Here is a 144,179-nt window from a genome sequence, read left to right as displayed (position 1 = left end):
ACTGGTTTCATCTTTTCTGATTGGATTACTGTGACAATTTGTCTAACTAGATGTACCGCGTAGCGGTACAAAATATGACCGCTGCTCAGTCTTGCACATCCATTCCGCGAAAATAAATCACATTAATGAATTTGTCTCCATTTTCTACTCCATCTCCCACTCTTGAAACTTTTGTGTATGCTTGTTTGGAATGTGTGTTTGCACACATTCCGCACACAAAGTAGCCTACTGGCGCTGCAAAGGTGAATAGATTTGTTTCTGGGCCAAAAAATCTGTAACATTGTTATAAAACCTTTAAAATCTCTAAACAATCACAAGGGCAGTTCATCACAGTCCATCCATTGCAACTGGACTGATGAAAGGTACACCTGTAGGCTACATTGTATTTGGGAAAAGCAGAAGGTAGCAGCATAATGTATTTATTTATTTATTATTAAACAAAACAATCCCTGTCAGTTCCATGCAGTTTTCAACAGCTATCAAGAAGAGAGGTCATGTCATGGATTTTTGTGAATGTTTCTTCTTCTACATATGCATAAGTTTAGTCATCTAGTTCAAATGATATTCAGCTTTATTGTCAATGCACAAATTAAATACCAGTAGTCTAAAACAAAATGCCGTTTAACCCAGTGGTGCAAATAACTGACATGTCCAAAAGGGCCTTCATGAAATGCGTTGCGAGACTGTTCATGCACATTTTAACGGGCAAAGTTGAAGAGCTACTGTCCGTTATTGTTTGTGCAAATAATATGCTGATTCATGTTCCCTTGCATTTTGCAACCATGAGGTCTTTTGACGCAATCTTTTGATTTTCACCCAGCCTAGTCCATGGTAGGCGCCCGATAGAAATATTGTTTAATTTTGCGATTGAGATATCCACGCACTGGCGCCCCCCCTGCGACGTGTTCGCCCCCCGGTTTTAGAGCTATTCTAAATGCAAAAATGCATAGAGGGAGTTATGACAAAACCGTGACTGTTAACAAACTATAAGCTATATAAGGTAGGCCCTATGCTAGGCCTATTACACAACACAAATTGTCACTAGGCTATGCTGGCGACCCAAATAAAATCTCCTTTGGAACCAATGGCTTACACCTTACAGTATCAAGCTGCCACCTCTTGGCGAAAAGTTAATAGTTTTGCATATCAGTAGTAATACATTTCACGTAGCTGTGAATCACGGAAAGGGCGAATGAAGTGGACACTTCTAAATGGAACCCAACCCACTGTACAGTAGCTCAAGGTCTGTGGCTAAAGCAGCCATAATGAAAGCGTTATCATTGTTTGGATACTTCACACACACGTGTTTTTTAATCGCATAGACTACAACTACCAAGCTGGAACCAAAGCACATCGACTCCCCTCTCACACCCTAAACACGCACTTCGAACAAACAAAAAGCGCCTCAGTCTCACGGAATCTGACCGGTGTAACGTTGGTACTAAATCATCCATCGCAAAGAATGGGAATTACATGTCATGCAGAAATCATCCTACCCTTAGACGTTCTCTGCGGTAAACTACTGTAGCCTACAGTCTTGTCCTTGTAGGAAGCGTAGTGTCTTTCCAACCCACTTTAGATTAACTTCCAACAAAATTACGTCTCACTGCAACGATGCGCCATCTAGTGGACAAACGACTACTTATCGCCAATACTGGAAATGCAGCCATGATGATGATGATGAATATTTATTTTGGCTTTCTTTTAATCCTACTGAATTTGTAATTATGTATCGGCCGTTCTAATACCGATAGTATGTGGGTGCCTGTGTGTGTGTGCATGTGTATATGTGTGCACCACCATCTACAGGCCAATGAGTGTACAGTCACTAAATGTACACATAACTTAATTTTTTAGACCCCCCCATGGATGAAATTCTACGAAACTTGGCATACCCCCAGAGAATGTCAGGTTAATCATACACATAAAATTTGGTGCAGTTCTGAACGTCTTTACTGAAGAGAGGGGCGATTAAAGCAGAATGATATTGCAAATCACAAATGAGTGATTATGGGCTAGGTTGATGTGGGCCCTTGAGACCAACATACCATAAAAATGTCTTCATCCTCGGTGCCACGGTTCAGGTAGTTATTTAGGAAAAACTGCATTTTTTGGGTTTCGGGGGGCCCAGCGCGGAGGGGGAGTGGCCCCCGGGGACCAAACGAATTGTTTTCCGTAAAAGTCTAGTGGGGCTACATACCCACCAAATTTCATGTGCCCCGGTGTTTCGGTGCCCCGGATATCGTTGACCAAAATTTCAGGAAGTAGATGACGGGGGAAAAAAAAAAAAAAAAAAAAAAACTTTGACAATCCCTATATGACCGCTTCACTAGCGGCGGTCATAATAATGATTAGTTCTTTACATTTATAGGACAGTATCAATATATCAGTGCCTGGACAACATGCCTCAGGAACACGGCCAAACAACCTTGCCCAAAAAAATGACCTGTGTATCATTATCCTTACAATAACAGGTACAGAAGCTAATGGTGATTAAAGATGATTTAGGTGTTGTGTCTGCTAGTAATCAACTTAGTCTTAATATGATAACCAATGAATGCCTTCTGTAGGCTATATTTCCTTTTGTATAAATACCACTTCCCCAGGGCTTCCTTTATTTGTGGCTAGTGTAAATCTAGTGGAGAGAATGCTTGTTTACTCGCTGAGTTTGCAGCCCAGCTCCTCCAGGGCCTGCTCCTGTTCCTCACAGATGCCTTTCAGTTGCCGGTTCTCATCATGCATCCGGTGGAACTCCTGCAGGTACAACCCAAGAGATTATAATTTATAGGGTCTTGACACAACTGAATATATGACTTAAACATGTCTAATATATCACATCAAGCAGTTTAGACAGAGCAAAATATATGAAAAGGTAAAATATGGAACATTGCAGAAAGAATTTTCTGCACAAACGGGCTGCAGTCCTCAGTCTACATGTAAGATTTTCATCATGCTGTGTAACATTGTAAATGTAGTGTATTGTAAATGTAACTGCATTATTTATATCTGCGTTATAAACAAATACACAGACTACCTAACATACTGTATGGGACTTGACACGGGAGAGGGATAATCTGAGATAACATCATCTGTATGCTGTGTTATATGTATATCATATTGAGATAATGCTCTATGCCTGTGATGGACAGAAGACTGTTGAGAATGTGTACATTGCACATGAGGGAATAAGACCGTTTACTTTTTTGAGTCCATTGATTTGCAGAGCCTGAGCACTGAGCTGAGCAACGATGTCTCGCTCCCGTTCTAGATCATTCTGCAAGGTCTGCCGCCACTCCCGCTCAATCTTCAGATCCGTCTCCAGCTGCAGCCTGTTGCCAATTAAACAAACAACAAACTTACTTCATTCACTGATATTATGAACAGAAAGAAAAAATATTTAAAGGGTAGTTTACGATTCAAACAAGAGATACATTATATTTAAGATTCGCAGCCAATCAAATGACACCACTCCTTTTGTGCCCCTACAGTACAAGCAGTGAGTTAAATGGCCGGCTCAGTCTTACCCACTATGACCCCGTTAACATTTGTTTTTAAAATGTGTCTTGAGTGATCTAATCACAAGTGGCCAGTTCTAAACACAAGTGTAAACAATCACCAAGACACATTATGATCTGATCACTCAAACCACTTGCCGAGGTGGTCTAAGGTGCAGTTGACCACATAACCTTTGCAGTGTAATGTGTTCTGATGCGTTCAAAACATTTGGAGTTAGCAATAGCGGAATCAAAACAGAGGTGGTCAGCAATGTGTCTGGCTGTCCTGACTGAGTCTCCAGATAAATATAGTAGTACAAATATGCTATCAGCTGTTCATCTTGGAATACATGTGTAAACCGCGATGTGTCTTGGCTGACCACTTGTGATTGGATCACCCAAGACGCATTCTGAAACCAAATGTAAAAAGGTCATTTGTGTGCTTCCCATTTCAGAGCCAGGACTTTGTACACCCGTTTTTCTTTTCTGAGGTGCACACACCAAATGGACAGCTAGTGGATTGTGTAGAGAAATTCGATCTAGCAAAAAAAATAAATCTAAGAAATAAAATCTAACAAAAATCTGACTTGAATCATGGTCTCTACCTGAAAAAATAGTGATACTCATGGTTGACAATTGCTGTATGCAGACCTAAACAAACATGTGGTATAAACGCGTAATACAGAGCAAGAGAGGGTGTGAGTGTCCTTATATAGAGACAATAGACCAGACTTACATCTGCTTCTCTCTCTGGGCAATCTGCTTCTGGAGATTGTCTGCTTTGTTGGCAAAGTCCTGCTTGAATTTGCGTGTGCCCTCTTCGGCGGTGGAGCGATCCCTCTCAGCCTCCTGCAATCTGGCGTAATTCAAACCGAATGGGTAAAACTGAGGCTCCCAGCACGCGTGGGGACAGGGTGAGGGGCGTGAATGAAATGACCAAATGTAGAAAGAAAATTAAAAAAAGGAGAAGCAAGACATCTGCAGGCAAACTAACTCACAGGAGGAGGAAAGAAGGAAGGACAGAGCCAGAAAACTCGGCCAAGGGATGGACAAAGGTAACGAGAGGATGCTAGCAGAGACCCCTGGGCTTACCCCTGGGCATTACCCCCGAGGGGACTTTTGGACACAATCACAACAAATCGAATATTTCAAAACATCTAAGTTTATTGATTCACATGTTAAAAGACACACATCTTTATTTGTTAGTGGTGCCTGGTGAAACAGTTACAATTACTGTTGTTAATTTTTTAGTTTACAGTACCACGATAATCAGATGTTCTATAAAACTGCTCCATATGAAAAAACAACAACAAAAGTCTGTCATAGAAACAGCCAATTGAAGGATAACCAACATAGTGGAGAGCAACAGAGAACAGTCAAAACCATGAATTACACTAGACTTTGTATTATCATCCCGTTAAAGTGTTTACAGACAAATAGTGTAAAGTGACGATATAAATTCAGAAGGAAATATCTTTGACGAGCTTGTATTGGTGCTCGGTGTCTGTGCTGGCACATTTCACGAAGGACATGGCGAGAGTCCTGGTCTGACTCAGCAAATCTTTGTCGCTACGGAGATTCAACGGAAGTGTAGGGGAACGGGTGGGGGTGGGGTGGGGGTGAGATCACAGATGCATTAGCGAAGGGAGACATCATGTATCGTTGCACAACAAGGAAACATTTTAAAAGAAAGATGATTGGAAGGAGGGAAAAAGGAAAAAGAAGATAGGGAGAACAAAAAGGGAAAGAGGATGTACATATCAGTGAATTTCCATGTCACTCAAAAAGCCTCAAGAAGATTATTAAGCAATGCAGTCATAAAAATAGTACAGGTAAGATGGCTGTAAAGCAATGGAACAGATAGGGGGGAGGGATGGATCCATGTTGACTGAAACATGACAAGGTACTAGTGGCAACACGCAGCACAAGCTAGTACAGCAGAATACTCAAATGTGATTTTGCAAACTGGTCGAACGAGACCACTTCAATACAGACATGCAAAAGAACACACAATGCCCAATGCATGCCCAATATTGCACAAAACAGCCATGTCTGACTTAAAGTGATTAAAAACATCAAAACTGCTCTAAATATTTAAAAATGCTAATCTTTACTGCTCTGTAAACAGGTAAATGTGGTATATAGTATGAGGTTAAACCCTGGACCCTTACCTCTGTTCAAGTTGCTTCATGGTCGCTGTGATCTGATTGGTCTTCTCCTCCAGCCGGGAAATCATCTCATCCTTCTGTTTGAGGCCGTCGTCAGCAGCCTGGGAATGGAAAAGCAGACAGCCAATCAGCAAATGCACACTGTGCTCAAAGACATTGGTAATTTGGTTTATTTTATATGATTCTACCGGCAATATAGACCCTTTTAACAACATAAACAAACATGTGCATTCCCAAGGCATTTCCGGTGGCACAGAAAACAACATTGAGCTAACATGGTGACAAACAAAAATATATATAAAAAAAAAAAAAACATGTTTTAAAGTCAGCACTTTGTAGCGCATTAAGCTAAAGCCCGATTCATTTTAATATCTGCGTTGGTTTTGAACTTTTCAACTGGAAATATTCTAAACAGGATGCTGTGAAATAATTCTGTGGGTAAGCGAAGGCGAAGACATTTAATGTGTTTAGGTTCTCACAGAACAGATCCTGCAGGCAATACAAGGAGACAATTAAAAGCTTCAGTAACATCACAAACTAATGTGTGCCAAGAAATGACATGGTGTACTGTACATGTAGAGTTCCTCCTTATTTTGCAGTTAAGCAAATACATAATAAGCATTGTAATATAATTTATTTTGGCTTACACTCAACTCTCACAGCTATTCACTACAATTTCCTGTCAACACTGACATTTAAGAAAGGCACTTTCCAGGACTTTCACTCCTGTTTGTGACAAATCCAAGCACATGTTGACGTTCTCCAGTGATGGAGTGTGTGAGCCAAAGGCTTAGTGCGAGACAAGGCGTGTGCTGAGCTAAAACTGTGCAAAGACGAGGATGAGGATGGCAGTTCACTGTACCTGCATTTTCTGGTACATCTCAACGTTGATGGCCTTGACGTCGTCCAGCTGGTTGCGCAGGCCGATGAGGGTGTCTTGCTTCTCGTGGATGTCCTTCTCCAGCAGCTTCATGGCCATCTCCATCTCCTGCTTCATGCTCACTTGGACAACCAGCTCGTTCTCCACGTCCTGCCCAGCCCACGCACACACACATGCACACACACACATTTATTTTACACTGTGGTTCAGTCAAGTTCAGTTCAATTCAATTCAATTACACTTCAATTCAATAAACTTACCAGATTTACTAGACAGAATGACATGGTGTACATACAGTACAATGATCTAAATACACTACCGTTCAAATGTTTGGGGTCACTTAAAAATGTCCATTCCACTCCATTATGGGCAGAATACATAGGATGGATGGTTGGTAAGAATGGCTCTCTGAACAAGATATTGTTTTAACATTATAACATTAATAATGTCTACACTGTATGTGTGTACACTACTTGTATGTACACATGTTTTGATTTGGTGTTGTTTTCTAGGCTAAAAAAATAGCTTTTCCTCTGACTACACTATATTTCTTGTAGTGAAACTAGGACAGTAAACAAGTGTTAGTATTGACACTGAGCATTAAACCTGATAGAAGATAGACCTCACTGACATGACATGATAGATAAATGATGACTTCACAGTAACTGGTGCTAACATGCATCTGTTTGAATGTAGGGACACTTACCTGCCGTAGCTGACATTCCTCTCTTAGCTGTCGCCTGGCCTCGTTGTACATCTCGTCCAGACCCTGCCTCGACTGTTTGTAAGTGTCCAACTCAACATCCACATCTACCTGAGTCACCTACATTTAAGACACAACGTTATCACATTCGTATTATGCAAAGCCTTTCATTCAATGGTAACTGAGTGCTGTGTTTCTGAATGAGGGTACAGCGCGTTACCTCTAGACGACGCTGGGTTTTCATGACAATCACAGAGTTCTCTGTTCGTAGCTGTTGATTTTCCTCCTGTAGTTTGATGATGTTGTTTTTGGCAATGGCGAGCTGGAAGAAAAAGCAAATGTTTGTCTTAGAAAATGAGCCAAAACAAAGCAGATGGAAATAACATCGATGTAGCACTCTTAATGAATGTTGTACCTCCTCAATAAGTTTGGAGTTGGACTTCTCGAGGGATTCTACCCTTCCTTGTAAGCCCGTCACTGTTGAGCTGCAGACCAGAGAAACATGAGAGAAGATCAGTTGAAAATAACGAGGTCTTTTAAAAGACCAATGCATCATCAGACTAATAAAGGTTGAATGCAGAATCTGTGACTATGCAACGTCAACAATTTTTTTTTAGCAGGTAAGATTTTGACTGTTCCTGGGATTAAAAAAAAGGACGCTCTATGTAAACACACAAAATCCGAACTTCACTTCAAATTAATTCCTAAATGTTATGCGAGACCATGCTCATGTATTGTGTGTGCTGATAGCTTATATTTTTTATCATCATTAAGATGTATGGTTTTTTGGTGTGTGTGTTAGTGTGTGTGTGTGTGTGTGTGTGTGTGTGTGTGTGTGTGTGTGTAAAGCAGCTCACTTTAGTTGTCTGTTCAGCTCTTCAACATAGTTCTTCTGGTCCAAAATAGCAGCTATTTGGCCATTTCTAAAGAAAATGCAACAGGAACACTGATCCAAGAGGTTTTACAACTATAAAGTTGTACATTTTACAAAGTTGACATTCAATTTCTGCAAAACATGAATACGATGTCGTACATATGACATCATTACAGTACCTCTCCTCACTTCTGTAGTCATCAATGTCATTCTTCAAGTACATTGAGAAGTCGATCACGCCCACCTGCTCAGCAAACAAGCAGTTTTGCATTACCAAACTCAACATGATGACATAACATACACATTAATAGGTAACACTTTACTTGACAGTATCGACATAAGAGTGACATGACACTGGCATGAACACATGACACTGTCATGACACATGAAACCTAACCCTAAACCTAATCCTAACCTCTAACCCTTATCCTAATCCCAACCCTAACCCTAACCCTAACCCTAACCCTAATTGAAACCTAACCCTAATCCTAACCCTAACTTGTTATGACAAAAACCGAATGTCACTTAATAACAGAAGCGTTATGTCATAAACATTTATGACTTGTTTATGACACGTTCATGACAGTGTCATGTCAGTCTTATGTCAACACTGTCAAGTAAAGTGTAACCCATTAAGATGCATATCATAACCCTACAATGTGATGTTCTTCATTGTGACAACAAAACACGGCATATCCAAGATAAGATGCACTGTAACAGAGCTTGGTAAGTGTCCAGGCTGGTATAATGAGACTCACCTGTGAGTCCAGGTCTTCGCCCTTCACACATAAGTTTGCATCGATCACATTGAGTCCGACGAGAAGACCCACGATGACAGCACCTTCCTCCTCCAACATCACTGCTGCACTCTCGTAGAAATCACTGTGAGCACGCACACACACACACACACACGATTGTCTACCACATTAATTTTTTTTTTTTTTTTTTTTTTAAAACAGTAACTCTCAGAGACACTTGAAACACTAACTTCTAGCCTAAGCTTCGGAGAGTGCTCTTGACAACGCTGATGGCTTGCCAAACCAAAATGTTGAATAATGGAGGAATTTCTCATTTTAAGCGGACTACCACAGATAAATAGCCACAGGAACATGACAACATTATGAATGTGTGATCGATCTTATCCATCTCCATGATGTAACATAGGACTCCACTTTTCCTGACAAGGAATAATTTCCTTCAGATTGTACAGACTGAAAGCAACATGTTACAATACCATTGTCATGCTACCTTACACATATCTAGTCTTCTTGAGCAGCGGACAGTGTTATGTAGTTAAAAAAGTAGGATCCAGAAATCAATAAAAAAAGAGTTGCAGGTCTCCATCTCAGCACCTATAAGTATGCTTGTATTTATGTTTGAGCTATTCTGAGCTATTCTACAAGTAGCTCTTTAGCTCAACTGCTGCAAATCAACATAAAGTAGGTATTCACATTTTTTTTTTTAAAACAAGTGGCAAATAGGCACTAATTTTCTACTCCATTTAATGCATCTGGATAGTTTCCTGCTCCGCAACTCCTGAATGAAAGGGTCAAGGGTCAAAGAGAGGAAGGTGTTAGCCTGTGCAGGCCAGGCATTGGGCCACCCTTACCTCAGTATGTCCTTCCTGGTGATGAGGCATCGTAGGTAATCCGCCAGGCGCTTCTGCATGAGAGCTAAGCGGAGCCACGCCCGAGCTTTCCCCAGAGGGGTCCTGATGCACATGGAAGAGCACACACATGCACATTATACACCATTACTCTGTGCTTTTCATCCAAAAAACATTCAGAAAAAAAAAACTGTTGCATTTGTAAATTACAATTTTTACACACGTTCCCCATCCAATGTAACTTTGGGGGAATGTATTCTTCATTAAATATCTTCTACAAATAAGTCAACCTGAAACATCAAGACATGAAATATTACAAAACGACTAAAGATAATGCAAGCAAAAACATCAATTTGGACAGAACTTTTCTTTCATGTTTAACTTGATACCATTTGGCACATGAAAGAGTTTGTATTGTACAGCTTAACATAGCCAGAGTATCGCATAGCTGGCCAAGCTGTTCCTCTGGGCAATGAAAGCAGAAGTGAGACTGCAGCGTCACCTTGTACTTCCTCTTTCAGGCCCTCTAAATGGACACTGTGGAAGAAGAGCAAGCCATGCGCATCTGCACCTATACTGATAGTGTGCTACAAACGTCAAGGCCACAAGGACAATTTTTTTGTGTTGTTTCGGGAAAAAGAGCTAAATCTGCACTGCATCATGAGCAGAAACGTGACTAATTCCTAAATTGGATTCAAGGCCCCATGTTCCTGGAAAAAATGCACTCCGAGCCACCACAGATACAGTTCCTTTGCAAAACAGAATCTAATTAGAATGGAAAATAAACTGTACAACTAAGCTTGATGTCCATTCCTAAAGGTTACTGTGTCTTCCTGGAGAAAATAAATGGGGGAAAACAAAGGAAGTGCGTACTTGAGGCCTGGCAGATCTCTGACACTGGCGGCAATCTCAGCAGCCTCCGGGCAGAGCTTCTCCACCATCTCCAGAGGACCCCACAGAGACTTGTTGTAGCCAAGGAATGACTTCTTCACTGAGCAATGCAAACACACAGGTTAGACCACAAGAAACAAAGCACTCAATTAAATGCAGTATATGAATGGAAGATCATAGGATTACATGGAAGGATATAAAAACTGTTTTGTTTTGTTGGAAATTATGTTATGATTTTGTTGTCAGTCCATTCTGAGTATTACATAATGCACATACAGTATCGGATGCTGAATAACATTACTATGTGAATTAGCCACTGATATGTGAACGTAAGCACTAATGACATAGATAATTGAATTCCATCGCAATATCAGAGTGAAAGTATTATTTATGTTATTGCTATTTAACAGGCTGCTTTCTGTCATACTTTGGAAGGGAGCACTAATGTCATTTTAAGTATTCTACACATGATGTATAAATGCCTTGGGAGCCTTTGCAGAGTATGCCAACTGGCAGCGAATGTAAATATCAAAACCGCGCTGGATATAAACAGATCATTGGTGAAGACCTCAGTGTGCCTCTGAACTGTGGCTGTCTCCAGCCCCTTTTCATTAACACTGTTTCATAATCACCGGAGTCACGTACACGGGGGCGCCACTGCCAAAAACCCCACAGCCTGGTGGTGATGGCCTACCTTTCAGCCCGTGCTTCAGACAGTGCTCCATCACCACAAAGAACTGCTGGAGCGGAGGGTAGTCCGAGTCCAGGGTCCGGCCGAAGCTCAGGGCAGACTCGATTAGACCCTTGATGCTAAGCTTGGCCATGTTCAACAGGTTGGCACGTTCCATGGCCATGGGATCTCGAAAGGCTGGAGGGGATGAAAGGTTAGGAGGAAAATAAAAAGAGAGAGAGAGAGAGAGAGAGAGAAAGAAAGTGATAGGATATGAAACAAAGAGAGATGGGTAGAGAGGAAACAGTAAAAAGATTAATATATAATTAATCATCCAGCCATATACTGTTTACAGGATGTTGTCTCGGCTCGGCTCAGCAGTTTTTCAGTGATGGCACAGGTAGTTAAAGTGTCTGCAAAAAATACTCAGGCTAACCTAGTATTCTTCATATTCTAATGGTTATCCTGATTGCAACGAGTAGCCTAAGCCAATCCATTGACATTGTTTCATTTATTCTGCTTCAGCCCTGAATGGGTTTGCAATTTATAGTAGTGCGACTCTTGGTTCTTCCTATGTAGGCCTATTTTATAAGAGATCACATGCTGTCAGTGTACAATGCATTGTATAACCGGTTATGTTTTGGTCGTTGCTCGTGACAGTTTATAGGCCTACAGCCCCTTTGAGCATGATAAATTCCTAAAAGGACAAATTTATTCATATGCAGTCGGCCGAACTGGAAGGATTGATCTGATGAACAGCAATGGACATCCTTGGTGTGAACAACGCAAGATCGTCTTCAGACCAATAACATAGACCTCATCTTCTTGTAGGCTATTAGATGATCTTAACAACAAGCATCGCGTCACGTCAGTATCACACCGATGGTCCGGGTGTGGTTCGGCTACAGATAATTGGACAACTGACACCACGTGTCATTGAAAAAATAGACATCTGTAACTAAAAAAACATATGCACTTGATGCCTATTAAGAGTAACAAGTAGGCCTACAATAAGGCTACATTATTGTCCCGCCACGCTTGTCATATTGGGAACAATTGCATCATTGCAAATATGATGTTGATGGTATGGTATCTCCATGTCAGTATCAGCGGGGCCTGCACAGTAGCTAAAGCATATTACATCTCCACATCTCCACTCACCCTTGGAGCTCCAGTCCTCGGTGAAAGGAGAGGTTTTGTGCTCTGCTACCTTGGGAAGGACATGAATGCTTCCTGAGAAGGTTTCCGATGCTTTCCTGGCCAGTGCGAAGATAGGCGCTTGCCATCTCCCGTCCCCAGATTTGACGCTGCTGCTACTACTAGTGCTGGCGGCAGCAGCAGTCACGGTGCTAGCTTTTTCACCGGTTGACTTGTCTTCCTGCAACCTAAGGATCCCAAACATCTGAGTCTTCTCTTTGTTGCTTTCAGCTTCGGCTAATGTGAGGTCGTGTTCTGCAGGTGTCGCCATTGCAGAAGTGAGTATCATAAGATTGTGTGCGGTGATTCCTCCCTCCTTCCTTGACAGCGACCGCGGCAGATATCTAACGCTAACTTATCGGATGGCATTGATTAACCATGAATGATCGGATTCCAACCCAGATTGGGTTGATTCTGCCAGCGGTCATTCCATTCACTTACATTCTTGAAACCAGTACAGACAAGCAGTCAAATTAGATGTATAGGTCAATGTTCAGAACAAGGCAGTTCTGCGCTATAGATTTGTTTACACCGAGCGGTCTCTATCCAAGTCCGTCTGCAAAGAAGGGGTGGTGTCAAAAACGCTCACAAGACACAAAAGCGCTACGTAATGCCATAGTCAGAAAGGTTTCTAGTGCCCTCTAGTGCCGATTGTGTTTAATACAGAAATATTTTGGGTTGGTATGTTCTGACAGTTCACTGAGGTGAAATAATATGTTGAATTATGTAATATAATAATATAATATTGTTTACAATTATACACATACCGGTATTTGAAGTTCATCATACTAATAAGGTCTACCAAATTCTGCAGCTAATCAATTTCAATTACATTTTGCTAAAATGTGCAATTTTGAATAGGGATAATTCATCATTTTGTATGACACAACATGTAGCCTTTACTGGCTACAAGTACTGGCTCTTAAAAAGTAAACAACAACAACAACAGCACAAAAAGGATTAGGAGAAATTAAAGAGTTGCAACAGGCAAGAATCTTAGCAAATCAAGTCTTCCATTTTTCTGAATCTAAAGGTGTGGACACCTCACTGGACATACTGTAACCACCCTGCATGTGTGTCTTGAGTGTTCTGACTGCGTTTACCTTGGCTGTAGGCTAGTCGCTCCATACTCTCGCTGTGGGTGATGCCCCAGCGATGCAGGCTCTGAGGGGAGTACATCAGTACACCGTCAACGCTTAGACTGGGTCAAGATGAACCAGGGCCCTGGATACTTCTAGACAATTCTCCTGAGGAGGGCAAATCTACTCTGAAATGACAAAGCATTGGGTGCGTTTAAATAGATTGTTGCATGCTAGATATTATTGTTTGAATATATTCCTTTTTTTTGGATGAAATGACTTATGCTTTAAAGGGCTATTCTTACAGACACATTATACATTTATAAGCATTGTAATTCCTTATACATTAGTTTAACTGCTCAACAGTTTGTTGTGGATGTGCCTGTTTACATAAAACATTTATCAGAGGTACTAGTCAATATTGTAAACACAAGAAGCGACATATGGACATTCGGAATGAGCCAAACCTTTACAAAGTCAAAATCCACAATAATTGTTGTTTAAAAGTCACTAAATACTCACTGCATATTGGTCAGTCAGAGAAGGATTCTTGTTTGCTGTCCGAAAACAACTCACACACCCAACCTCATTTGTTCTAGTCTCTGTCTCTCTCTCTCTCTCTCTCTCTCTCTCTCTCTCTCTCTCTCTCTCTCTCTCTGTCCCTCTCTCCTGATTAACTCCATGGCCTTGCTATCATATGACTCTGCTTTCCTGTTCCAGCCTCTCCCTGTTTTTACAAAAAAAAAAAACACTCATTCTCCCATGGATTCAAATCAACACAGCGACAGACCCGTGCAAATCCTCGCTCTGCAGAAAATAAGCCTCAACCAGAGCTACAGCCAACAGCCAGCAGCCTGTGACATTAAACCAGTCAAGCACTTACTGCCAGTCTATGACATGCCGCCGCAGCCTTCTGTTGTGGCCTTTGGTGTCCCATGCATGGCTGGAGCAATGTGAGCAGTAATCAGAGCAAAGCATAAAAGCGCGTCCTTACCTCGGCTGTGGATGTGGCTGCAGCCTGGGTCAGTTTGACACAGGGCCAGCTCTAACATCGGACAGAGGTTCGCCTGTGTGATGTATATAGGGCCACTTTGGAGGAGCCCTCATATCCCCTCAGCCTGCGCTGTGGTTGGGGCGGGCAGGAGAGCAGAGGGGATGTCGCTCAGTGGAACGGCACCACGGCAGTCAGGGTGCAGGGGAGAGGGGGCGGGGCGGGGCGGGGCGCGGGGAAAGAGGGAGGAGGAGGGGGGAGGGATCACAGGATCCAAAGGAGCAGTCAGAGCAGTGGGGGTGGGAGCGCTCTGTAAGGATTGGCCAATCACAGCTCGGCTGCAGAGAATGGAAGCCCAGTCATTCAGGAAATGGGTATTTTGTGGTGACACGGCATCTCTCAGCCCTCCGATTGTAGCGCAGGCTTGCTTATGTTTTGGCCATTTGATCAAGCTATTGTGTAACAGGACCGCCGCAACAGATCCGATGAAATCTATGTTGCAATTGATGCAGTGGTAAAAGCATGGAAATAGCCATTACATTTACTTTCAATGATAAGAGATTAGGATTAAATGCACAATTTATTGGGCAATTTTCTGTAATTTTTTGACAGAGAAAATATATACACAATTGTGTGTAAATGCTTATTTGATCAGAATTTACAGGCACATACTGTCACATTTCAACATTCACACTAATGCTGTGTAGGCAAATAAAATAAAAAAGAAAGAAACACCTATCACCTATCAAAGCAAGTGCATGATTTACAGTTGTCAAAATCCAAGTTAACCCCCTTATACATGATTCATGTATGACATTCTTAACACAATTATGTACATCTTATGCAAAACATTATGTGTATGGCATATTTCTGAGAGTACTTCATCCAGGCAGCCCATGTCCCCAACAGTAGAGGGCAGTATTTGCTATGTTTTGAATCCTTCAGTAAGAAATGTTATGTGAGTCTCATACAGTTTTTCTCAGTCGCTTTGGTGCTATTCTCACATCACTATTACAGTTTTTCTCAGTCGCTTTGGTGCTTTTTTCAGATCAGAATGAAAATTCTCATAACTATTAGTTCAGCCTCCACAACATTTAGTCATTTGTGCACATCATAGTAGCAATTTCTCCTTCCTCTGAACAAATTGCAAATACTTTTGGACATGTATCAGTTGCTTTCATACAATTCTGTGCTGTTTTTTAACATTATCATTTGCTTATGTCATGTCAGTCAAAATGAACTATACTTATGAATGCTGAATAGTCGTTCCCAATAAAACTAATAGTCTTCATTTCATTGCTTGAGTCATTACATACAAAATTGAACTAGTTATCAAATTCTGTCACAGTGCTGTAGAATTGCAAAGAGCATACAGTAAAAATGTACGCATTCAGTGTCTTGTACTCACTTACTCACCTAACTATAGCAATGTGTAACTTTACTGTAGTTTTCAAATGGCTGTACAAGTACTGTATACTGTACTGTCTTGAGCATGTTCAGGTAGTGTCACCGAGTTCTGACCTTTTTTTGCATTAGAAAACACTGAGAGAACTGTCATAATGAAAACATGACAAAGCCATTTGACTATCTTGTTCATAAACGATGGTGTCAAGACTTCTCATTTTGATGACACTGACAGTTTCATTGACATGAATACCTGCTTTTGAGGAATGGACTATCCATTTTGAGCAAGTGACGTGCTTTTGCAGGTTATCCACTAGGTTTTGCAGTTTGCACTAATTGTTTTGAGAATTGCACTAACTTCTGTGCAAATGTTAATAGTGATGTGAGAAAAGCACCAAAGCGACTGAGAAAAACTGTAACATTTGCACAGCAGTTAGTGCATTTCTCAAAACAATTAGTGCAAACTGCAAAACCTAGTGGATGACCTGCAAAAGCATGTCACTTGCTCAAAATGGATAGTCCATTCCTCAAAAGCAGGTATTCATGTCAATGAAACTGTCAGTGTCATCAAAATGAGAAGTCTTGACACCATCGTTTATGAACAAGATAGTCAAATGGCTTTGTCATGTTTTCATTATGACAGTTCTCTCAGTGTTTTCCAATGCAAAAAAAGGTCAGAACTCTGTGACACAACCTGAACATGCTCAAGACAGCACTATACAGTACTTGTACAGCCATTTGAAAACTACAGTAAAGTTACACATTGCTGTAGTTAGGGGAGTAAGTGAGTACAAGACACTGAATACGTACATTTTTACTGTATGCTCTTTGCAATTCTACAGCATTGTGACAGAATTTGATAACTAGTTCAGCAATTTTGTATGTAATGACTCAAGCAATGAAATGAAGACTATTAGTTTTATTGGGAACGACTATTCAGTATCCATAAGTATAGTTAATTTAGACTGACATGACATAAGCAAATGATAATGTTAAAAAACAGCAGAGAATTGTATGAAAGCAACTGATACATGTCCAAAAGCATTTGCAATTTGTTCAGAGGAAGGAGAAATTGCTACTATGATGTGCACAAATGACTAAATGTTGTGGAGGTTGAACTAATAGTTATGAGAATTTTAATTCTGATCTGAAAAAAGCACCAAAGCGACTGAGAAAAACTGTAATATGCAGGTTGACCAGGTTCACTGGTTGGTTTCTTGAATTTCCCCTGGGGATCAATAAAGTATTTATCTATCTATCTATCTATCTATCTATCTATCTATCTATCTATCTATCTATCTATCTATCTATCTAAATGTCCATATGTCTACTGATGTTACAGTTTTTCTGTCAATTTGGTGCTTTTCTCACATCACTATTAACATTTGCACAGCAGTTAGTGCATTTCTCAAAACAATTAGTGCAAACTGCAAAACCTATAGTGGATAACCTGCAAAAGCACGTCACTTGTTCAAAATGGACAGTCCATTCCTCAAAAGCAAGTCTTTATGTCAATGAATCTGCCAGTGTCATCAAAATGAGAAGTCTTGACACCATCGTTTATGAACAAGATAGTCAAATGGCTTTGTCATGTTTTCATTATGACAGTTCTCTTAGTGTTTTCCAATCCAAAAAAAAGGTCAGAACTCGGTGACACTACCTGAACATGCTCAAGACAGCACTATACACTACTTGTACAGCCATTTAAAAACTACAGTAAAGTTACACAATGCTGTAGTTAGGGGAGTAAGTTAGTACAAGACACTGAATATGTAAATTTTTACTGTATGCTCTTTGCAATTCTACAGCATTGTGACAGAATTTGATAACTAGTTCAACGATTTTGTATGTAATGACTCAAGCAATGAAATGAAGACTATTAGTTTTATTGGGAACGACTATTCAGCATTCATAAGTATAGTTCATTTTGACTGACATGACATAAGCAAATGATAATGTTAAAAAACAGCAGAAAATTGTATGAAAGCAACTGATACATGTCCAAAAGCATTTGCAATTTGTTCAGAGGAAGGAGAAATTGCTACTATTATGTGCACAAATGACTAGATTTTGTGGAGGTTGAACTAATAGTTATGAGAATTTTCATTCTGATCTGAAAAAAGCACCAAAGCGACTGAGAAAAACTGTAAACACTTTATTTACTGTCCAACGCAAAGCAGTAGCAATACATTCCTCAAATGGGCATTTCAGCTGAAGACCATCTGCTTTACCTCTGGTTGTGCAAACGTGTGGAGAGAGGGTATTATCTAAAGATCGTAAAACATCACGTTTCATGGTGTATACATTTGCAATGTAAACTATGTAAGGTTTGTCTCTCAGACCTCACACAAAATGCCTGCTCTGTAAGGACTGGGCCTAAACACATAGCAGAAGTTTATTCAAGGTCCTAAAACTGAAAGTTTAGTTGACCAAAAAAAAAAGTGTGGGAGAACTCTCTGTTTTACAGACCATTAAATCTGGCCGATCCTTACATTTATAACTGCCTTTTGTTCTAGACTTTTTTATATTCAAGTAAACACAGAGAGGAAGGAGAGGAAATTAAAATTGCATTAGACCTACTGTAAGCGCTTATCAGGGATATAATACCATTTCAGTAGGTCACTGGATTAACTTCACAAGAGACCCTTATCTTCATCATGTTCTAATATTTGAGTTTCGCACTTGAGACAGATTATACTGAAGAAATAAGGCTGTCGCAGTGATACAATATTGATACAAAAGCCAGAAGTTGAACAAAATATACAGGAAAACTTGTAATGTTTGTTTGAAAATATTTCAGATTATTTCTCATGGCTTTAACAGCAGAAATCCGAAGGTACACATAATCAGATACAGGATAATGTGGTCTAGACATGCACAGTCACATACAGTCATAATTATGCGAGCCAAGGGCCTGTCTGGAACACCAGGAGATTCAAATCTATGGGTAGTGAATGGATGAAGGTACATCAGTGGTGGAGGGGGCTAGACAAGAGGGAAATGGTTGCAGTAACATGGCTGATTCATTCATTACCTCACTCTTCACTTCAAGCTGTTCTGCCCCATAGTGGCTGCCATGCATCAACCAGGTGGGTGCTACACATTAGTGGTGGTTAGTGAGGTTCCCATTCACTGTAAAAGCGCTATAAGATAGATAGATAGATAGATACTTTATTGATCCCCAGGGGAAATTCGAGAATACATAGCAGTTGTTATTGTTATTGTCAGGGGAGCCCTCAACACCATGTACTGCTCATACCTACTCACTGATCACACACGGAAGGTAGTCAAGTAAGGGTGCAGGAGACAGAATGTTCTTGGAGAGGACCCTTCAACTTTTGTTAGAACTGTGGGTCCTCCAGTGGATCTAATAGGCATTGACAGAATGCGGCCTATCTAGCGGACATTCTCTATTCACCCCTAAAACTGTGCACACTGAGAAGATGAGAAAGGAAAATAAAATCCGTAACATGACAAATCAGGGCTTTCCTCTAACCATTTTGAGTCTTGCAAGTATAGCTGTCGGCTGCAGCGGAGTTGAGCTTCCTGATTTATCAGGTGTCACCAAGATGATGGGATCACCTAGTCATGTGATTAAAGACTGAGGTGAGGGGGCTGGCTGATGCCTCTACCAGTCTCATGCTGCTCATACCTTACAGAGGTCTTATGAAGTTATTGATGCTTTGTGAGGTTCACTTGCACTTGGCCACTGTTGCTCTAACCACATGGGAAAGAATCAAGGCTGGAATCAGTGACTGGTAGCCTAATTGTAAATGACAAGTTATCAGGTGTTGGGCTGGCTGTGTCTGATTGTCTTTGAACGTGACGTTTTCATTATTGATTGTCTCCCAATTCAATTTCTGGCTTGTAAAAATGAGGTAAGAGACTCGCCAAGAATACAAATTCAGAAATGAATCTATTGGTGAAGTCTGATGCAGTTTGTGGAAGGTTGAGTTTCCAGAGTTTGCTGGAAAAAAAATCTTCATAATCAGGGCACCTTTAAAGCTAAATTTTGGGAAATTCAGCTCAGAGTATAGGCTATAAAGACCTTTCTGGAGTCTGTCAGAAAGAAAAATTATCCTTAATGTTAACATATACAATATTCTCATTACCCTAAAAACCCTCATGAAGATGGGGAGGAGGGAGAGCTAGGTGAGATTGAGCCAACGTGAGGGTCCTGGCTCAGCAAACACTCCATCACAGAGTCCCAACAGAACAGCCAAAGACTCGTCCAGGCGTTTGAGAAATAGCGTTTGGCTAGCACTCGATTCAAGCCGGCGGACATCAGACTGCCTCTGCCAGCTGTGCTAACGTCAATAGAGTTGGCAGAAATGTAGAGGTCACAGGCAGGGGCTTTTATGCAAGGAGTGACATGAATATACAAACCATCTTCACTTTATTCCAGTACATTTCAAGTTGTTTCTGATTTCAAAAGTATATTCCAATAGCGCCGTTTAAAAAAAAAAAAAAAAAAAAAAAAAATAAGTTTGCTGTTGCCATTCTTTGGTTAATTCGGTCATTACCTGCAATGATAATTTATCATTACTCAGAACGGGACACAACTTATCTCATGTAGTTTACAAGAGAACAAACAGACATGCAACAAGTAATTCTGCAAGGAAGTGTTGAAGTTTGAATTCTGCCACAAGTTTGAATTCTGCCGTCCTGTTGAAGAGCAAACAACACAACAATTTGAAGTTGGCCTACCCTACTTTACATCACAATTATTAGTACGTAAAGTCAAGTCGAGTTTATTTACAGTATAGCACATTTCATACACAGAGGTCATTCAATGTGCATAAACAAAAGCAAACAGTAATAGCAAATAAAAGCATAAAGGGCAACAATAGTCAAAGATTAGTTTAAAAAGTAAAGAATAAAAAAGAAAATATAAAACGCAGAACGTAGGCCTATTAGTAGGCTATATAAAAGCATAAAAGGGCAATAGTTTAAAAATATTTAAAAAATAATAATTAAAAGACATAAAAAAACAACATAATGATTAGTGAAACTATACATGATGTGTATAGATTTGTGTTTGACAGGCATGGATGTGGACACATCAATATCTTCAGTCAAGGCATAATTCCTGATTATCATCTGACATTTATTGAAAAAAATATATTGCACAAAATTATCTAGTACACCACCTTGATGGTACATGACACAATTGCAAATAATACAGTGACACATTTTGGCAAAAAATCACATTAATGTCCAAGTGCTTATAGAGTTACAATAACCCCACCCATAGCATTCTATTTATATTACAAATGCACATACTGTAACTACACTTATACCTATATTCTACTGCTCTTATAATGTTAATGGCATCATGTGTAGACTATAGACTACTGCATATCCATTTATTCTGCTCTTATAATGTTATTGCTAATACACTGCACATATCCCTAGGGTACTGTGAACCATGCCACTTGCTTAACTGTAAATTGTCCACACTGCACTATGTCATACTGCACTACCTATATATACTGTTCACATTGCACTTTTCTGTTTGTTTGCATTTCTGGTTAGAAGCTAACTGCATTTGTTGTCTCTACTCTGCAATACAGTTGAATTTTATCTAATGGAATCTAATCTAATCTAATAAATATAAACCTATACAATTAGGATATTATTTTCTAAACAACAAGTATGTGAACTACACCAGCTGTAGGTAGGCTATGTCACAAGATATACTACACATGTTGCTCTTTCATTAGTTTAATTGGGCAATAAAGTTTCAAAGAAGCTATGAAATAAGTTTCAGCATGTTTGATTGATTGATTGATTGATTGATTGATTGATTGATTTGATTTAATGACCACACAGCCAGGCTGGTGGAATTTGTACTCAATACAGCTCTTTGGTACAGGTTCCAACATTACATTAAACATTAAACATAATAGTAAACATATACATACAGACAGACACATTAATACATGATACATAGGGGTCATACTTAATCCACAATCCTCAGCGTTCAGAGTTCAGAATGTTTATTGCTATGGGAATGAAACTGTTTTTGAAGCGGGTTGTTCTGGAGGTGATTGTCCTGTAACGCCTCCCAGAAGGCAGTAGCTGGAAGGCGTAGTGTGCAGGATGGGTGATATCATCTTGTGGGCTCTGCGTATTGTCAGTGATAAAGATGGGTTCACCTTCAATGAACACAGGAGTTTTGGGGGATGGCTGGCGTCTTAGGTCTGTTTTAAGCTTCAGAATTATTACACCAAGACTACTTTCATTCCTTGTGTTCCATGCTACTGCCCCAGGTGAGTGTGAAACAGGCCAAGGATGAAGGAGACATTAACCTGAAGGAGCGGGCTCTTTAATTACATGGCTGATATAATATAAGTATAAGTATATATACTCTTTTGATCCCGTGAGTGAAATTTGGTCTCTGCATTTATCCCAATCTGTGAATTAGGGAAACACACTCAGCACAAAGTGAACACACAGTGAGGTGAAGCACACACTAATCCCGGCGCAGTGAGCTGCCTGCAACAACAGCGGCACTCGGGGAGCAGTGAGGGGTTAGGTGCCTTGCTCAAGGGCACTTCAGCCGTGCCTACTGGTTGGGGTTCGAACCGGCAACCCTCCGGTTACAAGTCCGAAGCGCTAACCAGTAGGCCACGGCTGCCCCATAATAATGACATGTGTATTGAGTGATGGAGATAAGATGACATCAGTGGCCAAAGGCCATGTGTGATTTCCTCTCCATCCACATCCATCTCCATTTCCGTCTTCGTCTCCGATTCAACAGTCAATAAGAAGATTATCCGTATTGAGAACCACCCCTTGGGCAATCAAGTGGGAGCAGAGGGAGTATGACACTGAGATTGTGGTGAACAGTTAGGCCAAGGTAGTCTTTATTATCCCTGAGAGGCAATTGAGTGCAGTTAAACACACTCAACAACAGTGCAACAACAATACAGCAAATCCACTCTTAAAAAAAAAAAAAAAATCCTAACAACCATAAAATGTCCATGCGATTATGGGACGTTGTTCAGGAAAGCAAATGTGTATATATGCATGTCTGTGCATGTCAGTCTACGTGATCTGTCAGATGTTTACATTGTTTTGCTCTGACAGGGTACAGTGATGATGTATTGAATTGATAATGATATACATGGTTATGGTTATGGTTATTGTTATGGTAGTTAGCAGACACTTTTGTCCAAAGCGACATACAAATAACAACAATACAAAGTTAAATTGAACAGTAAACAATTTAAGACTACATTAAGGAGAATAGCAATAATAAACAACAATGTCAATTCCATCAATAGCCTATGCAAATAAATAAATACTATAATAAACAAACCATAACGAATAAGAAATGCTTAATGAATTAAGTGCATGTTGAACAGATATGCCTTTAGACCCCTCTTGAAAGACCCAAAACTATCACAGGAACGGAAAGCACTTGGCAACTCATTCCACCAACAAGGAACCACTGAGGCAAAGAGTCTTGAATTTGACCCAGCGTTTATGGCTGGTCGACACAACAGACGCTCACCAGAAGACCGCATAGGGCGGTTGGGGAATTATACTGTATCTTGATCAGTGAATTAAGATAGGGAGCAGATCCAGTCAGTGTCCTATAGGCCAAAGTGAGAGATTTATTTATAATTCTGGCCACTATAGGGAGCTAGTACATCAAACACAAGACTCATAACTTCTCCAAGACCAGCATATCACTGAGATTCATAGAGAGACACATCCACACTCCATAGGGAAATCAATCTTTAGCAGAATGGAAGAAAATTGTACACGTCCGTGGCATCTCAACTACCCTCTTGCTGTAATATTGCCAGCCTGTTTAAACCATGTAATGCAGCAAGAAGAGCATCCATCAAGCTTAATGCTATAATTACATCTTAAGAAATGATACGGTATGTGGCCCAGGAAGACTGTGGCATTATATTGCCCCTTCTGTCTGTTTTCCAGTAGCTTATCACACAAACATGTTTCACCACTTCTGTTATAGTCCTTTTTTTTTTTTTAAAGAAGAATGCAACCTCAGGTCGTTAAATTACATGGAAAGTAATGGCTTTCCTTTTGATGATAAATGTGTTGTCTGCCAGTTCAGGGCATATCTTTTGGTGAAGAGGACTGACTGTGGCTGTGCCATCATGGGGACCACGGATACTGTCAGATTAATTGAGGGAAGGGTGGGCATCACCATCTATATCCAGTCCATTAAAGCTGTGTGTTATTTGCTGCAACTTCAGTCTCAGATTTATATCCTGTATAGCAGACATCTGGAGCCCTCTGAGTCTGTCTGCCAGAGCATTCATGTCACCTGATAGCACCAGTGGGACCCTTTGGAGCATCCAGGCAGCTGTAATTCAGGGGTGCGCCAGACATCCCCATCCAAAAGGTGACCATATTAATAGTCTGCAATCAGGTTTGATTGAGTTGAAATTGTTCCTGCAGCGAACCTTCTAGCTATCCGCCTTTGATTGCCCGTCCCTCAGCCCAGCATTCTTCTCACAGTAGGGAAATCAATCAGAATAATCACCAACATGTTTGCCTCTGGTTTCAGATTTGAGAGGTAGGAGGTGGATTTACACACTCATACTTTTGCCTTGATGACGGGATGATGGGATGCCTCTATGTATTTATCAGTGCGAAATGGGGTTTGCCACACCTCTGAGGAGAGAGAGAGAGGGAGATGCTCATGATTTGCATGCCGATCTGACATCCATTCAGTTTGGCAAGAGTATTAATGAAAGAGCCACCAGTGACTGAGCTGGAGTACGTCCAGCTATTAAGCACCGCCAGGTATTTAATTAAAACACAGCCTCATTGTAATGGAAACGTGTATGAATAAGCAGTGCATAAACGAAAGCTGATCTTTGACTGCAGGTGATGTCATGAGGCATCTGAAGGGTCCCTGCTGGGGCATGTTGTTAAAATGCTAATGCTGTCTCTCTCTGCTGTGTGGCTTGCCAACCTCCATACACCTGTTGGATGCAATCAAGGCTATGGGAGCCCAGCTCTTTGTTTGCGTTTCACATTTTCACAGGTGCAAGAGTCTCATCATTTTTGCAAATAAACACAATCATGGTACATTTTTACATATTTTGATATGGAAATAACCACATAAGTGCTTCCTCTGGTCACTTGTGTATTCTGCATCAAAAATAAGCCTCTAGGCCTATCTCTCAAAAAGTTGCCAGATTTTCATTGTAGACATGAACTACATCCTTTTTTGTCAATTCTCCATAATGAGTATTATACTTCTTTGGAACTGATCTGGCATTGCTAGATAATACTGCTTGCAGACATGTTATCATTTTCATGTTTCTGCATTAAGGATACAAAACCAATAGTGGCTCAATATATCAAAGTATAGAGAGAAAATTGTCAGGCTGGCCATGTGTGATGTGATCTCTAAGCCCTGGTCATCGTGTGTGTATGTGATGAATACATGCATAAGGATGAGGACAGAAGCTATCAAAGCTTTTGAAATGGCATCTCCTTTTTACCCTCCAATATATAATATACTCAAGGCCCTGTCCATTCACAGATGAGGCCTAACTCCCAGAATTTCCACACAGGCTTTCACACACTCCAAATTTATTATCAGTAGTAGTCAGTCGTATTGTAGACACACACAGTAGTTTGCATAAGCAAAAACAACCTGGATACTATAGTATAAAGAATAAAGCATAATATAATGATGTGGGGAGATTCTTATACAAACCATGTTCATATACACCACTGTCTCAAAATAGTATTAGCATACAACATGAACATTTTTAGTAATCCTTAAGAGAAAACTTTGGACAAGAAGAACATTCATTAGAATCAGTATTTCATTCTTAGTGAGGAGGTGGTCTGGGTCAGTCTACTCTGGTCCATAATTTAGATGGTCCCAAGAGGTCATTACCATCTGCACTATTTCAGGCAACTGCTTACTCAAAATAGATGGAATAAAGATCAGAATCCATTTGAAACTTAAATGTTTCATTTGCTGTTATCTGTGCACCGACTTTGTATGCACAAAGTGTGTCAGTGAGTTCATTCTTCTATTATATAATAGGTCCTTTATACAACATGCCACAAAGGTCATTGATTGTATACGAAATGTGCATGAGTTGATTTTAATGTGTTGAAAAATTAATAGACTTTCCACTGGAGACAAAAAAATGATAATTTCTGTCTGTTTGTGATAAAACATTGAATTAAACTAAACATTACATTCTTCACAATCTCTAAAGCATTCTTGCTGTCCTACTGACCTGTTTGATGTCTACACATTCATGTTCAAGGGCACGTCATAAAAAAAAACAAGTAAAAAAAATGCCTTTGTGCATTATCAGGTGAAATGAGCACGCCCCCTGCCCTGATTAGCGGGCTACTCAGAGTGGTCACAGATTAATCAGTCAGGCTCTTACTCTTAAAGAAAGCTCTTGATGTTTCTCATGAAGAAAATTGACAATATAATTTGCAGTATATTATGCACTGCTTTGTCGTACCAAAAATAAATTAAATTCCTTGGTCTGAATCATTAAAACTTAATACATTGGTAGAGTAAGTTCCATGCAGCCATAAGTGGATATTATGAAGAACTAAAGTAATTACAGGATGCATCTGATTTATGGTATGTTCACTGCATTATATGCTATGCCACAGATACTTTGTTTATCATAATGTTGACAGTAATCGTATCCATCTATGTGTCTTTGACTTGTCTTGATTTCTTATCTGTTGTTTGCCATCCACACTACAACCTCTTACCTAACAACAGAGCACATGAGGTCAACTGCATCTTGACATTCTGTCATTCACCTCACAATGACATTATGAAGTCACACAAATTCCCTCCTGTTGTTATCAAACAGCACATTCAGACACTGTATTTTGATAACTGATAACATGTCAAACTTCTCAGTCTAGGCAGTCAAAACAGTGACCAGTGGTGAAACAAACCCACACTCTGCAAACATCAGGGTTGTGTGTGTGTGTGTGTGTGTGTGCGTGGGTGGGTGGAGGGTTAGCTCTCCTTTCGTAGCCTAATCACAATCACAAAAGGCACGAGGGAACAGCAAACATGTGCGGCAGGTTAATCATTCCCCCCACTGTGGCCCCCATATGCAGGTAATCGCAGGAGCTGTCGACTCCTGGGGGGAGAGCAGGAGCAGGTAACACACACACACACACACACACACACACACACACACTTCCCCTTCATCCTCTGTGTTGATGCGACAATGGTCTCCCGCCAGAGAAATGGTAGCGGTAGAACCATTAGGAGTCAAAGAGGGTTGTCATGTGATTCACCTTTCCTGTTGCTTTGTGTAGCTGCTTCATCAGGAGTCTGACTCGGAGTCGATAGGCGAGAGGAGAGAAGGGGGTCTCGTCGATTCCAAACAGTCAGATCTCAGATAATTGGCATGATGGATTTGTATGCATGAAAGCTTCACATGACAATGGAACCCCACTGTCAAGGAAAGTTATTTCGGGTGGTGTGTGCTTGCATGGTGATGTTAATGGCGTGTGGTGGCATGTACAGTATGTTGAATGGAAAGAAGATGAGCAAGAGAGTAACATCCATATAAGATCAGTAAATCACTACTGACAAAACAGAAACATTTTTTTGCATTTATTAACTTGCAGGACATAATATACATTTGGTAAACCAAATGCATTTGATGATATCAAATTATGTTTTAGGTAAAAACAAACACTCTGAAACAGGTCCATTATTCTTTAACCAGTCACAAGCAGCAACAACAAACTCTTCATCACTTAGATCTCATGCTGGTAGTAGCATACACTATTCACCACACACACACACACACACACACACACACACACACACACACAGAGTGTATAAATAACACTCAAATAAACCATTACAGAGAAGTGATATAACTGGTAATTGGTTGGCCTGCAACAGTAGGAATCTAAGAAGATACCTAAATTGAGATTTAATTGGCTGTAGCCTAGAAAATGCACTTTATAGGCATTGGCAGAGTCAGAAGTAAAATCTGTGACAGCATGTTTTGGATGCAGTATGCAAGTATAGGATTTGCCTGCCCGATATTACGAGGTGATGCATAGAGTCAGGTGTCAGTCAGAGATCTGCAGCTACTACCTAGCTGAGGACTTGTAATTTCAACAGCTCAAGGACTACACCCACATGAAACGAATGTCGGCAAAAAATATCTTAAATCAAAGTTCCTCTAACCAGGCTTGAACATACATCATGATTCATGTCTTTTTACATAGCACTGTTCATACCATCCTCATAAAAGGTACAAATGACATTGAAATGTTATGTTTATTGGACTTAATTTAATTAAATATCCTAAATGTTGCATAATGCTCTATCAGTCCATACATGTTGCTTGGTAGATGCTTGAGCATGATCTAGTATCTTGAACTAGCTAAATGACTAAGTGTACATGTAACACAATGCAATGTTTTTCATGTTAAACACAGCTGAGGTTATCAAAGGGGAAACACAGTTACGCTATCAGCTGTACCTGGCACTGGCGCAAGCAGACTCTGAAAAGCGACAATGGCAAAGTTTTTCAATTTCGAAACTTCACTGAAAATGCTCACCTTTACCCTCTATCTTCACCTTACTGAGGGTAACATTTGTGTTCTCTGAGACCATTAAATGGCATCATTTCAAAAGGTTTTCCTTTGGGATTGACTCAACAAAAGATCCTTCAAATAGCCTTCACTTGTTGCTTCAGTCACCAAAGAGTGTAAAAAAAAACCATCACAGCAAGTCGACATAGTGTTATTTGGGATGGAAAATGCACAAGTAACATTTTCCATATACTGTAGGTTCATCTGTGGGGAGTGAAAGCGTAAAAAAAGACCAGTAACAACAATAACTAAATAAAATATAGCTGCATGCAGCAATGTGGGGGCCTAGCAGTGCGCTGTAGCAGGAATGGCGTCGCCATGGCATGAGCAAGCACTCACAGCAAGTTTGATGGCAATTGGATAAAGAACGGTTGAGAAATAAGCTCATTTACTTTGTTACAGAAATGAAATTTGTGACCGCTGAAACTTTTTGTAGAGTTTCGACTAAATCCAATATGGCGGAGGTCCAATATGGCGGAAAGTGACGTAATAGGAGTCATTGAACTCAGGTCGGTCCAGGGATTCCAACAGTGCCTGATTTGTGAAAATCGGACGCACCGTTCAATGGTCACATGCATGAATGCAATCCAGGTTCGACCCGTTAGTGGCGCTAGAGTGTTGGGCATAGAGTACTGTAAATTGGTGAGAGTGATGGGACGGTCCTGAGTCAGTGCGCCGAATTTCATAACTTTAGACCCAATGGTTCAATATTAGGCCAAATTTTGACCCGTTGGTGGCGCTAGACGCCTGGGTTTAGAGATCCATAAATTAGCGTGAGTGGTCAGTGGAGTGTCCAGAAACTTTCTGCCAAATTTCAGCACTTTTTAGCCAGGCGTTCTATGGGCTGCCATAGACTCCAATGGCAGAGGAATAATAATAGGAAAAGCTAGTAACTCAATGGGTGCCTTCGCAGCTTCGCTGCTAGGCCCCCAATAATAATAGGAAATGCTACTAACTCAATGGGGTCCTGCAGCTTCGCTGCTAGTCCCCCAATAAGTGATCCATGGTCATCAGCAAAGTTTAAAATATAAGTCTTATAGTTGGGGAGAACGTATTTTGTGGTGGTTCCTACGTGGAGATCATACTGAGAGCCACTGAAGAACATGAACAACGTGTTCTTGGCTCCTTGTATTAGGACATAAATTACAGGGTTTATTTTTTGTCAAAAAGGATTAGAGGTGTTTTCATTAGGCTATAAGAACATTGTCCAGATTCGTTTTCTACATACAGCATTTCAAACATATCATACTAATGAACACGTTTTTAATCCGTGGGACTTTGTGGATATTTCAGAAAGTATGGTAAGTATGGTAAATATGGTAAGTATGGTACTGTAAGTATGGTAAAGTATGGTAACACTTTATGTTACCATACCACAATAAATAGCAAAGTAGCCATTACCAAATAATTTGTCAATGACTAATGTAGCTTATTACTAAATAGTCTTGCTATTTAAAAATGTTATACAGATATGTCTTTATCTGTAGGCTACTTATTTTAGCTGGATTATTGTAGCAGTGACTAGGCGCTTTGTTCACAATTGTATTAATCATAACTTTATTTATGGTCACTTCCTCTTTATATTTAGTTGTGTATTAATAAATAGTATATATGTTTTATTTTAGTGTTCTTATACAATTATGGTGTCAGATATTGTTGCCATATAAATTAATTATATGCAAATAGTTACATTTTTAAATAATGAAAAAAAGACTAGTAATACCAACAAGCTACATAAGCATCATTAACATTTTAAGTATTTTTAATTAATGTTTAGAAACTACACATATTCTTCACAATAAATAGCATGCAGCATCCCACCTATGATTGAGACGTGGTCAAAAGTTTAGATTTGCCTTTATCATCACTGTTGCCCAAAGCATTGTATCTCATTGTTCTATTGTTGATCAAAAGCACATTTAAGCTTCTCATGGACACTGCTTGCTAAATAGCCGATTTTAAATGGCTTAGATTTGTTTTGGCACAGGTGGACTCTGTCTCACTGAGCACTCATTCTGAAATGACTCATTTGAATAATACTGACTGGTACAGTATATGCCATAAAAACAAAGTAATGAATGTCTTTTGTTTTTATCAAATGTAGCAGAAGATGGCTTGGTGCATTATATTTGTTAAATCTTTTCCTTGTAAATATACAAACACACACATTGCAGTGAGGCTCTATGTACCTTCTTGCACCAGTGCCTCTTAAAGATAAATGCATGCAAGCAGGATACTAACATGTATCCATGTGAATTGGTAATTTCAGTAAATTTCTTCTGTATTTGTGAGAATGACGTAGGTTAAATAACAATAATGCCTTTAATTGACCATCTGGTCTGAGGGCTTGCTTAAGTCATATGCAATATCCCATTACATATATGCCAGTATATGTAGGTTTACAGTAATGCATTATTTTTGTTCATTAGTGATTGATTGTTCTAGAGTGCAATGATTCAGCAGTGTTAATTTAACTTAAACCATCCACGTATGTCATGCTGAATTCTCACACCCTTTCCCTGCTGAGTAAAGAAGAGTGAATTATTGCTGTTTAATGCATCCTACCTGAGGGAAAAAGTCATGAAGTTTCCTGAAGGCATACAAAGATATTTATGAAAAATGGGAACCTTGTCCTTTAGGGGATTCAAGGCTAACATGATGGTTAGATGATTGCATTTAGAATGGCAGTTGAGCCCTTGAGCATAAGATAGATGAAGAAGATAGAAAGATAGTTTTCATACATTTTGAGTGGCATATGCTACAATATCATCTCCATGGTTTACGAATTATGCTAATTCACATGTAAGATTCAATCAAATACAGTTCACAACTACATTATCTTTGTGTTGTACATATAAATACATTTATGCCTTGCACTAAATATGAAACTCAAATAAACCATGAAGGCAAGAGAGATGGTTTGTGTCTCTCCAGCTGCAAAACCTAACAAATGGACTAGACATGTGTAAGTGACAAAGCCACAAAACAAAATGTCAACACCTACTAAAAGGGCAGGGTGTGCATGCTATCCATCCATAAATTATGCTACCGAGCCAAACAAGGCTCTGTGACTTTTCTTAGTGGTAGCAGGACAGAAAAAGTCCAGACCTACTTGGATTTCTTATTTATTGAAAATCTTGTCGGACGTCTCGGAATTTGATTTGCGGAAATGTACTGCTATCTTGATATAGTCAACCCCACTCTGACTGGAGTTTGCTCAAAATTTGCTCAACAGGCCTGACCCTGCTTTTAAAACCCTTTTAACAAGAATACATTTTCAAAAGACACCCTTGTTGGAGTACTCAAAAAAAATAAAATAAAAAAAAAACAGAGATAGCAAGAAAGAATAATGCACATGTTAAGTCGGGAGAAAGAGTGAGTCAGAAAGACAAAGTTAGAGAGGGAGAGAGTGAAAGAGAACCACAAGGGAGTTACACAATGATTATTTGGGGTACACTCTATAGACAAGTAAAATATTTAGAGAAACATGGCCGCCCTGCATGGATAAATCAGCAGGACGACCAGAGAAATTAGAAAAGCCACTAAAGAGATCTGGCACAATGGACTGGAAACATCATTTATTTATTCAGCAGGCCACAGTTATGTTCAGGCACAACAAAATATGAATGCACATGTGTGTGTATAAACACACACACATACACACTTGCATTATTAATGAAAGATTCAGAAAATTACAAAAACAAAAAGGATTCAAAACGTCACCCATATTTACATCATGTTCCTTTTTTTAAGTTTGGGTTTAAACTAAGATATGATCTAAGACATTCAAGCTCATTCATCTTGTACTCATGTGTGCCATTTTACCATCCAGTCCACTAGGTGAGGTGGACTAACAGGACAAAGCCATTAACAGTGTTGTAATGAGAAGCCTCCTCCGTGATGTTCACCATGGCAACTGACTTCTGATCGCTGAGTGCAGGCTAGACAGGGACAGGGAGAGGGGTGTGGTGTGGTGTGTGTATGTGTGTGTGTGTGGGGGGTCTGCACTTACTGCCTGGAAAACACTAATCATTACTTACACATGTCAGAACCAGGAAAGTCATCATAGATCAATAAAAATGCTGTGTAGCCGATTTCACTATATGGACACTTGGACAATCCAAGAGATTCTTAGCCAAAGGAGAGAAGGGATATTGTTGTTTATACTCATGCAAGGTTCAGGAAATAGCACCAGACCTGCAGAGCCTGACTGAAGTCTATGAAAGGGAGTATGTGCTAAAATATCTGTAACTCTAAATGTGGAACATCTGACCTGTGCTGTGTGCAGAGACGCAACATGGAGTGTGATAAGGCACAGAACACGTCTCTGTCATCTCAGAACAAAGAGGCTGAAAGAGTTTTATTATTAAAAGGAATTATTTAAAGGAATTATGAATAAAATAAAAATGTCAAAACAGTACAACCAAAACACTACGGTTGCAATGAATTCCATCAATAACACACGTTGTCATGCCCATAGACATCACTTATCAAAGACATTAGACGGGGATCACACTGGCCAGCGGCAGGTTTCCTGTTGTTCTCTATGGTTCGGCAGCGGAACGGTGGCAGCGCTGGCTTAACGCTAGCGTTGAACAAGCTATGCGTTGAACTTGGTTCAACTTTCAAAGCGCAACGCAGGGGTATTCAATTGTCAGTTTAGGCAAACCGTTTGTGTTACCATAGGAACGAGATAGAACTTATTATGGTCTGAGGGTTGCATTACGCTTGCTGCTGCCGCTGGCCAGTGTGATCCCGACCTTAAAGTTGTAGTGCATGTCTAGTGTGTGCTTTGCTGGTATCTATACTGATGGAGGGCACAGGGCTTAAACCAGTAACCCACTGACATCTTTATCACATGTAGTTTTATTGCTTTGACACTCCCTGATAATGTGTGACCGGTCCCTCCCTAATAAAAAACACTTTTGCATGTGGTGTCACATTAGGCAAATTCATTTTGATAATGTGAATGTTTGAAAATTGCCCCCATATGACATTGATATTTAAAAATGCTGCTTGCTTAGCTAGCTCAATACTGAATGGCTTTTCATCGGTTTTGTCCCTAATGAAATAATAATAAAGACATCTACATATGGGGCTCAGGTGTAAAATATGCCTTAATTATCCTTTAAGAGTCAGTCCCAACATGGTGGGGGTGGGGGTGGGCAATCTGTAGTGTATGTGCACTTGAATATTCTGCATCACAATTCACACATACATGTAAGGATTTCTATCTACATGTACAAATGGGATTTTTTTAAACAATATTTAGAACTCATGCTTAAACCTGAGGAATTTATTCTTAAGCAAAATACACCCAAAACACTTAAAAATGTTAGAAAAAACACAAAAATCTCCATTTGACACACTTCATTGCACAGCATACATTGGCAAGTTTACTTATAGGATAGTTGAGTTCAAAGGCAACTGCTCATTTGGTACTCCTTTTAGGTTAACACGCAACCACATATGAAAACAAATGTATAAAATATATATATCTTCCGATTAGACATGCTCCAGCATCCTTTGACATGCTAAAAAAGACTAAGGTTGTCCACCTGAGCTGCACATAGGCTTGTATGGCAAATGGTCATTGGGCTGAAGCCTCAGTCGATCTCCGGCATGCATTTGCACCATTTTGCCAGCTTGCCTTGCTGCTTTGCCCCGTTGGGGCCCCCGTCCAGCAGTTCCTCACCATAGTTACCATAGTCTGTGATGGCATCCTCCACACGTGTGATGTAGAGCCAGGTGAACAGGACACCTATGAACTGTGTAACAAAGTCAAAGGTTTAATGGTGTTCATCAAATATCAACAACCTTTAGAATAGTTGAAAGGAAAGAACTTGAGACAGCCCCATTCTTTTAAAATTTGAATAGAAAAAAAAAAAAACATGGATCCATAATACCGGTGTATCTGAATGGGGTTTAAGACACACACTGGACACACATTTTGTGAGAGGCATGCATCATATGGGCATATGTGCCAATTTAACAATCTGGATACTACTGTGCTGAGCCTAAGGCAATCATAATGCATGTAGTAGGCTTAATGAATGGGGGAAGGTCAGCTACACGTTTAAATCCCTCAAAACGTATAAATCTGCTCTTTAAGTTCTCACCGGGTGGGCACAAGACGTGTTAAGGACTGACTGATGCCTTCCAGAACCTCCATAGACAGAATGAGTAACCATGTATGGCAAAGAATTCCACAGCAGGCCACATACATACGTACACATACTGTAAGTTCTAAAGCCAGCATGCTATCTGGGGTCAAAAACAACTCATGTGCTGACAGTAAGAAAAGAGAGACATTGTTTCTCTGGTTGCAGAGAGTTTTTTTGTTTCTGCACTCAAACAAGCCTAGGAAACAAAAGCAAAATCAAAATCAACAACAAAAAAATCAAACAAAAATAGAAACATACCACCAGTCAGGGAGAAATAACATGTCAAGTGAGGGTTCAGTCTTGGGGTTGTAACAAGCCATTGAACATGGATCAATTTAGAACTGAGAAAATGTAAACAACTGTTTTAAAGCACTGTAGTCAGGTACTGCTGCCTCCTCAATGTCTATGCAGTGCACTACACCACAAAAGGCTTCCCATTAAACAGGTTCATCAGTTAGTCAGCAAATGGTGGTGGAGTACATTTGTGTTTGCCAAAGGCTTTTACCTGGACTGACTTCTATCTGGACAGCCAGGAGTGAGCCACTGGCTGAACAGCAGGACAACATGCCAAGCACATGGGCTTTCACTGAGCATGAAGACTGTCTATTTGACTGTTAGTGGCACAATCACTATTTTCAAACGGTGGTCTTGACAATCAGCCTATTTAGGCTTAATGAAATATAAACTGAGATGGTTTATTTTATACACAGTTACTTAGAACAACTTGTTGATTTAAATTATTTTGTGAAACATAACAATTACACTCAAAATACAACCCAACAGTCTGTCAGTTGTATCAACATTAACAATAACATTAACAATTAACATTTGTCTTGATGTATGACTTGTTCACATTGTGCTGTAGGCTGAAAGATCCGTCAAAGAAAATGAGACTAATAAATTAATAATTATAGATTTAACAACATTTCATAATGCCTGGGTAAACTCCATGTAGGCTGCCTTCAAAATTCAGTGGCACTTAAAACTACAAAAACACACATTGGTCAAGATTCACAGGATGACTGGCTCTGTCCAAAATCAATAACAGGACTTGGTGGAAACAAATAGCATCACTTGTTCCTGGGCTTAAAAGGTTTTTTCCCCATCCCATCCTATACCCGAAATGCAGGTCCACGGCTGTAGTAAACCTACTGTCTGGGTCTGATAGACGAGAGGCATCATTGAACAGATGAATAGGTCTCAAAGTGCCTCTTTAAGTGACCATCTTTGTCAGTATGAGAGCAAAGCCAAAGTTGAGTAAAGTGTTACCTTATCACATTTCACACTTTTTAATTAGTCCTAATAGCTTATCAGTGTGACTTGGTTTGAAGAAGACACAGAAGTAAAGATGATGGTGTGGTGAAGCAGAGGAAGACGGAGTGGTGGGGCCGACTTGAGGAAGCTAAAACATGGGCGATAGCACTATGCTCGTTGGACTGTGTTTCAGGCTGAAACTTTCCTGGTATTTTTAAAGAGCAGCCAAACAGAAGACATTCAGTGATCTGATTTTGCTCCCTAAGTGATAATTACCCTATAGGCGTCATTTCCCCAATTAGCTGAGTATCAGTATTGAGCTAATGGATACACGCCGCACTGCAAGCTGTTTGGGTAAATTGCTTCTAAATATCTGCATTAATCCACTGAACTTCACAGAAGATCACTCCCCTCTCCCAGATGTTTTGAAATGCAATGTACCGTATGCAGAGCATGCAAGTAAATGGCACTTGTGGGCATTTCTTGGCCCCATTTCTGTCGTCCTTTTTCTGCACCCGATCGGGTCTTCAGACACAGCGACCCGTACGTTTGAACTGTAAAAAATGTCACAATCCAAATGCGGAGCCCCCTTCTGGTCTTACATTCCTCATTCCTCCCATTTCCCACTTGTTTCAATGTGGAGTTGTGTGCTCGTTAATGCAGCAACACTATCTCCCATTTCCCACTTGTTTCAATGTGGAGTTGTGTGCTCGTTAATGCAGCAACACTATCTCCCATTTCCCACTTGTTTCAATGTGGAGTTGTGTGCTCGTTAATGCAACAACACTATCTCCCATTTCCCATTCGTTTCAATGTGGAGTTGGGTGCTCGTTCCAAACACAGTGTCTGGTTGGCCATGACATCCTTTAAGGGCATTGACAGTGGTGGCAGTGCTGATATAATGAGAGTGAGCTAATTTGTGTGAGACTTGAGGGATAAACTTGGAGCTCAGAGGGCTGAGTGCCTGGCTGCCACTCCTCGTGGATTAGTGTTTTCTGTTGAACTCGAGCATGAACAGACTGCTCCGAGGTGGAGTTAATGAATCAGCCTTAACCCTGCTGATAGATACAAATGCACTGAGGGAGGAAGTTAACTTCTGAGGGAGAAAAAAAACATGATGAACTATTTAAGTCACTGCCATTGCCCCTGTTGCACTCACAGCACACACAAAGGAGGGAGTGTAGTAGTTGAATAGGCTACAAACTGAATGTGAAAGGACTATATGTCAGGTGTGCATCTACATAATACCCGAGGCAACTAGCTCCGTCCTGAAATACTCGAGCTGTGCAGTTGGAAATGAGCAGGCTAATGAGGCTCCTATGTGGATTGTTCCCTTCCATTCCAAAGCAGCAATGGAAAGGTCAAAGGGAAGGGGAAGGGGCAATCAAAAAGCATCAATCTGATCTCTGATTAAACACATCACACACACACACACACACACACACACAAACACAGACACAGAGCCTGGGTGACCACCCAGTTTGGCTCAGCAATGTCCACTTTGAGTCCCTTTTCTGGTTTGTTTTGGATGAACTAGAGTGGTGGACACCGAAATTTTGACGATTGGTCCTGTCTCGACTTTTCTGACTCGTTTTGAATCGCCTTTGACTACTCAGTGGCTGCTAGTAACAGGCATACTGTAGGCTACTCAAACATGTCCTAAAACAACCCTTAACGTTGGGTGGTTAGTGGTGTTCGTTGATTATTAAAAGCAAATATATCAGCGCAATGTATGATTTCCAGCCGTCTTATTTGCTATTGTAGAACTATTTATTCAGACACCTCACAACCGCTCAATATTTGAACCTGAAGCATAGACGGTGGCGCAGTATCAACGTGCAATGAGTCTTCCAACAGAAATCAATGGGATTTTACAAAATGCCAAATAAAACACGACAGAAACTGTATTTCGCTACGCTACTTGTTTTGGAACATCAACGAACACCACTAACCACTCGGTGAGTTGCACAGTTTTGAAAACGAACGTTAAGGGTTGTTTTAGGACATGTTTGAGTAGCCTAAAGTAAGCCTGTTGGCAGCCACTCTAAGTAGTCAAAGGCGATTCAAAACGAGTCAGAAAGGTCGAGACAGGACCAATAGTCAAAATGTCGGTGTCCACCACTCTAGTTCATCCAAAATAAACCAGAAAAGGGACTTAAAGTGCTAAATACCGGAATTTTCCTTTAACTAAGTATAAGTATAACTATGTCACTCATCTGCATTTTAGGTGTGGATGATAAGGATAAACAGAGTTTTATGAAGCTTATGTGCGTATGTGGTGCATGTGTGCATGCGTGTGCACTTGTGTGGGTGTAGGTGTGAGTCTGTTGCGTGTGTGTATATATGGTGTGTGTGAGTGTGTGTATGTGGTGCATGTGTGTGTGGGTGTAGGTGTGAGTCTGTTGCGTGTGTGTATATATGGTGTGTGTGAGTGTGTGTATGTGGTGCATGTGTGTGTGTGTGTGTATGTGGTGCATATGTATGCATGCGTGTCTGCGGGTGTGGGTGTAGGTGTGTGAGTGTTGCGTGTGTGTGTATATATGGTGTCTGTGAATGTGTGTATGTGGTGCATGTGTGTGCGTGTGCATGTGTGTGTGTGTTTGTGTGCGTGCGTAATGAAAGCAAATGGGAGAACAAGACTAATGGTGAGAGTGGACCAGAATAGAATGTTCTCAGAAGATAAGAATAGGAGTGAAGCAGAGGGTTAAAAGGAAGCTGTAGGCAACGGAAAATTACAGTGTTATTCCCATCACGTATGATTGGTGGAGAACAAAAATCCATGCTGATCATAATGATAGCTCTTACATTATACTGTACAATGCAATGCTGTCAGATGGTTTTGGACCCTGAGAAACACCCTCTTACTATGTGACACATCACAATGTAGAATAGATTAGCTTGTTCAATCGCTTTCCTTTAATCTACTCTTCACATATTTGTTTTGACAAAATTGACAACATCAGATGATACAGTACATCGTTTGGCCTGGTCGGAGCTGCCCTTTTGCAAGCCATGCAAACGTGTGAAAGAGCACACAGCACTGATACATGGGCTTAGAATCTAGCTATGCTAATGCAGATACAACAGCTGAACTGTTCATCCAACGGCTTCTTAACTAATGCAATAAGCCCCATGACTGTTTGATCAGTATGGGTGGTGGTAGCGTAGTGGCTAAGGAGCTGGGCTAGCATGTACTGTAGTAACCTGAAAAGTTGTGGGTTCAATTCCCGGCTTCCACTGTTGTACCCTTGCAGTATAACACACATTAATGAATAAGATCTATTGTGAATGAGACCCACTGTCTGTCGCTTGCTTCAGCTTACACAGTTCTTTAGGGAAAATTTACCTGTGGTAAGAGAATGCCAAGTAGCAAACCGCCCATGATCTTATAGTTGTCCATGAACCAGAGGAAGACGGCATTTGTGCAGCCTCGAACATGGATCATCTGATCCAATTCATGGCGCTTCGATCATTAAAAAAGAAAAGAGAAAGCATTTTAAATATAAAAACACTTTATATTTCCACCATATCTGTATTCACTCACACATCTGCTATGCTAGATTAATATTTTACAGACAACTTGGAAAACATTACAACCTATAAACATAATCTATTTCATCTTGTGTGTTAGAAATTGTGTAACAGCCACAATGTACACATTAGTTGTGATGCAGCCTTCTCCCATAGGTTGTCAGCACATGTTTCACAATAGTTTTAAATAATGGGTTATGGAGGATGAGATGTGTACTTACATTTTTATTCAACACTCCAGATCCACACAGTGTATTGGCAACTTCATTGGGCTAAGGGAGGGGAAAAAGATAGCAAAACATACTGTATATGAACCGAAATAACACCAAACTAAAGTTGGGGTTTGTGGCATCACTGAAATGACAGCAGAAAACGTATGCAAATAGGGAGAGAACATTTTAAGGAGGTCAGAGGCCAACAGATGCAAACAGATCCTTTCAAAAATGCTCCGCCAGTCAAAAAGGCCATCACTTTAATGTTGACTCCTCGCAACATCTTCAGCAATCAGAAAGGCCACTCTTCAAGAGAGCTCCGCTGCAGTGTAAGTGGATGTTTAAAGACTAATGGTGTCTAGAGTAACACTCCCCATCTCACCCGTTATTTACACAAGTGATAGCACGCATGAAACAAGCAATTACCTTTGGCATTTTTTATTCAAACAGTGAATATTTAAACTGTGACGCCATTAGTTTACTATTAATCCTGCGGTCAATATTATAATAGCCCACTACAGTAGTCTAGTCTAGTCTCAAATACGGGCAACTGTGTCTTCACAGTAAGCATCCAGCTCTGGCAGTTCTCGAGTGAAGTGGGGACAGCAATCAGATGAAGAGCCTGTGAGACTCTGAAATGGTGAGGAGGAGGAGGAGGAGGAGCAGGGGGAAGAGGAGGAGGAAGAGAGGGGGGAACAGGCAGCTCAGAGGAGCGCAACATGACCATCATCATTTATTTAAATAACGGTACCAGACAAAGACCTGTGCGGACCCAACTCCAGAGCCGGCACAGCGTGTGGCTCTTCTAGACCGCACTGCCACACATCAGGAGAGAGAAAAAGAATGCTTCTTAAAGGCCATATTTTTTAGCCCTTAACCATAGGAGTGGGGAGGGGCTTCTTTTTATAACTCCAGTCATAAGGCAATCGGAAAGCAGAACTAGCGCCGTAATGGAGGTGAGTCAGTGAGAACAGCATCAAACACAGTCAGACTCAGTCCAGTAGCCTGCGGTGACTCAGAAAGAATAACAATTAAGTTTGGCACTGAAGGACCAAGAGCTGGGGATATGATACATGACCCTACATGGTCTTTAAATGTCTTTTTCTAAAGTCAATAACAGCAAAACACAGACATAAAACTTTCTTTGACATTACACCTTTTGAGGGGTATTAGTCATCCTCGATCTATAAATTACAGGAACGTCTGTCTGTCTGTCTGTTATTCACATATCTCTCGAACCGTTTGTCCGATTGATTTCAAACTTGGCAGGTGTCTTGCTACAAGTACTTGCACTTGCTACTTGCTAATAAGTTTGACGTTGTTTGGATTAATAGTGCAAAAGCTATTGTTAAATATATCGGTAAAAGAAGCACACATTGTCTTTCTCTGCTCTACTGTAGCCACTCACACAGCACAGCGCAGCACCAGAGACAGAGGGGTTAGCGGAGTTTTGGCAGCACTGAATCACAGGTAAAGATGCAAGATGTTTGGATGATTATCATGTCTGACATCAACAATAAAGACTCCCTGTATGCAGTTTGCTTGCTTTTACAAAAACACGCCAACAAACACGGGTATGCAGTGGCTATTCAAAATGACGAAAAAATTATGTGCAATAAACTGACACTTCAAATAGCCCAGGCTATTTTAGAGTTGAGACTTTGGAGTTTGAGACTAGCCACACAGCTAGACAACGAGTGGCAGACAGAGCGACATGTCTTTTATGCTACCAAAGACTGTTTTTGAGTCACAGCATTGCAAATCTCATAATGATGATGCATCTTTCTACAAAATTGTATTCATTATTGAATGCTTAGCTGGAATGATGTTTTTCCCTATAATCTTATTTTTAAAGCAGGCATACCTGTGGGCATGTAATTGGGCTATGGGTTTTCTACAGGAATGGTATGTTTAAACAGGCACTACACTAGTACTCTAAATGTCAGTTTGAAGGGGCTACAGAAGGTTAAGAATATGTTGCCTCCTCTTCCTGCAATACAAGGTCGTAATTGCCAGCAACAGAGACAACTCGGGCACAGGGACTGTCACACGTTCTGATCAAGAGAAAGTTAGAGAGATATGGAACTGCACAATCTCAGACACCCAGCATAAGTTTCCAAACAACTATAGCCAATTTACTGTAGTCCCTAAAAGAAAATCTCTCCTTCAACTCATCCATAGTTTTTTTTGGTTAAACCTTGTAAGTGCATTTATTTCTGTTAACAGACCACCGTGGAGTCCATTATCCCGCTTATTCCACTGTGGCCACTTGTAGTGTGTTCATTTTCTGTTATAATTTAAACGTTTTAATCGCTAAAACGGTCTTGTTTGTTTTTTAGGGGCCATTTCATTCTTAAAACCTCTTAAGACTGGATTACATTAAATAAAGCCTAACATTTACAGCTGGAGTATATTTTCAGAAAAAAAAACTGTTCCTCCTTAGAGAATAAATGACAGTAAACAAGAGAGTCAATGGAAAGAAAGCAATACCAAACAGAGAGATAAACAGCCTCGCTGCATCAATAGCAAATGGACAGGCGTTTCATTCTGCCTGGAGATTTCATAGGCACGCTCCTGTGGTGGCGCCGTCTTCCTCAGAGTTGAGACTAAGTTTGAACATTTACACTGTGTCAATACACTCCGTGCTCCGCGTTCCCACAGCTCTAGCAGTCGAGTCGTTAATACATTTGTCCCTGAATGGACAAGAACGAAGAACGAAGAAGAGATACAACTATCAGTGGGATGTCCCAAACATCCCCTGTGCATTCAGACTCGCCGGCTTGACAGTGGGGGGGTCCAGATACCGGCTATGGAAGATCTATTCAGACGCCAGCCATCTGCGATTTGTTTGTGTGTGTATGTGTGTTGGGCTGGGGGAAGGGAGGGTGCAATGTGATTCTTTTAAGTAGCTCAGGCATCCTGCCATTATGGTTATGAGTCTATGGTGGCTTGTCAACTGTAAATACCTGCAGTTTCAAGATAAGAGGGAGTCCTGAAGCGCAGATTGAATAATACTTTTCATTTCTGGTAAGGTCCTTGGAGAGATGCACTCTCTCCACAATGACAGATTTCTTTATTGTTCTGTCGGAGTAAACATGAGCATAGAAGCTGGCATCTATTTCATTTAGTGTTCATTTTTACATTGACAAGTGCCATTTGACGTATTTTCTAACTGAATGTCTATTTTCAATTGAAGTTAACATTCCAGGACTTTAAATTACCATGTCCAAAGTTCAAGGAAACTTTTATAAATATTTTTTTTTCTGAGTTTGGGAAAGATAAACTGAAAAGTCACTGTCTAAGATATCTGTCATGCCCTGACAAGACTGGATCAAACAACACTGAAAGTCTCTTCATTGCAAGTAGAAGTTTTGAAAGTTCGGCAGGATATGAGGTCGTTTCAACGGTTCCTGGACAGGGGCCTACTCCAAAGACTATTTAGCCTACTGCAGAAATACCAGAATCATAGTAAAAATGACACCACATCCTACTAATCCTTGCAAAGATGAAGAGACTATCTGTTAAAGACTTTCTAAACCTGGCCTCTAGGTCAGTGAATAGAGACTGACCAGCCAATAGTGTGACACTGTAAAGACACAAAGGGGCTTAGGGCGCTCAGGAGACTTCAGATAATTCCTTGCTCAGGTGCTCTTCTGCCACGAATGAGAATCCAAAAAAGAAAAAAGATTGCAGAGGCACTCTGAGGTTGAAAAAGTATAAAAAAGCCATACATTTAACATGGCAAAAACTGGTTAAAAGCACATGGGCCTACGGTTATGGCCATTTTGGCCTTCATCAGGGCATAGAAACAGGAAGTAGAACAAAGCTTAAAATGGACAGCCATAGGTGTTTAGTGGGTGGAGCCTTCCCATTATGTCACACACCATGTGACTAACAACTAGTACTGTAGGTTATACAAAACACAATTAATTAACAACACACTGACAAAGAGACATATCACTAGAGAGAAAGAGAGAGAGAAAAAAAAATCAATTGAAAAAATAATAAAGACACAAAAATAAATGTACATACTTCATAGAAAGGGGGGAAAGTCACATTCCTCGTTAAGGCCAGGGAAAGAGGTTGCCTTGAGTTTACTAATCCAAAAGGTTTCTCTTTGGAGAGTGTGACACTGTAATTTATTCTCTGGAGAATGCTGTAGAAAGTTTTATTAACATGAATAGGCATTCCCAACGTTAGGAGGTCCTATAAATCTGTATAATGACCATTGCAAAAAAGAATCACCGCTGTCAATGGCAATGGGTTTTGTGCTTCTGATTCACATCTTTCATAATAATTCTGCGAATTTCATTGAAAGTGCAAGGCAGCAAATAATAGGTTGCTAATGTAACATCTGAAACTTTGAAAGTTGTATTTACGTGGTGAAATATTTGTTTATCGGCGGAAGCCACGGCAACAAAACAATTTAAAAAGACATTGTATGAAGTTTCTTTTCTCATTTTGGCAAGTAGCCATATGATATGCGGGATAATGTATTGTCCACTACTCTTAATGAGAAAATAACTCCCTTCAGGACAAAGCAAGACCTGCTTTGTTTGCCCTGTCCGGACTTATTTTCCAATAACGACCGGCAGACAATATATTATCCCTTACACATTTATCTCAATTGGAAATTGTGTGTGATTCACATTCCAATTTTACGTGCAGACAAAAGAAAGCTTTGGTGACTTCATTTACTTTGAGCCTTTATTGGCAGACAAGAGCCAATAAAACTGAAGATATTGTGGAAGTCTGTCTCAAATTGTCGGATTACACACACACACACAGACACAGACGCAGACAGACACAGACACACACACGCACACACACACACACACACACACACACGGCCTACTGATAGTGTTAGATTGCTGGATTCCACTACAATACACAGTACGACAGAAAATATACAGGAAAGGGACATCTGAGGTATCTGCTTCTCATCATCAAGGGAGATTAGATGGCCTCTGTTTTACATACACTGTAATCCATATAAAGCACCTGACAAGATTATGCAGTCAGGGAAGTGTACCTGGGTGTGCTATGCACGCACCTGTACAATGTCCTGCATAATAACTGCCAATTAACTAAGACCATTTTCATTACATTTTGAAGTAAAAAAGCACTAAACAGCAAACATGTCCTCAACAATGACATTTGGGATTCCACTTGATTCACATTTACTGCTCAAAAAAATTAAGGGAACACTTCAATCATACACTGGATCGGTACTCTGACACTGTTTGGTTCTGAGCACAAGTAAAACTTTTGAGGCGAGTGTTTTATTTTGCAAGAACTGTCACATTCTGTGACTGTAGTTTGAGAATCGAGAAAAGGGTGGAAGGTTTCAAGAAATGTGTTTCAACAATTGTGGAAAAATGTAAGTGTTCCCTTCATTTTTTTGAGCAGTATAGTAGACCTAGGAGATGACCTCATTCTGATGCAAGTCTGACTCAATTGCAGACGTGAGCACTTGGCGCCTGTGACTTTCCTGCATCATGTGCGACGTGTGAGCTTTCACTGCACAGCCCACCAGCCTGTGGACGGTGGGCTAGCCTACTACAATCCCATGTAAACAGGGGCTGGCGAAACCAAGACGCACAATGGCTGAAAATAGCTACTGTATGAGAAATCCTCTGTGAGTTAGCACGGCCATCTGCAAGTGTCCTGGATGTGTGGGAGTGTGATGCACAATTTCAGCATGGACTAGGAGGTCCAGTCGAAAAAGTTGTATGTGTATGTGAAGGAAAAGAAATCAATCTGTGTACTAAAAAACATTTATTTACGACCTGACAGATCAAAACCATCTGGATTAAATGCAGGGAATGAGTTGAAGAAACAACCTTAACATCTACTTCTTAAGCCTCTACTTCTGAAAATCTAATTAGCATTTATGACAAGGAATGAAGGAAACAGGCCTGATAAAGGGATTTTTTGAACAGGAACCAATATGACAAGGACATATAAAAACACAAAAAATCCTGTCTTCTCAGTCTGGTAAAAGGAATTTTGAACTGAAATTATAAATATAACATGAGGAATATTTATGCTCAATATTCTAACAGTTACCTTCAGGAGGGTGAGCCTATTCACCTGATTGCTGTCCAGGAACAATACGCCTAAATTATTAAATGATGATAATATAACCTGATGTCTCTCTGTGGAGAGTGTGTGGTAATGTAATCACACGATTCTGTATTAAGCAATAAGATCATGAAAGATACCCCTGACAAAACAGCCAACCCACTAGAATGAATCAGCCAAAGAACCCTATACTTGACAACATTTATATTTTACACAGGCTCGAAGATGCTTTCGCTTCACAAAATAGCCTGTTGTATAATGTAAGTGCTAGTTGCAAGCCCTGTGATGGCTCTGCAGAGCTTCTTGTATACATCTGCCTTTTTTAAATTCACTCAGTATAAGATAAACCCATGAAAGAGGCCACTGGTCATGTGCAGTATGACCTTTTACTGACCATGCTATTAGTAGTCCCAGCAACTCCTGCAATTTCAGTTCCAGCACACCACACTGTGAATGCCATCAATATCATCACACATGCTGGGCTTAGCTACATGCCAGTCTTCCTACAGCATGCACGCACACGCGCGCACACACACACACACGCAGGTCTCTCCTCTATCTGCATCACCTGACACTATCTGATGTAATAACTCCATTCAGCAGCAGCCCTCTGGAGACTTTCCAAAAGAGCAAATGTAATTTTCCCACGGATTCCCACTGATTTTTTTACTTTAATAAACTCCACGGGAGCCTATTGTATATCACAGTAACTTCCGAGACTGGGAAATATCATCGGGAGATTTTGTCATCAAATGTGATTTAGTCAAGCGATAAAACCTTGTAGCAATATTGCCTTGTCTCGACTCGCCAAGACACACATCATAGTGAGCTGGCACCAGTAGTCCACTTACTTCCTAACGGAATTACCCTTGGTGGAATAAAGAAAGAAAGGGGACAGTATTGGAATAAACAAAATATTTACAAATGAATGTCTGAGTAGGCTACTATTTAGAATAATTCGAGAAATGTTCCAGGATCCAGGTCAGGCTTGGACCCGTGGGCATGTAGACCCCCCCCCCCCCCATTTCGAATAATTAATCCCTGTAGATCTCGAATATCTCAGTGCTCCAGAGCTTGTATTAGATGAAGGGCCTTGAAGACTTCATTAGCTGGTGGTTCATTACATGCTGATGCACACTCACCTTCTCCAGGCAGCAGGTGTAAGGCACTCCACACGCCAGGGGCCCAGGGGCGCTGCAGTTGTGGTACATGTTCACCGTCCAGTCCATGTACTCCTCACTCCCACAGCACTTAAACTGGAGAGACGAGTACATCAGTCAAGCATGCAACGCACATCCACAGCACATCACCTCCAAGTGGAGTTTAACACTCTCCAAATGGAACCAGCAGCAACCGTGCTGTAAATGAACTCTCCAGTAAAAAATCCATTTTACACACGTACTGGTTGGCTTAACTGAGCTTGAAGCTAGTTTGCCATGTGACTGGAGTATTGAGAGATGTCTACAAAGTGTGTTCTGAAGTGCACTGAAGCAAGCAAAAAACGAGCGTGGCAACCATCTATGAACCATTCTGAAGTAGTTTTGCAAATGAAGCCAGTCACAACATTTTTCAAGCACAGCTTTCTACAACCGCATGGTAATAATTGGAGCTCCCCTCAGTATATAATCAGAAAGGGTTGAAGCGGAGTAATCAAGGATCTTTAAAAACATATTCTGAAATATAATGTCCAAAGTCTCAAGTGTCATGAAATGGCAAACTGTGATTTGTGAGTAAATAGACATACAGTATTTTAAATCATTCATTAGACTGATTGATTATCACTATTGTATCATAAAACAGATCTCATTTTACATAAAGTAAAACTGGCAATCATTTGTGTATTTATTTCAGACGATGTGTATCTGTGCTACATGTATAAATAAACATTTGTCACTCACTTCACATTAAAAAACAATGCAGTGCAAATGATATGCCAATCCTACCCCCAAAAAATTGAATAACATTGAATATCATTTACAGCTTGAACAACCAATTACTTAAAAGTAGACACCTCTGCTCAATGAGATACGCTAAATGGAAATGGGTGCCTGGATGATACCACTTAAAAACCTTATACGTATGCAAAGCGTCTCTGTTAATGTAAAAAAAGAGACATCTGCCTGAGAAAAGGTGCAACAGGAGGACTAAATGATAACTCATTAATTCAAAGTCCAGATTGGAAAAGGTCTCTCTCTCTCTCTCTCTCACACACACACACACACACACACACACACACACACACACACACACACACACACACACACACACACACAGTTGTGGCACTAACACAGAACGTTCTCTGGCAGTGTATAAAGTACTCTTCTGCTTAATGCTGCTTAAAAGGCACTGATGAGTATGACACACACACACACACACACAGTAGCCTGGTCAACTACCCGGTTTGGCTCAGCAATGTCCATTAACTATGTCACTTATCTGCATTTCAGGATGCTGAGATAAAACAAAGTTGACAAGCTCACAATAAACCTCATTTTGTAGCCTTGAAAGACATATGAGTCAGTAAAACTACTTGGCTGAGCTTTTGCATTGCCCTTATAGGCGTTTTGATGCAGACCATATTCATCAAATTGACCGCTTCAAGGGGAAAGTGTGGAGTGCACCGACACCCCCAGGATTTTAGGGGATTTTTGGACTTCTGATGAATAGGTGGTCAGCGGGTACAAGGGCTGTGTAGTACGTGCGTTAAGTAAACCTCCCTCCTGACGCCTTAAGAGACGTATTAGCGAACACTCATAGTGTCTTCAGTTTCTTTGCTAGCATGTTTCCCTCACAATACGAGGTGCTGCAAGTTGCTGGTTTGAGGCCAGGCAGGGCTGGACATGCGGTCAGTCTAAAGGGCCGTTCACACCAAGAATGATAACTATAACGATAACGTTCACACATAAACTATAACGATAATGACACGAAAAACGATATTGTTGGGGATTACTTTCAGACTGATTTTAAGAACGATAAAAGCCAATCAGAACCCATCACATTTTAGCCATCACATTCATTAACACAAGGAGAGACTTTTTTATCGATGGTCAGTGTGGAGGCTTTTATCGTTGATAACTATCGTTATCGTTATCGTTCTTGGTGTGAATGCCCCTTAACACAACACAGGTTTCACAAGCACTGACCTGGGTTGACTACACACAACATTTCTTAAGCTGTGTTATAAGTGAACATACATATTCTCAGACCACTCATTGAAATTGTACTCTACAACAACAAGAACAACAATAACAACACAAAAATGTTTCCACCCAAAATATGAACTTCTTTCAAAGTACAACAAATTGGTTTGCAATGATTGATCTCCTGCAGATGTGAAGCACAGAGCGTTCTCTGGGGTTTGGAGTGGCTTGGTGCCCACGGATTATAACCACTTCTAAGTGAAAAAAACTGCAGTACAATTATGATCAAAATGATGGGGAATTGTACTCTTCCCTATGAGTGGCAAGAATTCTTATCTGAAAAAAGTGTCATTTTATGGAATGTGAAATGTGGCTCTTACTGTGAAGCTGTTCTGCAAGAGTGGACTGTGTGTTGCAACTTTTCCATTCCAATACTGGTTATCTAGAGTGGGCAGCTGACCCAAGCAGTGCAACAGCTCATTTACAATACTTTTAGTTTTTGACAATTTAATATGCATGTAATCAAATAAGCAGGAACAATTTGCTGTCAGACTAGGAGTCCTCTTTTTAGAACAACATAAATCATTATGGGATGTAAGGTACGCATTTTCGGTAACACTTTCTATGAAGGTTGTATTTATAATGCCCTATGAATGCATTCATAATGTTTTATAAGGTGTCTATAAAGCACTGTAATGCTCATTATTACCATCTATATGTATTCACAAGTCGTCATAACCAACTTCATGATGCATTATAACAGCTAATTATGAATGATAATAATTATAATCTGAATAATTCATTATAAATATGTCAAGATCTGCCTACTCACTTGTCAGTTTTATGATGCATCATAACTACTTTGCTTTGTTAAATGCGTATAGTAATGCATAAAGAGTTTTGACTTCTACTGTAGTCCTATATATCTATAGCTATAAGTATATGTAACAAAGTTATAATAATTTATACATCTCCCTATAGCACACAATTATAAACAGCTATGCAATATCATAAGTGTTATTTGTCAGCTCTAAATAAAGTGACAAGAATATGACCCTATTATCCTACAATGAAATGAGGGCCTGGACAGTAAAGACAAAAGGAATGCATTTAGTTCACTTTATTTTCATTTAAACCAAAGGTCTATTTTGATTCGAACGATCTTTCATAATGACCCAAGATAGATTTCAGTGGCATTGTGAGTTTTATTCCAATAATAACCACCACCACAAAATATAGGATCGTGTCGTGCCACTTTTTCGGCCTGTCTCATTGTGTTTGTGTAATGTGCTCAGAGAATTGATAATCAGTCTGATTATGTGTGTTAGTTTAAATGAAAATAAAGTGAACTAAATGCATTCCTTTTGTCTTTACTGTCCAGGCTCTCATTTCATTGTACCTCATATTTGTTTATAATAACCTTATATCTATTTATAACAACACCTCATTTGCTCTACTTTACCTAAAGCTGACAAATAACACCTATGACATTAACATAGTCATTTATAATATTGTGCATATGGGGTAAAGATGCTAGACTTGGTACTTAGTTCATTGCACCCTTTAATTACTCAGTGAACTTATATCTGTCAATAATAGGGTCATATTCTTGTCACTTAACTTAGAGCTGACAAATAACACTTATGATATTGCATAGCTGTTTATAATTCTGTGCTGTACGGAGATGTATAAATTATTATAACTTTATTACATATACTTATAACTATAGATATAATAGGACTACAGTAGATGTCAAAACTCTTTATGCATCACAATACGCATTTAACAAAGCAAAGTAGTTATGATGCATCATAAAACTGACAAGTGAGTAGGCAGATCTTGACATGTTTATAATGCATTATTCAGATTAAAATTATAATAATTCATAATTAGCTGTCATAATGCATCATGAAGTTGGTTATGACGACTTGTGAATACATATAGATGGTAATAATGAGCATTACAATGCTTTATAGACACCTTATAAAACATTATGAATGCATTCATAGGGCGTTATAAATACAACCTTCATAGAAAGTGTTACCGCATTTTCTGTCTCATGTTGCTGGCATGAAGGATGTGAACTTTGAGAACCCTATAAGTCTGACATTCAGGAAAACTTAAAAGCCAATTCACCAAATTGACAACAAAATAGCTCAAAATGTCACATATACAAGTCTAATCAGAGAGCGCATTCAGTTGGAATGAAATGCATTTAAAGGTCATTAATCATGACACATTTCACTGGTGGCTCAAGGCAGATCATTTATATTCCCATACTGAAAGGCTATCGCTCTGTCACTGCAAAACATTAAACAGTGATTTGCTAATATTATGACTCCCTATCCATTATCTATCAAAAACAAAAACATATCCTAAAAACATACGAGACAGGGGAGAGCTGCAAGGTGTTCTAGCATATAAAAACTGATATGTTATAAAGACTATTGAAGTGATTGAGTATGGTCTGTGTCTTCAAATTGCAGTTGCTTTCTCTACTGTAGACCTTGGATTGGACAAATTCCCTTACCTTTCTCTGAACAAAATCCATGATGTTTTTGAAGTCTAGATCGTCGTAGTAGTTCACCATGCCTTTCCGGATGTTTTTGTTGAGGAGCTCCACTGTCTAGACAGACAAAGGGGACAAAGCAGGACATGAGGGTAGATAACCTCATACAGCATAATTCATTCGTTCATCATTCATTCATTCATTAATCACTCCAGACAACACTGTGCTGTAGAGGGAGGACAGGTGCCTTGGCTCCTGCAAATAACCCTTGGCTCAGTCTGCAACATCAGACAAATAGCTCTCTGCTTTGTGTGACCCATGGCAGCACGCGCACACACACACACACACACACACACACACACACACACACACACACACACTTTAGTTCACTTGCTGTCTCACACATTCCATGGCAAATGGAGATCCCTCACTTGAGTGAACAATCCCCTAAGGCCATGCCTTCCATCTGACCATGGTCATCCAGCCACTCCGCTCAGATGCCGGCCACAAATGAGCCTGAGCAGCTCTTCTCTCATGAATATTTGAGGCGAGTGCTCGATGAGTGGGCTCAGCATGATGGACACAGACACTGAGGAATGACCTCAAAGTATACACAGACTAAGCCTACCAGGGGTCTGATCTCTTAGGATTTTCTAGCGGGCTACGCCTGGTGCCTTGGCAGTGTTAACTGCTAAAGTATTTCCGACTGGAAAAAGGCGCAAAAACATGTGTGCCTCTGACGTTTGAACAAAAGTTACAGAAATATGTTCATTGTGGGAGATTGTAAATGGCAAAATTGTTGAGCACAGAAGAAAATGGCTCCACAAAATTATCCCGACAGATGTTCCGCTGCAATTAACATAATTGTAATAACATCACCTGTTCTCTGTGCTTTTCCTGTGTGTGTCTAGTTTTGTAAGAGGCTGGCTAATGCATTCACAAATCAGAAGCAGTTGTTCCTCTCGACACTTGAGTTACTATTATATTCTGAGACATTGGATGCTGGAGAATGGCTTTTACCTGGTTTCTGAACACGAGGGCCAGGATTCCTCCGAGAAGCTCCAGAATCAGACAGACAGTCAGCATATAGAGAAACTGTAAGGCAACAATATTCACCTTGGAGTCATGAAAGGGGCTATGAAAAATAATATTATTATTATTCACATTATTCGCAGTTGATAAACATGGCCTGACAATCGCACTAGAACATTTTCTAAACGTTTCTTCACTCTTACAACATAGGCTAGGATATGTTGACAAAAATTCGAAATGAACAGAAGCTAACTGAGTATTAGATTCTCTTAAAGGCACCCTTAAGAGTTATTTTTTACCTTAACATAACCTTTTGTATGATAACAAAATAATTTTGACGGCACGTAACCTCATAACGAACGGCATTTCTGCCATTGTCTGAGCGGAACACTGTACTGCCCTCCTCTCCGAAAAAGAAATGTAAAAGCTGCTATACTACAGGAATCCGGAGATCTCTTTCTACAGACTGCTGTCGAATTGCTGAAGGTATGTGAGAGGCAGCAGACATATTCTGTGAGCTTGTTTCAGCCTGGAGCCAAACGTTATCATGAATAAAAAGAACTGATATGGAGCTAGAGTCTCCAACACGGTGCCCGCGGGACGCCTATGAGGCACACGCAGCGGACCTTCTAAAAATTGCCAACAAGTCGCCTGCAGATCATGCTCTAAAAACATCCTCTATTGTGAAGTTTTTAATAGATATTTACAGTAATTGTAGACCAGAACCATTTTATTTTATTTAATTTGACATACATTTGTAACATTAACTTGATATTGGTGATATCTGACAAATTGTAGCTGGGTTAAATTTTAGCCTTTGGCTCCGAATCCCTTTCCCATTCATTCTTTAAACAGGAATAGAAGCGGAGCGCATACACACTGCTCGCACGCATAGACAGTAAAAGAAAAAAAAAGCTTGCTCATCTGGTGTAGCCAACTGAAAGTTCTGCGAAAGTTCTGTGGCCATTCGTGTTTGTGCCACAGGGTTCGTGTATGATTGTTCAAAGACTGAAAAAACAATTGCTTTAGCTCACAGGCCCTCCTTTCTCCTCTGTACTGACTGGTGTAGTTATAGTGCTGAAAATCTTGTGACATGAATACCATGAAATAGGGCTGTGCATTACCTGGCAAAAAACAAAACCTTTTTTTGTCAGATCATGGAAAGATTTCAGATGTACAATAACTGTAAAAAGCGTCTTCATAACTTAGGGTAGTGTTGGTGATTGATTGCTATTGAAATTTTTAAACCAAATTGTCCACTGAAATCAAAACTTAAACAGCCTCTGAGTTATTAGTGGTGGGGTAATGCTTGTAACTTAAATTATTAATTGCACTAAAAGATCAAATTTTTTGTTTAAAAAATTTGATTAGATTCCCCATGCAAACTTTAAAATGAACAAGCTGAACAAAAATGTTGGTAGTGTTGCATTTTGAACAGCATCAGATGAAAATCAGATGATAATACAGTTCCTTAATATATAAAGGCTTGTAAGCCTATAATTGATAATTTAAATGTAAAAACCATATATTGCCCTCGCAAAGAGGGATGAGGGTCTGTTTGCTTCAAATGAGTAGCCCTCTATATGATTTCAGGTCCTTCAGGTAACATTCATTCCTAAAACGGTTGAAGACCCCTGGTCTAGAACAAACATGCTGTCACAGGCCAACACCACGGGTTAATAAGAATCGGATGACCTCACAGTCCATCTCTGGGTATGTGAACCAGCAAAGGATGGATGGTGAAAGACTGGATGCTCCAGAACAACACACACAGTTGATAAATAGCATGTTGTGCTATGTGTTTTTGTGCTTTTCCATTATTATTACATGTCAGTGTGTAACAATAACTCTTTCCAGGCAGCACAGACACACTGATCTGTTCTTTATAAACTGGAAGGTCATCCATTCACAGCAAGGGCATTGACAGTCAGACACTGGTGAGAAGATTGAGTTAGTATACTGTAGTATTAATATACTGTAGTATTGAGCATGCTACTGTAGAGTACAATGTTAGTGTAGTACTGAGTATGTTAGTAAGGTGCTTCTCAAGTAGCTGCTCAAGCTCCTTCTCTGAGTTTCTAAATGTTTGTGATAACAGTGGCAATTCCGGCGATTAATTCCAGCACTGCAGGGCTAATTATTAGGTGCGAATACCTCAAATCCTCTGCAGGATGTTTTTGGGACTGATTTTTTTCCTTGCTGCAAGTGTCTTTGTGCAAAATGTCGACCGGAAACCTGATGTCTTTCAAGCTCTTGAAGATAAACTCTCAGCTATTTCTCTCTGGCAAAATATGTGAATAGGATTCATTTGATTTATACTGACATAACTCATCTGGAACCTGGGGGAATGAGAACATTCACTTCCTAACCTTAAAGTACTGCTCGGTGATTGGTGAACTGAAGCCATCTCTGTTTATGTGTTCATCATGTCTTTACAGCTATACTAGTGGTGTGCACCTTCTACCCTTTTTTCCTCATGCCTGGTTTGCACATAATCATCGCATCGCATGTCTCATTAGTGTTGGTGTCATATCAATAACCCAGTTATGACCCAAAACCATTAAAAGCAATCATGCAACTTTAAAATCACAGGCTTCACACACAGATAGGACTACCTCATTTTTCAAGAACTCATCTGATATCATAATCGTACTCCTCTAAGTTTGTGATTAAAACACAATAACTGATTAAATAGTGACTAGAAATGCTACAAGTTGAATTAATCTAATATTCCATCAAATAAATGACTGACTGACTGACTGACTGACTGACTGACTGACTGACTGACTGACTGACTGACTGACTGACTGACTGAATGAATGAATGAATTGATCCAAGGAATAATTTCATTGCACTTTAAAACAGGTACAGTCCACTGGTCTAAAAAGATCACAATCAACAAAACCTGCGGAGCATTATCCCTAATGGATCTGACCTTTGGAGCCGCATGTTTTCAAAGTCTCCAAAGGCTCCAGGGTACCCAGGATACAACAAGCTGTGCAGCTGACCTCTAGAGAAAGGATTAGATCCCTCTGTGGCATCATCATCTTCTTCACACCAGTCGATAGCTATACTGTTGAGTACTAGCTCAGACCCCCTAATTACAAGCTGAACAGGATTTAGACACCTGTGATATTGCTAAAAGTAATCCTGTGCACAATACCTAGCTTTATTTCTTTATTTTCAGATAATATTGAACAAGTGGAAAGAAAACTACCACACAGATGCAGTTATGGGAGGATAGAGAAGCTGTGCAGTATTTCTTAATACGTCTCTGCAATCGCAGCATCCTGGGTCTATCTCATTTCTCATTTCAGGTGTAATTAAAGACTTGGCTTAATAAGAATACCATGGCGAAAACAAAAGAACTCTGTTACACTGCAAGGCTTTCATTATTTTTGGAAAAAATAAAAACTACATATTACAGCCTACCGGTCATTCACTTGTAGAAGACTATTCTTTAGAGGATTTCTGTAATATGTAAAAGGTGAAAAACTAAGATAATTCCTGGATGGGAATTTATCTTCACTGTGCTGTGCACGTCTAAAATACTAATGACAAAAACAACTGCATCGAAGATAAAAGCACTTCTGTGAGTATTAGTGGCCTAATTTAAATGATGGACAAAGTGTAAAGTCTTCAGTCTAGCTAAAGTTAATTTGATAACTAGACAAAATGTATTGCTAGTTTAATACCATAGGCAGAACATTAAAGCACAAACATTGATGAGTCAGCTCTATGCTTACATATGCCGCACAATAGCTATTAGAACTTTGTAGCCTATGCTTAGATTTTTAATACATAATGTTTATGAACAGTTTATTTAATGACCTTCTAACAAAAGTAGGCTGATATTGATGTGAAGGTTAACGTGAAAGCCTTTTTAAGTTATTTATATTTTTTATGGCACAAGTGACATTTTATGTTTTGGCCCTTCAGTTATGTTCAAAATAAAATAGGACACAACAAAATAAAAAACACTTTTTAATTAGTTGTTTAGATTAGTCGACTAATCGAAAAATTAGTCGAAAGATTAATTGTTAGAAAATTAGTCGTTAGTGGCAGCACTTCTTCACTAAGCCCTGGTGTGTATGTGGAGGAGAGTTCTGTCCACTCTGCAACTCAAGTGGTTTAAGAGTAACAGGAAAAAGTTGTAGACTGAAAAAAAGAGCGACAAAGAGCTGAACCTTGCACTCTTACTGGAGGAGATGCGCTGTATGAGGAATGAATCATATTCCCTGTTAGAGAGAGAAAGCGTGTAGCCTTTTCATGGCAAAGATCAGTGACTGACTGAGTTCTTGAAGTCTTTAAACAAGCAGGCAAGTCTAGCCTTAAAGCCGGGCTACACCTGAAGCGTTATGGTTGCAGAGCACAAAAATTGTTTTAGAAGACTGGTCTAATTTTATGCAAATGTATGGGCCGCCATCACGTCTGCTGTAGCCAGTTTCATTGATTATAGTGGAAGCCAATTATTGCAGCAGCATGCGCTCTGCGAACGGAACGCTTCAGTTACAGCCTGATGTAGCTGGCCTTCCAGGCATGGAGGGTGATCGATTCTCAGGGCCAGATGTACTAACGCTTTTGCGCCCACTTCAGGCGTATTTGTTTCGCAACTTGCGTTTAAAATCATTGCGAGGTATGTACAAACAGGCCGCAATGAGGTAAAAGCGCAATCTGCCTGTCGCGGGAGCTGAAAATGTCTAATTGCGCTTTTCGTGTCATGCATATGCATTCATGGGAGGATCCAGGGGAAAGTGGGAGTTTAGCGTAAAAAGATGGGAGGGGAAGAGTAAAGAGCGCCTAATTATGTATTCCGTGGTATACAAAGACTGCTCCTGAAAGCGCACGTCTATTCTGCGCCTAAATACTTGCGCCTTGTAAAAGCAGGTGTTAATCCAAATTGAAGTTCAATGCTTCAATAAGAGAACCTTTCAAAGACAACAGAATCGCTATTTAGAGCACCAGTTTTGCAAGTCTTTGTAGGCTACTATCAAAAGCAACATTAACTTTCGTTGGCCTTTCGAATGTCTTACTTTCACTTTCACGTCATTCACTTAAACTTTCTTACTTGCTAGATTTGACCAATTTTCCATAGCCTACGTTCACAAGTAGTTTGACTAGAACTACTGATCTTCATTATCTCCCTGCTCGTTGACATCTTATCATCTATGGTATTATTTCATGATCGCTAAACGTTTGATTCTTTTTAATGTTGTCATCAGTTAACTTCATTCAACTGCGCTTGTAGGCTCTGCCATTCAGTTGTGGACGTTCGTAAATTGCGTTTATGGGCGGAGAGAGGCAGAGAAAGGCGCAGTTTACACCAAGGATTGAACGATTGATAAATACGATGGAAACTTGGGTCTGTCAGCGTTTGCAGTCTGCGGTTTGTCCATGGCGCTGATAACGTTATGTTCGCAAATGTACTAACATCTGGCCCTCAGTGTCTATCTTCCTGCAGCCGCTACCTTTGCCATAACAGTGAAACTCCTGAAATGCACTTGAAGATCCCTCACAGAGTTCAAAGTGGGAATGAAACCTTGAGTCTTACTCTTAGTGAAGGGCTTGAGGAGTTTTAGGGTTTCACGGTGTTGTCTTTCAGCCTGTTTTGAAGGGGGTTACTTATTAGCACAATAAATTGTGTTTCATAAACAAAGGCATATAGGGATTGATTCACTAATGCCACTTCTGCATTCTATGACATTTAAACCTGCCTTATCACTGCATCACATGTTCCCATACAGCAAAGCATCCCGCCCATATTACCTCTTACTCATATATTGTCTGAGTGTCTACCCAGCCAAATATTAGCTTACTATTATTGTTCTAAAACAAGCATTTCTGTGGGTGAACTAGTAAACCATATTAAGTCAGATACTTTAAGGTCATGTAATTTAACTACTTCATTGATAAAACCCCTATGTCTGCCTAAAATAACAATTGGTAGAGATGATAGAGGATGTGCTAGATATAAAATGCCTGGTGGCTTTGTGATAAAAGTCCTTTACTCATGAATTATACTAAATCCCCAACCCAGACAGGTCGAAACGTCGCTGGTTTTAATTCAAAATGTGGAAACGGACTGAGGAGCGAATGCACATTGCTGCTCTGCTCTGCTTCTCACAATAACAAACTGAACTGCTTCTTCACAGCCACATAACAGGTGGTGTGTCTGTGAGAAAAGGAGTGAGTATGTGACTACATTATGTGTCACCTCAAGTGTGTGAATGCATGTGTGAGAGTGAGAGAGCAAGAACAAGAGAGTGGAAAAAAGGTAGAGAAAGAGAGAGACTGTGTGTGTGTGTGTGTGTGTGCGTGTGTGTGTGTGTGTGTGTGTGCGTGTGAAATAATCACTTCTCAGTAGAAGAGTGAGGGATCCAGGAACTCCAGGACTCACCACTTTGAGCAGGCTCAGGTTATCCCTGAGGGAGGCCAGGACTCCGATGAAGGACACGATGAACATGACCACGCCGAGGAGGATGAGGATGATGGCTGGGGCGAGGAAGGCTCCCTGCAGGGTCTTATAGCGCTGACGCTCTACCTCCGCATAGATCCCGATGGCCAGGATGAAACCACCAATCAACTGCCACAACAAAGAAACAAAATGTTGGGTGGCTCACAAGGGGAGTGTGTATAGTGTAGAGCAAGGGTCTCCAACAGGTAGCTTGCGAGCTACCAGTAGCTCCCCACCTGTTTCTAAGTAGCTCTCCAAAAGGTTTGAGATAACCCAGTCACTTGGGAAACATGTTAAAATTCCTATGAAATCAAATTCACAGTCTACAAAGAGACAGGGGTAGGCTAAATGAATTGAAAGGAACCTTTAAAAAGCATACAAATCTTATTCAGTGGTTTTGGGTGGAGATCAGCTATGTGAATAGCCTACATGGCACGCTACTACCCCTGGTGTAGAGTGTGTGTCGTGTGTGCACTTCAGGAGGTAGAACAATAAAGGGTTAATAGCGTGTGAATGATACCATATTTTTGCTTCTGTTTGTAACTTTATTTATTTCAGATTTATTTAAAAGGGACAATGCATATACATGAAGTGCTAAGCATAAATGTGTCAAAATTAGCCAAACGACTATTTTATATCTCCGGTCCCCATACTGATGTTAAGATGATAAAAATTATTTGAAAAAAAAAATACATTAAATTAAACGTATGTTATCATATATAACAAATAAAAAATAATAAAATATTTAAAATAAGTAGGTTCATGCAACGTGAAAACACTCAGCACAGTATGGAATGTTCCGCCACTTAATTTCCCCTCAACATGTGTGATCTGGTTCAACATGTGTGATGTAGGCTACACGTTTGCGTCACCTTCTTGCTTCTAAGTTTAGATGAAGGTGTCAAATGGGTAAAGATAAATAAAACATTCAAATGCAATGATAAAAATGGCCCTTAAAACAGTATGTCACACTGAATGGTCTCTGACAACTCACTCCACTGGAGACATATCATTTCACTTTCCCATCTGATCCATTTAGCAAAGTCCAACTTCATTACATCGAATTATTACTGCAACTGGCCACAACTGGTCGCAAGTTTCAATGCACCCTCAATTTCTAGACATTTCAGGATATCTAAATCAAGTGCTGTATGCAAACTTCAGTCTCTTTAGAAGATGCAGCCACATGGCAGGACCTGCATAAATTTATTAACACTTAAATAGGGCCACCATATGGTGTGCAGACCAGGAAAAGCCTGGGCACCAGCAATCTCCTCTCCCCTTACCCAGAATTCCTCATATGAACAGATGGACAGATGGACACCCTAAAAAGCACCATTTCTGCTTGGTAAAATATAATTTCTATTGAGTGACTCACATTAACACCCAAAATGGGGTGAATGCATCAGCGGGCTAATAATGGTAACACATCGCGCTAATGTTAACATGGCTTCTTAGTTCTGCTGACGCTGGTTTCTCTGACTCACACTAATGCTCAATTAAATCATTAGCCACAGTGCTAACAAAACCGACTAGCCTAATTATAATGTTCGGCCCTTATTAAGTAACCGGCTGCTGTGTATTTGGTTAAACACCCCACACAGCTGGTAGTTTGGAGACATTGGGCGCAGAACGTGTGTATTTGATGTTTCACATCTGGCTGCTGCCTCTTGCTTTGCTCTCCTGTTGTTTTCCCATTGCCTTCTAAATAGGGCAGGTAGGCTACAAGCAGAACAGCCATCTGCATTTACTGAAGCCACATTAGAGCCCTATGGAGAGTACTCGAGGGCAGCTGATATAATACATCCAACAACCCAACTCTTAACTCAGACGTGGCCCTGGTGAGATAGATCATCACCGGCCGTTACCACGCTGAGCCGACATGTGGATAGTGATGCTCCGTGGCTAATTTCAGCATGCTGTGCCAATGTACTCTCTCTCACTCACTTCAGTTCCGTTTTCATTTGGACAGGACACTCGGCATTAATTACAGTAGGCTACATCGACTCAGAGATATTGCTCTTCTCTATTTTTGTTCATGATTGCTGCCTTAGAAGCTCGTCCTCTATTCAAATGTGTTCCGTAGCCAACTTTATATAACAGATTTACCTCATAGATGTCATATAATTAACATGAATGTCAAAATTAAGGATGCAATCAATAAATCTGCTGAAAGGTTGTTGATATTGACCTCAATGGCTAATCAAATGACACCCCACTCATCTGTGCTCCAATGACATGTGTTTATTTCCGATTTTCCAATGGCAAAGAAGGGATTGTGTAGGCTACAAACACCAGATATGCAATTAGCGGAATTTAATTAAAAAAAGTGTATTGGATGAGAACCGCAGGCCAAACATTTGCCACAACAGTTGTTGTTTTTCCCCCTAACTAACTGTCAAGGGATTGGTTTGACTTCTGTATAATAAATCAATCCAAACATTGTTCAAATCAAGTGAAGAAACAATCAGCTGCTTCTCTGGACACCAGATGAAGATCAAATCCCTTAATACTATCTAACACCCCCTTACCACGGTTGGAACACAGGCTGTTTATCAGCTATTGTGTGTGAGTCAGCCAAAAAAAAAAAAACAAGCACAAATACACAGGAAATCACAAGATAAGGGCTCTGAAAAGAACACAATTTGGGGCGGCGGGTGTGGTTGGGCTGGGGCTTTGGCAGCTGCGACACATCAGCGACACATGCATGATGTGTGTGTATATGCGACTGTCAGACGTAAAGCTTCTGTCCTGTGCGACTGATCCACGATGGGCTTCCAGAGCTAATAATGGCTCTCTCAGATTGCATCCTTCAATGTGCAATAAACCCTTCCAATTTAACCCTCACAAAAGGCGGACATACAATGGGAGGTAAAATAGGTTATACCCAATACGTTTTGGGCCTTTGAGTTTATGACCAAGATTTTAACAAAGTTAAAGAGTCATACGGCCAAAACTGAGTGTGCGAATAGCCTTCTTTCCAAACTATAGACTGTCACCATCGCAAAGGCTCTCCCAAAACAGAAGTGACAAAAGCTGAAAAAGTATTTCAGTTACACACACCAAATCCTTGTATAACAACAAAAAAATAAAATGCCTCTCAATCAAAAGAAAAAGGTTTAGGCAATACCTCAAACAGACTGAATGCTGTGGGCAGACTTTCTCAATACTTTTTTGGTATGCATGCATATTCACCCTCATTAGATATGATTCCTCAGGGTTTTGAACATAACATCTTCCAGTTTCAATACATTTAAATATATTCTTGGCTGGTGACATAAACCATTATGTCAAATAGATACAATAAAAAATGTGAAATAGATCTCACTGAAATGGTAGTTTCTCACACATGGATGGAATGTGGAAAGAGACAGTGCTGGGACTGGTTTAGACAAACCAATCGCCCAGGTGCCTTGAGGGTGTGCACAGACACAGACACAGATCTGAAATGCCTAAAAGTCAGTGTCATATTAGACTCTGATAATCACAGTCAGCAGTCTAGAATGCAAACATGCCTGTGTGGCATCCATATTCAGTTAAAAATATGTATAAGCTCTACTTAACTGAGGGAACAATGTGACAATCCCCTTGTAATATCATTTGGAAAAAGTGTCTGATAAATGAATAAATGAAAATGTAAATATAGCAAAACCTTTGGGGCAGCTTCACTATGTCATTAAGGCTCATAACAACAACAACAACAACACGTTACATTTATATAGCGCTTTTCTCAACACTCAAAGCGCTTCACATGGAAAGGGGGACCTCACTAACCACCACCAATGAATGAGCCAGGTTGGAAATTTAACCAACCAATAAAGCCAACTCAAGTATTTTTACCTACATACAGTGCCTATAAAAAGTATTCACCCCCCCCCCCCCCACACACACACACCCTTGTATATTTCCCCTTTTATCGCTTTAATAAATGGAATCTTTGTCAATATAATTTGCCCTTTTTTTTACAATAATTGACAAAAATCTCCTCTTTAATGTCAAAGTGTAAGCGAATTTCTACAAAGTAATGTTAATGTTAAAATATACACTACCGGTCAAAAGTTTGGGGTCACTTAGAAATTTCCATTCCACTCCATTATAGACAGAATACAGCTGAGATCAGTTGCATAGTTGCATTTTTAATCAGGGCAGTAGTTTTCAGATTACATTATGTGCTTACATAATTGCAAAAGGGTTCTCCAATGTTTTCTCAGTTAGCCTTTTAAAATGATATCAGATTAGTAAACAGAATGTTCCTTTGGAAATTGGATGAATGGATGCTGATAATGGGCAATGTACTGTAGATACTGCATTAAAGATCAGAAATTTCACCCCAGCACATTCACCCCAGCGCAAATAATAGATTAACCAAACCTGACAGTACAACGAATCCTTAGGGGGACAGTTGGTAAGTGTTCTTAAAATTCTGTAATACACTCCAGGTTCGCTAACTATGTTGTTGGTGCTTCGTTTTATGTGTAGGGACCCTGAGCAAGCTACTGACGAGGTTTGGTGCTGTTTTGAACAATATTACTGGTTAAAATACGCTATTTGGGAAGCGTTTGGCTCACCGTCCTTAGCTAATCTACTGTTTGTAATTTGGGGCTATAGCGTATAACGGGGCAAGCACTGTAGTGGTTGATCAACGACAAATACTGTCTCCACGGCTTATTTGATGTGTTAGGCCCCCTGGGGTCAATTTTCGCAAGAGTTACACTTTAATTATATTACAATGCAACATTACAGATATTTGAGACATTCCTGGTGTTAATACATAAGCAACCCTGATGCAGTACGTAGTGATGGAACGTAGATGAGACGCCACCCGTCGCACATTTGATGTAAATGAGGCATAAGGCCTGACTCACACCAGAAGTATGGCACGTGCATGTTGGCTGTGTTACCGGTCTGTTTTCATTTCAACACCCATGTTAACAGGTTAGAGCATTCACACTGCCTCCATGAGACATGCCACATAAGCTGTGCTGCAACTGCAAGTGATCTAGACAGTAGAAGTAGTTGCTATTTTTCACGCAAGAGGTAAGCGTGTTGGAAGTAGTCCTGTAAAATGATACAATGAAAGAGAATAGCAGTTCATCAGCAGCCCCGGGCCGAGTGAGGGCGGCTCCTGGGGTGACTACACACGCGCCACCACACTGCAGCAGTGACAGAACTCACGCGCCAAGGATCTGGTGTGTGAATCGGCCCTAAGCAATGCTGCCATCACATGTTTGATTAGTTTGCTAAGCTAAGATGTATTACTATCGAATATGTGCATTTCATTTAACATTCTGGATTTCAAAAGGACTCCAAAATCCCACTGAAGATTAACTAAATGACCTGCCTTTGTATTTATAAAACTGTAGTATCAGACGGAAGAACTGGAAGTGTCCTTAAATTTACACATACATCACTCTAGTGGTTATTACCCAGTGGAGTGCCATGCAATGCAAAATGAGTTGCTCTGTGTAAATATGTTGTGCTCTATTGTGTTGATACAGATATGTTTGCCCTGGGTAACAGTTAGCTACCTATCTAAGAATTAGTGACTGTTTCTTTAGCCATTTTCATTAAATTGGAAACCTTGTTTTCCTGCTAGTCAAATGTAAACAACGTAGCTATCAAAATATAATCAAAAATTACTTTTTGAAATGGCGCCAACAAATGTAAACAAAACTTCTCAAAGGACATTTGAGAATGTGTCTCACAACAACCATCATTATCTTCTTTTATTCTTTAGGCCTACCCATCTCATGCTGTTAAACAGCAGATATCAGCCAGTGGTGCACACCCAAATACACTCTACCAGGAAGAGTATCTAATCTATCTTTAGAATTTACATTTACATAGAATTTACATTTACTTATACAATACCATACAATACTATTACTAAAGTCAGCACTCTTATCCTCTAGTAGAGTAAGACATTATAAGTACTAGTCAAAGTGTGATAGGAGGAGAATGTGATGGAAGAAGGTAGATGAGGGAAGAGAGGGAAGTGGTAAGTTCAAGGTAAGTGCGTATTAGGTATGTTATTTTGTTAGAAGTGTTAGGAGAGGAGGTATCCTTGGAAGAGTTGGGTCTTTAGAGTTTTTTGAAGACAAAGAGGCTGAATCCCAATTTCTTTCCTCACAGACGTTCCTGTGAACTTTGTATCCTTTGTGTCCCACTGCAAAATTGTGAAGTGCATGAGGGCTCGCACACACCCTTTCTGTGTGCCTTTTCTGTAAGTTGGCATATGCAGACTTCACTCAAGGGAATTACCAATAATTCATAGTGTTGTGACGTGAAACACGAGCTTACCCAAAAGCAGGCTGGAAGGTTGAAAAAACATTAGTAAACAACTGCCATAAAATGGAAACGTGTTTGCAACATGTTTTAATTGGATAGGTCACAGGTGCGGTCCCATTCCTGTTATTAGCCTTTTGAACCTTTACAGCTTCTCAAACTTGACCACTTACCAACGGATGTCAGTTAAGTCTTTGAGGGGTTCAGGGCTTAGACCTTAGGGATGGGATGGGGGATTCAGCCAGAGTTTAGTTAGGCCTAGGGTATGGCGTGCATTTTTGTTTCAGAGCCGAGAGTAGCTTGTGTGCCCAATACACTTACAATATTAGCAATTACTGACTTGTCGGACTGGAATTGAGTACAAAACAAAGTTTTGTCATCAGAGCCCTTGAGTGTTGGCAGGAATGTGTGAACAAGGGTGATGACCAAACTTGGACTGATGTGAAGTGTACAGTGCAGGACACACAAAGGTTGGCCAAATGTTGGACCCTGATAGGCCCAATCTGTGGTTCAAATTATGTCTAGGATTGCTGCCACTTTTAGGGCACTTTTAAACACTATAAGAGGTTTACTGATACCAATCAGTTTTAAGTCAGACAGACTGGAGATGGGGATAATTGCACTTATGTGTAAACTGACTTTTTATATGGCCATCTATTTATTACACATATAATACACAAGTATTAGATCTCCAAATTGAGCCAATCAGATCATTTCATTTTAAAGCTTTACGGCTGAAAGTAGCCCAAGAGTAAACTGCCCATGATTTATTGCAGTCCCTGAGCACTGGCACCATGCTTTGTTTGGATTTTTCTTAATCTACAAGAGGGACCATTCATCAACAGGAGGGCATGCACAGACACCAGTTGTGAGCAAACTACTAAAACAGACGATTAGCCAAATATGTCAGATTGCCGTAATAACGACACCCAGCCCCAGCATGTTTGTTAGGAGACAAACTGAGTATAATATATAATATCCATGCACATAAAGCTCTTGAGGTCAACAATTACTTAATACCACCAATGACATAAGCACAGGTGTATCGTCATGACGATTTTTGTGCTACCAATATTGAACCCTGTCAGGGCCAGACCTCAGGGTTGTTTGGAGATTAAACCAGACAAGGAAGTGGAGGTTTAGAAGGGATTTTTCCCCCTACAAAAATCAGCTATGAGTGTCTACTCTCTGCCAGCACCTCCATGCTGAGAGGTTACTAAAGGGCAGAGAGCTGTGAGAATGCAGACCGGTTTGAATGGACAGAGAATGACCATCACAGGAGGCACAAAAGCACTTAAGTATGGCCTGGCTGTGTGACGTGTGTAACAGTATGCGGTAGTGTGGTTTTTTAAAGGCTGTTCAATGGTGGGATAATGTGGGCGAGTGGGAGGCCTGTTGATGCCATGCATGGCCATTGTTTATGCTGGGTGTGATGGGCCTGGACGTGTGCAGACCTGTTCTTATGTAGCGCTGCATTGGTAAGTGGTAATGGAGAGAAATAGAGAAAGAGAGAGAGGAAGAAGAGAGAGAAGTGAGAGAGAGAGGGAGAAAAAGAGTGAGAAGAGAGAGAGACATAGAGAAAGAGAGAAGAGAGAGGGAGAGAAAAAGAGAGAGCGCAGTACAGTACAAAGAATAGTGTAAGTGACAAAATAAAAGAGAGAGAGGGAGAGAGAATAAAATAAAGAGTAAAAAGAGAATAGAAAGAAAGAATGTAATTAGGTGGATGAAATGTTAAGTATACAGACATATAGACAGAAATGAAACATATTTTCTACACATGTTGAAAATTAACGGTTTGATCAAAATGCAATCAGCCACATTGTTACTCAGATGAGTCTGATGTAGATGCTGTGAATACCAGGCGATAATTTCCCATACATTAACCCCAGACTCTGAGATCCTCATTACATAAAGAACAACTAGGATGTTTTAAGATTTCATGGGAAAACCTGGCAACATAAAGATGCATTGAGATAAAAAAAAAGCCATTAACCAGAGAGTTGTTTTTGGGAGAGTGAGTGATAGAAAGAGCTTGTGGAAGTCAGCATGGAGGCAATCATGCAAATTTGGGGAAATGAGACAGAGACACTATCTCATGTATAACAGTAGTAAACACCAAATATTGTATCATTTAAAATAACTTCTGTTCTGAGCCTCAAAGAAAGGGTGAGACATATGAACTCTTGAACTCCACAACATTAACCCTTAAAGGAGTACCGTCACACTGGTGTGACGGGAATGTTGGGAAATTAACATTCTAAAGAATATCTGGGTTCATTGAATTCAACATAGAATTTTAGAACCTTCAATTGTTGCGGAACTTAGAATGTTCAAAAACCTACACCTTTAAGGGTTAATAGTGTAGCAGCTTTGCCTCAAAGACATGTTGCACTTTAGCCTTCATTAGTATCAGAGTATGTTATGTCTGTTCTGTTGATCTGCTGGGTCTAGTCATTTCAAACTCCACTTACTGTGAAACTATACAAAACATGTACCGGTGATCACTGACCATAAACAAATTAAACTGAAGTATCCATTGATGAGTTCATTTATTTAGTTTCCAAAAACGATCAGGTACCATTGGTGCATGTCCTCCACATGTTAGACCGGCTGCTGAGGTGAATCTACCATATGAATACAAGCAAGCAAAGAGCATGGGCTCACTTTGTTGTCTAAACACATCCGAAAGGCATTCAATATACACACACCCTTTGCTCCAATTCCTCAGTGTCACCATCTCAGGGTGTTTTAAAAGAACCAAACTCAATCCATTATAGTAATACTAATAATGGTGCAGCCAAAGGTGAATCCACTAATATTTAGTAGCCTGTAAAGTTGTGGGTTCAATTCCCGGCTTCCACCATTGTGCCCTTGAGCAAGGCACTCAACTCCGAATTGCTCAAGGGACAGGGGTCTTTGTAAAATAAGTTACATAAGAAGTCGCTTCAGATATAAGCATCTGCTAAATTAATAAATCTAAATGTACATATTTCTGGTTAGCAAAAAAAAAATTCTCATATTGACTCTGCTGGACAATAATGAATCGTAGTTCCCTGATTTATTTTAATGTTACCAGAGAACTCAGTTTCTTAGAGGAACTGCACTGACCTAAATAAACCCACCGAAACAGAGAACCTGTTCATTTCAGTTCCTCAGCATGTTTATGTTGACTGAGATTATACTGTTGACTATTTCAATCTTCAATGGCTTTTCTCATGGCCAAAACAAGCTCTTTGCACTTGTCAACTCCTAAATCTTACATCATCCACAAAATCCTGAGATTTATGACAGGCAAGAGAGAATAAGACCAGTCTGAGTCACAACCAATATATCTCACAGTGTTTAAATTCATACCACTCTAGGGAACAGACAATATGAGGTTCTCTTAAGTGCTGTGGTGCATTTCAAAGAAGCCAAGGAAAAAGAAGCCAAGGAAAAAACACAACAACAAACAAAATCGTGAGGGTCAGAAGTGCATATAAATAATGAAATAAAGATTAACTAAGACACTTAAAACAAGCCTTGTTATTCCGCCTTATGAGACACCTGTCCCAATGTAGCCTTAATTATCACAGTAACTGGCAGGAACACAATTGCAGGGTAAACAAATTATATTCTTGATTGATTAATCACCACTATGTGGATACTGTTTTTAGAATTGATTTAGATTAAGTGTGTTAGTATAATTTGTATTTTAGTATATTTAGTATATTCTTTATCTTATACTGTCCTTATTGCTTAGTTGTGTTTTTATATTATATACTTTTAATTACTTTTTCTGCTGTTAGCGAATGTGTGTGTGTTGTCTGTATGCTACTGAGACCTTGAATTTCCCCTGGGGATCAATAAAGTATCTATCTATCTATCTATCTATTCAGCCAACTGAAGCATACACGGCACAGCATGGCACTTCCTCCACACCAAGCGTAAAATATGAGCCAATCTTCAGACAATAAAGACGATTAAAGGAACTATTGGTATAAGGAGCTGAGTGGCATCTAATCAGTATATTGTGTTACTAAGGTTCTCTCATCTTTCTAAGCTCTATACAGACATTTTTGACACACACTGATGTTTAATGATTAATGAGTAAAGTCTCCTTGACCATGTCCATGTTACCAGGCTATCAGGCTTGTGATGTGTAATCACAGCAGAAGATTACCTAATGACAAACCCCAACATTATAAATATTGTGCTAAGGATGTCACATGACCCAAAAATGATCCCTATGTTTCATTGATCAGGGATTGATCATTATTATCAAATTATTTTTTATTATTTTTATTATTTATAATCCAGCACAAAACATACTGAATTAGCAGGTGCAATGAAGTAGCCTACTCTAAAAATAAAGATGCAGTCATTTAGTTAATTTACCCCCCACACAACTTTGGGCTAATAGCGCAATTCAATGAATGTACGTCGTAAAAGACTAATTTCTTTTGCTTTATCGGTTTTAATGTATTCATCAGACTACAAATCGGCCATAGCCCAATAGGCTGCTTACGTGATAGCATGTTTCACTTGATTAGACCAGTGTCTACAAAAACCATCAAGCAGTCCCATTTAAGCTACTACTTCCAGTCCAAATAAATGACAGGTACAAAGGTAGCTGCCTTACAAATAACTCTCATCATGAAAGGCGGGGGAGGGTGTGGCTTCATTGGTAGAACTGCGTAAAAACACCAAAAGCAACAGGTCGACACAAGAAACAATGTTGAAAAACACATTAACAGAAGGGAGTTTTGTTCTCTACAATATATATTATTATAAAATACATGCACAAGTCCGATTATGGTCATACCAACCTGACTCAACGATTAGGCTCCTGTCCTACAACTGCTCACAAACGCGGCTAGATTGCCACCACCCCTCCGAACACACATTTAATCTAATTGAATTGAGAGACTCCCCATACTCACCCAGAAAAGCGTGGCGTATATGATGAGAGTGAACTTTAGAAAGAGGTAAGAGCACCTCTCGCAGTACCTAACATCTGACATGTTTGATGAGCTCCGTCGCACTCCACGTCCGCAGATTCTCCAGATAGACACTTCCTGGTTCCAGCTCTCACCTGGAACTCCAGTCGCGCCCCACACGCGCTCGCCTAGCTCTGAAACAGAGGCATCACAGACGTTCAGGTCTGCTATTTGGAGACGGTGGCTACTTGGGGCCTGATTTAATGTAGGCTACAGCTTTTACTTCCTGACTAATACAATGTGTTGTAGCAGGGGATCCACGCGGAGTATATTGGGCTAGTGGTAATGTGATTTAAATAACAGTGAGTCAGTCGTCTGGCGCCTTTATTTGTCGCGTTCATAAACAATATGCTCTATTAGGCCTACAATGTGAATGTCAGATATGCCTTCTTGACAACCAGACGTAGCTAATGTAAACACGTAAAGCTTGGGGCATCAACACATTTATAGGTGAAAATGGGCAGCCTTCCAAAACATCCCGTTCGCCCCACTTTGTTGACACGTGAAATATCATATCACCCTTTTCTTGTTTACATAACTGAACTAAATTAAATGCAATTTACAATTGACTGACACCTGATTGTAATGTGATTTAGGAGAATTTCAAAGTATAACGTATCCTTTTATTTGTTGCATTGGCCCATAAGTGCAAACATATTTGGGAAGTGTTCCCACAATGGCCACAATAGCACTGTATCATATGATGCCACATGGTGTCACTTGTTTCAGTGTGCATCCGACCCACATATGATAAGTAGGCTACGTTTTGCCGAAATTACAGTTAACAAATATGAATTTCAAGTCATTTCCATGCAAAGTAAGGATTTGAAATAGATGAGACCTGGTGATTTTACTACTGATTTAATTTCAAATAGGCTATACAAATGCAATGACTAAGTCTGAACATAGATAGAATATAACCACACATCACATTCAGAGCTTAGAGATGCAAATCCAAGAAACCTGTTTTCTGAATAATAAAAGAGTTCCTCCTGCCCACCAAACATGGACGATACCTCCAACTCACCTTTATTCAATTCATGCGTTTGTGTATGTAATACCTCTTGTGCGTCATTATTGCTTCTGTTCAAGGTGTCTTTGCTTTATGGTCATTGCATTTTCATTCTAAAGATTATAGCAGCACCCCTAGGGCATGATTCAATATCACGGCAGCAGGGCCAATCCTCTGTGTGACACACCTACACATACTGTCCGTCTACACACACATGATAGGGCCTACAACATGGAATCTTTTAACTTTTTTGCCTAAAGGTTATTACAAACTGTTGTACAAGAAATAAGTAAAATGGTAAGCTTGATGTGGCAACATTTCTATCTATTTCACAGATTGTACTGTCATGGACATATTTTGACAAAGAAATTGTCACACCGGGGTCTGGAATCGAAACCAGACGGCTATGGTGGTAACCAAATGATTAAACCACTGTACTATGGAAATTAAGTCAAGTGCAGAGGTAAAGTTTAAAACTTTTATTTTATTTTAACAGTTTATTAACAAGTCAAAACTAGATCAAAAGGCTGAAAAGATCCAGACAAAAAAAAATAACACAAGAATAGCAGAATTCCAAGCAAAAATACGACATAAAAATCCAAGGTGCAAACCTTCCCAAGTCAACAGCAGCAATGCACAAAAACAGAGAGCCAGAGAGAGAGAGAGGTGGGAGTAGAACATTGCAGGAAAACAGACGGAAGGAGAGGCAGGGTCTGGAGCACATGGATAACAAAAACACCAGACACAGCAAACAAATAAGAATCCAAAATAAGTTTCAAAATGAGTCACTAGATGTCCCAAAATGTCCCAACTCCTGACAGTAAATTAGATGAAATGAGAAGGTCTGACTCAATATGTTTGCTATTCTCTAACCTGCATTCCTAAGTCTTCTACAATGACCATGTACTTCCCTCTCTTCTATCCTCTACCTCCTTTGTCTTTTACCACTTTCTCCTCCCCACTTTGACTAGTACTTATAATGTATGCATTCATATCCTCTAGTAATAGGATTGACTGATGCAGCGATAATTAGGTCTCCTCTGCATTGTGGCTTAAATGTTATTCCACATTATTTGGATAAAAAGTGTCTGCTAGAGGAATAAATGTAAATGTTGGGTTATTTTCACTGATACAGAAGGTTGAATTTAACACAGGCCTATTCATTCTACGTTCTATTCCCTTTTGATACAGTACTTGTTGAACCTCTCCAAAACATAAAATGAGATTAACATTCTGATTGCTGCAAACTGAAGCATTCTTTGGAATTAATTATGGAACTTAGTAAATGAGCAAACAGGAATCATTAGAAGGTCAAAACCAATCAGTAGAGTTGGCAGCTGCAATGGTTTATTGTATTACTGTGGGGGTAACATTACTAGGTAATATTCAGGTAAATCTGTCAATTGCAACGTTTCGACCCTGCTGGGTCTTCTTCAGGCCTAAAACATTGCTTTTGTACATTAAATATGGGAGTCTAAAGCAGTGTTGCGGACATTCACTGAAGTAAGTTTTTTTTGTCCTGCACCTGCCAGAAGGTGGGATGTGCACACAATAACTTGCCCCAGATCCATTTCCATCAACCATGGACTAAAACAGGGAAGTTGTTTGAGAATATTTTTCACAAAACATTTCCAACATGTAAATGATGCTGGCCTTCGTGAGCAGTTTGGTTATGCAGCTATATTCATGTGTTTGAGACTAGTTTAGTCAGAAGGCAATTAGAAGAACTTTACGTAGTAGAGTGTACTCAATCTGTGGAGCATGACTAAATGCTTTTTAAGTACAACTTAATGAATCCTGTTTATCTGGGGCTGAATCGATTTGAAGGACTATTCTGGACCATTACTTTGTATGGTGTAATGAAAGAAAAATTCATAAGAGGGCATGACCTCAGGCAATCCTCGTCTTGTCATGTATTTACGCTCATGGGATGTGTCTTTTGCAACCTCACCCTCACACCTGCTATAAATAAACAGTACACTGGTGAATAGTAGATTTAGATAAAGATGGATATAGACATATGGATTTTCACTTATAGACATATGGATTTCCACATCATATCAAGAGCATTTGAAGATATGATGTGGAAATCCATATGTATATATATATATATATAAAAGTATGTATGTATGTATGTATGTATATTCAGTCAAAACAGACCCTATAGTGTAGATGTGGTGCTGCAACAATCAGAACCCTGGCAATCTTCCATTCCAACACAGTATGTGCATGTATGAGTCTGTTTGCCTGTCTATTTGTCTATCTGTTTGCCTGTCTATCTGTCTGTCTGTCTGTCTGTCTGTTTGCCTGTCTGTCTGTCTGTCTGTCTGTCTGTCGGTTTGCCTGTCTATCTGTCTGTCTGTTTGCTTGATTGCTGTAGGAAATGTTTTTTGGATTTTTGTCCAAATTCTTCAGGTGATACAAACCTCTTCTGGCCAGCTTGCTGGACTCTACTCTAGACTGCGCATCTGGTGTTTATGAACAGAAACCAGATTATTGGACAATTGATAAGGCAAGGGAGAGGCTAAGATGGCCATAGCAGACCCCATTAGTTAGTTCTTGCCGCAAATGGAAATAGTCTACATTTGGGCATGCACAGTAGCAAAAACAATTTAGTTTGCAATTAGAATGGAAAAAAGGGGTTATGACTGGTCTAACTTCAGTTTCTCACAAATGCATCCACATAAGGCTAGGAATGAATAACTTCCCACATCATTATAGAATTCTATCTTAGCGCATGATGCTTTGCTTTTTAATGACTTAGTAATTGGAGTCTTGCATATTAAAGCTCAGAGTCAATATATCACTGTAATCATTAGTGTAATGAATTAATGTGTGTTTTCATCACGCGCGTGTTTGGGTTGGGAAAGAGTATGGATCCATATGCAACCTGTTCTGCGCCTGAGACATACGCTGTTCTACATACATTTAACTTTGATATCTCGCCCGAGGCCATAAATCATATCGGGAAATCTGCTTGTATTGTAACGTCACTGCTCCGAAGTTGGCACACCCCCTGCGCCCCGAACAGATTTTGCGCCTGTGACAGCCAAACCTCGCCAAAGATCTCCGGCTGCCCAACAGCGCACCAGGCATCTCTGACGCGGATTTATTCTTTTGGAGACGGGAATTTGAAGCAGGAGATAACCTTTCTCTGCCGTTAACACTATGAGCCACCAATTGACGCACACTCTAATAAGGGCCATTTATCGGGCCGTCGGTAGTCCACTGGAACCATGAAAAGTCAAGGATGTTGGCTGATGTGAAAATTCTGATCTGATTCAGTCGGTACATGCATTAGTGAAGTATCTTAAGCCGTTGGCAGATGTTAACATGGATACAACTTCAATCCCCCTCTTGGCTACAACTATTTTTTACGAGGATGATGTCAATGACACCACCGTAAATCAATTTGAACAGCCAGACTGGCAAGTGGGACTCTGGGCGATTGCATACTCGCTAATTGTGATCGTGTCAGTCATTGGAAACGTTACTGTCATTTGGATAATCTTGGCGCACAAAAGAATGAGGACAGTAACCAACTATTTCATTGTCAACCTGGCATTTTCGGACGTGTCCATGGCAACTTTCAACACTGCATTTAATTTTGTGTATGCGTTACATAACGATTGGTACTTTGGGTTAGGATATTGTAAATTTCATAACTTCTTCCCCATCACTGCCATGTTTTCCAGCATATACTCAATGGCAGCAATAGCCGTTGACAGGTGAGTCACCAAAAGCACTATCCTTTTAAATTGTTTTAAATTGAAATTTAAATGTTTGTCGCTCACAAAGCCTGACTTTTAGTTAGCCGAGCTTTGCAGATCGTAGGGGAAATTAGGTAAGAAGGGCATAGCTCGCGCGATGAGCGCAGAGCTGGGAAACCAGGCGCAAGCGCCCGCCTGTTTCCCCAAAGGAATGAATGATTAACGCGCAATAAACACCTGATGTCTAAAACAGTTTTTGGGACATATTTAAGAGTAGCCTATATTTACCAATTCCCTGCCATTTCTACTTTACTTTGCATTCAGAGATTAGATTAGAGGCAAAGAGCTTGTGCTTTGTACTTTGTGCTTTGACGCAGACCATGTGTCACCAGCCCAGAAATTGAAAGGGCATTTTAAGAATGAGCAGTCTTCCCCACAGTGGCTCTTCCTGAGACTTCAGACTTCTTTTGATCATTTCATCCTCTTGTAAGTAGAGGAAAGAGTCTGTGGTCCAGATATATAATGACCCCAAGTGTGGCAGAAGAAATTGAGGTATTGAACTATATTGTGTCTGCATGCAAACTTATCAAAGATATCCACACCCATTCTCTCCAAGAAACCAAAAGAGAGTGTATTTGTGTTTAATGTTTTCACATACAAAAGGATTACCACCCTTTTTTATAAGAATATGAAAAACATTGACTGTAAATGGCATTCACTGATATTAACTTCTGTCTAAAACTTTGACCTTGAGAATCACTGCGCAATCCTTGGGCCAAACCAGCATTTCACACAGAAAAACAAATTTCACAATGAATTGCTTCAGACTCCACTATCTTATGTCTTGCCCACATTCTAGCCACTTCATCTCATTCTGAGAAATGTAAGACTTAACTCAGGCGCTCACTAATAATTCAGTAGGCAAACCATGTGTATTTCATCCTCACCTCATGGCATGATACCTCAGGACAGACCCAATGAGACCCCTCTCAGCACCCTCTGCCTTGAGGCAGCCTAAGCAAACTGATCCATCCATTCATTCATTCTAGGATTGCCTGTGTGTCTTCTGCAGATACATGGCCATCATTCACCCGCTGAAGCCCAGGCTGTCCTCCACAAGCACACGGATAGTGATTGCACTCATCTGGATTGTGGCGTGCTCCTTGGCCTTCCCCCAGTGTTTCTTTGCCCGCACCCAGTTCTATCCACCGCGGACAGTCTGCATGGTGGAGTGGCCCGATGACTATGGAGGGGTCCACCAGCTCATGTAATGTATCAGCCACACACACTGAATATGTCTGTGAAGGTCCTCGCTGTGAAGTGGAGAGTTTTAGCTTTTACCAAAAGCTGCATGTGTGATAGATTCTACACTCTTGAAATTAATATAGATAGTTGTGTTGTTTTCAATGCAAGTTATGTTATTTTCAACACATGTTATGTAACAAATAAAAAAAGAAACAAGACTGACTGTGTTGTCCCTATCTGGGCAGAGAGATGTGTGAAAAACAACGAAAGTTGTGTTTTTTTCCCCAACACATTCGTTTTAAGAGTGTATAGAATCTATAGAATTATAGACTGTACCCTGATAGCACAGGGGCGTTGAATCCACGTTGAATCAACCTCCGCCACTTCAAACAAACGTGGATTCAGCGCCCCTCAACGCCCCTTTGCTATCTGGGTATATACCTATAGACTGTATTCCCATGGAATTGATGTATATGGTAGTATTTTTATGGGCTAATGTACCACCAAAAGACAAGTATTGATTTCATGTGCCTTGATGCCACATGTACATGTACAATAATGATTCCTTAAATAGTTCTCTCTTGATTAATGCTATAGATTTTGCATTGGAGCAAAAGTGTATTTATATAATTCCTGTGTTACTTTAAGTTAATACACTTAGATTAAATACAAATATATTTTATTTTATTTCTTCCTATGTCCCTCAGATACCAATCAGCGGTCATCATCCTGATCTACTTACTCCCCCTGCTGGTGATGCTTGTGACCTACAGTCTGGTTGGCCACAGGCTGTGGGGCAGTGAGATCCCAGGAGAAGCGTCTGATCATTACCAAAACCAAATTCAGGCTAAGCGCAAGGTGAGCAAATCATTTCTCTGAGCCACAAGACTCAGCCAAACTTCATAAATGTACCATATATGGTCTTGCCAACTCTTTTTTGTTAAGCCCTCAATCATGTAATGACAGAATATTCAATACAAATGAAAGGGAAATTAGCCTAGATGTAACCATTGGGTCCACCAAAGCTAATCTAATTTAGCTAATCTAATTTGGGTCCACCGAATCCGATTTGAAGAGAGATAAACCAGAATAAATTATGTCAAAATGATTCTACCTGTCTTCCAAACTAGGTGGTGAAAATGATGATTGTGGTGGTGGTCACGTTTGCTATCTGCTGGCTGCCCTACCATATCTACTTCATCCTGGGCAGCTTCAACAGGGACATCTACAAGCAGCACTACATCCAACAGGTTTATCTGGCTATCTTTTGGCTGGCCATGAGCTCCACTATGTACAACCCCATCATCTACTGCTGTCTCAACCAGAGGTGGGTGGCTCACCAAACCAAACTCCCGCAATTCATTCGGTCGCACTGGAATCGCTTTGTGTACCTGGTTCAAAGATGTGGGGATACTCTTTGAGCTAGTTTACCAAAGAATAGTGTAGTTTACCACAGAAAATGTGAGAACATTTTGATGTCAGTGGTTGATTGACAGAATGTCAACTGATTAGTAATCCATGAAATGTCAAACAATTATATAGTGTTAATTTGTTTAGAAGTCTTCTTAATGACAGCCACAGGGTACTAAAGTTGCATTACCATGCATAATGCATTAAATCGTATTCCTATTGCATACAAATTATCCCAGTGTGGAGAGATGTCAAGTTAAGCTATTAAATGCTGTCAGATTTAATTGCCTTCAAAAGTGTGAAATAAAATTATGTGATGGAGATACCCTTCTTGGGTACTCAGCAGTAGCACCCTTGGCTGACCTTCAAATATTTGAGTGAAAAAGCAGTCAGCTGTGTGAAAAAGCATGAAACAGATGAAAAAGATGAAATCAGATGAAAAAGCATGAAAAAGTTGTAAATGAACTGTGAGACAAGTGGCAAAGATTTGAGCATGAAAAAAGCCTTCTCTCAACATATACTGTACTGTCTATGAGGAAGTGACCTTGGAACTGCTGAATCTTTGTAATAATATCCCAGGTTCCGCTCGGGGTTCCGGCAAGCATTCCGCTGGTGTCCCTTCATCAAGGTGTCAGAGGAGGACAACGTGGAGCTGCAGCACATGCGGACCTTTCAAACAACCCGCAGCTACCGCACTGAGACCACCAGTGCCATGGCGCGCAACCACACCCGTGAGCGAGAGGACGCCGTGTCCAAGCTAATCAAAGCCTGATCAAAGCAGACCCCTGATAATGAACTGTGGATGGATGGGACACACATGGTCTTGATCGAGAGCAATGCTCGAAAGAAGAAAACAGAAACAACTGATTCCCATTTCAGTGACCACACGTAATAACCTTCATGTAGTATGTCAGTATCAGTTGAAAATTAGGACACATGGAGTGCAGTTCAAACTGCGCTCCAATGGCATATGCACAAAGCCTTATCTGTCAATCAATCAGTCAGTCAGTCAGTGAGTTATTCAGTTAGTCTATCATGAGAGTTGGCATTTGTGTTTGTGTTTGGGATGAACCTATAGCTCCACTTAGCTTTAAGTCATTGACCACACGTTGAGAAGAGGAAGTCATCAGTGCTGTAAATAGGAGATCAGTATAGAATGTTCATTTGCTCCATCAGAGTGGCACTTCTTGTATGTGTGGATTGCTAGTTATTAAACTCTCTATTTAAATGGCAGTGCAAGCCAGGTAGTGTATGTGAATGTAAGTAAAAGGTTAAGTGGGAGCACATGAGGTGAATTGTTTCTTGCTTTATGAAAGACATACTGTTCATTGTCTAAAGGAGAAATGTAATGTGAAGGTGCTATTTTGCAGTGCTGAACTTGGGGATACGAACCTGGGATACAAAAACATGCAGCAACCAGTGAAAGTCTGGAATAAGCAAGGCATCACTATAAGAGTGAATCGGAAACAAATAGCCCTTCTTGTAGTATTATTAAAAGCACTTCACATCGACATGGAAGCAATAAGAGTTTGAATGATCAAGCTCTATTTTATAACAAAGGCAATTAAACACAGGGTATAAAATTAAGACAAGCAACCATATCAAGATGTTGGCCCCCTTCCAACCAAGGTCAGGTGCAGTTTGGTTTCTTCAGATTGTGTGCTTATTCCAAAACTGGAATATCTCGTCAAGAGGACTGTTGGAAAGACCCTGTTCTGAGGAAGGTCATGCTAACAAGGAAGAGAAAAGAAGGTTTTTGTTGTTTTCAACGCAGTCTGTGTCATTTTCAACACATACTGTGTACACTCTTGAAACAAATAACAAAAGTAATGTGTTTGAAACAACACAAATTGTGTTGCCCCTCTCTGGACATAGAGATGTGTTAAAAACAATACAAGTTGTGTTGTTTCCAACACATTCATTTTAAGAGTGAAGGAAGACAAATAATAAGGAGCATGGACCAGGACTGATAATGTGAGGTGGTGAGTGAGTGCAGCCAGATGTTGTCTGTGGTTGGGCATGACAGCCAGCCCACTGGTCTGATTGAGCATGCAGAACCATGGTTGGAACCATCCATAAAACAGAGTTTTTAAATGAAAGTTATTTCACATTCAACAAGAGGATACGTAGATGTTCTTTTATGTCTATGATTTTGACAGGTTGAGGCACCTCATTGTGTGCACTGAATTTCATTACTGAAGAGATAAAAGCTGAGAATCTACATCAAGATGGAAATACACAGAAATTCAAGGGAATTTCTCTAAGAAACATGGACACAAAAAGCTTCAAAATACAATATAGTGATTCATATGGTGTGGTGGATATAGCAAATGTTCTGTAGACATTAATAAAGAACAAATCAGTGAGGAAGAAGATGGCAAACGAGGATGCTGTCAGTGACATGTACAGTATGATGAAGATGCAGATATACAGTATATTCATGTAATATTGCAAGAGAATATTGGGGCCAAAAGAAATGTGCTGTGAGGTTTAGTTACAAACAATGGCAAATCTACACACTGCTAACAATCACAGCGATCCACTGCCATACCATATCTGATATAATGATTCACTTTATGTGAATTATTCTGTGATCATTACAATTGCCTTTCAGTTTTGGCAGGCAGGTCCTTTTTTGCAGTTTGTGCTGGTGAAATCAACGAATTTACAAACGTACAACTTACAAACTTACAAAACTTGATACTGATAGTGTAGATTTAGTCTCTGGCACAATTCAAATATTTACAGATGTTTACAGTAATATACAAAGCTTGTCTTGTGTGTTGTTATTGATGCGAAAATTCAGGCAACACACCCACAGGCCACATCCCAATATTCTGTTTTGGTGTTTAAGTGATCAAAACCTTGTTAAGGTCTGAGGTGCTATGATAATGCCATAAGTTTGACTTAATATGTTGAATTGCAGTAACGTTACTGAAAGAAGGTTCAGTAGACAGTATTCTTTCTAAAGGCCCAGTGACATCACAGAGTCCATGACAGTGCAGCTAAGACTGTTTACAGTCAATAAATGTTACTGTAATATCTATTACCATCAGCCATATTGTTGCATGCTAATCCAAATATCATGTTTGTAAATGAATGTACAAAACATGTCCTTTTCTATATATTTTATTGTGTGGTACAAAAGTAGTGGCATTGTTATGGTTATTGGTGAAATCACCCAAAACTAAGTATATTTCATAATGTACTTGCCTGTGTTTGGCATCAGTAATGTATCGCTACCCCCTTTACTACATTTGTCTTTGTTGGTGTTAATTGGAACACTGTGAGTGTTGGGGTTTTACAAATATTTCTAAGGGAATATATGAAGGAAATAGCATACATATCACCTATACAATTTTAATAATATTATGACGTTATTAGGCTACTATATGTGTTCACTGAATGTCTGTAAAGTGTAGCTTACCGTTGTGTATCTGTTTTGGTATTCAATATATGGTACTAGTTACACTGAAAGAGAAGAAAGCCCTGTTTGCTGCAGCTATGCTTTGGAGGAGCAGTCCACTCAATGCCCCTTTAGACTAGCTGGGTTAGGGTTACCCCAAAATGAATCAAATACCGTGTTGATGAGATTGGCAAATTCTATATATAGATATGAAAACAGTATTCACCAAATATGTTATAGAGTTTATATGTGAATATGCAATGTGTTTGTGATGAATGAAGGACAGTTCCTAATGCTAGTTTGTTTTTGTGGAGTTTTGAAAGTTTTGAAACTCAATTTGAAATCGTACTTGTTTTCATGTTCTGCTTCTCATTTGCACATGACATGATGGTGACGAATGAAATGCTCATTTGGGCCTGGAGCTAGCGAGTTGTGTATGTTAACTGAACTGACATAACGCTCTTGTGTTGTTTACTCATCACTATGCACTGGCCATGAGTCTGTGAACAGATACTTGTGCAGTGAAGTAACACACATGTTACACGCATTTGGTTGCTCATCAAAATAATATTTTATCATATTTTCTTTACGGTTCACTTTCTGGAGCAACTATAGAGCATCTATGTAATTGTACAAAATAAATGTCCTAAACCTCTGTTACCAATTAAGGCATGCATTCCTCATTACCTGGGGCTAAAATACACTGTACAGGTATTCTCAAGGTAGAACTCACAAAAAGAAATCTTTGCAACACACACACACACACACACACACACACACACCCATCCACTGTAAATTTACCATTATGTTGTCAAGCCCCCAAAGCTGAAGGATTATAGTACAGTAACACCCGTGAAGGGCTTGTGCCTGGGTACGTTACACTGCAAAAAGAAAGGGGCCATGTAGAGACATAAGGAAACACACAGTGCTTCTTCAAAGAATTGTAGTAAAATAAATATATATTTATATGCATATACTATTTATGCATTTAAGTATGTGCTATATATGTAAAGATTTCTCAAATGGTTATAGATTTTCAATGAGTGAGGGTTTCCCCCTTCTTGTCATAGGGACAGTTTTGGCTTTGCAAAGGCATGACATTTTCCACACACAGTCAGATCCTAGTCTGCTTTGGTGCATGGTTGGTTCTTTTATTGTGCAAATGAGAGGGGGGGGGGGGCACCAAAAGGAGGAAGTGTTGATGCGTGGGAGAGCCACCGTGGAGAAAATAAAATGGATGTTGATGGTCAGGCAGATTACCATACTAGGGTAGAAGCCACCCTGGGTCTGGCCGAGAGCTCCGCTAAGCAGAGAGCGTACAGTATGTGATTTACCATCTGAAACTGCAGGGACTTCAGCAGCGTGCAACCAAGTTCAGTGACATCTCATGACACGATAACACTCCCATAAAATACAAAAATAAAATAAATAATACACACAATGTTACTGGATCAAAGATATTCTCTTCTCTGTGTATCTAGACAACTTCCCTTTTTGCTTTATATATTCTGTACAGCCACACAAAAATACACTTTTACAGCAGCCTCACGACAAATATCTGAGAAATAGACTCAAGTCACAGAGGATAGCCCGCTTCCTACATACACACACACACACACACACAGACACACACACAGACACACACACACACAGACACACACACACACACACAGACACACAGACACACACACAGACACACACACACACAGACACACACACACACACAGACACACACACACATACACACACATTAACACATAAAAACAAAGTGAAAAAGACCGGCAGAGATGGAATAATGTTTGTGACAACCCGAGAGGCAATGGAGCCAACAGAGAGCACCCCCCCCCCCCCACACACACACACTTTGGTGTGTTTCCGATGGAGGGCGAAGCTGAGCGGAGCGAAGGGGAGCCAAGCGTGGTCACGGCTGCGGCAATCAGGCTGTAGGAGCGGCAGCGGCGGTGGCGGCAACGAGGAGGGAACAGGGGCGCTGGGCGGAGGGTGGAGAGCGCAGGGCGGAGGTCGAAGGTTAAAGGTCAGCCAAGCCACGGGCGCTCAGCTCTGCTGCTTCTCCTGCTCGCGCAGGCGGCAGCCCACGGCCGTGATGAGTGCGGCGCCCTTGCCGCTGCCGTCCTCCGACAACAGGAAGTTGACGCTGCACTTGGGGGCGAGCTCGTTTACCGTCTGGTGCATGATCCGGGAGAAGCTGCAGGGAGCAGAGCAAACACACAGGGAACTGTTAGAACCACACAGCCTCTCTCCCCATCTCTCATCCACTACATCATCAGGCTTCACTTTACTCATCATGATAGAGTACATGCACATAGATATCACCTAAACTTTCTAAACGAGCCCTCTGAGCACAATCACATTATACATGCCCATTCTGAGGTGACCATTTAGCTACAGAACTGGCAATGTACTTGATAGCTCACTATAATGTATACTAAACTACTTCAGGTAAGAAAACTGTTTTTTTTTTACATGGGTGTTCCCACGTGTAATGGCATATAAAGCACATGCCAATGCTTTTTGTTATAGCTTCGTGTTGGACTTACTGTGGATGGAGTTTGTAGAGAGTCCCGTCCACCCCCACAGTGACGTTCAGGTGGTCCAGTCCTCGGTTCTCGCGGATCTTGTCGACCACGGCGGCCATTCCAGCTCCGCAGATCTGAGCGGCACGTCGGGACACAGTGCCACACACCTCCTTCACGATGATACTGTCATCGCAGGTGCTGTCTAGACCCAGGTGCTGTAGGATGGACCTCACTTGCAGTAGAGCAAGACGATCACTAGGGGGAGACAGAACGTCTTACTTCATGCTGACAAGTCGATGAGCGGTGTTAAGAATGTTCATTATGCACAATGTTGATGAGCTCTGCTGTTATTTTGTCTATTCAACATTAAACTCACACATATGAACAATTACATTTGGGAAATGTACTATGAAAACTTTTAGTAGGAAAAATGACCTCACAAAGTTTATTCTTGTAATTGTTTACCAAACCCCAGTGCTGCTTACCTCTCTATTTGAGAGAGGTACTTGGTTTCAAAGATGCCCCGGGTTTTCAGAGTCTCTGAAATCTGGCCTCGGAAAAGGAAGCCACGCTTGGTCAAGTCGATAAGGATGTTCCGTACGATTTCTCCCAGGTACATGCCACTGCACATCTTCTCATACCTGGACGAACGTACCAGCAGATATTGTTACAACATGTGCAGAGAGCTGCAAAAACTACACACATAATGCTAAGATATGGAGATAAAGATGATATGAAATGGAAAATGTACTACAAAATGTACTTTTATAGTTAAACTAGAAACACATCAGGCATCCTGTATAACAGAGTAACTGAGAGCTATGGGCGGTGGGTGGTGGATGTTTAGTCTGAAGACTAAATGGAGTGGGACTAACCTCTGCTTGCCTGGGTTGAGGGACAACTCATCCACTGCCCTGTCATACTCTGTCCGGATGTCGTCCAGGCACCCGTTGTCTCCAAAGGCGCCCCATTCCATGTTGACACACATCCGTCCCTCATTCCCCTCGACCGTCTCAATGTTCTTCATCTCCTCCATGTAGCAGGCATTGCTGCCCGTACCTGGAAGATCACAGCACAACTGTCTGTCAAGGCATTGACGAATTCTAAACAGAGCTATAGCTTTCTAAAAATAGAATATAAAAAGGCTTTTTAAAAACATAATCACATTGTGTCTCTATGAATTGTAATATGTTATGCTGCATTAGTTACATTTCAAATTAGAATTCATGAATCCATTATTATGAATTTAATCATTATAAGGCAGCCTAGAATGAAAGCCAAAAAGCACACAAGGAAGTAATATCAGTCAAAAAATCGTATAATATTAAGAGTGCTTGTGATGTTAAAGTGTAGGATAGTTCATCAGTGTGTTAAACCTCACCTGCAATCAGTCCAACCTCGCATGTGGGTTCCTCGTATGCACAGGTCATCATTGTACCAACAGTGTCATTCACAACGGCCACCACGTCAAGGTCAAACTCCTGTTTGTGATGTAGGCAGGGGTTAGAGTTACATGAGGCCGTTGATAGGCTAATAACCACACAGGGTTAGAGCACAGAGAATTTATCATCATTCAGAAGCGGCTCGTTGCTTTGCCTTGTTACAAAAGCTCTCCTGATCTCTGCATTGCAATTATGAAACTTACGGACACAAAAAATGGCAGAAATAAATGTTTCAAAGCATTACTATCTAGTATCTCTTTCATTCATCATGCTCATGGCTGCACTTCTTTACTTCTTTCTCATGTTTAGACTCACTGTTTATAAATGATATAAACAACCACAATTACATGGATATAATGGACTTCACTCCACCCTGTAGCTATGACTCCCAGTGGGCCTATGCTGTTCTCATGTCAGAGTCAGAGACATTCCAGGAGTTTTGTAACAAACTCCTGAGAGAGCACTTCTGAGTATTTCTTCCTCCCCGGGCCATGCGGTGAAGCTCTACGGTAATGCAATGGAAGATTACCGCCTAGCCCATACAGCACCCCCAGCTTTCCCTCCCACGGTCATTTTCAGGAAATGTGGGTGTTGCGCAACAACTCACCTCCCTCCTCTTAATGCCCTCCCTGAGCAGTCCCACCACATCCTCCCCCTCGCAGTCGGTGGCTTTGAAACCTTTTGTCCAGTTCACAAGGATGCCCTGAAGCACAGACAAGCACACACACACACACACACACACACACACAGGCAAATGTTTAATTTCCTAGACAGGACATCAACCAGAGTAGTTTCACCATGTACTAGTGCTGTCACACATGTAGAAACTCTGTTGATAACATTGACTGGGACATTTTATCTAAACTAATGGTTTATGAAATAATAATAATAATAATAACAATAGTAAGTTGGAAAACAATAAAAGCATAAAGAATGTATGTGTTTGGTAAGTTTACACCAGTGATTTCAACAGTGGGGTCTTGATTGATTTCATACATGCATGATTGGCTAGGCTCAGCCTGAGGCAGAGTAATGTCAGCTTACCGCATCCAGGCTAGTCTGCTTGCAAGGGAAGGAGAAAGTGAATCCAAGAGGCAAGCGGGCATTCTTCATGCCCATGTAGTCCAGGAAGTCAGATATGCAGTGGACGATGTGATCAAAAAGCTAGGAAACAAAATAGTCAACAGGTTAAAAATACATAATAAATAAAGATGATCCCTTTTCTTCAATTGCTTTCATTAAGGGTCATGTATCATGTTGGGAGTGAAGAGTGCCGATGCCTTGCCTCCTCTCCAGTTCCCTGCATGATCTCCTGTGGGATGGCATAGATTTTGTTGTGCATCTCCACAGTCCTCCTCTTGCCACTGCGAATCTTCACCAAGAGCACCCTGAAGTTTGTTCCACCCAGATCCAAAGCCAAGAAGTCTCCATTCTCTGCAAAACACATAGTGACAATAAGCCTAAATACCTAGAATTACCCAAAGGATTTTGTTACTCAATCATTTCCACTAAAATGCTGTGACATTACTAACATTGAGATTGAAGAGGCTGATAGAAGGGTACCTGTAATAATTCCGGATGACCTCAATCAGGGTCATTAGCAGGACACCAAAGGGTCTTAAAATACATAATGTCATGTGCTTTCATTGAGTAAGCCAGGGATTACTAGTCCATAATCAGGAGCTTTAAATCAGTTTGAATGTGTAAGCACAACTGCACAGGTACTGTCCTGTCAGCTGAGCCTAATGACTTTCTTTAGCATTTCACTTGACTTGTTCAACATGGTGTCTGCTAAAATAAGATGCTAAAGAAGACACTGACCCTTTCTACTCTTCATGCTACCACAAAGCAGAGCATGTTGTGCACCAAAGAATTCTCTACATTACAGAATGATGCATAGTTATTTAATAGGATGTATACATCTCACCTGCATAATGAGTGAATTTAAACCATGATGTTAAGCCATAGCGTGAGATTATATGCTGTTTACCTGTCCCGTCAGGAGTCTGTTTCACATATGTCGGCAGCATCTTGACAGTGGCCTTGTCCTGAGTGTTCTTTCCAAGACCGTTCTCGATCTCCACCCTCATCCTCTTCTTCACCTCCAGCAGCTGGTTTTTGGTGAGACGGAACTGGTCCAGGGTCTCCTCAATCTGCCGGGTCTGGTCGGCTAACCGATAGGCCCAGGCAGTTACCATGGCAGCCCCTTTGCCGCTGCCGCTCTCCGAGAGGAGGAAGCGGACGTCAGAGTCAGGCACCAGCCGGCGGACGGTCTTGTGCAAGCGACGGGAATACCTGTCACAATATAAAAGACAAGAGTGGTCAAATAGGATAGGAGAAATATGTGAGATGATGTGACTGGACAAATATACAAATACACAAATGATTCTGTTAAGATAATACTATATCATCATATTTAGGTGCAATTGGCTATGTATAGGCCTAGGCCTAGGTTTGTCAGGATGGAGTAAAGGTTTACTAACTTTAGAAATGACATCTATGTAGGTCTAATCTCAGAGGCAAAATGGGAAGACACTGTGATTGAATACACCAGTGCATTCTATACATCTTGTTACTTTGCGTTTGAGCAAAGAGAAGTCTGTGAGTGTGTGTCGCTTTGGATAGAAGTGTCTGCTAAATACCAGTCAACTTTTAACTTTAACTTGAAATGACACAAGACAATGTACTGTACAAGAAATTACCCAACAGAGATGATACAATAAAGTATTATAACATGTCATACTTTTAGCATGCCTTTAAAATGGCATTATTGCTGGAGTTTTTTTTTAATATACATCCATATTTTAACAGTAAAACTATGCTTGCACCTCTGTTATTAGTGCATGTACGGTCATTGTCCTTGCATCATGACAGAGTTCATGTTCTTGTGTCATTTCCTGTGCCTTTCTGGTATTGTTGGGGAATAGGCAAAGTTAGTCAGGTTTGTACAACAAACAATGTTTGGTTTGTACAACTTTTCTTTGAAAGCTGAAGTGTTTTATAAAACCACAATGAAAACGAGAAGCAATACAGCACAATTGCATTGTTGCTGTAAACATTTTACAGTATCTCAAACTATAAAGTAATAAAGTGAAGCATGACCTTCATCATACTCTGAAATCAAACCATTGTATAATCCTTTGTGCAGTTATAAGTTATAGTTATACAAGTCACTAGGGAGAGTGTTCTGGCTTTTGTCCTTGTGTCTATAAACAAGTCAGCTGTCTGCATACCAGAAGAGTCCAGTGTCTGACACAAAGGGTACATCTGTTTCTGGAAGATGTGATACAGTTTCACTCGTGATTATACTTGCCTTTTAAGAAGGTAATGGACAACAAAGTTTGGTGTAGTGGTGTGTTGGTTTGTGGAGTCCAGGTGTGACAGTATGGCTTTGTTTAGGCAACTGTCTGAAATATTTGGTGGAAATATTTGGTGCTGTGAGGGCAAACATGGTATTTGTTGCCACACACCACATTATAATGGGGGGCTAGAGGTCACTGTGACCTTCACAGACAAGTGCCTGATTTCTGCACTTGAGAGTGCAAGATTCATAGAGTGACTAGTAATTAATCACTAGTAGCAAGTAGTGTTTAGTATTCAGCAGACACACCACATTATAATGGGGGCTCGAGATCCAAGGTCACTGTGACCTTCACAGACCAGTGCCTGATTTCTGCACTTGTAGGTTTCATAGAGTGACATAGTATTTGTAAGTGATTGGTAGCAGATGCTTTTATTCAAAGAGATAAAGACTCAAATCAGTGGGTTCAGGAGTCAGGGTTGACCTTTTGTCAGGCAGCAAAGCTACCACTCTTCCATCATACCTGTAGATTGAGTTACATGCAGACCTAACAAAAATACCCAAAATGCATCTTTCTAGTACTCACTGTGGGTGCATCTTGTAGAGGGAGCCGTCGATGCCCACTGTTGTGCGGAGGCGGGGCACGTGCTTGTTCTCCTTCAGGCGGAGCAGGATAGCCCCGAGCGTGGCCGCAATGAGGTTAGCTGAGCGGTGAGACACGATGCTGCAGATGTGCTGGACGGCGATGCAGTCGTCCGTCGATGCCTCCACACCCAAACGGGCCATTATCTCTTTGGCTTTGCTCAAGCCCTCCTTGCTCCTGAAAAAAACCCCAAGCATTACATGTGCGACTGTTAACTTGAGGCAGTGAAAGAGCACGAGATAGCAGACAATCTGCAACAAATATGTCTGCTATCTAACAAAACTACAAAAACAAAATCGATAATACTTCTACACATCTATGAGCATTTTCACCGTGATTCTTGTTCTTACTTCTCCATGGCTGAGACGTATTTGGTTTCAAATTTCCCTCTGGTCAGCAGCTCTGGGGTGATCTGTCCCTCGAACAGCAGGCCCTCTTTGGCCATCTTCACCAGGATGAGCCTCACCAACTCCCCCATGTACATTCCGCTCACCATCTTCTCAAAGCTGCAAACATGGACGACATTATTCACCACTCCAGGTGAAGGTGCAGCAGACCAGTATAGTATAAGTATATATACTCTTTTGATCCCATGAGGGAAATTTGGTCTCTGCATTTATCCCAATTGATGAAATAGTGAAACACACTTAGCACACAGTGAGGTGAAGCACACACAAATCCTAGCGCAGTGAGCTGCCTGCTGCAACAACAGCGGCGCTCGGGGAGCAGTGAGGGGTTAGGTGCCTTGCTTAAGGGCACTTCAGCCGTGGTCTACTGGTCGGGGTTCGAACCGGCAACCCTCCAGTTACAAGACCGAAGCACTAACCAGTAGGCCACGGCTGCCCCAAGACAACAATATGACTTGGGCTGATCATTTACTTGATATTCCTCCCACATTTATGGCACACTAGTGTCCATTAAAACTAAAAGGGAAAGGAATTATTTGCAAAGCCCTGATTAACCTATTTTCTAAGTGATAATGTGCATGTATGCATGCATAGGGGCTTACAGTTGCTTGCCGGGGTTGAGAGATCCTCTGTCGATCTCCCGGTCGAACTCAGTGCGGATGTCCTCCAGCATCCCGTCGTCGCCGAACGCACCCCACTCTGTGTTGATGCACATCCGACCCTCGTCTCCCTCCACCAGGTCGATGTGTCTCAGCTCCTCCATGTAGCACGCGTTGGTCCCAGTGCCTGGGCGGGAGGAGAACATTAAGAGAGACAATAAGACCCACAACAACAACAACAACAACAACAATGACAACAACAATGACAACAACAACAACAACAATGACAACAACAACAACAACAATGACAACATTAACTTGCATTTATATAGCGCATCCAGGGCATTGCTGTGGGGCAGCAGCAATTGCATTTGACAGAATTGGCCTCTAACTGACATCTGATTGATGCATAGCCAGTACACATGATGTCACAGGTTTGGATAGGGCTTGTGCAAGCCTGATCAGTTCTTCAAAGGGCTTTCTTACCAATGATTATGCCAACTTCACAACGATGGTCATCAAATCCACAAGTCATCATCGTTCCGACTGTGTCATTTACGACAGCCATGATATCCGCCTCGTAGTCCTAAGATTTACACATATGAAATGAGGTTAAAATGTAATCAGCAGCATGGATTATATGAAACGTGTTTGCCAAAGTGTTAGGTGTTATGTAAAGCACACATAAGGGAAATGTCACCCACCCCGCGCTTTTTGATGGCCCTGTTCAGAAGCTGGACCACATCCATGCCCTCTACTCCGCTGGCTTTGAATCGTTTGGTCCAAGTCAGCAAAACAGCCTTGTGTAGGACAAACAATAGAGCACTTTGAATACTAAAAAAATATATTGTGTGTCAGATAACTCACAACAGCGTTGTGGTGGTATAGTATAGTATATATATATAAGTATATACTCTTTTGATCCCGTGAGGGAAATTTAGTCTCTGCATTTATCCCAATCCGTGAAATAGTGAAACACACACAGCACACAGTGTACACACAGTGAAGTGAAGCACACACTAATCCCGGCGCAGTGAGCTGCCTGCATCAACAGCGGCGCTCGGGGAGCAGTGAGGGGTTAGGTGCCTTGCTCAAGGGCACTTCAGCCGTGCCTACTGGTCGAGGTTCGAAACGGCAACCCTCCGGTTACAGGTCGGAAATGCTAACCCGTAGGCCACGGCTGCCCCGTACACTTTAAGCCTCATTAGATTCGAGCAACTTAATCGTCACATCATCATCATCATACAGCTGGTTAATCATCACTTCATCATCATACAGATGCCATTGGTCGCCTCTTACCTCGTCCAGTTTGGTCTGTGCACAGGGGAAGGAGAAAGTAAAGCCGACGGGCAGCTTTTTGTCCTTGATGTTTTGCTTCTCCATGAAGTCGCCCAGGCACTCGGCCACGTGGTCAAACAACTGTAGCATAAGGTGAAGACAACATAAATTAGAAGTTATTCGCTTGAATGGATGCGCTTTCCCCAGTCTTTGTTTGTGGTGCTACACCTCAATTACATTAAGCAATGAAGTAGTCTTCATGAAACTGGATACATCTCTATTTCACCAGTTTATTTTTGGCCAAGTGTAAAACAACCAAGCCAACATATCAACTGCATGCTTCATCAGAGCAGATGAGTTCAATTTCATGAAGACTTGTGTGTGCTACCTCATTACCTTTGGGTATTTACTAGTTGAATCTGTTGTAAATGTCTTAATACTTGATAATAATCACTGTGACCGTGATCTGTAATTATTTCACTGTAGCTCTTTTCTTGTCCACACTTGAGAATATCATTTCAACCAGCATCTTCAATATCCAAATGAGCTCATATTTGTACGGTGTCCCAAGGAGTTGTGCTAGCAAGTACTAGTCAGAAAAAGGTGTGAGTTCAATTCCCAGCTGAGCAAGGCACTTAACTCTGGAGAGACTGGCCCTTGTAATAATTGACATATGTAAGTTGCTTTGGATAAAAGCATCAGTCCAATGAATAAATATAAGTATGAAGGCAAGAACTCTTTACCCTGGTTCCACTCCCATGCATGATATCCTCTGGGGTGTCATAGTTCTGAGTCTCGATTTGCACAGTCTGTTTCTTCTCATGAGAAACCTTCACTCGCAGGATACGGAAGTTGGAGCCTCCAAGATCCAAAGCAATGAAGTCCCCCTTTTCTGTGATAACACAAGGGCGGAAATTGTTTTACAAGTTTGTTCCACAATTGTATCACAATTATGCAAGTTATACGATGTTACTCTCCACCACCCACAAAATAAACATAGGCCTACATACATAAACATACACACAAGCATATATGTGGACAACACAATAGCTCATGTAAACTGAACTGATATACCTACATTGGTGAACTGTAGGCATATCAATGTATGCAAAAACCATTGTGTTGGTAGGAAGTCAGAAGTACTCATTCATTCTCACTGTTCTGTGGTCAAAATGTGTTGAGGCAACATATCTCATGAGTAAAATACACTCAAAATAGATGCCAGTACAACTCAACTCTTGCCAACAAGAGGCAAGCTGTCTGCCAAATCTGTGCAATTTGTGTCTGTGAAAGTTCCCACTGTTTCAGCTATATTGCTTGCAATGTGAGTGAGGACATCAACTGACCATAAACGTGTCAGTGGATCACTTGATTCCTTTAGAGGACTTCCTTGTAAAGTTGTGATATATATATATATGGTGCAATAAAGTGACTTTAAAAACTGCCAACAGTTGGGTGATGACAGATATTCACGAAAGGAGTGCAGTGTGGCTCTGTCACAGATTGTCTACAACAGTGTTTCTCAAAGTGTGGTCCGGGGACCACTGGTGGTCCTCAAGCTATCCCAAGTGGTCCGCGAGCAGACGTGGTAAAATATAATATAGATGAGTTGTTTGCAATATTGAACCAACTTGTATGTAAATCCAAACAGTTCTGCAACACTGTCTATGTAAGATATTCCAGTTTAAATCATATGAATCCTCTGACACAATAAGCAAAGTGCAAAGACAATTAGCAAGGTGGTTCAGTGAATAAGTTTAGGCCTTTTGGGTAGGCTAATATACTGTTGAAGTAGGTCTAATCTTTTTTTTAGCTAGGTGGTCCGTGCGTTTCTTTTTTATTGGTTAAGTGGTCCTTCGTCTGAAAAAGTTTGAGAAACACTGGTCTACAATGAGAGTTTTCTGACCCTGCTTCATGTTCGATACTTGGCACATATGTTGTTGTTATAATTCAAAATGTCAGTGCACAGAGGCACTTGGTTATTGGTGAAGAAAACGTGATACAGAGATTCATTCAAAAAGTCCACAAATGAACTCCATATAGGCTTTCCCTTGCCGTGTCAAGGTCAAGGTTATTTTACAGAATGATTACCGAAAATCTAACTATTAGATAACTATAACCATATCAGACTGGACATTTTTACAGTACATAAAATGTCTCTGTCTTTGCAGAGAAACAAAAACATTGAATTGCCGCCATCCTGCATCACTCTGATAAACTTATATGAAGTGCTGATTATCAGGGCCTGTGTGTTCCCCCCTGGCTACCACTCTGACCCGGCTTTAACCCTTAAAGATGTGGGGAATGTTGGGAAATGAATGTTCTAAAGAATATCTGGGTTCATTGAATTCCACATAGAATTTTAGAACCTTGAATTGTTGCGGGATGGAATCTTATGTTAGAATGTTCAAAAACCCACACCTTTAAGCAGAGAGGGTTAAAGCGGAGCTAGCTAGTAATCAAGGATCTTTGCTTTAAGGGTTAATAATCAGTGATTATTTTCCTAGCCTATTCAGATAGATAGATAGATACTTTATTGATCCCCAGGGGAAATTCTGTTAGGTCAGAGAAAGAAAGGGGACGAACGCCAGTAACAGCCACTAAGTAATGGCACTTTCACACAGTGGTATGAAGTCACGACAGATAGTGTGAAAGAACTTGGCATCTGGATGCCTTCACATGACTTCTCGCACAGTCAACGTGCCCCCATTTACTGTAACTCACACCTCCTCGGAGGAGTCAAGACTTTTGTCACAAAATGATGTATTGTTGAACAGTACCAATCTCCCTCCCTCTCTCTCACTCTCTCTCTTTCTCTCTCTAACTTTCTCTCTATGTCTCGCTCCCTCTCTCTCATCTCAATCTCTCTCTCCTCTTTTTTTTCTGTATTCTGGACAGGTTCATCAGTCTCTCTCTTTCTTTCTCTCTAACTTTCTCTTTACGTTCTCTCTCTCATCTCAATCTCTCTCTCTCTCCTTTTTTCCCTGTATTCTAGGCAGGTTCATCAGTCCCATTCTTGTGGTTATAATGTGCGCCCCACCCTTTCTTCCCAGCTCTATGAAATCTGCTTTTGGCTCCAATCATGTGGGCAAATTGGATGGGCTGCAGCCTAAGATTACTATGGTCCCTTGTGTCCCTGTCCAAAGAGCCAGTTCCCCAGCGGCCCGTCAGGGCAGCGAGTCTGGAGCTGCCAAACTGTCCTCTCTGTCCTGTCTGTCCGCCTGGCTCTGCACTGAGTCTATAATTCATCTATTTTATAGTCTGATCAGAGCTCAAGAACTGGAAGTGGTGTGCAATCTCTCCATTGCCACCTCCGCAAGGTCAATGTGCATCAGTGCGTCACACTACACAGCCTTACATGACCTAACATTTGTAATCTTCCAGGTAAAATGACAGGCATTTTTACTCACTTTTTACCAAAGTAACATGACCATGTAATATAAGACAGATGTACTGTTTTTATTACATTGTGTGATAGTATGCTTTGTGATACTAAATATAAAATATATGCATGGGCTCAAAAGCATTTATTGGAGTGTTTTTACGGAGTATCTGATTTCTTGGTCAAGTATGTTAACACACAAAGAATTTGGACTCCGCATTTAACCCATCCATGAGCAGTGAACACACACGTAGCTCTTGGAGAACACAAACACACATGCACGCACACACACACACACACACACACACACACACACACACACACACACACACACACACACACACATGCACACACATACAAAAAACTGGAGCAGTGGGCAGCTGTTCTTCTCCGAGTAGCTGGGGGTAAACGGCACTTCAGTCGTCACTATTGTGGGAGGGTGACCCCGGCCACATTTCTATCCTGATCTGGTGACTTTTTGATCTTAAGCCCACTTCTCTTCTTTTAGGCCACTTCATAAAAATATATTAGAATCATGTAATGCTAAACAGCAATGGCAAACATGTCTTTCAGAAATCCAGTGCAATATAGCACTTTTATATTCATCATCAAACTACCAATACTTACTGTAGTCAGCGTTTGTTCAATGTATAACTTGCTGAACCACGTGTCTTGTGTTAAAGCACTCTGAGTAGAGAATGATAGAGAATGGCTCGATGGTGTTTTAAGCCCCCAACTTCGTCTTCCAGGCAGCGCTGCGACCGTCGACTTAAAGGCACCTAACCCTACCCCTTAAACCTAACCTTAACCCATGCCTAACCCAAGCGCATTCCAGGCAGTGCTGCCTTGAAGACAACGTTGGGGGCTTAAAACACCAAGAAACTAGAGAATGCTTATGCAGCCTTCACCAGCACAAACAAACAAAAGAGACATAAGAGATTATATTTGAGATGGTGAAAGGGAGTTGACAAAACCATCCACTTGCTCATAATCCTGTCTCTCTCTCCAGTGTTCCCTGAGGGAATAATATTGAGGTGTAAAGGCATTTAGGAGGAATGAAAACATCCCCAAAGACAAAAATCCCTCACAGCTTTTCGAGGGAAGCCTAACGTGCCTCCCCCAAATCCTCTGCTAACATAGATGTGAAATGTGCCAAGTCACTCTCTGTGCTTATGTGTGCAGATGCTGCTCTTAGTGTGTGTGTATGTGGCTGTGTGCGTGTGTGTGCCTCTCTGCTCGGCAAAAACCGGCTGTCACCTGATATCACAGCATTATTCTGTTGCACAAACAGCACATTCAGAGAGGGCAGGAATTGCTGCAGAGCCTTTTACAGCTGCAATCTAAAGTGTGTGTGTGTTTGTATGTGTTTGTGTGTGTGTGTGTGTGTGTGTGTGTGTGGGGGGGGGGGGGGGGGGGGGTTGCAAGGGGAGCGGAGTTTGAATTATTGAAAGAAAGGACATCAAAATGGTCACTGACTCAGAACAAAAATAAACAACTACGCTTGTTGGACAACTTGGGAATGAGTTGCAGTTAATTAGGAAGCCATGCATGTTATAAATATCTCTTTGGTCCTCTATGTATTTCACAGTCCACAGTACTCACAACAAACACTACATAATTGGCCACACTGGGCAAAAGTATTAACTCAAACTATACAACCAGTAGATTGTTATGCTAACCCAAGCTGAAGGCCACAGTCTTTATTTAGCAACTAGCTTGCTGACCACAGGCGATACAACAATAGGGTGCAGGAGAACAATGTGAGGGCAGGGCACTATCAGGGGCAGCAAATGGCAAAGCTGTCAGGTTAATAGCGCTGGAGGTTAAATGCCACAGCATGTGTTTGCACCAAAGCAAGGCTCTCAGTCTCTCTGCCGGGTAGTCACTTGAAACAACAACGGCTCTCCACAACGCTGGACATCACTGACCAACCAAATCTGAGACTGTGTTCCTTGCAAACAGAGAAGCCCTCTGTGCTTGAGCTAGCAGCCCCTGCACATTGTTTGGATGCAGTTGTGGGTGAACACAAGAAACAATGACACAATCAGGAGGTGGTTTTTTGAATGGAAAACGAAAATGTTATACGTGATGTGTCAGATGGTTTTTGGCATGGGGGTGGGGGGTCAGATTGGTACTCAGACAGGGGATCAAGCAATTAATTTGGGAGAAGTACTCATCCAGATTACTGTGAAACAAAGAGATTCTGCCCAGGCACCAAACCTAAAACAGTAATCCACTGATGCTGCCCTTATCCCAAACCAAAAAGGGTTTGAAGCCCACAGGACTGACTGAAGCATGCGTGCTGCTTTATGAAATTACAGTGTTCACCTCGCAGCGGCTTGGCCAGACTCACATGTAATGACCAGAGGGTGGGATTATGGGTAATCTGTGATGTAACCGCATGCTCAGCACGCCCGCCACGCGATGCCAGAGGGGCACGGACAAAAGGTTGCTCACAGACGGGGTTCACCGTGGTCACTCGATAGCCTCTGCTTCACCGACCCATGCTCTGTTCCAATACGTTTGGAAACATATGAGGATTGAGGACATGCTTATTGAACTGGACTATAAATAGTGTCTTGGCTTTCATGTGACACGTCCATGGGACATTCAGCCTTACACTTCACAGTACTATAGAGTACTGTATTATTGAATAGCACAATCTAGTTTTTCATTTTACACCATGTGATGGTATGGTATACATTCTTCCTCCACATACAGATGCTAATCATGTCTTGTGAAGCTATCTGTAAGAGAGATCTGCAAGCATGGTCATGCCCACATCACTACACAGATAGGCAGCCACACAGAAGATCAGACGAGTCGAGTCTATTTGTATCTTTCTGCGGCAGTATCTGAACACATTCCTGTTTTTAGACAAAAGGGAAAGTGGGATAATAGATAAGTTTGGTAACACTTTACTTGTAAGGTATCTACGTAAGAGTGACACTGTCATAACCCTATGAAACTGTCATAACCCTAACACTAACCCTAACCCTTACTCTAACCCTAACTTGTCATGACAAAAACCAAATGACACTTGACAGAAGTGAGTGACAGAAGCGCTATGTCATAAACAGTCTTATGACTTATTTATAATGTTCATGACACATTCATGACAGTGTCATGTCACTCTTATGTAGATACCTCTAAGTAAAGTGTAACCATATGTTTAGTTAGATAACATATTTTTATCTGCCACTGCCTCCTGTGTGTGAAAGAGGACTGGTTTGAGCTTTGGGTGGGTGGGTGCTCACGCACCTGTTTTTACCCAAAGGCGCTGAAAACATGAGCTGTTCTGCTTGTCAGACTGGTTCCTAATGAACCGAAAACAAAAAAAGCACCTGGGGTTGGGAAAGACAGCATTTCTTTTGGTAATGAATACTACATTCCACTACCTCATAAAAGAGTATTACAAGGTCAAATACTGCAACTTTACCTGATGCATTAACATATCATGCAGATTGATATATGAATACATTTGAAACCATGTCAAAAATTACAGAAACTGAGTGATCTTTAACAGTTGATTTTCTGCTTCATCTAAACCACGTGTGTTCTAAAACTTCCATCTGGTTTATGCTCGATATGTGCTGAGCTGCTAGTCGATCCACCCGTTTATCCTAACAGTGTGCGGCAAGCATCCTCACCTGATCCGTCTGGAATGGACCTCACGAAGGTGGGCAGCATTTTGACGGTGGCGGTGGGGTTGGTATCCCTGCCCAGGCCTTTCTCCATCTCGCGCCCGAAGCGCACCATGATCTCGTGCAGCGTCTCGTCCGAGAAGCGCATGGAGTACAGGTATTTATCGATCTGAAAGGTCAAGGGTCAGAGCAGAGACACGCATCTTATTAGGAGACCGGGAGGGAAACATACACCTTGGCTTGGGACGGATTATTAGCGTCAGGTACAGGACTAATGATGGTGTTAGGTGAAGTAAGAAATGTTTGTGTTTGTTGCATGTTCAGATGTTACTGATGAACACATAATCCCAATCAGATCAGACAAAGTTAGATATTCACTTTACACAGAGTTCAGCTATTCAGCATAACACAACATTTCTGTTATGTGGTTTTAATCACAGTTTTAATCACAGCTGATGATACTTTTGATCTTGGAGAGTCGAGTGTCATGCCTTTCCCCCTACACCATCTGCTGTCCACCATAGACGCTCGTTAATTGCATCCAAAGAGTTGAAATGAGGACAGCCGGCGACAGCTCGACCCATTCATTCAGTCAGAAAGATGAAAGAATTCAGAGTGAGCAGCTTCCTATATCCTTTGCAGGGGATCGCACACTACCCCGAAACGTCCAGAGCAAAAACACTCAGTTGCCTGGTGCTGTAACTCTCTCTCTCTCCCCCTGTGTGTGTGTGTGTGTGTGTGTGTGTGTGTGTGTGTGTGTGTGTGTGTGTGTGTGTGTGTGTGTGTGTAATCACAGCCTGTTACGGCATGACCATGTGAGAGGGGGAAAAAAACAACAAGTGAAACTGTCATTGTCCAACATTTGGTTGGCTGGTGACATTTGGTTGGGCAGTGACATAGTAGCTGGCTAAAAAGACACATGTAGCAGAGAACAGAGGAGAAAGAGGGAGAGAAAAAGAGAAAAGGGATGGATCAAGCCCACAAGATGACACACAGTGATGAAATGATTCACTGTTACCAACTCACATGAGAGAGCAACTTAGCAACTAGCCCAACAGAGCTACAATGACTGTATGACATAGATACGACTTTGGAATGGCCAGATAGCCGGTTAAACTGGCTCATTTCCTGTTTTGTGTGGATGGCTTGCTTAAGCTGTGGCCAGTGCAGTTTGTGCAACACTTTCATTACCTCTTCACCTCTAACAGAGAGAAATGACCTCTGACCTCTGGGTGCAGTCTCCGTTTAGTTTCTTGATTGAACTTATTTAATCTAAACTGGCTCTTGATAGGTTAGCAGACTATGGATACTGTGCAAGACATTTCCTCTTTATACAAGGGATCACACCCATCTGGGAATGTCATTAACATACCAATGGGAGTTTTACACAGTCCACTTCAAATTCAAATTCACTGTGTACTTAGGAGGGTGTGCCATATAAGCTATTGTATAGGAGGCTTATACTCCCACCTACATAAGCCATTGTATAGGAGGCTTATATACAGTATACTCCCACCTACATACACATCACCTTTGACTTGGATTTCTCACGAGTGGAAAAATAAACGGATGAATTGTCAGGTTGAGTGCTTATCCCTGTTTTGCATTGTCATGGTGAATACTCTCTCCAGCATTTTATATACGTATTTACACAAAGAAAATAATACCTCATTTTTGTTGAAGTAAAATGAAATTAATTACTTTTGTGATGGATAATATTATTGGGACATTTAGGTAAACATCCACAGCTTGATGTACAATCTATGAATGAGTTATACTATTTCACTATATCCTAAGATGACAGATCAGCTAAGCAGAACTAAAACATCAATCAAAGATTAATCCTTGAAAAAAAACTAAATTAAGGACAGTTCAGATGGTAAGTTCATCATCAATCATGTGAGAACCCAGTTTAACTCTGACGGAGCTCAGGATGTTCTTGTCTCCTGTGTTCTTTGAGCTGCGTGTGTAAGAGCTAGAGCTAAAGCAGCTCTAAACGGGATTGGTGGTCTACCGGCACGTCTCATCTATGCTCCACTCGTGTTGTGTCCGCCACAGTCATCATGGTGACATCACGGCCTGCCCGCCACAGTCATGGTCACGTCACGGTCTGCCCGCCACAGGGGTTCAGACTCCCTGCTGAGCTCCATGGCACGTCAGTCATGTCAGCCACAGCAGCGGCAGGAGGCTCCCAACACAAGGGCAGAGTGAAAGAGGAAAACCTCTGTGCCCGTAATTACACACAGCACATATTTGAGCATAACTATGTAATGGTTTGTGTACATTACTCTGAGTAAGAACTAGTTTTATTCCTTTTTTTTGTTGTTGTTGCACAGATGACTACCAACAGATGACTACCAACTTTCGAAAGGTTTTAGAAGTGTTTCTTCTTGGTTTAATGTGTTATCCTGTCTTATTTCCTGTAAGTTTGCATTCTTTTCCTCCAGCCAATCATTAGAGGCTGAGCAGATGCGGAACATGAGGAAGTCGTGCTCTGCCAAGTGGCTGTTTCTCCCTGCCATAAAATAAATGAACACACGCACACACACACACACACACGCACGCACACGCACGCACGCACACACACACACACAGACATACACACACACACACACACACACACACACACACACACACACACACACACACACACACACACACACACACACACACACACACACACACACACACACACACACACACACACACACACACACACACACACACACACACACACACACACACACACACACACATATACACACAACATGTTTGCATTCCTTCTTTTCACAATGATGACATGCTTTCACTAGCTCCAGGAAAGGTCTACAACCAGGAAGAGGTGGGGCAAAGTCATTTAGCCAGTGAAACTTGACTCCCCAACCCCCTAAAACAGACCCAAATCCCCACTACCCCCTCCAGCATTACCCCCTGCTGGGCTCCCTCTTTGCGGTAAGGGGTCAAGAGAATTGGTGAATAAAACTGAGAGAGACAGACAGAGAGAGAGAGAGAGAGAGAGAGAGAGTAGCCACCCGGACACCCTCTCATCCTGCTTTTCAAGGACACTGCAGCGGCTTCCAGTGCTGATGCCCTGACCTCACGCAACCTTCCTCTCCTCTGCCCATACGAAACCCACCAAACTCTGAACCCCCAGGAAACCGTCCCACTCCACCGGCTGAAGAGGAGACGACACCCGATCCTGCCCTAAGCCTAAACAACAGCACGTGTTACCTGTAGTCACATGGGCGCCTCAGAGCTTTGAAGCCACAAAGCTGTCCTATTTTTGGGAAGGGAGCGTAGGGTTAGCTACTTCTCCTTCTCCCCCTCTCTCTCCTTCAGGCTCTTGGGTTTAGTGAGGGGCGTTTGAGAGAGAGAGAGAGAGAGCGCCCCTTCTGCGAGAAGGACTTACCTTTTTGACCTGGTCATCCTTCAGCTCGGTGAAGTAGTAGGCCAGGAGCTGTGCGGCTATCATCCTGTTCACCGGTGTGGTGAAAAAAGAACCGGTGAGCTGACAAACCAAAGAGAACGAAAAAAAAAAATAGAGGAAGAAGAAAAATGGAGAAAGAAATGAACTTCTAAGTCCTCTTCAGTGAAGTGAAGGTGTAGACCAACTTTGGGCTAGATCACAAACTCAGGACAGAAGATGCCAGCATGTACGCAAGTTTCCCCCTCTAGCACCACTGGAGGTCTGGCTCTGCCTCTCTCTCTTTCTCTTTCTCTCTCACTCACACTCTCTCTCCCTGAGCCCCAGGAAGTCAGACTGCCTGTAATACACTGACATGATGCGGAGGGGAGGGACAGGGGACTGGCTTAAGTCCTGCCCACCTCCTGCTTCCTGATTGGCTCAGCTGTACTGGCCCTGGGGGTTGAGCTCAGCTGACGCTGAAGCTCCCCCCTCCCTCCCCCTCTTTCTTTCTCTTTCCCTCCCTCCCTCATGCGCACACACACACACACACACACACACACACTCATGCTTTCTCTGTCCTACATCAGTGTGTGTGTGTGTGTGTGAGTGTGTTGAGGTGGGGTGGTTGAAGAGGAGATGAACAGAGCACGCGGTTTAACGCTGCCGACGAGAGAGAGTTTCACACCGCTGATGCGGGGAGAAGCACGTACGGCATGCTGCTATGCAACCCCCCCCCCCCTCCCCCAACTCCCCCTCCGCCCCCATCACACACTCAGAGAGGTGGAGCTAAGCCGAGGGGGGTTGGGGGGGGGGGGGGGTTCATTGCACATACCCCCGTGATGAATACATTACTCTGGAAAACTGAGGAGGCTGGTTAAGGAGGAAATTCTGCTGAGTAACAGCCCACGTACCTCGTCTGCTCTGCGGAAGAGGAAGGAGAGGACACGAGGAGGACACAGAGAAAGACAGAGAGAGAGAGAGCAAGAGAGAGAGAGAGAGAGGATGAAAGAGAGATGGACAGAGAGAGAAAGAGAGACAGAAAGACAAAGAGAGGATGAAAAAGAGAAAGACAGAGAGAGAGAGATAGATAGACAGGGAGAGAGAGGATGAGAGAGAGAAGGACAGAGAGAGAAAGAGAGCGACAGACAAAAATGCAGAGAAAGGGGCAGACAGGAAATACATCATTTGACTGGCTAACAGCGGGTTCCTCGTAGTAGAATTTCAAGGAAATGTGTGGCTCCAAGGGCACTGCTAGTGCATGTCAGTGGTATTGCACCACACAGGAGAACTGGGCTTACATGCGCCGTCACTTAAACTTCATCCACCTCACAGGAGCCCGGGGCAATAGGAAGTGGCTCAGAGGAAACTCTCCCTCCGAACCGAAAGCACAAACACACGATAACAGGACACATCGAATGGTGGTCGTTTACACTTGTGTGTGACAGAGATGTCTCATTAATTTCTCATGACTGTGGAAGACAGCTGGCAGTGTGACAGGCTCCACTGTATTCACACAAACACACACACACACAGTACACACACACTGACAAACACACACACACACACACACAAACACTGACAAACACACCCAGCAAAGCAAAGGGTGAGTAACTCATCTCTCACTGACGTGTGACAGTAAACGTGCCCTTCCTGTGTCCCTGAAGTGTCACAGTGTGGCTACCATTATGAAAACATGCATTTGGTCTCATATTCAAGGAGACATTGGCCTAGTTAAGTAGCTTGACTAACACCAGAACGGTTCACAAGGGTCTGTGGACCCTTCTTTCACTTCCGATTTCCAAGGGGCATAACCAACAGTGAAAATAAATTTAAACTGGCACATTCAACTCTATACTTTAGGAGGAATAGCAAATATACCTTTTGTGTAAAGTTTAACAAAGGTTGTTTACACAAGTCCAAAGAAAATACAAATCCATATAATTTACTGTTGTTACCAATACATTGGTTGTATTGTCCAGCACTGCTAACTGTACTCCTTTGTCTATCATAAAAAGCTCGCCCTATGCTAGATAAGCAGTTGAGACTGGTTCCTGGGTTTTTGGTGATTCAGAAATTGACTTCAGTGGGAGGTCTCCAGACGGACCTACAGTAGAGCAAATTTAAATCTGCTAACTGGTTTGTCTGGGTTCACCCAAGCTGTCATTTAAGTGCATGGTGACAGACTCTTTGGCTACTGTGTCTAAACTGATAGGTCTATCAGGGCAGGTCCAGCAATGACAAGTCTTACACTTTTTACAGCCAGCAATAACATTTTTAAAACAAAGAATTCATGTCACAGAGAGAGGAACAAGGAAATGTATATGATAGTAGCTAATAATTGAGCCATAAGATGTTCATAATCTAAAATAGGTTACATGATTACCAACACTTCCCTGACACACAATGACAAAATACTTTGAAAATATGTAAGTCTAAGTAGGTTTAACAGCCTGAGTGATACAACGGACACTGATTAGAACAAAAACAATACAATATATATAGGAACAAATTTAAATATTTTTTCATTCATTATGAAATAATTTCACTCAACAAAACATTTCTATTAGGCCAATAAATATATCTGTCACCTATATATATTAATAAAAAAAAGCCTAGTTATAGTCAGTTGCAGTTCTATGCATTGTCATCCTATTGTTCGTATAGCTCTAATTAAATCAGCTGTTCGCACTGTGAGGATTATGTGCCGGTCAGCTCCGTAAATCTGAGGAGGCCGAGGTGTGTGTCCATGCACACCCTTAACGAGCACTCAGACCGCACTAAAACCGCCACACAAAACATGCAAGGCACCATGCAGCGCATCCGCACACACATGCAAAACATCTCCCTGCACCAACCCCCTCAAGAGCTCAACTTTACGTACGTGTGACAGTGACTGAGACTCGCCGTCGCTGTCCATGGCTGAAGGCGGGTAGTCCACACAAGCAGATTAGTTAATCCGAAAGTCAGTCGAACCAATTTGCTTTTCCAGATTGGATTCCTTAGGGATTTAAGTGCGGGTGCTTACACAATCGAATTGCGACCACAGCACTGTACAGTCCTTGGACCTCTGAGCTGTCTGTGCTGTCTGTTCCCCTTGTGATATTTCTGAATGAAAGCTCTTATTGTTGGTCAACAACAAAAAAGATGCAGAATGCACAGAGAAAACTTCTTTCGCTGATGAAATAACAGAACATAATCAGAATATCTGAACGACACAGTACTTTTCAAACGACAAGGAGCAGGCCTGAGTTCTTGGATGCACTGAGGAAGTTTACCCAGATTGCAGTGCATTAGTTTCAGGAGAGCATGAATATACTTATGGAACAGGGTTAATCTATTAGTCATTGGGTAATGCTTTGCTAAAGGACAAAAACAGAGGGCAGGTCATTATCTCATTCAATATCAAGAGGAAGATTCAGCACAGGTGAACAGGTGTACAGGTGAACCAGTTCTCTCTGTCTCTCTGCCAATGTGTGTGTGTCTTTATGTGCATGCATGCAGACGTGCATGCATGCCATCGCACAGTACCAAATGTGTGTGCTTGTGTGTGTGTGTGTGTGCATGTGCATGTGCGGCAGCGTGCATCTATCTCTTCTGTTTACGTGCAGCCACACAGGAGCGCCAGTCTCATATGCCCCCCCCATCCCCATCCCACCAGCTGAGCTGCTAACCTGCACGCAGCGCATCCACCTACATGACAGAGAGAGAGAGAGAGAGAAAGAGACATAGAGAGATAGAAAAAGAGAAAGAGAAAAGGAGAGAAAGAGAGGGAGTCAGAAAAAGAGATAGAGAGAAAGAGAAAAGGTGAGAGAGAAAGAGAGAGAAATAGAGAAAATGATTTATCCTTTATCCACAATCAGTTCTTTCTATCAGAACCTCCATATTAACTACCCAAAACATGGCATCTGCACTAAGGTCTGGGGTGAGAGTGATGCTGTAGAGCAGGATGTGTGTGTGTGTGTCTGTGTGTGTGTGTGTGGAGATGGCTGGTATGGAGCAGTGGCTGGGTTGCTCGTAGGACAGCGGGGATTAGGGTGAGTCATTTCTTCCCCCCCTCCTCCTGACCAGCAGGCAGGGAGGCGGCCAGTGAGTGCGTGGAGCTCGTGAGTGACACATCGCGCAGCTCACCCGGGTTAAACTCCTCGTCTTAATCCCACCTCAGCTCTCATTTGGCCAGCGTGCACCTGTACCTGCTGAGCCAGCTCAGGTACTACAGCGAGTGTCTTCCGCCATTTCTGTCATTACAGGAGTGTCTACAAATGAGGAATGGCAAACCAGATGCCAACGTTTCGACATGATTGAAAACATGGAGTGTTAAATTCATCTTGGAGTTTGAAAGCAACATGATAATTACAATTTTCAGAGATTATTTTAAAAAAATGAAACAAAAAGGGAGAAAAGGCTATTCGTATTTGAGAGATGGCCCTAAAAATTCTATATCGATTGTGATACTAAGTCTGGCGTCTATTGTAATTCTGACTAGAGCAAATGAAAAATCTAGGGCTGCAGGATCAATATGTCCTTAGGGTAGAGAGACCAGTTGCCCAATGCATAAGCAAATTAGTGTGACACGGAATCAAAAATACAGAATCTGGGTCAATGACTTTAAACAGACTGAATGGACACAGCTCAGTTTGGTCAAATGTATTACACAGCATGTATCAAACAAAGATAAAATGTACAACCTTGGTTTTAGGGAAGATGTCTGTCTCATATCAAGGACAAATAGGGCCACTTTGCTGTGACTGGCCTTGGAAGTGATGGTGAGGTTAATCAGTGCTGGTTGTGTTAGGAGGCAGGCGGAGTGTTTCAGATCCCAGTGAGAGTGAGTGTGTCTCGGCGTGCATCCCTGGGGCCCGCAGACACGTGCTGCCTTTGGAGCTTTCTGGGGAACTGCATCAGGGGCACACGCAGGGCTCGGATGAATAGTGTATAACATTCCATTCCGGCCAACTCCCCCCTCTTGCACTGCTCCAGGCCACAGCACGCCATTCCTTCAGTTCACTCGTGCAAAGCTAGCACACTCGCACGCACACGCACAGGAGCGTGCGCACACACACACACTCACACTCACACACACACTCACACACACTTAGACGCGTGCGCGCGCGCACACACGCGCACACACACACACACACACACACACACACACACACACACACACACACACACACACACACACACACACACACACACACACACACACACACACACACACACACACACACACACACACAGAGGCTACCCACACGTCTAACTGCCTCGATACCATCAGAGTGGCAAACACCTGACAAAACAAAGACAGCATTTATGCATCATGAGGTCAGTGGGATCTGGTCAGCCGTGTTTCATGAAAGACCGTTTTGTGAAGGCCCAGTACAGGTAATTACATTTCAGGACTTAGCAGCGCTAATCTTCCATACGTTCATCTTCCAGACAGAACAGTAGCCTTTGGTGCGCTTTCTGATTGCTATTTCATGGTCCATTACGTTGCAAAAAAATCCAACTGGCTCAAACATTAACAACTTTATCACTGTTAGGTCACCTCCATCCGCATACAGATAGACTGATAAAATACTTTCGTTTGTTTGTCCAAGACAATGCCATGGTTAATTCAAATATCATTCAAAGCTCCAAACAGTCAGCATTCCAGAGATAAGTGTACATAGTCACACTAAGCTGACTTCAGTTATCAATGTTTGAGTTTTAACCTTTTTTTTTACTGACATACAGCAAACAGTAACTTCATGAAGGGGTTTAGGGAACTTGACAGCCATTTTTCAAACTTGTACACAAACTGTACAATACATGTCCGTCTTTTGCTGCTTTTACATAAGATTAATATTGAGAAGATACCCTGATTAGCCTTTAAATCATTCTGTAACATTTTACAGTCCAGTTAAAATCATAGATGACCGTTACACAAGCTGTTTGGCATTCAAGATGTCTGCTGAATTTCCCATGATAACTCAAGACTCCAGTTGGTTTTGCATGAATCGCTCTTATCAGCAGTCTTGTCTGAACAGGCCAGAGTCATCTGGAAGTTTTGTATGTTATGTCTCGCCAGTGAAGCTCTTTGCCACCGCCGTGATAAGCGCAGCCCCTTTTCCACTGCCATCCTCTGATAGGACAAACTCCACGTCACATTTGGGAGCCAGCTCCTTCACCGTGGCCTTGAGAATCCGTGAGAAACTAGGACCAAAAGAAAACATATTAGCTGTGGCAACTTTTGAACTTTTTAGAGCAGTGTTTCCCAAACTTTCTTTCTGGGGACCCACTTTTTAAAAATGACAGACCATCGCGACCCATTCACTTCAGAGCAAACAATCATCCACCAATATTGTTTTATTGTTTTAGGCCACAGGTTCTTAAACTTTTCTATGCCCCCCCCCCCCCCAAGAAAAAAAACATTCTACAGTGCCATATCTGGATACGTAATAGCGCCTACTACGTCTGGCCTAATACCACAACTATTACAGGGATTGGTGATGCACTGACTCTTCAGTTTCCCACAATTCTGCAATCTCAATTACACATGAAACAATGTTAAATACTTTCAAAGAGGTAAAAAGTTTTGTACAAACACACAACAGTGACAGATGTGACAGATGTGTTAGTTAGATGGTTGGATGTATGACACTAAGAGCCCATGACTTACTGTGGATGGAGCTTGTAGAGAGTCCCGTCCACCCCCACGGTCACCTCCAGGTGGTCCAGTCCTCGGTTCTCACGGATCTTGTCGACCACGGCGGCCATTCCGGCTCCGCAGAGCTGGGCGGCGCGGCGAGACACGGCCCCACACACCTCCTTCACGATGATACTGTCATCACAGGTGCTGTCCAGGCCCAGGTGCTGCAGGATGGACCTCACTTGGAGAAGGGCCAGCCGGTCACTGTGCGGAGATTTTTAAAAGAAAGTATACTTCAGAAATGCCAGACATGCCACAATTCATCATTCCAATCAAGGCCTAATAAAGCATCCTTCAAATTTGACAGAAGTGTTTACTGACGCTATGGTGAAATTATAGCATCATGCATGCTTGCATCAATATTTTAATTCTAATAATAATCTTTTAATACACAATAATGTCTTTCCTGGTGGTATTTACAGATATACAGACAGATGTCACTTGTCACTGCTTACATAACTAAACAATATCTTGTAGAATGTTCAATGGTAAGACAACCTTACTGAGTGTGAATTAGATTCAATAACTCTAATTAACATTACAACACTGAAATAGAACTGGGAGCCAAGGGACTACGACAGACAAATGCACTGCACCTCTCAATCTGTGAGAGAAACTTGGTCTCAAAGATGCCCCTGGTCTTCAGGGGTTCTGTGATGCGGCCTCGAAACAGCAGCCCGCGGCTTGTCAGGTCAATCAGGATTTGTCGCACAATCTCTCCCAAGTACATACCGCTGGTCATTTTTTCAAACCTGCGGCCAGTGGAAGCAGATATAGGTGAAAAATGCATCATAAGCAGACATATTTTAGTGTCTACTTTCCTCCTTTTGTCCTTTTGTCTTCCTGTCATATTAAATGTCAAACTCTGCTTTGCTGTAATCGGTATCATGATGCCCTCTAGTGGTCATACTGCTCAACTGAATTAATAGCAACAAAAATGTTGAAAGGCTCCACAGTTAGAGAACAAGCAAAAAAATGAACATCATAAAACTGTTACATTTGTCACACATAAAAAGTATCTCTCTTTATCCATCATTTACATGCCCACCCATCCATCAATCAAAATGTTTTGCAATTACAGGGAGATACAGGGCTTAACAATCCACATCCCTTTTACCATTTTTCCAGTCCTAATTTAAAACAAAAAGTGTTTTACAAAGATTTACCAACACATTCACAAGAGCCACTTAAAGTGCCCCCCTTTGGGTGCTCCATACCTCTGTTTTCCACTGTTCAGGGAGCCCTCATCCACCTCTTTGTCATACTTGGTCCTGATGTCCTCAATACAGCCGTTTTCCCCGAAACCCCCCCACTCTGTGTTGACACACATCTGTCCCTCGTCGCCCTCCACCGTCTCAATGTTCCTCATCTCCTCCATGTAGCACACGTTGCTGCCCGTGCCTGAAACAGTGCAGAGGACAGGAAGACTGACTGACAAGACAAGGCCTCAATGTCTCAAGAGAGACCTCATAATTGGGTCTCTCTTTAAGTGTGAATTAAGTACTAGAAAATAATTACAGTATGCTTAAATAGCACAGTGGAATCATTTAAAAGTTCTTTCGTAAGATAAAATCAAGAGCATACATTACATACAACTAGTTTGCAACAGTGTCTAACTAACATATATAAAACTGTGTCTAACCAAAAGCTTTAAAACAGTCTAAGCAAGAAAATTGATTTGATCAGAACACTGTAATTGTGGCATCTGAGTTTCAACTGTTGAATGACCTACCAGCGATGAGTCCAATCTCACATTTGGGATCCTCGTACGCACAGGTCATCATTGTGCCAACAGTGTCATTCACAACAGCAACAATGTCAAGATCAAATTCCTAGAGACATTATGAAATGTGGTGACTAAAAATAACAATGTAAAACCATCACATTTTTTTTCCATCATATTAATCCAATATTGACAGAGATAATCTCTCCAAAATCACTATGCACTAAAATAAACTGTCCACAGGGAAAAGATGCTTGGTTGTTATCATATCATATTTGATGCTACAGACTCACATTTCTTCTTTTGATGGCTTCTCTCAACATGTCGACTACATCATTTCCTTCGCAGTCTGTGGCTTTGAAGCCTTTCGTCCAGCTGACTAACGTCCCCTGGGAGAGTTAACACAATTGAGAAAAAATTAGAGAAAACGTACAAACCCGTTCATTTGAGATCCTCTGTTCTTGACAGAGACAGTTTCGTTGAGCAATCAAAAACCTTCACCTGTTTTTTTAATGCACACATACAGATCAACAGAGATGGCAAAAGTACTCACTTTCCATACTCAAGTAGAAGTACAAATACTTGTGTTAAAAAATACTCTGGTAAAAGTAGAAGTACTGGTTTAACTTCTTTACTCAAATAAAAGTAACAAAGTACAGACTTGGAAATTTACTTACAGTATAAAAGTAAAAGTAGTCTTGTGAATGACAACCATTTTTTATGCAACAGCACCTGGACCACACAAATGTTACCAGAGTGCAAGAGTGCCCGTCTCTCTTTTTAAATCTTCCCATAACCTGTTTGGCCATTTATTGGCTTTCTCCTCCAACATTGCACTCCCTACTTCAGAGGGCAGTGTGTTCTTTTGGCCTACCATCAAATGCTGGACATCTTTAGAAAGCTAAGATCCTGTAGTTTCTTAGGAAGCACTGGCACAGAGTTATAGAGCCTAGAATATTGTTTTTTTCTTTCTGTGAGATAACAAGCATCTCTGAACTGACTACATTTCAGCCCTCTAGGTCACTTGATATGATTTTAGAAACACAATTGAGCCCTAACACCAGGTCTTGCGAAGCTGTGTGCAAAAGTAGATCAATATAAAATGAAAAACCTGTATTTTAGACCATTATTTGCCAAGGTATGCTCATGCGTTTTGTAATGCCTTATGGAAACTCCTCATAGGACTTTTGGTTACCCAAAATGCTTACTGACAATAAAAATCTGCATTTCTGAGGTTTCTTGTAGACTATTTGGATTGTGTGTCAGGTTCTGATATAGAATGACTACACAAAATGGAAAAATTACACAAAAGGCTCTATTTTTGCATTTTCTTTGTTGGCTTCATGCGTGTGTATAAGATGGACTATACATCTGCACAACTAATATTGGATAAAACAACATGAATATTTAATTCCTATGGATTCCTGTGAATATTTCAAGATCAGGAATGTAGTGGTAAAATAAGAGGTGGGTAAACTATGAATTCTGTGATCACAGTAAGGTATCAGATTTTTAGAAAAGGCATTCAGAACATGTTTGATGATGTGCGGTTATTGTCAAATGTTTATAACAATACAAGTGGCATTAAGTGGTTCATATAGTGTTGATGAGTGTACATATTGTTATTGTGGATAATACAGTGTGATTTTTAAATGCTAACAGTTGTAATTGGTGAATAAACTCTTTTGAGAGGTGGATAAACTCTAATAAGAGGTGGAGAAACTATTTCTGAAATTTCAGTGGTGGGTAAACTGCGTTTAGTCTGCTTGCGTTTAGCGGCCTCCACTAGCCTACATCTGTTCAAGTCCCAAGGCTGCATCTAGCCTACTTATTGCTAAGGATATAGGCTACACTGCAGCTAGAAGTTAGGGAAGCACCAAAGGCGAGGAGAGGAGGAGGGCATTAGGCTATTGACTAAATTTAATTGAGACATACTACTACGTCCTAACGTTAACGTTACTGCCATTAAGCTGCAATGATTTGCCGCGAATGAATGCCGCCCAAATCAAGTCATCTTGTAGTGGTGCGTCAAGTGGCCTATATTCCGACCCGCTATTGTGAAAAATAATAACGGTAGGCTGAAATTATTTGAAACTAAAGTAACGAGCCAGTTTTGTAAAATGTAAGAGTAGAAAGTACCGATTTTTGTGTTAGTAGGAGTAAGGAGTAAAAGTAAAAAGTCGCCTCAAAAATAAATAGTGAAGTAAAATAAAAATATCTGAAAAATCTACTTGAGTACAGTAACGATGTATTTGTACTTCGTTACTTCCCATCTCTGCAGATCAACTTGGCAAAGTAGCTGGAATTGTATTCTTCATTTTGTAAGTCGCTTTGGATAAAGGCGTCTACTAAATGAATCAATGCAAATGTAATAATCCCAATAGACAAATTAGCTGAATTAATAAAGATAAAGTGTGGAGACATTTATGTTTGTTTGTTTATGTTTATGGTATTTGGCAGACGTGTACCTTGTCGATGCCAGCCTGTTGACAGGGGAATGAGAAGGTGAAGCCCAGGGGGAGACGCGTGTTCTTCATGCCCATGTAGTCCAGGAAGTCAGAGATGCACTGAACGATGTGATCAAACAGCTGCAGGACAGAAACCCAAGAGAGCTTGATAGTTAGCTTAACTCCTCAAATAGCCTAGGGGTTATGTCTTCAATACAGATATGTATGCATCTGTCAGCAGATAGGATTGGTGTAATTCACATTTTGCTTGAAAAGCCCAGTGAAATGCCCTCAATGCCCTCAGACTGTTCTGTTGGTGATATACAGTATTTTGGCCCACAAATGTTGCTTTGTTGGTGATTTTGTTTTTGATGGCAAATAGGCTTGGTCACCGTAGGAAATTCCCTACCAATAGCACATTAAATTTAACACCTCTCCCCTGAAATCACAAATGTGTCCCTGAACTAAATGTGTGTTTTGTTTAAGGGTTTTGTTTAAGGGTAGAATACATGAGAAGAGGTAGTGCAATGACATCTTCAACTGATTCTAGCAATACAGACTAAAACTCCAGATGAGGTACTCTCTCAGTTCACCACTTGGACATTCCTCTCCAGGTCTCACCTCCTCTCCTGTGCCCTGCATGATCTCATGAGGAATGGCGTAGATCTTGTTGTACATGCGGACAGACTTGCGTATGCCAGTCCTGATCTTCACCACCAGGACCCGGAAGTTAGTTCCCCCCAGGTCCAGGGCCAGGTACTTTCCCGTCTCTGCAACACAAGGTGTTTGATCTTAAGCTACAAAGTTCCTGTTGCGAACCTTTTGAGATAAATGTGCGTGCCAAAGAAAATGTCCTGCTGAACACATTGCTTCAGAAATTGTTCTCCCTCTCTGAACAACAGTCAAATCAGGTCAAATGGTCAGATGATCTCCCATACCAGTACAGAGAAACTGTAGCCTACTTAATTTGTTTAAGTGTTATAGAGTGTGTGTTATAGTACTCTCTCAAACTGTTAAGGCACCCACTAACACAGACATGAGACAGACACAGTACTTATCAAAACAATCTTCACTTGATGCTGAATCAAAACTATGACAGCTACAAGTACTTCAATCTTAGGTTGAGAAATTGGAATCAGAGTCCAGCTTTTTGGGCAGTGGTAGGGTAGCGTGGTAGTGGTGGTGGGGACTAAGGAACTAGGCTGGCGCGCACTGTGAATTCAAGTAGCCTACCGGCTGCCACAGCTGTGCCCTTGGGCATGGTACTTAACCCCGAGTTGCTCTGAGGAGACTGACCCTTGTAATAATTGACATGTGTAAGTCACTTAGTATATGAAAAGCGTCAGTCAAAATGAATAGACGAAAAAGTGAATTTGTCACCTGAGCCGTCGGGCGTGCGGCAGACGTAGGAGGGCAGCATTTTGACGGAGGCCGTGGCGTGCGAGTCCTTCTTCAGCCCCCGCTCCAGCTCCACCCTCATGCGGTCCCTCACCTGACGCAGCTGCTCCTGGTCCAGCCTGAAGAGGTCCAGTGTGTCGGCGACATGCTGCCGCTGCGACAGCAGGCGCTGGGCCACAGCCGTGACCATGGCGGCGCCCTTGCTGCTGCCACTCTCGGACAGCACGAAGCGCACGTGGCAGTCGGGAACGAGGCGCCGGACAACCTTATGAAGCCGTTTAGGAAACCTTAGGAGAGAAACTTGTGTTACTGTACAACACTGTAACATCATTAACATCTATTGAAACTTAATTAAGTTTTCATTTTAACACATGGAATGACCTCTTAACATACAACACAAATTCAACTACAAGTCTACGAAAACACACAATATCATGACAACTGGAGTATGAGAAATCAGGTTACCTACTCACACAATAGATCAATAAATTGCAATAAATCAATAGACTGCAGCATTGATTTCTCCACACATCATGCACTGTCTGTGTGAACGTACTGTGGGTGCATCCTGTAGACAGTTCCGTCCATCCCCACTGTGGTCTTCAGAGTCTTGAGCTTGCGGTTCTCTCGGATGCGGGTGAGGATGGCGGCTAGCGCTGCGGCGCACAGGTTGGCCGACCTGAAGGACACGATGGTGCACACGTGCTGGACGGCGATGCAGTCGTCCGTGGAGGGCTGGAGCCCCAGCTCTGTCAGGATCTCCATGGTGTTCTTCAGCCCATCTTTGTACCTGTAAAATGCAGTCACATCACTTTCACAACACACCTTATGTCACATTAAACAGAGGAGTCACTAATATACATAACAAACATAGACTTTGAATTCTGTAACTGACCAAAATCTTGGCCAATTTGTTAGTAGAGTGAAATTAATTAAATTGCATTGAATTTAGACATTATTTGGCTGGTTTTACAGGGAAGGTGCTTGACACCACATACTGTATATGTCTGTGTACCTCAAAATATGTGATTGTGTTGGATAATAGTATGACTATTACTATGTATAGACTATTACTATGACTAGACATATAGCAGCACAGTCATTCAGTCATTTCCTCAAATTTACGTTTTATATTTAATCTACACAACTTCAGAACATCATTTTGACAATACTTTACTGTTAGCATAAAGCTGGCCTACGCTAGGACATTCTGTAATATGCTACAATTACAGTATGATATTGAAAATAGAGTTGAATTATCAAAATTCTAATGTAAATGGCCTTGAAATAAAGGCAACATTTCCACCAATGCCTTTTTTGCCAAAGCCTTTCAGCCTTACGAAACAAAGCGCTTACCCTGCTGTGAAACTAGATAGATAGATAGATAGATAGATAGATAGATAGATAGATAGATAGATAGATAGATGTGTACTTTATTCATCCCAAGGGAAATTTTAGGCATCTAACTCTCACATACATAAAAACACCCCCACTCCTGTGACCACTGACCATTACCATTATTCACTCACTGATGAGAGGTGACCCAGGATGGTTAAATGGCTAAAAAATCCTCTTACTGTTCAATCTGGCAGACGTGTTTTGTCTGGAATTTGCCTTTGGTGCGTAGAGCATCAGAGATGACTCCCCCAAACAGCAGGCCCTTCTTAGCCATCTTTAGCAGGATCAGGCGCACCAGCTCTCCCATGTACATGCCACTCACCATTTTCTCAAACCTGGACACACGCACATAGACATACTTCACTGCCACATACTATTAATGTTGGTGGTAATAGTCACAGAAAGAGGTAGAGCAATCCAGTAAAGGAGAAAACAAAAGAAAATCAAAACTTAAACGTGGTACTGTGCATGTGTTTAGATCTCCTCCTTTCGGCACCCAGATTTGAAGAGGTGAAGCACATTTCACAGCAAATTCTTGGCCTCTTAGACGTGTGGTTTTGTGTGCCTTTAATGAATGCGTACAGACGTACAGTGTTCACTCCACAGTCCAAGGCACACTTACAGCTGCTTTCCAGCGTTTGAAGATGCTGCGTCAATCTCGCGGTCAAAGTTGGTGATAAAGTCCTCCAGTGCGCCATCGTCGCCGAACGCACCCCACTCTGTGTTGATGCACATCCGACCCTCGTCTCCCTCCACCAGGTCGATGTGTCTCAGCTCCTCCATGTAGCACGCGTTGGTCCCAGTGCCTGGGCGGGAGGAGAACATTAAGAGAGACAATAAGACCCACAACAACAACAACAACAACAACAACAACAACAACAACAACAATGACAACAACAACAACAACAACAACAACAATGACAACAACGACAACAACAACAACAACAACAATGACAACAATGACAACAACAACAATGACAACAACAACAACAACAATGACAACATTAACTTGCATTTATATAGCGCTTTATCATGACACATGGATAAAATAATGCAAACTCACCAACTATGACACCAACTTCACAGCGCTGGTCGTCATATCCACAAGTCATCATGGTGCCCACTGTGTCATTGACCAGGGCCAGCACATCAACATCGATATCCTGCACATGCCAAAAGGTCAAATCAATATGTGTGTCGAAACAAGTTATAAGTAGAACACCAAGTTATAAATAGAACACCAAGTTATAAATAGAACTTCAAGTTATAAATAGAACTCCACATTCTATTTGTGCACAGTCATTTAGCTACGTTTTGGTGCCAATTCTTCAGAGAGCAGACTGAAAAAAGTCTTTATTATGCATATATTTCTCAAGCTACAGTATAAATAACTGAATGCTATAGATGGCTGACTTTTTACATAGTGTATTGACACTGAGCAGGAATCAGTAACAGAGTTGAAGACAAAATGGTTTCTTTACCCGGACTCGGTTGATGGCCTCCCTTAAAGACTGCACCACATTTGAGCCCTGCACTCCTCTCACTTTGAAGTGTTTTGACCATGACAGCAAAACACCCTGGAAATAACCACAACAGAGTCCAGCATAGGACATTCGCTACAAGGATCATGTAATATGGTATGCTATCAAGGCATCATGGCAACAACATAATCGCTAAGTAAGATCAGTCAAGGAAGGTTTCGCCAATAGACAGACTTGTCATCTATGGTAAACAAATATTTAGTAAGTGTAGATTTGAACTATACTGTACCTCGTCTAGCTTTGATTGAACGCATGGAAATGAGAACGTAAAGCCAAGTGGTTTCTTCTTTTGATTGATGCCATTTTTCTGCATGAAGTCCTTCAGAGACTCAGCCACATGGTCGAACAGCTGAAATGTGGAATATGTCATGAAATACCCATAATCCTGTGCATTCATATGGTAAGACCTTTCTAAGTGATGTGGCCGTCACATCCTACTTCTTGATTGTGCCAACACTTCTTTACATCTATAACACTTCTTTACATCTATAGAAGGAAATAAATAAATTGAAGTGCGATAAACAGCCTGGGGGGGGGGGGGCTCTCACCTCTGTGCCTCTACCACTGAAGAGCTCCCCTGGGATAGGGTAGGTCTCGCTCTCCATCTGAACCTTCCTCTTGCCGTTCTCAGACACCTTCACCTGAAGTACCTTAAACTTGGAGCCCCCTAGGTCCAGTGCCAAAAACTCACCCTTTTCTAAAGGAAACACATTAGCCAGACCAGCCCACACATCACCATACATGTAGAAGACACTTGGCACAGGGCACTGGGCAGTATCCATTCATCCATGGCGTGTGCAATCAATGGTGTGCAAATATATCTGTATAATGTCTCACAATAGTCTGCTGATTCAAAATACTCATATCTGTAAAAAAAAGCTACGGTAATATATTCATTAAGACATTTTAATCTGTGTTCTACTATTGAGGAAAACATTCTATTAACCAGGCTGAAGAATGGAGCAGGTGCTGTCACTAAGTCTCTCCCAACGATTATGTGACATCTCACCTGAGCCATCTGGGGTGGAGTGGACATGGGTCGGCAGCATCTTCACAGCAGCAGTGGCATTGCTCTCCCTGGACAGGCCTTTCTTCATCTCGGCACGGAAGCGCGTGGAGATGTCCTTCAACTGCTCGTCCGAAAGGCGCATGGCGTACAGAAACCTGTCGACCTGCAGGAGAAATGACCATTCTGTCACCAGACGAGACTACTCAGATAATGTGAATCATACACGGACACGGAAACATCTGTAGAGCTTTTGAGGTTGTGCATGACATACCTCATGATATATCAACAGGTAACATTCTCAGCACATATAATGCAGATAAGATACAGTATAGTTTACAGCTAAGGGATTTTCAAAAGAGTTTATGTGAGCACATTTCTGAAGCACTTTAAGTAATGCAAGTGTTGTTGACGTCTGTTAAAGGAAGCTGTTTGTTGTCTTTGTCACCACAGTAGCAGGGTTGACATTTGGAAAAGGAATTCTGGAAACACCCTTGGTTAATGTGCAACAACTGCAAAAATTCTGTTTAAATCTTTTGAATTAAAATAAAACAGCAACAGCCATTGTGTTTGTTTGATTTGAAGTTGCCTTTGTCTGAGCAGGTGATTCAGTTGGCTTGTTTGAGATTTGGTGCCTTTGGCCTTGTACTCAACTTCCTGTGACCAAACATCAAAGAAAGCAAAATAGTGTTTGTGTGTGTGTGTGTGAGAGAGAGAGAGAAAGACAGAGAGTAATGCAAGTAATGCTCAAAGCCAACACAATGTAGACAACAACTCTCACTGAATATTATACAAACACAACTTTACTGACAAGGACACCACAGTAAAACTCAAGCCATTTACACCACGGTCATCCCTTCATCCAACTGAACGGAAAGTGGATGAGTCTGTCTCTATGTGATTATAGACACAGAGGGCAAGGTCCCCTTTCTCGCTGGCATTCCCCACTGTCACCACACATGGCCTGATGAAGCCCAGCGGTTAATGATTTGTCAGGGAACAGTGTGAAATGGATGGCCATTCATCACCAACAGCAGAAGAGGTGCTCCTCGCTGACAAACCCATCAGAGGGATTACACAAACGCAGACCGACAGTGAAGAATGTTTTTGTTCATGCAGGAGACTAACTTGAGATTCCACAAGAAAAGCACAAGGATATTTTTAAGTGTTGGAGGGATGTCCCAGATATATGTGCTGAAATATTGGGCAAATCTGCCATGTATGATATCTATGAATAAAAGATCTCTATAAGACTAGTATTTTAGTTTATGATTAAGTACTATGTCATTTGCTTCATTGCTTCTTATTAACATGGCAAATTACATTCAGTGCATAGGTGTGTAAGAAACAACTGAGAATGAAGCTAGACACTTGACATGACAGAATATCCACATCCACCAAACCACCAGAGTTCAACTGAGACAAACAACTGATGGTTTCACAGACACACAAAAAAAAAAATAACTTCACCTTTTGGATTTGGTCCTCCTGAAGCTTAGAGAAGTAAAACGAGACTAAGTGCACAGCAAACATCTTGACTCCTTAGATCAGGTCCGTTCAGTTCAGTTCTGTTTAAAAGTACTCTAAAGAAAATAAAAAAGCCTTTTCTTCAATTCAAAACAGTTGCATGTGTTCTTTGAGATTATGTCCCTCCTTGTGCACTTGAAACTTTTAGCTCTCCAGTTCTCAGTGTTTCAGTTAAGCTGCTGTGATCTTAAAGGGAGAATTTCCCTCTCTGGACTGTTTTTCTCAGTACTGAGGATTTAAGGTCCTGCCCTCCCTCCCTCTCTCCTTCAGCTCAATAATTAATGGCCCAGCCCCCCACCCCACCTCTCCTCAGACACCCACCCTTGGACCTCTCCTAGCAATGAGCCATTGGCTTAAGGCCAGTCAGAGGTCTTTCGTAAGTGAACGAACGATCAGTGTGGTGGCAAGATGAAAACTGAACCCTGCTAAGAAGGACAATGGTGCAAAAATAAACGGAGGTGAACATTTTATAAACACAGAACATATCTATTGTGTTCTGTGACTGTAGCATAAGCATATCAGGAAAAAGGGGGACGAAATCTCCTTATATTCAAACTTATATATTATAACTTATATTCAAAGTCAAGTCATGCTTCATAATCTGAACATTTAAGTGAAGATTATGAGAGAAGCTTTATACGGGACGGAAGCACATTGACTACCCATGTCTGGCAGTAGTGAAGTATTAATTTGAACAGCTCTGGCCTCCACGGGTCTATGGCATTCTGGGTAACTGGTGTTCATTTAATAGAACACAGCCATTTAAAGGTACAGTCAGCGATTGTATGCAATTTCAAGCCAATAACATTTTTTTTTCACATTCAGCAATCATCTCCTTACGACCGCTGGAAACAAACAAAGTGGGGGCACCCCGTCCCCCAAACAAAAACAAAACCCTGTGTGGAATTTCTCTGGGAATACTGAAGGTAGGGGTGAGCTACGTTTGGTCCGTGGCTAAAATCTAAAATTTACGTTGTTTTGGCCAAAAGCATTTGCTAATAAATTTAAATATAAACATAAACACAAACAAATTCAACTTCCTATGCCATCGTGATAGTGACCTGAATAGAAAACTAGAAGAGCAATCTGAATCCAGCCATAAAAAAAAAACACAGATTAAAAAAACTAGTGTACTCTGGGCTGGCCTCATAAACCTGAAATGAAACCATAAAGGATGCCATCAATAGGTTTACTATTTTATTACACAGCGTCAATGCATAATTTATCAGTTAGCCCAGTTAACAAAAAGGATATTTAATTGTATAAAACTATGAATGGTGTTTTGGTGGCACTGGCGTGGCTTTTATCACATTCACCAATAAGAAAAACTACCCAAAGGTCTATTTCTTTTGAGACGGGTGTCCTCTTCTTGTGGACGTGTCCCTTGATGTCCATCCTCACAGCTGATGTGGGTCACATAAGCACTTGTTGCCACTTAAGAGAAAGAGACTTAACAGAAAATAGTACCCTCTACTGTGTGGAGATGACTTTAAACAGGACCAAGCAGGGGAACTATCCTTTCCGTGTGCAGAATCTATGAAACACTGGGACCTCAGTGATTCTCTTTACCATGATCACATGCTCATTTATGTTGTTTCCAGCCTTCACCATAGCCCCCTAAGATGTGAAAAAAAACATCTGAGGAAGGCATGAAACATCATACAGACACACATTCACACATATGCACACAGAGTGTTCAGTTGGAGCATCACAGTCTGCTTTGACGGAGGTCACTTCTTTTTCTTCTTATTCTTCCCTTTGGTTTTGTCATTTCCTGTGGAAGCCTTCCCAGAGCCGCCATCTTGGCTCAATCTCTTAGCCCACTCTCTCTGCAGCTGATCTAAAAGCTCTGGCGTGAGCAGGCCATCCTGAACCAGCTTGGAGCCCAGGGAGCTGTCCACTCTCCCGGGCCCAGACGGGCTTCTGTGGTTCAGGGCCTTGGTCCCTCGGCCTCTGGGGCCCGCCGTATTATTTTGGGAGGTCTGGGTAGCGTTTGGTCCGGTGGCGGCGGTCACTCCCGGTGCGCCCTGGGACTCAGAGGCCCGGATAAGGCGGGTGATACTGCGGACGCCCTGCTGGATGATGGTGTCCAGCTCCTTCTGCACCTCGCGCACCTGGTTGGCATCAGGGAACATGTCCATGAAGCGATAGCTGCCAAAAGAAATGAAGAGGAACATCTCTTACAAATGGGGGTACAAAATCTTCCTATTCAATTGACAGCATGACTACTGCTCATTTCAGCAATGATTAACAGTCATAATATGGTCATAACCTTTTTTGTCAAATGCTTATTTAAAATGTTTTGCAAATCACTTTAGACAAAAGTCTGTCAAATAAAAATAAAATAAACCATAATTCAACTCTATAGCTGTGTTCAAAATCTTCATTATTTAAATATACAGCTCTGGAAAAAATTGAGACCACTGCACATTTTTCTGATGCCATCCTACGGTTGCTGAGTGACATTTGAATGAGTTGACGGTCATATTCAAATTTGCAGTGGTCTTTTAATCTTGAATATGACCGTCAACTCATTCGAATGTCACCTCAGCAAACGTAGAAAGAGATCAGAAAAATGTGCAGTGGTCTTAACTTTTTCCAGAGTTGTATAGTGCACTCTGTAGTAAACAACCTCTACAGTTATTCACTTTAAACTGCACAACATAGTAAAAATATTAATAAATAATAAAATATTGAAAACACAGTGTATGTATCAAAAAGCGCTCCCGTGTTGGCATGAGAGCCCACCTGAGCCACAGGTAAAGGTCCAGGACGTCATGCACGGCCTCCAAGTGCACCAGGTCCTTGATGTTTTTGGGCGGGGCCAGAGGCCAGCTGACATGGCGACACACCCAACCAAAGGTCAGTGGCTCGTCCCGACTGAACTGTCTGGCGAACTGGAAGAGAGCGAGAGATAGAGAGAGACCCAGACACATAATAGGGGTCCTCAGTGAACCCAAGTCCTCATAAACCATATCTGATGCGTTGCTCAACAGGAAATGACAAAGGTAATACAGATAGAGCCAGGAAGTGTTGTATAAAACCATAAAGACACATGGTAATGGCTTCTTAACAAAATTATAACATATATGTGTAATGAGTAATGTCTGTACAAAGTCACTGGTGAGGGTGGTGGTGGTGTGTGTGTGTGTGTGTGGGGGGGGGGGGGGGGTACATTGGGCCGCAATACCCTTATTAGCAAATAGGCTTATTCTTTTTTCATTATCTGATTCAGTCAATATCGACATTTAAGTAAATATTCCCAGCAGAGCAGAGATAAGCCTGAGAAAGTAAATAAGTAAATATAATAAAAGTCAGGACCCCTGGCTCTGTATGATGGCACAGATTCAGGCACCTCAGAAGGACACTGTGGGCTACAGTTATGGCTTGCTGGAAATACAACTCAACTGAACATCACATGACCTTTCAACCACCAAGGGGGGTGATGGTGGTTGTGGTGTTGGAAGTGGCCACAGACTAAAATGGTCAAAGAGGTGCCTCTGATGATGATCTCCAGATAATAACAATAAAAACAGGAGAACCAATGAGATGAATTGCTGCCTTAACACTCCCTCTGTGACGAGAGTCATTAGCAAAGATTCTAGCTCCGCTCTAGAATCTTTGGTCATTAGTTGCCGTCTCTGGTGTGGTGGGGGGCGTATGTACCTTGAGGAAGGAGGTGCAGACGAATGGCTGTTTCCTGTTGATGGGGGCAGTGCAGAACACGTAGCGCGAGCGCAAGTTTAACGGAATGTGCTGAATCATGTCAGCCAGGAACTTGAAGTCATCAATGTTGCAGACAAAATATAGTCCATCTACTTGTGACAGGCTGACAAATATATCCTAGAAAAAAGATGGAAAAAAGACTAATCACTGAGTACATTAACAGATCGTGTTTCAGATAAGAAATCACTGAGAGCGGTCATGAATTGCCTTGAAAATAGCATTCATCTGTGTGAGAAGCAGGGAATATTAAGTGTTGCTTTACAATGGAAGTGTTTCAGACAGCTTGAGTGACCTACAATCAGATTGGAGAGAGTAGCATCCGGGAGGTGATACGCAAACATCTCAATCTGCTCTGCTGTGGGATGCAAACCTGCCGTCTGCATATTCGTAAAAGCAGAAGAAAAAGAAAAAAACATTTTTAAAAAGCTTCATAAGAAACCTTTAAGAATTCTCTGCAAGAGTTCATTACAAACCTGCCCTGGCGCTCTACAATACTGACAATTGGTTCTAAACAATTCACAGTTAATATACTAGTTATACAGTAAGTCCATATAAAATTGCAACCAATTGCAACCCATCACACACTCAATCGCGCACACCCACCCACACACACACCTCTATAGGTTCAACAGTCTGGCCCAGTATTTCCTTGAGGATGGGCAAGTCGTCGCGGTACATGGTGGTGACCTCGCCCTCGTTGTAGACGGAACTGAAGCGTCCGGCGCGTCCTGCGATCTGCAGCGCCTGCGAGGTGGAGATGGTGTCCATCTCCTTCTCCCCCTTCTCATTGGTGGTGGGCTTCACCAGAGAGTTGAAGATGATGCGCTTAATGCTCCTGAGGAGGACACACAGGAGAGATCCACAGACAGGATGAGAATCGTGCATTGTTATGACACCATCTATCCCTACCCAATTAGCATCATCATTGATCATGATTTCACCCGCCATGCACCCCCCCCAATGTTGACTCCATGGTTACGGCCTTGTATATGCACACCAGTCAGAGCGCTAATCACAAAAGTGTACTTTGTGAGGAAATGGCTGGAAAAAAATGAAAGTGGCATACATACAGATTTAATCCCATGCCTATAGCATCTGTAGCAACAAGGATTTTGCAGGGGTCATCTGGGTCATTGAACTTCTTGGCTTGGGATAACTTTGTGCCTGTCGAACAGAAATGTATTATAGACGGTGTCCTATTTCTGCTAAGGGATTTCTGAAAGAAAAAAGTTACAAGTAAACAAGTAAATAAAAATCTAAAGATTTGGGTTTATGAGAGCTACAACACTGCTGTTTATAATGCATTTTGATTATATTACTTTATCTATTTCTTTCCTCTTGCTGCTTCACAGACTTGTCAATGGAGGCCACAATAAACCCTACCGTGGAGCCTCATTTTTGAACTGCACACTTGTAAGGATGCTAGTGTACCGGTATATGGATGTGTGTGAGACGTAGACAGGCCCTGATGCAAAAGCTGGGCAAAGTGCAAAGTCCGTCTATGAGCAAAGTTCTTGTTCATGAACTAACAGAATCATGTGGCGTGAGACAGCTTTCGGCTGCCCCCACCGCTGTTTGTGCTTAGGATCTTTATCATGGTTTTAAATTGGCAAATAGATTTTACATAGTTATTAAGCAGGCTTTAGACTTTGCACTTTGCCCAGCATTTAAATTAGGGCTCACTGTGTGTGAATGTGTGTGTTGGTGTGGCAGCAAGTGACTCACCGGGAGGTAGGCTGCCATAGATAACAGCACACTCCTGGCCCCTGAGCTCAATCTGTCTGCTGATGGAGTAGATGTCATTTTTACTGAAGCACACGATGCAGTCTCCAGGCCTCAGGTTGTCCAGCGACTCCACTGCTTGGTCCAGAATGGAAAACGGCGTCAGTCTTTTGTAGTTATGAACCTAGACAATGGACAAAGAGGTTGTGTCAAGAACATGCTTGCTTGGCATAGTGTTCTGTAAAGAGTGTTAAAATATCAATTGTTAACATTTCTAAATAAATGAATAAAATTGAGACTGAACTGAAATGAGATGTCGCTAACTCGTGGAAATTAATTTCTAAGCTAAAAACTAATCTTGTGCTATTGCCAGTAAATTACACATTGTATTTTGTCACTGAAAATGAAACTGGTCAGATTTCCTAGACTTACCTCCACCTCTTCACCTGTGGTGTACATCAGCTCTTTGATGAAGTTGATGGCTGCGGTTTCTCCACAAACATGGATCTCTTCAGCACACAATCCTGCTCAGACCAACAATAAAAAGTGAAACTAATTCCACAGTCAATGATTCTATGGTGGACCTAGGTGTCCTAAAGATAAAACGTTAATTATAAGGTCATGTAGGCTCAGTTCAAACAGTAATTGCTGCAACTGCACTAATTTGGTTTAGAGGTCCAAAATGTCTTCCTCAATTAAATATTTCAGGGAATGACAGAAACAGCAGGTAAGACTGACCCAAAAGGGCTCTGGTCCATGCCCATCCTCGAGACGGATCTTTGATCATCTGAATCTCATCAATCACGGCCACCTCATCTACATAGTGGACAGACAAAAAGCATTGTTGTATATCAGACAAAAGAAGCTGCACGGCAGCATTGATCCCACTGAACACAAACCACTGGGTAATCAAGTTGAATTTACCGGTTTCAAGTTTACTAAATAAATCAATGTCTTTAAAGTCATTCATCTCCAATGTACCACATACGGATTGATTTTATGAACTGAATACTGAAAGGCATGGGAACTCACAGGGAGTATTGACGCTGCACATTTCGATGGTACAGGCCACATGACCGGCCTGTCTCCCGTCTGGGTCTACAAAGGTCCGCTCCTCTCCAGTCACCAGGTCGCAAGGCACACCCTGCAGGGAAGCAAACCGTTGACTTACTCTGAATTCTCTCTCTCTCTCTCTCTCTCTCTCTCTCTCTCTCTCTCTCTCTCTCTCTCTCTCTCTATATATATATATATATATATATATATATATATATATAAATATCTATATATATATACACACACACATTAAGTAGAAATGCACTAGTTGATGTTTTTAATTGATCATAGATCACCCCACCTCAAACGATGTCTTTACATACACATCAGTGTCTGTTTTAAAACAGATGCTTTGTTGCTGAGAGAGGCCTGCACTTCATTAAGAGCAATACAATTCAATGATTAAAACTTACAGCATTATTGGTCTTTTCAGAGATTTCATGAGCGAGTAGTTTTAATGGTCCACAGTAGACACCAGATTTGGCTGCTAGGTATCTCTGGATGGCATGATAGGTTTTCCCACTGTTTGTTGGGCCAGCATGAAAGATTACTTTCCTATCAATTGCTCTTGCTTCAGGATACCTGTAGGAATACAGATGAATATAGAAGGTGACATACTGCAGAAACGATAATTTCCAATTGTATATGCAGACTCCAAAGCAATGGACAAATTCACACATTGGTACCAAAACTCAAAGCACACAGCTCACATGTAACTGTTTTGAGTATGAACTTCCCACTTAAAAATGTGTCATTGATACATACCAGTTGGCTGGAACACGCAAGTCACTGATCTTGCGCAAGTCATCCATGCAGTCCAACATGGGAAATATTTGTTTAGCATGTCTGATGAAGTATGGGTATATATCATCTACATGTCCTAGAAAACATCAGTGAAAAATGATGCTCATTAAGAAAGTCTGTCCATACGGAATCTTCATTTTCAAAATCACCATCTACCTTGTATTATATTTAGCAAGTGTATTAGGTGCAAAATAAAATACCAATATTTTAAGAAATTATGTGAAAAATTCAGTCAGTGGGATTTCTTGTGGTTGCGGAAGAATTGGAACCCTCAGCCAAAACACAACAGCTCTGATCTGATATGAGCATTACACTTAATAGACCCTGGCATAAGAATGCCTGTCTGTTCATGTAAGAAAACACACCTGTTGCTGAGTTCACTGATATGAGTACTGCAAAGTAACTGACATTCCAAACTTGACAAGACACCTGACAGTGGACACTGTGACAGCACTAACCTGCTCCACAGCAGATGTCATGTAGAATGATGTGCAGATCTGCAGTAATCGCGGTCATTTCCAAGACGTACTTCCTGAAACTGATGAAAGCTTGGTGAAAGAGCCGAGCTGCAAAGAGAAGGATCATCAGTTCACAAAGACGCTGGCGAGCCAAAAACAGATGAAACGAAACCGAAACGGCATCATCAGTAGCGACGATTATGGCTCACTTTAACTTACCATCGAAACCCTGGTCTGCAGCAAGTTTCTGCATCTCTTTCTTTTTGTAGAATTTGTTTAGGACCTTCAAAAGTTCACCTGTCAATACAATTCCAGAGGCGGTGCGAATGTTTACAACCCATTTTAATTAGCAACCCAAACAGTATAATGTTACAAATTCTGAAATATCAGCTCAGGATGGCCGAGAGAAAAAATGTAGGCAACAAGACCCACAATTTCAGTAAGACACACTCTAAACTGTTACATGCATCTCCTTGTTAAATGTCTAAAAAGCAAGGATTGATGTTAACCTTACCTTTATCCAGTGGTTGAGTCAACTCAAGTCCTATTGATCCATCCCCAACCGTTTCACCTTTTACAGTAATAGGCACAAATAACGAGGTATCTGGGGGGCGGGATGAACTATTCGATGATACACTCCGTCTCTGGGAATCTCCACATAATCCTTTTTCTTGTACATATACAGGGTGAGTAGTCCAGAGTCTGTGAACAGTTGCTGATAGAGGGGCTGTAACGTTAGGCACTCTGTGTTTGACAGGTATGCGAGAAAGAGCTAAAATACAAAGATTAAGCGACATCTTAAATTCACTTGATTGAAAAGAAGCAGTGATATGAGACTACACCGACCATTTGACATGTTTGGGAAAAGTCACTATCGTTGCTTTTAACCTTAGCTACACAACATTTCCACGCAAAGGACGGACGGTCAACATTACAGCAGGGAAACTCACTGAAACAACGTGCTAAAGGACCCTGCTTGTAGGCGTTTGTAGCAGTGCCTGATATTTTTTTACTGCTTTTGTTGCTATTTTTAAACATATATAGCTCACAAAATAAACATGAGTGCATCTGAAAGTGATTAAAATATTACGTTTTTGTCCAGTTGATGTAGTTTCTGGAGTTTAGTGAAAAAACGTCAGAGTTTTAAACAGGGCATATATTTCGATGCTTACCACATTCTCTGAAAGGACCTTCTGCTTTAGCAAAACTCTTTCAGAGAATGTCTAATAAGGGGAGAACTGCCACTCTCGGAAAACTTCCGGTTTCTGAACTGGTTGGAGTTCCTTCTGTGGTTCCACATGAGGGCGCTCGTCCACGAGTGCAGAATGCATGGAGGTCTATGGAGCTGTACCCCTCAAAATCCACTTTTCTCTGGATATAATTTTTTTTCAAGTAATTTGAATATTGTTTTCGAAAGGGGAGGCAAAGAAAATACACTTGGTGGAGTATTATATTTTTTAAAGTCACTTAATTGTTCTAAAAAGCCTTTCAAACGTGTCAATGACGTCACTCATTAGCACAATGCTAGCGTGTTATGGGCAACAACGACCCAAACTGTAAGAAATCAAAAGGACATAAGTACTCGTTCATTCAACTTTTGACCTATAACCCATGTTGAAGTTATACAAACTACAATAAAATCTGAGATTTGTCAACGACAATCAGGTGAAAGAGACAAATTTAGCCGTCTAGCTCCATTGACTCCCATTCATTCTGCACTCATGGCGATCGCCCCCAGTGGAAATATGGTGGAACTGCAACCAAAATTCGGTACAATGGGACTTAATACGGAGTGGCAAGGCTCTCCGTAGACGGGCTCTGACTCTTTCTTTTACTGTCTATGGCAAAACTACACTAGTTACGCTAGTTTGGCCAACATGTACTGAAATGTGTGAATTACTGTAATGTCATAGTACTATATGTTAATCGCATGAGTAAACAATGTGCGTGGTCCAAAGTATTTGTTTATAAAAAAGCTTAACGTTTAGTTTACACTTTTTGTGACACCCTGTTAGCTAGCCGAGCTCAACCTTTTACCAAAGATTGTTAAGGGGCAATCTTTGCTTTTACCAGAGAATGTCTAACAGAGCCCGTCTACGGAGAGCCTTGCCACTCCGTATTAAAGGAACCGTATGTAAGAAAAATATTTCAATTAATCATAAAATGGCCCTGATATGTCACTAAACATTAAGAAATCATGTTCATTTCAAATACTTATATCACTGACAACAGTAGTCCGGCCAGGATATTGTCATTTAAAAAGTGAAGTTGCAGCCCTCAACTGATGTTGATGTTGTGTTTTGTCATGTCATGTTGTGTTTTGGCCTGATGCGCCACCCTCCACCTATCTACTAATCATGAAGTCAGTAGTGTTTCGCCATCAGGGTTGGCAACCTCGAGTCAGGGGGGAGGGGGAGGGGATACACCGCTCTTCAGTATTTTGAAAGTGATTGCAGTACCAGTTTTGGCCACAATCTTACATATGGTTCCTTTAAGTCCCATTGGACCGAGATGGCGCAGTTCCACCAGAGTTCCACTGGGGGAGATCGCCATGAGTGCAGAATGAATGGGAGTCAATGGAGCTAGATAGCTAAATTGGTCTCTTTCACCTGATTGTCGTTGACATATCTCAGATTTGATTGTAGTTTGTATAACTTCAACATGGGTTATAGGTCAAAAGTTGAATGAACAGTACTTATGTCCTTTTGATTTCTTACAGGTTGGGTCGTTGTTGCACATAACACGCTAGCATTGTGCTAATGAATGACGTCATTGACACATTTGAAAGCCTTTTTAGAACAATTAAGTGACTTTAAAATATATAATACTCAACCAAGTATATTTTCTTTGCCTCCCCTTTCGAATGCAATACTCAAATTACTTGAAAAAAAATTAGGTAAATTAAGTAAATTAAGTTAAAAGCCTGTCAAACGTGTCAATGACGTCATTCATTAGCATGATCATAGCATAGCATAGCATCAGTGCTAGCGTGTTATGGGCAACAACGACCCAACCTGTAAGAAAACGAAAGGACATGACTCCCGGATTATTTCACTTTTGATTGATAATCCATATCCATTTTGCGAAAAATAAAATAAAATCTGAGGGTTTCAGTTGTTAAATAGGTGAAAACAATAAATGTAGCCATGTAGCTCCATAGGACCCCATGTATTTTGGACTTACCCGCGATCGCCATCTAGTGACTAGTGACTATCTATTTGCCATCTAGTCACTTTGGTGAACTGCAGCCAAATTCGGTTTGTATGGAATTAATAGAGTATGGTGGGGAGGCTCTCCGTAGACGGGCTCTGCTTTTACTGTCTATGGCTCAAGCTAGGGGCTAACGTTATGGCTCCATCAAGTGGATGGCCTGGGAATGGAAGGACCTAGAGATGAACTGGCTCAGGATGTGGTGATACAATCATACCCTGGAAATCCAGAGTTCTAATACAATCAGAAGAGAGGTATTTAAGTGAATAAATATGTCCATGTAGAACTAACATTTTATGAAACATAATAGCTGCAAAGACTTTAGTTTATCAACGGTCTCTCTGGTAGCTGTGTTAATACCTCAGGATACCACATTCACCATAATGCAGTGCCATTTTCAGTTGTCAGCACTTACTTTGTGCCATCCTGTAGGACTAATCAGAAAATATACAGTTAGTTAAGTTTTTGGACAGGGACACAATATTTGTAATTTTGCCTCTGTGCACTACCAGAATGGATCTGAACAAAGCAATCAAAATCTGCTAGAGGGTAGACTTTCAGCTTTAATTCAAGGGGTTAAACAAAGATATTGCATAAACCATTTAGCAATTACAGACATTTTATACATTGTCACCCCATTTTTGTTAATGGATATATAACTATAATGCTATTCTGCGTCGGTTGAGTTGAGTCTAACATGAAAGCCAAACCTTTATTAAGTGACTAGCTGAGTGCACAGCACTGCACCCCCTCCTCTCTCTCATTCTCTCACACACACACAATCTCCGTGGTTGATTTTGGACAACCAAAAATGTGTGTTTCAGTTGAACATGAACCCTAGCACATGCATATTTTACATACAATTGTATATTTGAGATAACCAATTTGAAGATGCAAAAACATTTGTCCACCAGACATCCTGTATGAGTATAAATCTGTATTTTTATTCTGACAGATGGATAAATAGCTTAAAGCTACATATTTACAATTTTTTTAAGGTCCACAAACTCAAGAAATCAGACACAGTATACAGAGTAAAAAGAGGGCTGACATGCAAGGGGTGTAGCCATATTTGGCATAAGAATTTCATCATCATTACCATACAGGCACTTTACATACAGTGACTAAAACTAGATTATCTGTGTATGCCTGCCCAGGATGTTCAGAAATGAATGGGGAACCGCTAGCTTGAAGCAGGTCAACTAGTGTAGCCTCGGTGAAAGTCGGTGTAAGTAAACTTTACGGAGTGGAATATTTCCGCATCACTTGAATTTCTCCCTCATAATGACTGCAGCTTTGCAGTACCTGCAAAGCACAAGCTGAGCAAAAACGAACAGGTGCTCAACCCTTGACACAGATTGAACTTCTCACAAATAGAGGGATATGACAAACATTGTAGCTACATTGCTTTTAATCCATAGCTTCTCTTGCAAAAGCATACAGTATCTTCAAATATATAGAGAATTTTTATAAATCAAAGTTGCCACACAGTTTTGTGAGAGGGACTAAAAAACAAAGAAAAAGCATACAAATTAGACACTAAATATAATTTATGAGATATAAATCTTATACAGCTTGCAGTGAATTCCAAGATATGGCACCCCTTGGAACAAAGTATGCCTGATTTGCCATATAATGCAACCTTGAAAATGTGTATCACAAGTTTAATGAACTGTAAATCTAACTTGATTCAACCAACCAATTACATGCATTGTTTGGCTCACTGCAGTATTAATAGTTGCTGTAATTTTATATCCCACCTTCTGGGTAAATCCTTCCTATTAGAATACATTTGCCTTTTGTCTTTTACATAAGGAACACAGTGTACTCCCGAAAGAAATAAGAAGATGCAATGAATTTTGCAATGAATGGTAGTTTTGTCGGTTCCAGTGTTTTTTTTTTCTTCTTCTGAGTATTTGTGAGTGTGTGTGTTGTGTATCATGAAAGGAGACAGGTCCTTAATGCTATAAAAGACTGCTTTACAGTGGACGGCAAGGTGAATGCAGCCTGTTCAAGCAAAAAGGATCACGTCACCACATGTTGAAGTGGAGTATGTGGTGGAGCCTGATAAGGAGTCATGGGTCTCTGGTCCGATGACCCGCTGGGCTGATGGGCTGATTGTGTGCCCCCTATCCACAGATTCGGTACTCCTCCCCCCTCCACTCCTCACATTTCAGGCTGCTCGGCGGGAACCGTCGTCCGTGGCTCCGGAGACTCATATCGCTGGTGGAAGTTGCGTTTCCGCAGTTTCTCTGGAGCCTTCCTCCACAAGACAATTTCCTGTTCACAGGAATGAGGAAGCATCACATCAAACAAAGACCTACCATGCTAATACGCCTTCTCTAGTTTGAAGTGTATGCTGAATTCTGCTGCACTTGTCATCCTCATGGAGGGCGGCTGCCTGTTTTACCTGCTGTTTGAAGTACCGCCGGTCCTCCTCATCCACCAGGACCAAGTTGAGGAAGTAGCGCACTGAGAACTTCTTATTGACGTCTCTCATGGTGGCGGTCAGGTCGTATCCAGCCAGGAAGAGGCGGATGGGAATGGATTCTCCTAAGGGGTCAAAGCAGATGGCTTAGGGAAAATCAGGCATCCTGACCTGAGGAATAAGCATGCAATTACTTGCAGCAGTTTCTCCCAGCTGTTACTGGTCAGTTTTACCTTTGACAGGCGCCCCGTCCATAATCTCATACTTGGCTACAGTCTCAGTTTCTGTGGTTGTACTGGGACCTGGGATGGAGGAATAGTAGTAGTAGGGTTTTAGTTAAATGCCATATCATATGGCCATGTCATGGAACAAAATGTGAAATAGAACAATATAAATGAGTGATTAAAATTCAATATGATTCTTTAAATCTGGGACCTGGGATGGAAGTAATTTCATCTATACAAAGGAAAGGTATTAAATTCCTTGTGCTGTATATAGAGATTTCCCACAGTGGCAAATGAACAATTAAAGCTTGTATCAGCGATAGCGGGGATACGTCACTTCTGTTGATGTTCAAACAAAACAAAGAACTAGCTACTCTCTCCCCCTCCCTCCCGTGCAATTTAAACTCTCCTAAACGCGCATCTCGTCGTTATTGGTTGAAACACTTTATTTTGCCTTTGAGTGGTTGCCAACCCTTGTTGATAGCAATTGTTTTTGTGTACAGATTTCAGAGCCTAGGCTGCCTACAGATACGTTTTTTTGACGGCCTGCTTATGGGGCAGGCAGCTAGCAGATCGTTAGGAAAGGTTAGATGAATGTGATCATTTATGTTTGAGCCTTTTTTGGGCCTGAAATCGCTGATACAACCTTTAAGCCTATTTAACATTACACATAATGATACAGGATACAGCAACAATGCCCCCACCATCCAACACATAAAAACGTAACACATTCTATTGACGCGTTTTCAGGCATCATGTTTAATTAGCCGTCCTACATGACAACAAATAACAAAATCAAAATGTGCAACTGGTCTATGAGCTCTCACACTAAGAAAACAGGGTGGAGAACAACATTTTGAAACACAAAGAACAAAGAGAACATAGGCTTAAGATTTTTTTTTAAAAAAATCCATTTTTATGACCTTCCTGACATTGCCATTTTCATCTCGTGTACCACCTAGTGGAAGCTCACGTACCACAGTTTGGGAATCCCAGGAATTAGGTCTTTCCTCAAAATGAATATGACCAGTTTCCCATACACTGACTCCCATACTGTTTATGTTTATGGGAGGAAGATATTCATTCAGTTGATACATCTGCTCACTTCTAGAGCCAGCTCCATATTTCTATATCTTACCAATGCCTGTCATTTCTTTCTTGATCAGCTGCAGTTCCATGTGTTGAATCTTGATTCTCACAAGCAGAAAGTAGATCTTGCCCACAATTACATCTTTTAAGTGGTATCTGAGGACATGACACAAACGGGTCAGCTTTGTAGATTTGTAGAGCGATTATCCTAAAATAATTTTGACTGGTATGTCTGAAATACAACACCAACTGGCATTAAATATGGATGGATGCCTGTTGTATGCCTATCATTATGAATTGTATCATTGCCTATCAAGTTACTAAGGCTGCCTAAATGTCTTCAATTCAGATAACTGACTCCGTATTTCCATAAATCACAATAAAATTAACAAAGCCTCACACACAGACACAAAAAATTGAGGATAACTTTTTGAAAACGTTATTTTAGTAAAAAAACACTAAAAGAGGAGACTTGGATATATGCTGGAAACACTGGAAATCTTTTTTTCAAAAAGGGGGTGTGGCTTCATACTATGATGCTGAATGCATGTGTGATGATGATGATAACCAAAGTTAAGAGCTTACTTGGACTTGTTGTACTCAAACTCTATGTGTAGGCAGTCCTCAATGCCGACTTCCATCTTTATAGAGTTGTTGACGTCGGGATAGGTGGCCAACTGGTGCACTATAAGGTCATACTCTTTCACCAAGTCTGACAGTCTCCTCACTATAGTTACTTTGAGGAAGTATCTGAAGAGAACACATTCAAGTGTGAGAGGAAAACAATACTCATCAACCATTATCCATGACACTTACGCCCTATTTTGTCTAGGGTAGCCGTGGCCTACTGGTTAGGGCTTCAGCCTTGGAAGGGTTGCTGGTTCGATTCCCGACCAGTAGGAAAAATGTGGGCGGGGGAAGTGGTTGAGCACTGCACCTAACCTCTCACTGCTCCCCGAGCGCCACTGTAGCAAGGCGACTCACTGCTCCAGGTTAGTTTGTGTTTCCCCTCACTGTGTGCTCATTCTGTGCTTCACCTCACTGTGTGTTCACTGTGTGGTCTGTGTGGTCACTAATTCACAGATGGGATAAATGCAGAGACCAAATTCCTTGTATACGCAAGTATACTTGGCCTATTAACCTGATTTACAATTATTCACGCGGCGGCCATTGTAAACCAAAATGAGTCTATCGGGTACACTGACTATTAACACGTTTTCGCCACCTACTGGCGAATGCATAGAACACAACAATCCTATGGATTGCGTACCCCATATCCACATTTTGGTTTACAATGGCTGCCGTGGGAATAAGAAGCATAGTATGTGTAGTATAGGTGTACACTGCTTATGATCTCAACAACACTTACAGAAATGCAAACAACTATTTATAAATGTCCTAGATACTTAGGCAGAAATAACATGTCTAACCCAGAAGAAAGCCACTGACCTCAGTCGGACGTTGGCTCCAACGTAAGACTCGTATGGTTTCTCCACCTGCATGAACTCAAAGTCATAGCTTCGGTTCTGAGTTAGCTCGCCTGGAAGGGCCAGCTCCTTCACCAGGTTCACAAACTCGTGCGTGTTGCTTTTGTCACTGAAGAGCTCTGGACACAGAGAGTTTACATTCAGTTAATTTTTGTATTCAACATTAACACCTCAGTGACCCTTTTAAACTAGGAATATTCTGATACTTTCAAATTTGGTAGAAACTTGCATTATGTAAAGTATTTATCTTTTTGCATAAACCTCTCTAAATTCCAAACATTACTGACCATTTTATTAACAGTCAATAACATGAAGAACATTCATATATTTTCACAATAACAATTCCATTGTTATTTCCCCATCAAAGAGCAGGTTTGAGGACAATAGTGAATTATATTTTTCCATGTACGGTGCTGTGCCACATTTCTGGGCCTTCACATGACCACCACATGGCTTGCTAAGCTAAGCTTTCCACTGCCAAACTAAATTAGAGAAAAATCCCTTACAAAGAATTCTTGTGTAAGTGCTGATGAACAGTTGGGTTATTTCTCATTGAAAACCGCACAATATGTTTATGAAATATGGTTATCAATAATAACAATTAAAAAAATAATTTCTCACCAATCTGCCCAACAAACTCAATCCGGATCCCTTGATGCTCTAGTCTCTTTCCTGTCTGCTTCACATTGAGATTGACCTTGACATCAAAATGACAAAAGTAACACATAAGTAAGAAATATGCAACAAACTAAACACATCACTGTTGAACCATTCAAGGATGTGCATGCTTGTTTCAGAAATAAAGCTATTTTACATTCCACATAAATTGGAGACTCAACACAATTCATTGTTTCTTTCATTAAACCGTTTCCCTCTGCCCTACTAATACCAGCATGCCATGGTTGTGCATTCCATTGGTACATTGAAGAGACATCAGTATAGCCTACATCAATATTGGCCTAGATTACGCAATTTGATGTGTTAAAATGTGTTTGATAAGACCAACTCGACTCTTTGACTTGTCCTACCTTCCCTGAAACAGACTCCCCGTCATAGAACAGATAGTGCTTCTCCACTTTCCCATCTTCAGTCTTGAGTTCCGCTGTCTTCCTCGTCTCCGCATCATTGAGTACGACATCAATTTCACACACTGGACCGAACAGGCCTCCCAGGAAACTCTGAGAAACATGTAAAAGGTGTGCTAAATATATACAATATATGTAAATTCACGCGACACAACTTCAAACGCGAACTATCCGACACACGACGGACGGTTTAATATTTTTAAAAGCCAAGGCTGTTATGATATTCGTCCTGTCATTTCTGCTGCTGGCTAACTTGTCAAGGCAAACATCCAATTTTAACAGTAGTGCTGTCGACGTTACCTAACATTACATTGTCATCAGCTCAATAAGCCGTGTGATGAAAATATGCAATAGAAATCATAGTTGTCGAACAAAATAGGTTTTGTGGAACATCCATGTCAGGATGGCCAATCCTGCAGCGCACGAGAATGTAGTGATAGCTCCGTCCACTTAGTTAACGTTAACGTTTTTCTGGCATACTGACGCTAATTATGTAGCCTACGGTGGGTTTTAATATGCATCGTGTTTATTACGCTGTATTATTGCATGACTGCAAACACGTGAGGCATTAACTTACAGTTTACATGTATTTATTAGGCCCCGGTCTAAATACTCCACCCATCAAAACAAATCAGTTTCTGACAGACTTCCCTGGCCTTAGCAATCAAACTGGTTAGCTGAACAGCGCTAGCATGCTAATCAGCTGAGCAAATTGCGTTGGTTTGCAAGCTAACATCTGCCGAGATTTTCTGTTAGCAGTGTTGTCTTTCACTGTCAATGAGCGACGCATTCTCAGCATGAATACTTGATTTACAGCTTTATATATATGTCTATATATTAATGACTCACCATTTCCACCCGTTTAAAAAACAGTCCAGGATATCTCTTCGACTCCACAGATGATTGAACAGCAATTCCATTGACTGCGAACTGAGGAAACACTGGGAACACTTGCGTCAATATGCATTTCAAAATAAAAGTTACGTGGAGCAACATAAGGACGTCTCAATTTTGCAATTCTTAAATGTCATACAAGAACACCACACACTATTGTTTGCAGTTGATGATCCGTGAAACAGCTCCATTAGTCATGACCATATTTTATATAGTGCACTCTACATTTCTATATTACAGCTTATCTATTAGGCTATTTGCTGATGCCAATGGCAAACAACATGGCCTTTTAATTATAAAATAATAGGCCTACAACAAACCTGAGAGTAGGCTACGTGTAAGTGTTGACTATATTTTGAGAGCAAAGAAAAGAATAAGATTAGAAGGTTAAAGGGTGATATGAAAATAAGGACAGACAGACAGACAGACAGATAGATAGATAGACAGATAGATCTAGAGGCCTAAATGGGCAGTGCATCATTGCTACCCTGATGTTCTCACTCTTCACAGAAGTCAAATAGAATACCCCATTCAGACGGACATTGAAACTAACTTAACAAGGTCTAGTGTGTGACTAAATGACGATTGTTTTAAAGTAAAAACAGGTCAATGACAAAATGTATTTGTATTTGGAAGAAAAGGCCTAGCGAGAGTGACTGATTACTTTCATTCATGTCGAGGGCCATTTAGGCTACGAACTTAGCCATGGACATTTCCTTCCCTCATGCTCAATTCTAGACAAAGAGAAGAGCCACTTTACGTTACTTTATACTTCACATATTTCACACATAGAAACCAATTGTAGCCTATAACGAGAGGAATAAGACTATTGTTCACTTTTAGAGCCCTTGAGAACATGCAACTCACGCAGCAACATTAATACAACAATATAATGAAGGACGGGAGAAAAACGTATGATTTGCTATTGCTTCAGCTTTTATTTTGACAGTCATTTCTTCAGCCTAGTCGTTGCTGCATGTTTCACGGAAGTGTTCCTGTTCCAGAAGTGCAACCAGAGCCCTTCTTATTAGACATTCTCTGGTGCAACCTAGCCCACTTCATCATGTGACTGCGAGGAACTGTCATATGATTGTAGAACACTTTACAATTCCAGAAAAAGAGAAACCTGCAGCATCTGCTCTTTGTGCCTCTAGTAGCCTACTTTTTATTTGATTTTGACAATGCACTATAAGAATGATTTCATGGTGTGCTGACAAATAAAGGCTGTAAGCAGAAAATGAATTAAGTCTAATGTGTAGCTCTCTGTCAAATCAGTCTCTCTTTTAAAACCTAACTATGGTCAAAAGTGACCCCATCCTAAAGTCTATGCAGTGTGTGTAAAAAATATTGTATCATGTGACCACACACAACCCCCCCCTCACACACAGAACATGGCCAGTGGCACTTCTTGGGAAGTCACTTTGTCATGAAACTCACACTCCCCAACATCAAGCCAATAAAGTCATGAGATTTTTCAAAGTATGTTTTTTTTGGCTTTTATACCTTTAATTTGACAGGATAGTGGAGAGTGACAGGAAGTGGGTGGGAGAAAGAGTCGGGGTGGGATCCGGAGGGGACCACGGGGCAGGAATCGAACCCGGGTCGCCGGCGTATGGTGCAGGTGCCCCAGCCAGTTGCGCCACGGCTGGGGCCAAAGTCATGAGATTTATGTTGAAAAAATGGGATACATGGGCACAGTAGCCTACAAGCATTCACAAAAAGTCACTTCTGCCTGCCTTTTGATTATTGCTACAACTACAAGATCCAGGAAGGAAGATTGCACAAGCTTCTACAAGCAAACACAAGTCAGGAGATTCTTTCCAAGATTACATGATACATGACAGGTTGTTTAGTCATGGCATCAGTGATGCAAAGAAATAAATCTGCCAGTTTGTGGCATTGTGGTCAAAACTGTCAGTGTACCACTATGGAATTTTGGAATGTAGTGGAGCTCAGAACCACTATTATGTGAACTCAAGTTCAACAACATGACACGGCTCATTAAAGCCAAGATGTTAGTTTTCATGCTTTTTTACTGAGCAAGAAATAGCATGTCTTTTTAAAACTGACATTGTTATCTCTGAACACTTGCTTGCCTTTTTGCCAGGAATAAGCCTGAGTTCAGGAAGCATAATGAAGAGATAATATTCACATTGAGTGAGATAATGCCACAAGCAGGAAAGAACCATTTTGTGACATTGTTTTTGAGACTAAAACCATTATTTTGGTGGTAGGCCTATGGTAGGCCCATAGAACATTGCAACATTTATAACTTTTTTTTCTTCATGTTTAGATGAAATAGAAATACACAGGAACTCAAGTTCATCAACATATTACACACTTACAATATGTTGTAAGATCAGCAGATAAAAAAAAAAACGGACATATCTGTCGACACAATTTATTAGATTCTATGGCTCATCAGAGTGGGGAAATAAAATGACATGTAAGTAAACCATGTACATTCCAGTCAAATCAATCTACTTTTCTAGCAATACAACAATTATCTTTAAAGTGCCTTAGTTTTACACTGTTCTTTTACTGCATAGTTGTCTTCTTCCAAATAAACTTGACAGGGATATCCCATGACAGTCTGTCAACAATGTGCAACGTTCAATGCATTAAGTCTGAAACCAAGATACTCATTTGTTACTGACATTGGCAGTATGTAACAATATTTAAGTGTAAATATAAACTCAATGATGATTTAGTCTATAAGGTGTAACCTCAAAACAAAATAAACAACAAGAAATGAAAAATAAAGATAACTGCAATAAAAACTGCAAGCAAAAGATGAACACCCAAATTAAGGCATACAGTTGTGTAATAAACTAATGAGTTAAAGTTATCTCATTTTGGTTTGCAGGAAAGTGCGTGTTTCGTTAAATACAATAACATATGGCCATAATTATAGGGGACTAAGATAAAGATAAAGTAAAAAGGCACTGCGAGATGCCTAGTCTAAAAATACACATATTATGGAGATACTGTACATTGGGCATAATATATGCAAACCTATGTGTGCCCCAGTAAAAAGCACACTGGTGAGTCACAGGCTTATGGTAACTGGTATCAAAACAAGATGAACTGGGATGAAACCATTTAAACATGACATCTGCTCCTGAGGGATTCTTTGCTTTTTTTGCTGAAATTTATAGATGACCATAACAGACAGAAAAAAAAACAACGACCTGGCTGGTATTTTCAAGCAAATTACTGTATCATATTGTTTTCATATTCCTCATAATAGGGCATTTTTTCTGGGAGGACGAAGTTGGTGTAATCGAAGTCGGAGCTTCCCTCCTCCATCCCTGAGCTCTCCTCTTGTCTCTGCATCAGGCTGTCCATAAGCAACTGGTCACCGGAGCCACGGTCCAGGAAGTCAGGAATGTGCTTTCCAGCCTCGGTATTGTCGCCTGACTGCTCGTCTGGTTCCAGGCCAGTCTCATTTGGCAGTCTGCAAGAAAAACAGAAGCACAGAGCCATTCGGGGGTGAGTCGACATCCTCTTGGCCCTTCCTGTGATTTTTCATACAGCCCGCAGGGAATGTTCCTTAAGCCCCCACAGCCACCCCCCACCCAACCCCCTACTAGGCTCTCCGCCCTCCTGGCCTGTTGCCTTGCATGACCAAAACTAGACACAGTCTAAACCTTTTGAGGGTGTCTGACAAAAGCAAATGTGTGAATGTATACTGAAAGGGCCCACGAGGGATCCCACGGCCCATGCAGTCCTTGTATGTGAAGACATGTGGGACCAAGCTGGGGTTCATGTATGCATGTAAGAAGCCAGCAACAGAAGCGGTCTTAGGTCACTCTCTTCCCGAGGTGAGCTTGAACACACCATTTTATATGTGCACCCTTTCAATTGAAATAAACTTTTTGTGTCAGGGCACTAAAAGTAGGCCTTGTGCACTTGCCCATACCAATTAACAGCCTCAGCCAAGTGTATGTATTCACTTGTCTTACCAAACCAGAATCTTTCCCATGAAAATCATAACAGTTATATGTAAATATGAGTCAATCAGTTACAGTTTGCCCCAAATTAAAGTGGTATTCTACATGAAATGCTATGAACATGCCAAATTGCCTTCGGCAATACTGTAAACAGATTACAAAGAATTTCCATAAAACCTGTGATATGGAGCAAGTGCCTGTTTAAACCTGAGTGAGGGATTTCAATATGACTCATATAGAGTGACATTTTATTCTTGTTAGTCTGCATACTGACTAAATTTCTTTTCCAATGGATAGCAATATCTGAAATACTTATAAACTGTCTATTTTGTCCACAACAATGTCCTAATAAGCTTTTTAATATTATTGACAACGAAGACAAATTGAGATTACAAGCAGATCTCCACAATGAGCTGAGCCAACACTATCTGTTTGGTTTTGGTCCAGTTACTTAACAGTAGGTCTCTCAAAGCCTAATTACAGGTCTCTGGAGTGAACTGCACTGCACTGCACTGCAAGATAATTAAATCTGTCCTTAAGGTCTTTAAATGGCAATTACAATGTCACATTACATTTTAGACACCCTCTAAATGTGTACCAACAATAAATATTGGCTAATAGAGGAGATTTTGAAACTGACAGGTTGCATCCTGCATAGCCTATGTTGAGCAAAAAAGTGGCTGTTGAATATATTGAAATCTCTTCTTCCTTTCACAACCACGGCTTGTGCTTGAAGGCACATGAAGCAAGAGAGCAAGATTGATCTGATCAGATGGGACTTCCGCCTAGACCTAACGCCGTTTTTTACCACCAGAGGAAGCTGTTTGTTGAGCCTTTTTAGTGACTTCCTTTGAGTGTCTAATGTCTAATATCTTTCTACTGGCCCATCTGACCTACAGCAATAAAGATGTATTGTTAAGTGAATGTAAAGATATTTGGATGTTGAAAGCCTATATTGTCAAATATACTATTCCTTAAATAATCAAAAAAAGTTAGTCTTTGCCTGAGAGTGTATTCTCTGTACTTCTCCATTTTGTTTTCTAGGTGGTTTCTTAACAGAAATAGATGATTCATGTAGATAATGTTCATTAGTGAGAGTCTTCAGATTTCAGGATGTTGTGACACATTAAAAATATGGCAATATTTCATGGAACAAATCTCTTTCCCCATTTTAAGAAAAGTTAGAGCTCCTCATCTGTTGTGGGTTAATGGAATTAATTAGCAAAAAAACGAATAGGTAAATATACAAAATAACTAGCCTGTTTGAAGTTTGAGTGTTTCAGTTTTGTTCTGAAAACTTAAAATGTCAAAGCTTAGGCCTACTCACATTTCTTGGACCGCACTTGATGGAAGACGTTTTGGGGTGTCTGGGTATTTATCCAGGTTAATCATGGGACCCTTCTCTTCCATACAATTTGGATTCTTGCTATCTGGACGACACCTCAGCCACATGTACCTGCCTTTAGTAGGAGCTCCTAGAAACAGTGGAGTGAAGAGAAAAGTTAATTTCTGATACCACACAGATACGTGCACACTGACTTCCAGAGAGGTCCAATAACAGAACGGAACCAACAAACAAATTTAAACTATTCAAAATGACTAGCCTAACAAACCATCGGATACTATAACTGGAGATTAGCTGAGAGTTACAGCTTCATTAAGACTTCAGTAAAGTTGAATGGCTAAATAAGCACGTTTACCTATTGCGTGGGTGTATGCGCTACTCTGAACCCAACATCATCAAGACCACAGAGCACACATAACGGATTATAAGTATCAATTTCAGCTTTTTCCTGTCAACGTTGTTTTTACTTTCGAGTACTTCAATTGTGTTATTTTAATACTCAAATAACAAATGAATTCGAACACAGTTTATATTCGTATTACGCTATTTAAGAGGGTTTTAGGCTACTTACCAAGTACTGATTCACCAATAAAGCACAAAACTGCGAGCATCACCAATTTTCCAAACTGTGCCATTATAAATTCCTCGAATCGCGCACGAACAACAAGCGAACCAGTTAGTACGACCTCAGTTCAGTCAAATCATTCGCACTGTACAATAATACCCCTGAAGACCCTGCCCATATGCGTCATTGTTTCCTGAAATCAGCCGACGACGTCTTCGTTGGGCAATACGTTTACATCCGCACTGGAAAGTACTCCTCTTTGCTTGCCTTATGGACACTCTCTTAGTTAATTGCGCATTGCTAGATGGTGGGATATCACATATCGATAGCAGAAGATGGTGTCCGCTGGCCACTTTAGGACACTTGTTATCAGTTGTGATGGAATGTGAGTGGGGGGGGGGGGGGGGGGTTTCCCCTTATTCCTTATATTATTTTCCCTTATTCCTTATATTATCATGAATGCCTGCAAAGCTGTACAGTCAGACAGGAGTCACACAACCTCTGCTACTCTAGACCAGTGCTGTTTATGGCCCTCTGACAAAATGTCTCCAAATATTTGGAGGGGAGATGGTGCTTGGCCAAGCCAACACTGATGCGTGAGGCCCAGACTCAACTCAGTCAGACCACATCACAAATCACTGGGGTTACAACCTCACAGGCTTCAGTCCCACTGCCATGCATGCTCGCTGTCTCGCGCTGCTATGGAGATAGACAGACAGACAGACGCAGCATCCTAGGTGGCATCCTAAAGGCCAAGTCAAGCGAATGCGTGT

General features: G+C 41.1%; 8 protein-coding genes across 9 annotated transcripts in view; 1 reads left to right on the top strand and 7 right to left on the bottom strand.

Annotated features, from left to right (window-relative positions):
• The window catches only part of rufy2 (RUN and FYVE domain containing 2), a 15,349-nt gene extending 2,308 nt beyond the window's left edge, over window positions 1-13,041 (bottom strand). The window contains exons 1-15 of one of the 2 annotated variants that reach the window (XM_076285411.1): window positions 12,448-13,041; window positions 11,311-11,484; window positions 10,599-10,716; window positions 9,729-9,830; window positions 8,878-9,001; window positions 8,299-8,363; window positions 8,103-8,168; window positions 7,661-7,730; window positions 7,466-7,567; window positions 7,249-7,365; window positions 6,525-6,692; window positions 5,666-5,763; window positions 4,231-4,350; window positions 3,200-3,329; window positions 2,660-2,754 (exon numbers count right to left, since the gene is read on the bottom strand). In XM_076285411.1, the coding sequence (XP_076141526.1) occupies window positions 2,660-2,754; window positions 3,200-3,329; window positions 4,231-4,350; window positions 5,666-5,763; window positions 6,525-6,692; window positions 7,249-7,365; window positions 7,466-7,567; window positions 7,661-7,730; window positions 8,103-8,168; window positions 8,299-8,363; window positions 8,878-9,001; window positions 9,729-9,830; window positions 10,599-10,716; window positions 11,311-11,484; window positions 12,448-12,772 (1,874 nt within the window). In that variant the 5' untranslated portion in view covers window positions 12,773-13,041. Of the gene's footprint in view, window positions 1-2,659; window positions 2,755-3,199; window positions 3,330-4,230; window positions 4,351-4,638; window positions 5,064-5,665; window positions 5,764-6,524; window positions 6,693-7,248; window positions 7,366-7,465; window positions 7,568-7,660; window positions 7,731-8,102; window positions 8,169-8,298; window positions 8,364-8,877; window positions 9,002-9,728; window positions 9,831-10,598; window positions 10,717-11,310; window positions 11,485-12,447 lie in introns of those variants that run through there. The other variant, XM_076285412.1, reaches the window with a different exon arrangement.
• Window positions 13,042-32,911: 19,870 nt separating this feature from the next.
• tspan15 (tetraspanin 15) lies at window positions 32,912-70,329 on the bottom strand. The gene is made up of 8 exons (XM_076285410.1): window positions 70,157-70,329; window positions 58,893-59,078; window positions 52,484-52,558; window positions 51,485-51,580; window positions 46,957-47,070; window positions 39,740-39,790; window positions 39,334-39,450; window positions 32,912-34,337 (listed from the first exon to the last, which is right to left on the bottom strand). The coding sequence occupies exons 1-8, from the start codon at window positions 70,235-70,237 to the stop codon at window positions 34,176-34,178; spliced, it is 882 nt and encodes a 293-aa protein (XP_076141525.1). The 5' UTR covers window positions 70,238-70,329; the 3' UTR covers window positions 32,912-34,175.
• A 4,229-nt stretch (window positions 70,330-74,558) lies between these two features.
• Window positions 74,559-78,897, top strand: tacr2 (tachykinin receptor 2). Its single transcript, XM_076285408.1, has 5 exons — window positions 74,559-74,953; window positions 76,008-76,202; window positions 76,888-77,038; window positions 77,311-77,507; window positions 78,170-78,897. The coding sequence occupies exons 1-5, from the start codon at window positions 74,559-74,561 to the stop codon at window positions 78,360-78,362; spliced, it is 1,131 nt and encodes a 376-aa protein (XP_076141523.1). The 3' UTR covers window positions 78,363-78,897.
• Window positions 78,898-81,543: 2,646 nt separating this feature from the next.
• hk1 (hexokinase 1) lies at window positions 81,544-101,995 on the bottom strand. Its single transcript, XM_076285407.1, has 18 exons — window positions 101,639-101,995; window positions 98,236-98,398; window positions 91,947-92,095; window positions 91,225-91,344; window positions 90,630-90,725; window positions 90,412-90,511; window positions 89,929-90,112; window positions 89,270-89,425; window positions 88,863-89,096; window positions 86,966-87,270; window positions 86,261-86,409; window positions 86,020-86,139; window positions 85,583-85,678; window positions 84,915-85,014; window positions 84,409-84,592; window positions 84,019-84,174; window positions 83,555-83,788; window positions 81,544-83,202 (listed from the first exon to the last, which is right to left on the bottom strand). The coding sequence occupies exons 1-18, from the start codon at window positions 101,699-101,701 to the stop codon at window positions 83,052-83,054; spliced, it is 2,760 nt and encodes a 919-aa protein (XP_076141522.1). The 5' UTR covers window positions 101,702-101,995; the 3' UTR covers window positions 81,544-83,051.
• A 5,234-nt stretch (window positions 101,996-107,229) lies between these two features.
• Window positions 107,230-119,466, bottom strand: hkdc1 (hexokinase domain containing 1). The gene is made up of 18 exons (XM_076285409.1): window positions 119,307-119,466; window positions 117,840-118,002; window positions 117,379-117,527; window positions 117,060-117,179; window positions 116,771-116,866; window positions 116,353-116,452; window positions 115,912-116,095; window positions 115,469-115,624; window positions 114,448-114,681; window positions 113,874-114,178; window positions 113,115-113,263; window positions 112,515-112,634; window positions 110,340-110,435; window positions 110,056-110,155; window positions 109,541-109,724; window positions 108,920-109,075; window positions 108,294-108,527; window positions 107,230-107,827 (listed from the first exon to the last, which is right to left on the bottom strand). The coding sequence occupies exons 1-18, from the start codon at window positions 119,367-119,369 to the stop codon at window positions 107,689-107,691; spliced, it is 2,748 nt and encodes a 915-aa protein (XP_076141524.1). The 5' UTR covers window positions 119,370-119,466; the 3' UTR covers window positions 107,230-107,688.
• Window positions 119,467-120,546: 1,080 nt separating this feature from the next.
• On the bottom strand, window positions 120,547-128,062 carry supv3l1 (SUV3-like helicase). The gene is made up of 15 exons (XM_076285406.1): window positions 127,641-128,062; window positions 127,346-127,423; window positions 127,127-127,234; window positions 126,630-126,744; window positions 126,278-126,446; window positions 125,844-125,955; window positions 125,550-125,627; window positions 125,244-125,335; window positions 124,815-124,995; window positions 124,160-124,253; window positions 123,705-123,924; window positions 123,386-123,466; window positions 123,030-123,206; window positions 122,112-122,260; window positions 120,547-121,514 (listed from the first exon to the last, which is right to left on the bottom strand). The coding sequence occupies exons 1-15, from the start codon at window positions 127,921-127,923 to the stop codon at window positions 121,094-121,096; spliced, it is 2,358 nt and encodes a 785-aa protein (XP_076141521.1). The 5' UTR covers window positions 127,924-128,062; the 3' UTR covers window positions 120,547-121,093.
• A 3,196-nt stretch (window positions 128,063-131,258) lies between these two features.
• Window positions 131,259-137,622, bottom strand: vps26a (VPS26, retromer complex component A). Its single transcript, XM_076285404.1, has 9 exons — window positions 137,499-137,622; window positions 136,593-136,742; window positions 136,186-136,261; window positions 135,527-135,683; window positions 134,663-134,827; window positions 134,127-134,233; window positions 132,998-133,066; window positions 132,747-132,889; window positions 131,259-132,616 (listed from the first exon to the last, which is right to left on the bottom strand). Exons 1-9 carry the CDS (start codon window positions 137,499-137,501, stop codon window positions 132,503-132,505), a joined length of 984 nt encoding a protein of 327 aa, XP_076141519.1. The 5' UTR covers window positions 137,502-137,622; the 3' UTR covers window positions 131,259-132,502.
• A 2,306-nt stretch (window positions 137,623-139,928) lies between these two features.
• On the bottom strand, window positions 139,929-143,567 carry srgn (serglycin). Its single transcript, XM_076285403.1, has 3 exons — window positions 143,413-143,567; window positions 142,824-142,971; window positions 139,929-141,000 (listed from the first exon to the last, which is right to left on the bottom strand). The coding sequence occupies exons 1-3, from the start codon at window positions 143,474-143,476 to the stop codon at window positions 140,757-140,759; spliced, it is 456 nt and encodes a 151-aa protein (XP_076141518.1). The 5' UTR covers window positions 143,477-143,567; the 3' UTR covers window positions 139,929-140,756.
• Between the last annotated feature and the right edge of the window lie 612 nt (window positions 143,568-144,179).

The sequence above is a fragment of the Alosa pseudoharengus genome, unplaced genomic scaffold (genome assembly GCF_046254945.1).
Source record: "Alosa pseudoharengus isolate Yale_2024_CS ecotype anadromous, Long Island Sound unplaced genomic scaffold, YU_APseudo_1.1 YU_APseudo_1.1_scf_15, whole genome shotgun sequence".
Classification (NCBI taxonomy): domain Eukaryota; kingdom Metazoa; phylum Chordata; class Actinopteri; order Clupeiformes; family Clupeidae; genus Alosa; species Alosa pseudoharengus.
This window is presented reverse-complemented; position numbering and strand designations above follow the sequence as displayed.

Excerpts from the sequence above, each read along its gene's own strand:
- tacr2 (XM_076285408.1), top strand. The coding sequence starts at position 74,559 with ATGGATACAACTTCAATCCCCCTCTTGGCTACAACTATTTTTTACGAG. Across the intron at positions 74,954-76,007 it reads GCAGCAATAGCCGTTGACAG|ATACATGGCCATCATTCACC; the intron begins GTGAGTCACCAA and ends TGTCTTCTGCAG. Across the intron at positions 77,039-77,310 it reads AAATTCAGGCTAAGCGCAAG|GTGGTGAAAATGATGATTGT; the intron begins GTGAGCAAATCA and ends CTTCCAAACTAG.
- hkdc1 (XM_076285409.1), bottom strand. The coding sequence starts at position 119,369 with ATGTTTGCTGTGCACTTAGTCTCGTTTTACTTCTCTAAGCTTCAGGAG. Across the intron at positions 116,453-116,770 it reads AGGCCATCAACCGAGTCCGG|GATATCGATGTTGATGTGCT; the intron begins GTAAAGAAACCA and ends TGGCATGTGCAG. Across the intron at positions 113,264-113,873 it reads CCGCACGCCCGACGGCTCAG|AGACGGGAAAGTACCTGGCC; the intron begins GTGACAAATTCA and ends CTTGTGTTGCAG.
- tspan15 (XM_076285410.1), bottom strand. The coding sequence starts at position 70,237 with ATGTCAGATGTTAGGTACTGCGAGAGGTGCTCTTACCTCTTTCTAAAG. Across the intron at positions 47,071-51,484 it reads TGGATTTTGTTCAGAGAAAG|TTTAAGTGCTGTGGGAGTGA; the intron begins GTAAGGGAATTT and ends TCGTCTCTCCAG. Across the intron at positions 39,791-46,956 it reads ACACCTGCTGCCTGGAGAAG|CCCAATGAAGTTGCCAATAC; the intron begins GTGAGTGTGCAT and ends CCCCTCCCTTAG.
- vps26a (XM_076285404.1), bottom strand. Across the intron at positions 136,262-136,592 it reads GGGAGTCTGTTTCAGGGAAG|GTCAATCTCAATGTGAAGCA; the intron begins GTAGGACAAGTC and ends TTTGATGTCAAG. Across the intron at positions 132,617-132,746 it reads GGCGGTACTTCAAACAGCAG|GAAATTGTCTTGTGGAGGAA; the intron begins GTAAAACAGGCA and ends TCCTGTGAACAG.
- supv3l1 (XM_076285406.1), bottom strand. The coding sequence starts at position 127,923 with ATGTCGCTTAATCTTTGTATTTTAGCTCTTTCTCGCATACCTGTCAAA. Across the intron at positions 127,235-127,345 it reads TGCAGACCAGGGTTTCGATG|CTCGGCTCTTTCACCAAGCT; the intron begins GTAAGTTAAAGT and ends TTCTCTTTGCAG. Across the intron at positions 125,956-126,277 it reads CTGAAAAGACCAATAATGCT|GGTGTGCCTTGCGACCTGGT; the intron begins GTAAGTTTTAAT and ends GCTTCCCTGCAG.
- hk1 (XM_076285407.1), bottom strand. The coding sequence starts at position 101,701 with ATGATAGCCGCACAGCTCCTGGCCTACTACTTCACCGAGCTGAAGGAT. Across the intron at positions 90,512-90,629 it reads GGGCCATCAAAAAGCGCGGG|GACTACGAGGCGGATATCAT; the intron begins GTGGGTGACATT and ends TGTAAATCTTAG. Across the intron at positions 84,593-84,914 it reads CGAGGTTGGACTGATTGCAG|GTACGGGCAGCAATGCCTGC; the intron begins GTGAGGTTTAAC and ends GTGATCTTCCAG.
- srgn (XM_076285403.1), bottom strand. The coding sequence starts at position 143,476 with ATGGCACAGTTTGGAAAATTGGTGATGCTCGCAGTTTTGTGCTTTATT. Across the intron at positions 142,972-143,412 it reads TATTGGTGAATCAGTACTTG|GAGCTCCTACTAAAGGCAGG; the intron begins GTAAGTAGCCTA and ends CACTGTTTCTAG. Across the intron at positions 141,001-142,823 it reads TCAAGTGCGGTCCAAGAAAT|ACTGCCAAATGAGACTGGCC; the intron begins GTGAGTAGGCCT and ends TTTTTCTTGCAG.